The sequence below is a fragment of the Pseudonaja textilis genome, chromosome 2, assembly GCF_049901715.1.
Source record: "Pseudonaja textilis isolate UNSWEBS1 chromosome 2, rPseTex1.2, whole genome shotgun sequence".
Classification (NCBI taxonomy): Eukaryota; Metazoa; Chordata; class Lepidosauria; order Squamata; family Elapidae; genus Pseudonaja; species Pseudonaja textilis.
In genome coordinates this window covers 198,860,708-199,004,886 of record NC_141991.1, presented here as the reverse complement: position 1 = coordinate 199,004,886, position 144,179 = coordinate 198,860,708, and the positions used below count along the sequence as shown (strand labels likewise).

At 38.0% G+C, this 144,179-nt stretch overlaps 1 protein-coding gene and 1 long non-coding RNA gene across 3 annotated transcripts; one reads left to right on the top strand and one right to left on the bottom strand.

Annotated features, from left to right (window-relative positions):
* Positions 1 to 55,509: 55,509 nt before the first annotated feature.
* Positions 55,510 to 115,000, bottom strand: ERCC6L2 (ERCC excision repair 6 like 2). The gene is made up of 20 exons (XM_087923217.1): positions 114,755 to 115,000; positions 112,152 to 112,303; positions 111,104 to 111,527; positions 109,451 to 109,570; positions 106,976 to 107,169; positions 105,784 to 105,945; positions 102,708 to 102,915; positions 98,561 to 98,692; positions 95,207 to 95,320; positions 92,188 to 92,307; positions 86,220 to 86,291; positions 84,903 to 85,048; positions 82,542 to 82,637; positions 82,352 to 82,451; positions 79,390 to 79,542; positions 78,663 to 78,734; positions 76,224 to 77,376; positions 75,697 to 75,851; positions 60,068 to 60,255; positions 55,510 to 57,710 (listed from the first exon to the last, which is right to left on the bottom strand). The coding sequence occupies exons 3-20, from the start codon at positions 111,455 to 111,457 to the stop codon at positions 56,780 to 56,782; spliced, it is 4,470 nt and encodes a 1,489-aa protein (XP_087779343.1). The 5' UTR covers positions 111,458 to 111,527; positions 112,152 to 112,303; positions 114,755 to 115,000; the 3' UTR covers positions 55,510 to 56,779.
* Positions 115,001 to 115,287: 287 nt separating this feature from the next.
* Positions 115,288 to 124,142, top strand: LOC148127313 (uncharacterized). Of its 2 annotated transcripts, XR_015741492.1 has the most exons (4): positions 115,288 to 115,534; positions 118,280 to 118,368; positions 121,389 to 121,660; positions 123,850 to 124,142. It is a non-coding gene; the product is annotated as an uncharacterized LOC148127313 (long non-coding RNA). The 2 variants fall into 2 exon arrangements; XR_015741493.1 differs by lacking the exon at positions 118,280 to 118,368.
* Positions 124,143 to 144,179: the final 20,037 nt, after the last annotated feature.

Here is a 144,179-nt window from a genome sequence, read left to right as displayed (position 1 = left end):
TGCTGAAGGGAAACGGCCAGGATGAATACAAGTCATTTTTTTTTCTTCACAAACATGGAAAAACTGTCCTGAACTGCTTTGAAAACATACGGTATATCAAAAGTCAGATGAGTACAAATCCAGGGCCATGCTTGCCAACAGCAGAGAGTAGAAATGGAAACAAATACATTTGGCAGTGCTATTTTTTTTGCTTATTTAAATATTTATCTTTTGGAAATGTAGGTTTGTCAAATTATAGTTTTCCACATTTATCATACCACAAACTTTCACTTTCTGATTGGGATGAGTGGAAACACTGCAAACTGCTAACATGATATGAAATTTTCATCTTCCAGAGCTGCCTGACTGGATAAGATGTAGATATTCAGATTTTGATTGAGATTTGTAACAGATCAGATACATCATGTATATAGATTTCAAATACTCAGATTTTGATCTTTTTTTCTTTTTTCTCTTTAAAGGATGGATTGGTTATTCTGCCACCTTCAATCCTTTTTGGTTCAGAATGTATTCATTTCTCCCCTCTTCTATTATATGTGAGATAATGAGACTAGGTGGAAATTGAGAAAATTAAAAACCACATACCATGAAATGAATTAAAATCAGAAAGTGCATTAATTTTGTTATATTAATTTGGGTCCTAAACTGGTTCCTTTAATATTGCAAATTTCTATAAGCTATCAATCGTTGCCTTCATTGCACTAAATGTATGTATTTATAAACCTGTCCCTCAGACAAATGGCAGTTTTCTTAGGCCTTGGACTTTAAGCTTCTAAGATCCAAACATAGTTTTTCTTCTCAGAGTTGTGTTTCTTCTTCAGACTGAATCCATGAAAGTATACCTTTTATGAAGAGATTTTTGATTGACTGTTTTGAATCACTATTTATTCGGTCAACGACCAACATAATACAACACAAAAATAAAATAGATGAAATAAGATACTACCAGTAGCATAACAAAAATAAACATGTTTTATTTTATTTTTTTACTAAGATGATTATTGGAGCTCCTGAAAGTAAAATGTTAAAGAAAATAAAGAGTCCTGATAAGACCATGTGATTTGTTCTAATGCAGGACTGTCAAACTTATGGCCCATTGGCTGGATATGTCAAATGCTGGCCACACCCATGTCCGTTTAGAGAAGGGGTTGAAAATATGTCACGTGGTGACACAGTGATGCCGTGACACTCCTCTTCTAATGAAATTTGGTCAGAACAAATGATATTAAACTATTTTATATCTCAAAAAAGATAATTGATGTAGTCAACAGAATTTTACAATGCTGGGGTAAAAATGCAAGTGACATAGCTTATTGCAGTTCATTTCTTTCTTCTTTTCTCTCCATTATGCATAACCTACATGTTTCCAGCTTCCATTTGGAAGATACCACCAAATCTATGATCTGTAGCCAAGTCCAGCTTTATACTATGCCAACATTTGTTCTGACCCTCTTGGGGGTCAGAGATGATCCATTGATGGAATTAAACTAGAGATTCAAGAGGCCTAGCTGCCACCCAATGAGATCAATGGACAAATCAACAGAGCCAGATCAATTACCAAGATGATCGATCTATTAAAAGAGAGGCTACAGAAAAAGAACAATAGAACACTATTGGTTGTCACCTACAGTCTGTAGTTTTTCACAATAAACAACTGGACAGTGATGCCAACATGGGAACCAGATTGTAAAACAAACTTAGATGTCTACTTTGCCCCTAAATTTGCATCAATATTATCCTGTTCTGCAGCAACTTCACACATACCATCAGAGGCACCTTCATGTCATCTAATGACATATATGTCATCATCTGCCAACAATGGCCCGATTGTGACCCACTAGTGGCTAGCGGAGCTGGCAGCAGAGTCAGACAGTGAGGAGCTTGGGGAGGAACATGGGCCAGTCCTGGAGGCTGAGGAAGACTCAGACAAGGGCTCTGCATCAGAGGCAAAGATGGGGCCAGGACAGGCTGGAGTTGTCAGCTGCCTTCGGAGTCGGACAGCAGTAAGATGGGGGAGCAGCTGGAGCCAGTTCCCAGCATGCGCATGCGCAGAGCTGCCAAAAGAAAAGAACAATTGTGAACTAAGGGTCGACGTAGGAGTAAGGCCACAGGTGAACAGTGAATGGTTCCTCCCATAGGGATTAAAAGAGGAGCACAAGGGAAGGGGGCTTTTGCAGGAAACTATTAGTTCGTTCATTGCAGCAGTGTGAAGATTTGCCTGTGCATCTCAGAGACTCTGTGCCAAGCCCTTCCTTGTCAGCACTGCTGTTTGAAAATATTTACTTGGCAGCTCTCCAAGCTAGATAAGGTCTGTGCCCCTAATTAGATCCTTGAAAGACTGTTTGCCAAGCATTTGGCTGAATGTGAATGCAAGAAATTCACCTTCGTTTAATAAAAGGGGTTTTGCCAGGACAAAAAGTCTGTTTAGTGCTTTTTGGGGAAGCCTACATCAGAACAGGCCCTCTAGATTTTACACAGGACAACAGGACAACATTTGCACAAAATTATTAATGGGTGCAAGTTTGAAATCAGAACTCAAAACAATAACAAATTAGTATTAGAACATTGTGGCAACAAGGGCTTTACCAGCACAACCGAGGGAGAGTTTGCTAAATTGATAGACCTTAAAAGCTTTCTATTTATTTCAGAAGGACCCAATATTCAGAATGGTTTTTAATATATTACAATTATTAAGTATAAGGTACTTGTAATGTCTTCCATACGTAATCTGCATTGATATAACCAACTTGTCTTACCTCTTACTTCCCTGGCACCTCATTTCAATTTAAGCCCAATTTAAATCAGTTTAGCCATTCTGTGCATCTGATGAACTAAGCCAAGCTGAAGGAAATGTATACATTTTAATATTTGTTAGTCCAAAAAGGTCATACCAAACTCCTTCTGATTTTTGTCCACATTTTAATAAACCATATTTAAATAAGCTTTAAAAAACCAGCATGTTTCCATTTCCTTTGATGTTACTTAAACTAAGAATCCCAGATGTCTAACGGAATTCTATGGTACCTATTTGATCAGACATCAAGATATTTTGAGCCTGAAAAATGATAAATCCACTGTATTGCTATACTATCGTGATGTCAAGCCTCATACATCTAGTTCTTGGTTTGTTCATTGTATCATGCATAAAATTGAACCTACAGAAATGAGGAGTAGATTCTTCTTCATTTTTCTTCCATCTGTAACTCATTTTGAAAACAGAGTGTGATTCTTTAGACTATTCCTCTGTCGGTTTCATAAATGATAGTAATTTCAGTCTGACTGATAGAACATCATTCTTTTAAAGACGGAAAGAAGGGTTTACTTTTTTAAAAAACAAAAAGCAGGCTTGAAACAAATATTTATCTGGGGGGATATTAATATTTCTCATTCTTGATTCATGTTTATCCAACTCATGCTTCTCCCTCTTTAAATAAATTTTCTTAATATATGCTTTTGGCATAATAAAGCCACTAATATACATTCGAGATTACCTCTCACCCGTTACAAAAATGAATTCATATATAAACCATATTTTATATAAAATGGCTTAATTAAACTGTAGAAACTAATCATTTATGGCCTGGATCTGATATCTTCTAAAAGACTGACATTGGCTTAAATATACAATGAACATGACTTCTAATTCTCAATAATTTCTAATGAGGAAACAGAACGGGTCTTTTAATGTATTAAGTCTGGTATGCAAATATCTCCCTGGCACACCCAGTGAATGTTTGTTTTATTTTCTCGGAAACAAGACCTCCTTGTTTCTTTATGACAGACTTAATTTTGGAAATCTTGCATACAAAAAACAGTTTACACAGGGATGGCAGGAAAGAGCAGAACCAAAGACATGTCGACAAATATTAGCCCAGATTCGGTTTGAAAGCAAAAAATTTGCCATGGAAAGGTATCTTATGAGCCTGCGCTATAATTTAGCTAAGATAACACTTACTACAGATTTAACTTCCAGGGTTCATATGAAATGTTACAATATAAACTCCTGTATCTATCTCCAGGAAGTTGAATCTATTATTTCTATTTGCCTACTACTTATGTTTAGGAGATGAAAAAAAAATGGCAATGTGTGGGTTACCTGAACAGTCTCATATACTTGTGGATAAAATTGGCTGAGAATATGTTACAAAGGAATGGTCTTTTACAAATTGTTCATGAGTAGCCAACATTTTGGCAAAACTCCTTAAAAAAAATACCATTGTATAAGTGGCAATGCTTGGGTGTCTCTGATATAATTTAGGTATTAATATCATTGTAGTGCAACATTCTGTGGTCATCAAAAAAAATTTGCAGGTAGGAATATACATATAACTCCGAATATACATATTTCTTAAAACCATCTATGATATAGTGCTAATATTCCTAGTATGTACTTTGAATTGCCTGTCAGTATTAACTTCCTATATCCATCTGTATCTCTCTAAGACCCGCAAAGCTATAGTTACTGTTTAATTGTAGTAGTTATGTGGCAGGATGCAGGAAAGCATAGCTGAAAGTGCCCCTTAATCACTGAAATGAAGGAAGTAGCCACATAAGAACATATCAAGCAGTATTTGAGCTTCATTTACTCAATTATAGGTGTCCACAAGAAACCTAGATTCAGTCAAAACCATTAACAAATACATAATGATATCAGAAGGCAAACTCTGCCATTATAATCTTGAGTATAAGATAAGTAAGCTTATCATGGATTTGGCATCAAGAAATCATCATGCACTTTTTATCAATTTCCTTGCCCATGTCCTCTATAGAGACCTATGCATCTTAGCACTATTATAGATGTTTCTATTTTATCAACTTTTCTCCATCTTACTCTTTATCAAATGTGTTAATCTCCACATCTGGAAAGTGTAAGGATGAAAAGCACTGTTCATTTCCTTCCTTATCTGGCCACATTGATCAGTGATTTTTAAATATTTATGAGAAAGTTGAAGATGCTGAAGAATAAGAAAAAATAAAAATAAAAAAAATAATTTATACAAACAATTGCCAAGGTAACATGCTGTCTTTAATTTTAATTCCCAAAAGGGAATATCTCCTATGCTCAGACAATATTCTCAAAATGGGATTTTTTTTATTAGTGGTCAGCAAATAAGATCTTCTGAACATAAGTCATTTTATGGTTATTCGTCCATTTACTAAAGAAAAAAATAATTGCATTTCCTAAAGATGCAGCTATTAATATTATTTGTATCAATATGTACAAGTGACAACCTATAAAGTTATGTAATACAATTAATAATTTCACAATGTATTGGAATATTACTGGCGTACCAATAGATGAACAAGGTGAAAACCTATCCAGTCTTAGGCTGTCATAGAGTCATGAAACTCCATAATAATGGCTTTGATGCCTGCCTGCCTGCCTGCTTTCTTTCTTTCTTTCTTTCTTTCTTTCTTTCTTTCTTTCTTTCTTTCTTTCTTTCTTTCTTTCTTTCTTTCTTTCTTTCTTTCTTTCCTTCCTTCCTTCCTTCCTTCCTTCCTTCCTTCCTTCCTTCCTTCCTTCCTTCCTTCCTTCCTTCTCAGAGACGAAAATAATTCTACTCCTAGCAGCATTATAGATGCTTTTTCCACCCAGCTGCCTTTTGATAAGGGCAGCACATCAATGTTGGCCTAATTAGCCAAGACTAATGCCTGGTTTCCTGGAGAGAGCTTTTGTAGAGTAATTACTTATTGGAGGTCAAATGGCTGCAATTATAGGTCTTTAACTAGTGGGGGGATAAACAGCCTTTGAATTCTCACAGCAAGTTTGCCACTCTCACAGAAGGGCCTCTCATGTTGACCTGTAATCATGTAGGATATTATGACAGGTGATTGCAATGTCTTTTATTTATCTATATTAACAGCAGTGATCTGAATGTCAATTTATTTGTTGGGACCTTTGAACAATGGCTAGCTAACATGCACCAGTACTGAGGCAGTTAAAATTTAAAGTATACAAGCATTTCCTTTATTTGTACCTTTGGTAAAATTACTACCCATTTCCAATTCAATATAATTAATTTAATGGCAACTGTATCATATAATAAACTCAGTGCATGCATCTGTATATGTAAGTATAGGAGAGAGGTAAAGTCATTCATCCCCAATCTGATACTCTTCATATTTACTGAACTGCATTTCCCATAACTTAATTTTTCATTTTTATTTGGGCAGTGGTAATGGTAGTGCCTCAATTAAGGCTCTTGTGGTATGTGCTCTCTCATTTATTTTAGAAATTGAGAACTCCCTCAGTATCTAATTACTGGTTTTCCATTTTCTACAGATCCTGGTAGCCATTTCTCTGAAGGGACAACACCCAACCACCATTTTAGTGGTTCTTTTCAGAAGCATCCATTGGTTGTTCCTAAAATTTCAATATTCTTATCAGGCCAAAAGACACCAGATAACAGTAATCTCTGAGCAAGAATAATTGATTGTCTGAAATCTACTCCTATTGTACCATGCAATTTTCTGATGTACAGAAAACTTGATACTGGCATTTAATAATATACGTAGATAAGATTATCTTAGATAGTCCATCAGTTCATGGATTTTAATAAACAGAAATTATATCCCAAAATACTGGAAATATTCTCTTTCCTCAAAGCAGTCATTTTTCATCTATGATGCATGTATTATCAAAAAAAATTTTTAAAGACAATGTGTTCTGGACTAGCAGGCTCGAAAGCCTGCAACTCTGATTGGCCCGCGAATAGCAGATCGTGATTGGTCACTGCAGACTGATCCGATTGGCTAGTAAACAGGCTGCCGCGATTGTCCCTGCCAAGAGCGGCAAACTCAAATCGCTTTCATTGGCTGCCTAGCCACAGCCAGCCCTATATAAGGAGCTGCTGCGGCTGGGATTCTTTGCTCAGATCTGAAGTCACTAATAAAGAGCTGTTGTTGCTATCTGAGTCTTGCCTCCGTTTCTGAACCATCCTCCCAGATCTAACACTGGCAACGAGTATGGGATGCGGAGGCAACGAAGTCTACTAGAACTGAGCTAGCTGAAGGAGCACATGGCTGACAGAGCGCAACGACGGCAACATGGCCAGCAGCGCTATACCACCCGCCCCATTCGATCCAGCTAGCGAGGACTGGGACTCATATATGGACAGATTTCAAATGTTCCTAGAGTCCAACAACCTCAAAGATGCCATGCCCAGCAAGAAACGAACCGTTTTTCTAACCCATTGTGGACCAGCCGTTTTTAAGATGGCTAAAGCCTTAGCGAAAACAGCTGAAGTTTGCTCCCATCCTGCGCAACCATTAAGCCCCAGCAGTACCAACTCTCATTCGCAGACACGAGTTCTATCAGAGGGACCAGCGTGAAGGTGAGAGTGTTGGGGATTTTGTGGCAGACCTGCGGAACCTGGGCAGTTTATGTGGCTTCACCAATCTTGAAGAAGCCATGAGAGACCGAATCGTCCTTGGCCTTAGAGATCCAACTGTCCAGAGCAAGATCATGGACAAGGGAGACATCTCGCTTGCAGATTCCATAGCAGATGCCTCCGCAGCTGAAGCCACTCGTAAATCAGCAGCACAAATGCGCCGAACCAGCGGAACCAACCTCCAACCCACCAATGATGCTGGGAAACCTTCAGATAAGTACTTGTCGACCACCCATCATGAAGATGTCGAGTCGTCCTCAGACAGCGAGGAGGAAGAAGTCCACAGACTCCGGTCAGAGCGTGAGCAACAAGACCAGTGGGGTCGTAAAACCAGATTCTTAGATGCCATGTGTTGTTTCTGTGAAAAACGAGGGCATATTGTGAAAGTATGCAGAAACAAAAGAGGTTCCAGCCCCAGACGGAGAGGGTGCAGCCCGAGGAGGAGTGATGGCAACCCCACCACACAGAGGTACCACCCTAACAACCAGTGGAACCAGTACAGCAGACCCCGAAGGTTTAATGGTACACCCAGACGAGAAGAGGCTCACCAAACCATCACCATTGGCCACGCTTCATCGCTAGATGCTAAAAAATTCCGTGTAAAGGTCATCATCGAAAATAAACCTTGCATCATGGACTCTGGGTCCTCACTATCCATGGTATCCTGGAAAACGCTCAAGCAACTGATTCCCAACATCCGACGCCAAGACCTCAGCAGTCAGAGACTTATACTGAAAGATTATCAAGGCAACTGGATTCCAATCGCAGGTACCCGCCATTTCCAGGTCTCTTTCAAAGGACATAATGCAATTCTACCACTCACCATTGTAGACAGAGACTGGCCAAGTCTATTGGGCCTTCAGTGGTTCGTGCCATTAGGAATCGGAATGGCTGGCATCCATCATACTGAAGACGATGACTGGGAAGCAGCCCTCGTCCACGATTTCTGAGAAGTGTTCAGCGAAAACTTAGGCAAGTACAAGGGGTCCCCCATTTCATTTAATTTTCGCCCCGACATTGTGCCCATTCGCCTAAAGCCACGCCGAGTTCCCTTTGCTCTCAAACCCAAAATTGATGAGCAACTGGACAAATTAATTGCACAAGGCGTGTTAGAACCCATTGACCACGCCCGATGGGAGACACCAATTGTCACCCCCATAAAGCCTGACGGGTCCTTGAGAATCTGTGGTGACTACAAGGCCACCCTCAATCACGCGCTGCAGCAGAGCACCTATCCAGTACCAGTCGTTCAGCATCTCCTGCATTCACTTGGGGGTGGCAAAATATTCGCAAAATTAGATCTGGCCCAAGCGTATCAACAGCTGCCAGTTGATTCCGAGACTGCAGAAGCCCAAACTATAGTCACACATCGTGGTGCGTTCAAATGCAACAGGATCCAGTTTGGAGTAAGCGTGGTCCCAGGCATCTTTCAAAGCCTGATGGAGAGACTATTACAAGGCATAAAAGGGGTCGTGCCCTATTTTGATGACTTATTAATAGCAGCCCCAACAAAAAGTCAATTAGAGAAACGCCTCAGAACAGTCCTACAAAGGTTCAAAGATGCTGGTCTCAAAGTTAAGAAGGAAAAGTGCCAGCTATGCACAGAAAGGGTGGAGTTTCTTGGCTACCTTCTTGACAAACAAGGAATCCACCCTACAGAAAAGAAATTGGCAGCTATCAAAAATGCCCCAAGACCTAAAAACAAAACTGACCTCCAAGCCTTCCTGGGACTTATTAACTTTTATAACATTTTCCTACCCCAGAAGGTGACTGTTGCTGAGCCCTTTCATAGACTACTCAATAAAAGGGCCTCCTGGATTTGGGGACGTCGGGAGGAACATGCCTTCCAACAAGTAAAAGACCTCCTTACCTCTGATGCAGTGTTAATTCAATATAATGAGACACTCCCTTTGACTGTTACTTGTGATGCCTCACCATTCGGGGTAGGGGCCATCCTGAGCCACATCCTCCCAAATGGCTCAGAGGCACCAATTGCATTTTTTTCAAGGACTCTGTCAAAAGCAGAAAGAAACTATAGCCACCTAGATAAGGAAACCCTTGCTATTGTCTCTGCGATTAAAAGGTTTCATGAATATGTATATGGGAGACCATTTTCTATTATCACGGATCATAAGCCATTACTTGGCATTCTGGCGGGAGACAAACCTACCCCACACATTCTCTCCCCCAGAATGACCCGATGGTCAGAGTTCCTGGCTGCCTACGACTATCAACTAAAATATCACCTGGGGAAATCTATTCCTCACGCTGATGCCTTGAGCCGCTTGCCACTACCTGAACCACAGGAAGACCCAGCTCCCACACTCCCAATACTACAAATCGAGACAATTCCCTCACCTCCACTAACGGCCCAGGACATTGCCTTTGAAACCAAAAGAGACTCATGTTTGGCACGAGTTCTTGGCTGGGTGGAGAGGGGATGGCCAGAATACGAGCCCAAGGAAACCTTTAAACCATTCAAAAACAGACAGACAAAACTTTTCTCACAAAGAGGGTGCGTTTTATGGGGAGACCGAGTCGTCATACCAACCAAACTATAAAAAAAAGTCCTCCAAATGCTACACGATGGACACCCAGGCATCGTGCGTATGAAAGCGCTGGCAAGAAGTTACGCCTGGTGGCCAGGTATGGACAAACAAATTGAAACCTGGGTCGCCTCTTGTAACAGATGCCAGGAAAACCACTCAGCCCCACCAAAAGCTCCACCAGCAGAATGGGAAACACCCAGGGGTCCCTGGTCACGCATTCATATTGACTTTGCGGGACCTACTAGAGGCCACACTTTCCTAATAACTGTAGATGCGTATTCTAACTGGCTTGAGGTCAATAAAATGAAAACAACCACTACTGAGGCAGTCATCAAGAAATTGAACAGACTCTTTGCCACACACGGCCTACCTGATGTCCTGGTTTCTGACAATGGGCCCCAATTTACTGCCTTAGCCTTTGAACAATACCTATCTGAACGGGGCATCCGACACGCACTCACATCGCCGGCTCATCCAGCGGCGAATGGTAGGGCTGAACGAATGGTTCAGTTCACAAAGAAAACCCTACAGAAAATGGAACAAGGTAATATCCACGATAAAGTCACTAGAATGCTGCTTCTTCAACACATCACACCTAACAGCATGACTAACAAGAGCCCAGCTGAACTCCTGATGGCCAGGAAACTCAGATCGCCTCTAGACCGCTTGCACCCTGCCTACACCCCGGAAAAGCCCCTGGGTTCCAGCAGCAAGCATTGCGCCTTTAAGGTAAGAGACCTTGTATTTGCAAAAAAAATTTCTGGGGATCCCCTCTGGATTCCTACCCAAATAACTCAAGTCATGGGTCCCCGCTCCTACCGTCTACTGACCACTGATGGCAGAGTGTGGAAATGCCATATTGACCAGCTACGCTCCAGACTGACCACAACTTCCATCCCTGACCCCAACCTCGACACCAGGGGGGGGAGGGGAAGCTGTGAGCCCGGAAATAGAACCAACACCTGTTTATTCAGAACTAACACCGAGATCATCACACCATAGCTTGCAATACTCACCAGCTGTAGTTGAACCTGGGCAGACGAACACTTCACCAAGAAGCAGCAGCCAAGCAGGTTCAGCGAGCACAGGGAGCCATAGCAGTAGCAACAAAGCTGAGGACTCTATCACCCCGGGGGCATCAGAGGAGAGCCCCAACCATGGCACCGGTTCACCGTTCCTGCTAGATCCAGCAAACAGTCCATCCGAACCCGAATTTGAACATGGACAATTGGAATTGCGTAAGTCGGGTAGACAGGTACGAAGACCTGCCTACCTGCGAGACTATATAACTCCACCCCTTAAACGGAACTGAGAGGGGAGGGGTGTTCCGGACTAGCAGGCTCGAAAGCCTGCAACTCTGATTGGCCCGCGAATAGCAGATCGTGATTGGTCACCGCAGACTGATCCAATTGGTTAGTAAACGGGCTGCCGCGATTGGCCCTGCCAAGAGCGGCAAACTCAAATCGCTTTCATTTTCAAATCGCCTATATAAGGGGCTGCTGTGGCTGGGATTCTTTGCTCAGATCTGAAGTCACTAATAAAGAGCTGTTGTTGTTATCTGAGTCTTGCCTCCATTTCTGAACCATCCTTCCAGATCTAACACAATGTATTATAAGAAGCATATTAACAGGATACACACACATATAAACAGAGGAGGAAAGGAAGAAAAAGAAAATCCTGGAAAATATCTAATATACAAGTCCAAATAATTGGTCCAATAACTCATTGTTCCTTTGCTGGTAAAAAGCCTAACTGGAATAGTGCACACACACCAACAGTTCAGTCTTCAATGATTATTATTTGGGCCTTGTCCACATGCAGGAAAGGTCCACAATGCTTGATGTCTTATTAAAGTCTTAATAATCTACATTTGCTTTAAAATTATATTATTAATCTCAGATATTTCAAGCCAAAATAAGACAAATCCAGCAGCCATTGTGAGTTAATGCTTTAATTTTAATGTACATCTCCAGCAACATGGAAATTCCAATTGACCCTCGTTAAATATTCTCTGAGGTGCCCTGAAATAAAATGATCTGTGCAATAACCTCATTTTAAGGTCAAAAGCAACTATTTGACATACAAAGCAACTTCCCATTGGTTTACAAGAATGAAACATTTAAGCGTGTTGTTCCAAAGATTCCATAAATTGTTAATACGAGTTTCATCAACTTCCTTCTATCTCTTATAAAAATAACTCAGTGGCTTAGAACATTTTACTGATTCTTCCCTATTTTTTAACACCTATGGAACTTCAAAAGTAGTAAGAAGTTAGTAGAAAAATAACTATACTGGAAAAGGGGAGATTTATTTAACACTACAAGCCCATTTATGTTTAACTTTCTATTATATTTATTTTTCCTCTTGCTAACACAGAGAAAAGATAGTATTCATGATAAACAGTTGCTGTCCCACATCATAAGATCAACCACTTCAGGCACATACAATAGAAAAGAGATATTGTCAATCACAATTGAAATATTGAATTTCCAAAGATATTTTATTGAATTTATTGGAAATTTATTGAATTTCCAAAAGGATTTTATATCTTCTAATAAAGATACATGATATCAAAGAAGATTGGAACAGAGAAAAGGGAACAGTCACCAGACTTTTTAATATTCTTCCATAGTAGTGGATTCCTATACTGGGCAGGAGGTTACACTAGATGATTTCCAAGATCCCTTACATTCTATGACCAAGAATTATGTTTTCAAGAATTCATGGGGTGGGAAGTGAAAGCATCCCTGAAAACTGGATGAAACTTCAGAGGTTGGATAATGAGATCTAAGAATGATCAAGTGAGGGACAGTATTTCACGCTAGCTTCAATGACCTTTCCATTGGACACTTGAGTACAAATTACCTATGTAATACTGGAAAACAATGAAGAATTTTCCTCTCCTTGTCTTGGAAAATACAAGAATTTACATCCCATAAGATGCTTCATTAACATTTTAACTGTCTATGATTATGTTCCATTTCCCATAGCACAATGCAGAATCCCGGTGGCCACAGGTGATTCTTCCCCTGTACCCTAAACCATGGGGTGCAGCCAGCAGTGGAATTCAATTTTTTTTACTACCAGTTCTGTGGGCATGGCTTGGTGGGTGTGGCAGAGGAAGGATACTGCAAAATCTCCAGTCAGAGGTGGTATTTGCCAGTTCTTCAAACTACTCAAATTTCTGCTACTGGTTCTCCAGAACTTGTCAGAACCTTCTGAATACCACTTCTGGGCGCAGCTTAGTTCTTTGACATTCAAATTAATTTCCCAAATTTCACAAATATTTATTCTGTTTTCCCTGAGGATAGAATTGATTTTGTGAAACCTGATAACCTTTAAAAACACCTAACTGTATGTCCTTACACTGTAATATTTCTGTGTGTCTTTTTTCTTACTTTTTTTAAAAATCACCTTTCTTTTATAAATGTTGTAATCTTATGCCTATCTACCTTGAATAAATTCAGCAACTCTAATTTCTAGATAGAATATAGCGACTCTGAGTCTCCTATGTTGGAATAATCTCATTCATCCCACACAGCATTCCAGTGCATCTAGCTTTGAAATAAAAGGAAAGAAAGCTATTTTAAAAACAAAATTCAAGTCATGAAAATAATTTTCATTATCATTGCTTGTTGAAATAGATGCAGCTCAAATGACTATATTTCTTTCCACGATACCCAATTCCATTGCCTATTGCTTGGTTTTATTAGTTAGATAATTTTTCTATTCCATTTATGCATAATTGTTGGCAAATTATATTGCATAATCTATATGGAATTTCATGCTAGTTCATTCCTCCCTGACAATAAGAAATTAATATTACCTCACATAGTTTACTTTAGATGTTTGGAAAAGGTCTTGATTTTGCTCTTCTTTTCCAAACCCTTGTCATTTTTATGCATGGGGATTACTAAATTCAATCAAGGAATGAGAATATTGAATAAGAAATGTAATTATAGTGGACTAAATGTGTTTTTGCAGAAGGAAGGATAACAAATACCTGTCTGGTTTCAAATAAATAAAATTTGGTAATCTTTGCAAAAACATACTCATCAGCTTGCAATTCAAAAAAGAATGGTGCATATCTATCTCTTTTTGTAGCAAGAAAATTCTCATCAATGGTAGGGTTTTATGCTATATACCATAGAATCTCTTGGAACTCTTCAAAAATTCTTGAAAATTTAATTTATTTAAGGCTTTCAACTTGATGACTCTCATTGCAACTCTGAGGGTTAGAATGTACATTAACATAGACCAGTGATGGCTAATCTTTTCAGCTTGGTGTGTCGAAAATCGGGAAAAAGTGTAGCCTTCCTCGGGTCGTGTGTCACTTCAAGAAATATCAATAATTTGGTTTATGACGGACTGGGCTGGGGTGATCACACAGGGCTGTGAAACTCGTCTCCCTGGTCTCAGGGCTGCAGGTGCAGGATGTGGGGATCAGAAGGCCACCTTACAGGGCTGTGAACCTCATGGATCTCCTTTCCTCCTGTAGCGTTCCTGAGGTAATGAAACTGACAAGCCGCAGTTTATGGTGGTTAAAACTGGTTCTCTGCTGCAAAGATCTTGCGGCAGCGGTGACACCATGCCTCCACGCAACAAGCAGGGAGCAGGGATTGGAGCAGAGCACAGGCAGCCTCTAAATGTGCAGGTTTTCCCCACACCAACAGGCGTGTCAGTCAAAGTGCCTCGGCGTGTCACGAGTGACACGCGTGTCATAGGTTAGCCATCACTGACATAGACCATGATGGTAATACATCAGGGAATCTTACAGTCTACAAAATTGCATTATATAAACTGTAATCTTTCCTGATTTTTTAGCTAGTGGAGAAAATAACTCATGGCTTAACATGCAGTATGAGGGGAAAAGCCAGACAAACCAACCTACACTAGGTTCCGAGCAGAAATCACAAAAACTGCCTCCAAAAATTAAAAAAAGGAGTGCCAGATTTTTCTCCTGATTTCAAATAGCAATATATTAGCATCACAAAACGTAGATGTCAGCTGTAGAAAGCAGGAGTGGATTGAAGCAGGAATAGCTTTCTTGTATGCTATAGCAGCAGATCCTAAGATATGGATAAGAACTTTCTCAAAATGTTCACATTTACACATGTGCGCACAAAACAGAAAACCACCATTCATAGGCTTTCTGGGTGGGCTGCACTTATTGTGGTGAGCTGTAAAGTTAAAAGGAAACTGGGGCAGGAAAGCTGGGATGCTCGGTACTGCATGCAATATAGTATCAAGCACCACATGGCCAAAGCACACAGGATCAGTGATCGAGTAGACCTCCCTGGAAAGTCAAATGACACTCAGGTTAGTTTTCTATAAATATCCCGAGACCCAACACTGTTTCCCATTTAATTGTACGAGCGGCTCTTCCCCTCTTGATAGCTTACAAATGTTCCTTTGGCTTTAGTAATTACTATCATCATGGTGCATTAAATATCAAAGGAGAAGAGGAGGAAAGGGAAGCAAATCCAGTGGCCAGATCTTTGTTTGTGAAATGAAATGTTCAGAACGGATGCCAACATGGGGGGGAAGGCAAAAATAGCATAAATGTAACTTCCTCATTCCTCCGGATTCCAGCAGTCACGACTTGTGCCGGATCCAGTTTTTCCTAGCTGATCAGAAGTTTATAAACTGCTCTGATTTATATGAGCATCAAGGAACAGCTCACAGTAGGATGATGCCGCAAGGAATGGAAAGGAAGGAAGGCGGGCAGAGAGGGGCTAATGGCACTCAAATGCAATTAAATAGCTTTTTAAAAAAAGTTTTAAGTAATGTGAATTTGTTTTGAGCTATTTACAATTTTTCTTTTTTTAAAAAAAAGAATCAAAAAAATATTATGAGTATGGTTTGGACAGGAAGCATCATCCCCCCACGGTTTTTTTTCCAAAGAAGAAAATCCAAGATGTAGAAGCAAACCCTATATGCTAAGGCCAAATTACATAAAATCTTCAACCACACATATTTGCTTTAACTGCGAATAGTATTTTGGGGGGTCGTGGCAAACAAATAGAGGGTAGGCGGGTGCAGATAAAGTCTTTGCACTGATTTGTAAGCAGTTCTGACTCCGTGATCCTAGAAAATGGTTGAGAACGTCATTTGAGAACTGAACCAAATTATTTCTGGTTCAGCTGCAGAGTATTAGAAATTATTAAAACCAATCTTTTTTTTAAAAAAAAAAAAAACTTAATGGAGCACTGTGGACAGTCCATTTTTCTGTGTGTAAGAACCCCTGCTTGCAGAGCCTCTAATTTTTCAAAGGGAAAGTAGTCTTCATGCCTTTTCAACTAAGAATTATGGAGGATGCACAACAGATACAAAGTCAATGTAAGCCACTTCAGACTTGATTGCAGAAAGTACGACTTCAGCTACAGAGTGGTCAATGCCTGGATTGCACTACCTGACTCTGTTGTTACATCCTCTAACCCCCCACTCCTTTAACCTCAAACTGACCACTATTGACCTCACCCCATTCCTAAGAGGTCTGTAAGGGGTGTGCATAAGTGCACCATTGTGCCTACCATCCCTGTCTTATTGTCCCCATTTATTCATACCTATTTCCTGTATTCTTACTCATATTTATACTTATATCTATTATCTTGTAAGCGATTGACAAATCAAATAAATAAACAAACAAATAAAACCAGAGAAATAAATAGGACATGGTTTCTAACAGTGATTCTGTCAGCCCTTCAAGGTAGATCAGATTAGGAGTCCAGTGTCATGTATGCAGTACTATTTTTATTGTAAAGCTATTCATTATTGTACTTATTATGTAGTTATTTTTATAAAGCTAAAGTAACAGAATCTTCCCCCTCCCTCCCTTTATCTTTGTGAGAACTAGGAAGGGGCTTGTCTCAGATTACATTCCTGCCACACACTCAATCCTCTTTTATCTGATTATTGCCTTTATATCAGCGGTTCCTCCTGTCTCCCAGGGCCATTCGTTCTACCCTATACATTCAAAAATGCCAGGTTCTCTCACTTTGGAGCCAGTTCCACATTACACTTTTTTTCCCCCACTTCCCACCCTCCATAATTATGCTGGCCTAGAAAAATTGAGAACAGCAAGAAGCTTTACAATGCAAAGGAACCTCCGTTGAGTTCTTCCAGTTGGACAACTGATGAGTTCCAAAAACAAGACTTAGTATCTCAACCACTAACTGCTACAGCTTCTGGAGTAATACCCGCCCCCCCCCCAAAAAAACCCCAAAATGTTGTGCTAGCCTGCCTTCACTATCTTTTTGTGCACAACTTGTACTAATCCATAATATTAAAAAATATAAATGCCATTACATGGGTGTCCCAAAGGTGCTTTTTCAAGAGGCAACTGGACTTTCTGGTTTTTCTTTGCATCCAAGAAGCTTCTTCAGGCTCTTCATTACATGGGTGCTAGCTACTTTCTCCCCATTTTTTAAGTGTTGTTGTTGGCAAAATGCATTGTTGGGAAAAGGAATTCTGGTTTGCACAAGAGTAATTTCTCTTTCTAGCCTCTCCATGCTCCCCAAATCTCTTCCACAGTGACTGCTGGAGCAATTCTGGGGATATGCAGTTGACTGAAGTGATAGAAAATTAAATCCACCACTGGTATTCATTCTTCTGGGAAAAATATACTTTTGGATCCAGTCCTCACATGCCAAAGAGCTAACTGATTAGGAAATTGAAGGAGGACACACCCCAAATTCCACTAGACAAGCACAAGTCCTTTGCAGAAGCTTAAGAGCTCTTGGGATTGCCAATCAGTTGTAAACTGTTGCAGATTGACATGATGTCATAACAATACACATGTGGGAAATGTAGCTGTGTATATTTTCCTGGCAAAAGCATTTCAGATGCCTTTTCCCAAGTCAGGCAGAAGTAGCTGTGGGAAGCTGTGAGCTGAATCACCATGTCTATAAGACTTTGTCTGTTGGAAAAAAGCCCTCCAGGGCACAGAGCCAGATTACATTATGGAAGCAATGCAACCCAACAATATGAGAAATCTACCCCAATCTCTCACTCAGAATTATTAATTCCAGCATCTCTCCCTCTCACGCACACACACAAACACACATACCTGAGCTGTAGGCTGTATTCTGAAATTAATTATGAATAATGCAAAACATTAAATAAAACATGAACTGTGTAACAAGTTTATTCATATTTAAAAGAAACCATTTGTCAGGCATAACTGAGAAATAGTATAACTGGGATCCTCAGCCTCGTGCTCCTCGGCATATACATCCATTTGAATGCCTCCCTAAGTGCATAACTCATTTTAAAGATATCCTGGATGTTGAATCACTGGCGTCCTGGACTCGGTAATCCATAACTCTGTGGCTCTATGGAAAGCTGTCCAAGCAGTTAACCTTTCCTGCCATTCAACAAAGGGGACTATATTTCATGCTGCAAGTTCAGCTAAAACTATAAAAAATAAGCAAAAGCATATAAATAGATACACATAAGTATGAATATATATATGTACATAATAACCAGCAGCCATGCTCCATAAAAGAAGCCATGTGTATATATAACATAACTTACATAACAGCTATAACATGGCCTCTCCACTGTCCAGACTAAACTGTCTAAAGGTATGAACTGATACATTGCTCACCTGCAATACCTCCTGATGGCTCAAAATTGCAATTGAGGAACTGTGAGCGGCTTCTCTACATGGAAGATGGAGAGTCTGGAATGGCCTCACTTCCCCTCTCTTTCCCAGCCATGCTTTGTAACAAGAAGCGACGAGGAACATGTGAAGGGACATCAAAGCCTGGATGAGACATCTTAACGTCCTGACAAATGTCTGAGAAAGATGATATTAAGAGATAAGGGCTGAGTAAATGTTACCTTTGAGACAAGATTAGAATAACAAGTCTTTTAGTTTGATGCTCATCACCTTGCTACTCCAATTTTTATATTATTTTCATTTATTATCCCCCCACTCCATTAACACCATCCAGCAGGGTAGTTCATCAGACCTAGTCTTTTCAATCATTTCCAGCGTTCTTTTTCTCTCTGGACAAAGGGGTCTACTTCCAAACAAAGTAATCCGTCCTTTTTATTTCCAATAATATCTATGGGTCTTACATAGTACCCATAGTGTTGAAATTCAAAATGATGCTGAAGACTGGTGCTTTTATTACAATGTACAAATTTCCCAATAATTATTGTTTAAAAAACCTCAAAACAATCTTTAAAAAAACCATTGGGGAAGAATATGGTGGGAGCCAAAATTCCAAATCTTCATCACTATAAATAATGTTTAATAATGTTTATACATAAACATTATATATATATATATATATTCTTAAGTTTTCGCGAGTTTTCGCGGGTATTTATATGTATGGTATTCAGCTCTGTTCGGGTATTTTCCCACGTCTTTATAGTTGTGCTTTTAAAGTTGTAGCAACATTTCGGCAGAATCTCACCTGCCATCATCAGGCTTCTGTATTGTGTTCATCTGTGAATCAGACTTTCACAGCCGTTTCAGTTTTAAATTTGGGGCTAGCCTACTGCTGTGCCAGAATGTTTTTTTCTTCATCCTGATTGGTTGGGAGTCTTGGTCTGTGTTTATTGGTCTTGGAGTTTGCTGTGTTCTGCTTGATTGGTGTTTCTAATACCTTCTGTCTGTTTTGTGGCTTTTTTTGTCTTGATTGGCTGGCAACATTGTGTTCCTGTATTGGAGGCTTTTAGTGCGACTTGGCTCCGAGTAAATGGACGGCTATCATTTATTAGGAAGCTAGGTTTCATCTGGGTGCCTGGTTGGGGTGTGTTTGAGCTGGAGGTATCAGGGGGGATCTGTTTGTGCCCAGGTGTTTGCCTGGCTTGTGGTGTGGAGATATTTTTGTTTGTGAGTACAGGCTTCCAAATAATTGACAGTCTGGTGGAATCATCTCTTCTATTCATACTTTCAGGTCTTTTTTCAATCTCTATGGCTTCTCTGATAATTCTGTGGCTGGGGTTTTCTATAGTGGCTAGGGTTTTGGTGCCATTGAAGTCAATGCTATGACCTGTTGCTTTCATATGTTGGACTAATGAGGAAGTGTGTTCCAGCTTTTTTACTGCATTTTTGTGTTCATCCAGGTGGGTACTTATTCTTCTATTGGTCTGTCCAATGTATGTGGCAGGGCATGATGCACAGGGGACTTCATATATGCCTTGGTTTTCCAGGTCAATGTTATCTTTGGAGTTTCTTAGGATGGCTGCTATTTTTCTGTCTGTTTTGAAGGCAGTCTTGATGTGATGCCTGTGTAGTATCTTACTGATTTCGTCTGACTCACAGATGAACACAATACAGAAGCCATATTCATACATACATACATATACATACATACATACATACATACATACACATACATATATACATACATACATACATACATACATACATACATACATATATATATATAAAATTGATTTCACTTAAGTTGAAGAAAGTTCTAACATAATAATGTGTAACATGTCAAAACATTACAATTATTATTATTAAATGTGAAGGTGTAAATAAGGTAAATGATCCCAGGTCATCTGGTTTTTATACAAAGGGATGAAGTATAATACACATCATTATACTTTTTCCATCACTTCTTTTTCACAGGAAATGTAGCAAAATCATAAGAGACTTTTATCTTTGTGTGTGGGTGGAGAGAGAGAGAGAGGTGGGTAAGCAGGCAAGCAGGCAGGCAGACAGACAGAAAACCAATATATGGTAGCCATATGCATTTCTGAGGCAATAGTTTTCTGGAGGGTAAATGCTGTGATAGGGAATTAAACAAAAAAGACAATCCATTACAACAGAGGAGGTTGCTTATAACCCAAGTATTCTTTGAGTACAAATGTCATATAGGGTTAACAGTATTCCTGGCTACTGAGGTATGGATTTGTATATTGGACAGGGCTGGATCTTACCATTTCTACAGGGGCAGTCAGGAAGACAGCCAAGCATAAAGGAAATAAGAAGAGCAGAAATTACCCCCCACAAATTCCACTTCATGCTATTATTTAGTTCATGAAAGCCAATTGAAACAGAAAGCCCTTGAAGTAGGTCCTCAAGGTGCATGGAATGAATGTAAAATGGCTGAAAAACCATTTCACTTCTTCATGTTGAATTCTAAGCAAAAGCCATTGGAACAGAGAAAGGAAACATTCCTACTTGGCAATACAACCAACATTTGTTCGTCTCACAACTGAAGAGTGGGAGAGGGGATGTCAATCACTTCTTAAACATAATATAAAGTGGCCAAGGAACAGAATATAAAAGTCCTCTGCTCTCTCACCCCTCAACTGAGAAGGATTCTACTGCACCTGTCTGCTTTGTTCAGCCACCAACTAATGCAAGACAGAAATTGCCAAGGATCATAATCCATCTGGAGTGGGAATGGAAACAAGCAGTCATTCTCCTGCTTGTTCGCCAGTGGAATGTCAATAGTTTACAGAAAAAAAATACACCAGGAAAACCTTGTGATGCTAACTCCCAGACCAATATTTTGCATCAGCATTTTCCTAAGGTGATTCCATTGGACAACTATTGTTAAACTTTAAAACTTTCAGTGTAAGCATTTGGCTTAAAACAGCAAGAAGGTAACAGATCATATTAGTGGGAAGGAGGAGGACAATAAATTAAACCAGCAGGATTTTTTAAAGGATTCCTAGTTACTTCACATGGGGTAAATTATTAGGTTACAATTGCAAACCCATTTATATGGTGTCTTGAAGAATGTAAATATTACATCAGATGAAATCAAGGTGTTGGACAATAAGTGGGTGACTTAACACTTTTTAGGAGGGAACTGTACCATCCTGCTGTTTTATATAGCAGTGATATAAACCGCAAATGGAGGGACTTTAAAAACAAAGAGTTCATGTGTTATTCCAGCAAAGCAGTCAGGTTATGATCTTGTAAAACAGCAGGACACAGCTGGGATGGAGCTTGGGTTTATTATTTTCTTCACACACAGAAAAAAATGAGTCTTAATAGGAACACATAAGCAATGGAAAATAAAATTTTATATGAAACACCATTCCAAAATTTCAGCTATCAGAACAAGATAATCGAGATTTGGTTCCTGCTGGTTTCGGCAGCAGGAAGGTCTAAAAATGTAGAGCTGAAGTTGCTGTTGCCCCATGGTTCAGCCAGGATTGTCTGTCAGTAATTGGTTCTTTGAAGTCTTGTAAGTTCACACTTCTGTCATCAATGATACTATTTAACCAGCTTGCCCTCTTTTCCAATTACTTTCAGTTTCTCCAAGCATTAGAGTCTTTTAAATGACTCTTGCCTTTCCATTATATATCCAAAATATCTTAAGTTTTAGCTTCAACATTAGTGTCACTAGTGAACACTCTGGCTTTATCTTTAAATTAATTGTTTTAAGCCAAAGTTTGTTACTACTTCAACTTCTTCTCCATAGTTCCAGTGATATGTGGCCATATTAAGTACTGTAATGTCAGAATACTCATGAACTGGCAGAGACATGGTAGCTGAACTGAAAGTAAGATCTTACTTACAATCTGTCCTCTCTACTACGTTGGAAGAATCTGCTGTTGGTATTGTAAATTTACTTTATGGGTTATTATGTATATAAAGTAGTTAATGAATCCTACTGAATCAGTTATTTGTGTGTGCTTTCTGGATTTGATTTTCTGCAACATACTTGGACAAGTAATTCTGGCTGATATTTTGGCTGGTGTATTGTTCACTAATTGTAGTTTCTAGATGGGTCTTTGAGGATAGTCCCATATAGGCACATTACAGTAGTCCAAACATAAGTGACCATTGCACTCATGTTCCAAAGTGTCCATCTCCTCTAGCCAAATCTTAGCAAAGGTACTTCTGCAACAGATTCAATCTGTTGTGCTATCAGTGACAGATAGCTCAGGAGCACCTCAGATTCAACATCTACTATTTCTAGGGTACACATTCCTTCAGGAGAAAGTTGATATTATCCCAGACTTAATCAACTTTTGACTTAACCATCACTCAATTTTATTTAGCTAATTTTGAGCCTGTTTCTCCCAGGCAAAGGGTCCAGACTTCTCATTTTCTCATCACATCTCATGATTTGTCTGGAGATATGCAAAATCTCCAGACAAATCATCATTGTTACTAATGAGAGCAACCAAAGCTGCTTCTGTTTCATGCCCAGACCTGAATCTTGACTGAAAAAGATCTAGGTACCATGATACCTCAATACTTGTCATTAATTAGTATTGGGAGGCGCAACAAATAGTAAAATCAACAAGTGACAAACAAACTACGTGACTTACCATATGACCCTTTGCTTTCACTGGGAAGGATTTCCTGCCTGTCCCTTATCCTATATCAATGACCTTCCCAGCATGCCCAACTTCCAGCCTGTTCTCCACAGCCGTCCCCCTTTTCCTATCATAGAGTGTTGAGTACCAAACAAGCGACGAGTACTGGGATATTTCCACATCAAAATACATCAAGTACAAATTTGGTGAGTTTTGAAACTGCTGAGTACCGAGGAACCACTGTATTCTGCTTCTCTCAGAGTCCTTTGTGACTGCTGCTTTGCCACTTTTTCAAAACCTGCCCAGAGAAGCTTATAGACAGATCCATAGTTGTCCACTATAGCTAGGTTCCTGGACAGCCCCTTAAGGAAGGAGTGCATCAACATTGGTATACTCCTATTAATGGTGTATATCTATCTATCTATCTTCCAAACCCTATCCAGGCTGCACTCAAAAGCCAGACGGGGCAGGGATAGAAAAGCTGGTCTCCTCAAGTAGAGAACAACTCTGTAGACCTAGCATTATTTTAGATTCTGTCTAGCCAACTTCTAACTCTGAGTGAATATAAGTGATGTTATCTGCAAAGGGCTCAGCTAATACATCACAATAACCTTTTAGTAGTTTTATTGGTTCATCCTTCCTTAAAAATGCTGAATCTCTTTCATGTGCATATAATATTTGACTGACAAACCTGGATATGTAATATTTCAAAGCTGAATCTGCCTCAATGGATACTTAGTGTGTTAAAATCTCAACTTATCATGAATTGTATTTTGAAAAATAGCCCACTGAATCTTCTAATTAGAAAGTCATGCTGTGATTTGACATGTCTAAAAGGAAATATCCGATGCAAATGTAATTTATAAATTGAAATGGAAACTTTTTCAAACATTAATCTCTCGAGCAATAAGGAGTCAAAGAGGTAAATAACAGAAATGCCACATCAATACATTAACAGAAAACCAAAATACCAGGGGGAAAGTAGACCTTGAAACAGCAGGAGATCTGACTTCCAACCCTGAGACCATAACTCAATATCTTTCCATTTCTCATATGTTTCTTGAATAGAAAGCATTTCTTCCACAAGTACGCTATATACATTTCATCATGAATATAATGATCTGTGCATAGAAAGAATGTGCTATCTTTTGGGCCAAGGCTACAAGTACTAGATCAGGTCTTTGGGAATTACAATATCAACACGCAAATGCAATGTCTGGGGGTTCATATTGAGAGACATAAAGATACAACCTAGGCAGGTTATGCAGTTGTCCTCCTTGTTTACAATTGATATTAAAATACAATTGTTGTTAAGAACTTAAATAAGCTACTTATATTTAATACTGGAAATTCCATTTACAAAACAATTGGTAAAAAAATACCCATAGCCTCTTTCATCTACCTGGTACCATTCACATCTGTTGGCCTAAAAATCTCATCATTCACAATGCAGAGTCATGCTGGTAGAGTTGATAGAAGTGATTACCACACAAATCCAAAAAGAAGCCTGTTGAGGAAGACTGTTTCATGAAGTGTAGTTCAAATAAGAATAAAATTGGCAATGTTGAGTCTTCACTGATGAGCTCCTTGAAAAGAGTTGGATCTTGTTCAGCCATCCTGGCCTCTTGTTCCAGCCCTGATTACAGCTGCTAAAAAAGCAAGACATGTTTCAAGGTTTTAGTTCTCATGATATCAACTTTGAGTTCAGTAAAAACACCTATGGGTCACCATGTTGAAAGGACTATGTGTCCCACAGTTTAACACTGAATTACAAGCAATGTTAAATATATGGTTAAACAATACTACACTTCTTTCATTTTTAATTAGGAATTGTTAGGATTCTAATAAAAAAGTAGGATGATCACTTCATTTGTAATTCTGATGATAATCTACCACTATTTTTGAAGTCTGCTATTTGGAAAATGAATTTTGTTCTTAGCCATAATTTCCTTCTCCTTTGAAGTAACAGGAGCATTAGCTACAAGAAAAGAGTTACATTCCTTCCCTGATACCTTAACCTTGATATGTCATGGGAATTGCCATTTAGGAGCCCTGTGGCACAGTGATTAATGGCAAACTCTGCCGACAGCCTGGAGTTTGATCCTGACAGAGTTCAAGATTGACTCAGCCTTTCTTCTGAACTCGGTAAAATGAAGACCCAGATTTTGGGGGGCAATATGCAAATAATGCTGACATCATAAATCTCCCAGAGTGTGCTGTAAAGCATTATGGGTCAGTATATAACTCTAAATACTATTGCTATTGCTATTCACTGTAGGAGAAACACCGTAGGGAAAGCTGCAGTGCATGGTTTTTGGAGGTCCTTCAACCTCTTCATAATAAATCCAAGAACTGAGGAGAACTTAAGAATGGAGCAGTCAGCAACATTCCATGCCATTGTCTGGCCTCATAAAGATGTGCTGGAATTTTTTTTCCTTTCTGCAATATTTGTTAGTTTTTCACACCATGTCAAATTTGATCCCTATCTGTTCAGAAGTTCAGAAGATGGACAGCAGTATCTTAGCCATTTATATAATTTCTGGCCATTTTCTGTTGAATTGGAAAGAATAAAAAGATATGCATGACATTAAACATCTAAGGACTGGATTCAGGTAGATGCAGGCTACTACCCAGTTCACATATTACACATGAGCAATGTGCTTTATGTGGGTGTTGATCACTGTGCAATCAAAGCCAGGGGCATCTGCAGGAAGTTCTAAAAGGTCAAGATGATGACAGTAATTATTTTTAATTTGATTGTCTCAAGTATTTCTCTAGCATTCTGTCATATCAAATCTTGTTGCATGAAACTACTGTCCATTATAAAAATTGCTCTGTATTTTATTCTTTATTGCAAATAATCAGAGACTACTTCCCACACTCTCTTTTCATTTTCCTAGGGGGTACAATCTAGCACAATTCATTCTTTATCCCTTTAAATCATAAAAGCTTAGATTTTGTGGAAAACAACTGTAATTGATGACAGATACATCAGTGCCTTGTGGATTCCACATTTATCTCACTGCAATAATTTTCCACTGCGTTGAATAATGAGAAACAAATTGGCAACAGACTGGCACCAAAGCGGATGGAAGGCAAATTTAACAGACTATCTAATTGAAGTAAATATTTAGGGAAGGAAATCTCCTTGTATTTCACTCTGCCTTCAGCTTGTTTGCTGCATCCAAGGAAATGGAATTGAATTTCTAAATGCAATATGCATGTATGAAATTTAGTAAAGGCAGCATTCACAACAAAATAAACAAGGAGACAAGCTTAATGCTTGCAAAAGTCAGATTATATTCCTTGAAGAGGGGTGTGGGGAAGTGGTAGGACTCAAACAAAGTGACCAGGCTGTTGATAACCTGATATTGAAAGAGAAACTTGTAGGTTTTTAAAAAAACATTTCTACACAGAAAAACATTTTTTGTGCAGAAGCTGTGTGAAAAGTATTTAGATTGTCATATGACAGCAACAAACCTGCTCATAAAAACTTTATAAAGTCCCCTGTTCTTTATATCTATTGTCCTTATTGAATTAGTTATGATGTTTTTTAACCCTGGTGAATGTTAGGCATTTTGCACAGAAGAACTAGATTTGGCAAATGGATGAGGTCAAGATGATAATGATGATAGTGCTACACAAGCCACAATGTATTTTATTAGATATAACTTAATGTTTTAAATAAATGTAGCCACTTTTTTTTGTATCCAACAACCAATGCTAAAAAACCTTTGGTTTAAGACATTAGACAAACCCGAGAGTTTTAAAATCATGGTTAAGATAAGTGTAAAAGTAATGCTATACAAACTGTGAAAAGAGGGGAGGAATGAAAATTTGCGCCTAATCAGCAAGGAAGCATACACACCTGATATACAATCATGTTTGAGAATTAGAGAACAACACATCTTCACGAAGTCACTGCATATTTGTGTACTCAACTCAGTCTTAGACAAATACTGAATTAAATATGAAATAAATGAAATAAAAATAATATATAGTAGGTACAGTGATAATGAGAATTTGCCCTCAAAGCATCAGGATATTATATAGTAAGGTGACCAATCGTCCTCCTTTAGGGAGGATAGTCCTTCTTTTGTAAGTTCTGTCCTCTCTCGAAAAGTGTCCTCTTACATGTCCTCCTTTTTGATATTTGAAGACAAAATCTCTGTATTTGATCGATGCTGATCCGATCCGTTGTGTGTGATATGACATATTTGTATTTGACATGATGATTCGTCAAGGCTCGGTAGAGTGCGGTGAGACGCAATTATGGGACGCATGCACTCCACACAGGAGAATTGTTTTGAGAGATTGTGCCACGTACAAGAGTGCATCGCGCGCAAGTGACTTTGGTTTTTTTTCTTCAATTTATTTGTGTCCTCATTCTCATTGTAAAAAAGTTGGCCACCTTATATATAGGACAGTGTATATAAGTACAGAGAAAATGAAGCACCTTGTAAATCAGTATTTCTCAACCTTGGCAACTTGGTGTGTGGACTTCAACTCTCAAAATTCCCCAGTGTGAACTAAACTTCCAGAATTCCCCAGACAGCCTTGTTGCCTGAGGAAATCTGTCCACATATCTTTAAGTGCCAAAACTGAGAAATATTGATATATGAGGTACTTCATCTTTGGAGTAGCTTTCCTATAATTGTCCAAGCAAAATTAAAATGAAAGAAAAACTGGATGAATGAGTTCAAAACAAGATTTTGTTTAAGGCCTCAGAATAATTATAACTTGTACTTACCTTTCAACACAATGCTTTACAAAGCCCGGGAATGCTCTTGTAGACTTGTAACAATATTTCCACATTGCACATTTATTACAGTTATTCATGAAGTCAGATTGCTAGCTAATGAAGTCATTGGGAAAAGAAGGAAGGATTTAAGACATAACAATTGTTAGATGCCTATATGAGGCTTTGGGAACAGAATGTGCTATAGTTCAGAGTCCAGTGACCTTAGAGAACATGTAAAGGTTGCTATAAATATGAAATGACTTTGGTCTTACGTTTTAAAGCTGCTTCTAGGTTCTTGTCAGGTCATTGTTGGATATAGTGAAGTTATCTAAATGGATATTTAAATAATATTTCATCAGATGTTTGATGGAAAAGACATAAAGTAGAACTGTAAACTATTTGTTAGTTGAACTAAACAAAATTGATTGGTCACCAGAGCCAATTTAAATCAGGGAGGCAATTCTTAATTAGTAGTATTATTAAATAAGAGATGTTTTAGTTTATTTTGGTTTCCTGTATAAATATGTTGTTTTATTTTACACTAATGAATGGTAGAATATTTTACAAAACCAACAATAAATGTTAATACTGGGGTACACAATCTTTCTTTTTAGATAGAGATGTATGTATGTGTTGTAGATGCCTTTCTAAAAGGTCTTTTTAAAATGTATTTTGACTAGGTGATCTCAGAAAGATGCCTGCAGTTATAGTAAAATAAATAACGCTGACTTCTGAATGAGCATCCCAACCTATATCCATGATACCATCCACCTGATTTATTCTTTTTAAGCAAGTATACCCAGCTTCCAAGAGGTGGGAATATTTTACACTCATAAATGCTGATGAAAGCTGTAAGGAATCCATGCTCCAGGGAATTCTTCTTCCCCATCAAATTGTCTAAGGAATCCAAAATGCTATAGGATTTCCTGCAGAAAGCAACATTAGCTCTCTGCCTTCTTTTTAATGACAATTCCAGCAAAGACCAGCTCCCATGACTTAGTTTAGTAAGTCAAAAGGTGGATCATCTTTCATTCATCACCTTTATTTTTTTCTTACCATGAAGCACAGTCATAATCATCCATTGTTCATCAATATAGCTTATGAAATACTGTCTCAGGATATTCATGATGATAAGTGAAGGAAATATTAAAACTCAAATGTGGTAAGATTGCCTGTGGAATAATTTAGATTAGTCCCAAAATGTCAACACAGTTCTAGAGAAAAGTAATATGATTTTGCAGTAATATTAAATCAATCTTTCTTTCTTTCTTTCTTTCTTTCTTTCTTTCTTTCTTTCTTTCTTTCTTTCTTTCTTTCTTTCTTTCTTTCTCTCTCTCTCTCTCTCTCTCTCTCTCTTTCTTTCTTTCTTTCTTTCTTTCTTTCTTTCTTTCTTTCTTTCTTTCTTTCTTTCTTTCTTTCTTTCTTTCTTTCTTTCTTTCATGTCATATTATTATATCCATCCCAATCAAAGCAAGACCTAGATTTGGATCTCAACCATGGTATGCATGAAAGAGTTATGTCTTTCTCTCAACCCCATATCTCTCATAAAAATATCCTGTTTTAAAAGTGCTGTTAGTCCAATGATATAAATCAAGATTGATAATCTTAAAAATCTCCAGATGTTGGACTACCACAGGACTACAACTATTTGCAGTTCAAGATGATGTGATGGGTCATAGCAGGTGTGCCCATAATTGGCAACTTTAAAACTCATGGATTTCAACTTTCAGAATTCCATGGCTGTCTGGGGAATTTCGAGAGTTGAAGTCTATAAGTCTTAAGATTGCCAAGGTTTGACACCTCGTGTCATAACCTCCCCACATCTTTTGTAAACATTACACATAATATCAAAAGTGTCATGGTTTGCAGCTAACTTGGTAATCTTCCATTCTTAGACAGATTTCAAGTCCTTTTTTTGGTAATTTTTTAATTTTATTTTATACTGGTTTCAAATCTTTCTTTATTGTCATTTTGAATCAGTCTGAAGAAGAAAAGGGAACCTGTGACACTCCAGATATGCAGAATCATGATTGTTAATGGATCATTGAGGCCAGCACTACTGAGAATTATTGTTTAGCAACATTGTGAGGACAAGCCTCCCACACAGGACCTAGAACTTTCTTCTCTAAATATACTTTGGACCAGGCCACAGTTTATACTGGAATTAAGACCCCTTTATTCCTATTATTCTAAGTTCAGCCTCTGCTTTTGTGGTTGTTCACATCTTGGTCAAAGATACTGTTATAACTCCTTACGTATTTTCCAGTGTGGCTGCCGCTGCCTCTGTAGCTATATCCTTCTTACATAGCTGCTTGTAGATGCTTGTCCATGAAGTTCAGGTTTCTGGCTTCCATACAGACCACAGAAGTAACACCTTGGGAGGTCCACAGTAACATTCCAGGGAGTGACTGACAAACATCTCCATTACATCTGTGGGTGAGTGAGGGAATAATTGCACAGACAACCAGGTTCTCTTTTCAAGGCCAAGTATACAAAAGGCCTATGGAAGGCAATTCCATATTTTTATGGGAAAGACTGACCATAAAAATAGATGCTTCCGTGTAATTTAAAATAATACGAGAGCATGTCCAGTGGATATAAATCTTAGAAACTAAGTGCTAACTGGTTGTGATAAGCCTTGTACTTAACTTCTGTGGGAACACTATGTATCTCATAGACCCTTCAGCTACTTAAGGAAGGAGGGAAGAAGGGCTTGTTTTAGAGCAGAAGTGTCAAACCGGTGGCCTGTGGGCAAGATGTGTGAAGAACAAAGAAGAACAAATATACGATGTGTCACATGCAGGCCACGCCCACTCCAGTTCCACAAAGGAAAAAAAATGTCACAATGATGGCAAAGTGATATGACGAGTTTGACAACTGTCTTTTAATGGACAGAGGACCACCTAATTTAGCCTGCAGAGCTGGGATTCTTTGAAAGATGACACAGTTTAATAAAATTATTAACAACCTTCTAAAGGATTAAATTAGGGAATGGTGGAATGCTCATTCCACTGAATCGGTGACAAGAGCAGGACACCACAATGGAATAAAGAAGAACAAATATACTAAAAAATGAATAGGTTGATAACTATTTGCTGTAGCTTCCAGCCTGAAATCCTGAAAGTAGATTTCACTGCTTTATAGGTCATAGAGAGTTGTTACATTTATGTTTTAATCTGTCCAGAAGCGCCTTTCCTAGACAGAATCTAGAGCACTGAATATCCCTGTTTTCTATAGGTGACAATACAGTATGAGATCAGTGAAACAGATTCAGGAAACAGATTATTTGCCAGCATATAAAATCTGTTGATGTTCAGACCAATTCAAGTTGGGCATCTAGTCAATATATACCCTTTAATCAGTAAGCTCTCCTTATTAAAGGGTATATACTGACTAGATGCCCAACTTGAATTGGTCTGAACATCAACAGATTTTATATGCTGGCAAATAATCTCTTTCACTTCACAAAATCACACTAGTTTCCTGTGTAGGTTTCCCAGATATACTGAAAATTGTTCCAAGGTACTGAAGGATTTAAACCCCAGTAGGGAAAATGATAATTTGAAGGCAAAACTGAAAATGTTAGATCATCACCTCATCTCAGTTTATGAAATCTTGGTTACCATTTGGCACATTTTGAGGTCTACAACTGGCACACATCATGGCAGGAATACTATACTTCAAAAAAAAATTGGATTGCATCCTTTCTAGTTATCTACAGCCTTTAAAATACCTAACCGAAAGACATAAAGCTTCTGGTTCAAATGTCTTGCCTGAAATAGGTTTGGAGCCAAAGGCATATTGGCCTCTAGTTTAATAAAATAATTTAAGGATGGCTGATATACACTGCTAGACAGTCTTGGCTTTGTATCTACAATGTGCTTCCAGAACTTTGTAGCACAAAAAAGTGATCCAATGCATTTGATGAGATAAATTAATTGATCTATTAAATTCTCACAAACAAGCCACTTTTCAATTTACAGCTTCATATAGATGCTTTCCAGATGTGTTGGATTGCAACTCCAACTCACAGTTGTGTTTGCTGGGGTTAGTGTATGTGTGGTCAGCCAATATATTTAAAGGGCACCAGGAGGAGGATGGCTGGCATGAAATTATGGAAATGGTTTCTGTGTCCCTGTGTGAACCCAGAAAAATGAACAAAGTGTGCACACAGCATGTTAGGACAAATAGTATGGTTCTGAAGACAGTTTTTGCTTTGTTCCAGAAAAGAGAGAAATCCTGTTTTTGCTGTCCCACCATTGATATCAATGAGAACATGTCAGAAATTATTTATCCTCACTTGCACGCAATGTTCTGTCTGACTCTCACAATGTCTCTGATCTTATCTGGCCTTTTGCTGTTTCTCCTTTTGTAAAATTTTTTCCCAAGTTTGCAAGTTGCTATGTCAGGCCTTTATCTCATTTAATTATGCTTCCTTAATCCTGTATCTTTGCTGCCCTCTCCCAAAAGTGCCTTCAAGAGGCAACTGGACCTTCTGGTTTTTCTTTGAAGGTGCTTCGCTTCTCATCCAAGGACGCTTCTTCAGCTCTTGGGGAAAAAAGCACTTTTCAGACAGCCATGACCTGGAGAATCTCCATAGACACTGGCTGACTTCATTTTGATTAAATGGGATAATTCTGTATTATTTGCCATAAGTACAATAGCCTATCACGACAAGGGGTTTCAACATGGTTACATTTAAACCTTAAGATAGTTTTCTCTCACATAGACAAAATGTCTGTCCTGACAAATGGCTTGCCTATCCACAAAATGGCTGTCATGGCAGGCATACCCAGTTAGAAATCATTCATTTATCGGAAGACAAACTACCAACCTCTATGTTAATTATATGTGAGCAACTATATAACCAAACAGCACCATCCATGTCCAGGAAGGAAATATCAGAAGTTCACGGTAAAACCAACACTTTTGTAAATGTAGTCAGATTTCAGGGATGGGAAAAATCTCAAGGGGTCTAAAATCAAACACAGTTCAGTGAAAAAGGAAAATACAAGGAAGCATTTTGGTTAAGGGTCTGGCTGAAGGCTGTTTAGCACCTTGCACACCATCTCATCCTATTACACTTAAGGGCAGTTCTTATTAAATGTAGCAGCTGTAGTTGAGGAAGGTGTAATGTAAACCTTCCTTGAAAATAATCTCAACCTCCTTAAGAACATACACTCCCAAATCAGACTTGCTCCTGATTGGCTAGAGTGCAGATTGAATATAGGAGTAGTTTTTTCGGCAAAAAAAATAATAATTGTGTACTGGTTGCTCAGAAAGCCTGGCAGAGCTTCTCAGTCCAGCTCAGTCCTGTTTTAGGAAAACCACAGCCTGTCATGGACCTCAGCTTTCTGGCAGGAAGGCGGGTGAAGGAAAGGGAGAGGATCAGAGGTAGCTGAATACCCCTCCACGCATAGCATATGTTTCATTCCTTGGCAGCTGTGTAAATGATAACACTCACTAATCATTCAGCCATTTATTAAATCCTGCAATGAGAACCAAACAGCCACGGAGCAGACCAAGAATCTCTTTCAATGAGTGCATTAAACATACAGAAATCAGGCTGAGTATGTAATGTCGAGAGACACCACATCTGGCACATGACATTTTATACACATTGTCATAATAACACAAGTCTAAGTTCTCTGAAATAAAAACAAGGTAGCCTAACCTTTCCACACTCTTAAGGCCATTAAGAACCAAGGCAGGAAAAAGAATGCCAGTGCAGAAAAGCATGAGGCCAAGGGCATGGTGCTTTAAGAGATTAATTAATTAGGGGAGAAAACATCAGAAGCAAAGGCACACATATGAAGATTATTATTATTATTGGAAAGATGGGTTTGCTGAAGAATTTTTCTAAATGGAAACTGCTTCAAGTTCAAGCCATATTTAAAAATACAACCATATGGGACAGTTAAGAGCAGCAGCTGCACTGAAATACTTTCCAAAGGAAAAAACATTCATGCTCTCCCCATTCTATATCACACAACATTTGTTGCTTACAAAGTTGTTTGCAATCAGTTTTTTTTTCTTTTGCCACTTTAGCTATGAAATTCTGTTTGGCTAAAGCAAATGCTACAGACAGTCCATTGGCTATAATACGACAAATATTTTTTGATCTTTTGCTTTCCAAACTGCAGGAAAAAAAAACATTTCAAATTCTTCTTTGCTTTTCTTTTTTAAATCAAGGGTTTTAAAAAGCTGTTAAAAAGAAAATGCCTGAGAACAGACATGAGAATGATATTAACTACTACAAAAACATAACACTGAGAGCCATATTGAAATATATCCTTTAAAAGTGTGTATAAATTATGAGAGCCATAAATTAATGTAGTACTTTACAAAGAATTACAGTATAAATAAAAGAATGACAGGAACAAAAAAAGAAAAAAGAAAAGAATTGGTTCTGCAGAGGCACACTTGAATAACTGTATTAATAGTGACAAAGGGAATGGTACTATTGAAAATGAGATGTAAAATAATCTGGAAAAAGAAATAATAAAATAAACACATGGATTGCTTTGGTTAATATACATTGCAATCCAGTTCAAATTAATCTGCTTCAACATAGAAAAACAAGTTTGTGCATCACAGTGTCCCAAATGATGTAGAGTTTATCTGTTTACTGATATCACTGGTCTTATGACATTAAATCTGTCCCTTTATAAAGTTTGTTGTCATTCTTAGACAGGGGTGGGATTCAAAATTTTTAACAACCAGTTCTGTGGGTGTGGCTTAGGTGGTGGGCGTGGCTTGGTGGTCATGTGACTGGGTGGACATGGCTTGGTGGTCATATTATTGGCTGGATGTAGCCAACTCAATATCATGCACATCGGCACATGCATCTCCTCGCCTGGCCTCTCAAGCCTGTGGGGATGCTGCAACAGTTGTAAGTGTGAAAAATGGTCATAAGTCACTTTTTTTAGTGCCATTGTAACTTTGAATGGTCACTCCACACAAGCAAAGTACCAGCAAAGGAGGGGGAAAAAACTCCAGAGAAGTTCCTGAGACAGGAAGTCTAGTCCTGCCAAGAATGTAATAAGGGTTAACGGAGAGGCAGTTTCTGTAAGCAACATCAGAATGTTTCCTTCCTGCCTTCCTTACAGGATTAGGCCAGTAATTTCCTTTAACAACTGGTTCTCCGAACTGCTTAGAATGTTAACAACCGTTTCTAGTGAATAGGTGCGAACTGGTAGAATCCCACCCCTGTTCTTAGACCCAATCTATATGAGCATTGCATGTCACTATTAAGATATTTTGACTCCGGCAATATACTTCCTGTAACAGAGTTCCCAACCCATTCCTTTAGCATTATTTCTTCCTCTAAAATCTGTTTTCTACAAGCTATTTTCCCCATGCTTTTTCAGGGAATGTGACTTTCCAGCAATGCGGTGTGTGTCAATACACTGATCCATTGGTTCCTGTTAACATTGTAGCTCTTACCAACAATTATATTTGAAAGTCGTCTGTGATCAAGACAACAAAATCTCATCAATTTTAGTAATCTCATGAACTTGCATAGAATGACTGAGCTTTCATAAGAGTTCGTATGAGATTAGGGTTTTACAATATTTTATTGAAATTTCTAAAATTTTAATCAGCTTGTGAGCGATTTCATGGACATACATACAGGTTCACTGAGATTTTACAAGAAATGCAATCTTCTGGGTTTTCTCTAATGTTTAAATTATGAATGTTATTAATGTCAGCTTTGATGACTATCAATATGTTTCACTAGCTGTGTTCTGGAGCAAGATTTGTGACATCAGAAAGCTGCTCAAAGAATAGAATGGAAAATCCTGCCTACTCCTTTCTCTGAATCCTGAATAGGATCATCTCTGGGTTTTTCATATAGCAGCCTTCGGTTGTTTGTCCGTCATGGGTGAACAAGTGGAAATGAATCCAGTTCTCCACTATGGCCACAGTGATGACTAGTTGTTCTATCCAGACCAAGGTTTATATGAGCCTCAATTAGTGAACTCCCTTGTTTCTTCCCCTCCCCTTCCATGCCAGTAAAGCAAGTGCCAATTCCTTTCCCTTTTGTGAGGATGTTTTCTGAGGGTTGCTGGGGTGAGAAAGGAGATGATGGGAGTGTTACAGTTGTTCCTGTCACTTCACTAGAAAGGGAAGATTGGCAGAATTATTGTCAATTTCATCCAGTTTTTTTTATAAAAAAAAACAACCCTTCAATTTTATACTGGTGGTCTGTGTTTAATGATACTAATTGGGCCTGGAAACTCCATTGCTAAGCAACATGGTCATGTGACTCAGTCACTTCTTCTGTTGGGCAACAAGAAAGCTCTGGTGGAGACCACTTCCCAGAAGGCTGATTGGCTTTCAGGAATGTCCTCCATTCTTGCCAGCCCCAAATGATGCATAGCCTATCCTCAAACTGAGGCAAGCTGAAAGTGTGAATTGGTTTTCTACTTCAGTGTTGACATACAGCTTTTCAAACTACATCACAGCACAATTCCTGGGTGAGTATTATATTTTAGAAAACCTTAACTTCAGAACCTTTATAGCTCATTTCACAAAAGTTTACTCAAATGCATAGAGCTGCTTGGTTCACATTTTGGTACCTGTTTGCAAAGAATGAAAACAGATTTTAGAAATGCATAAAGGCAGAACAAGACAGACAGGTGTCACAAGAGACTGGAAGCAGCATTGACTCAGAGGAACGTTAGCAGTTGGCGAAGCAAGATGACATAAAGTGGTAGAGAAGATAACACATGTTATTACTAATTTGTTCTGATATATCCATTGCCCCATCCCCAAAGGCTTATGATGGATAATGACAATTTCCTTCTTCAACGCTGTGAAGTGAAACACACAAACTTGCTCCACGTTCTGTCAAGGAGAGTTCACAGTGTGTGCGAAAAGCTGGCCTCCTAGCCGGCACTGATTTTCTTTCCAGATGCATTCGGAGGCTGTGTTTATGTTGGACGTTGCTATTAACTATCTAGTGACGAATCCTGAGGAGTTTCCAAGCTATTAATTGCTCTTGGCTTTTTAGAGAAGCTGTGCTTGTTGTCATTCAAAGCTTTCTCTCCCAGCTCCTCCTACAATAAGACAGCCAAATACTGTTTTTAAGGCACACATGTTCTTAGGAATAATATGTCCGGAAACTTACTTCTGCAATCCATTTTTTCTTTCCTTTTCTGATGTTGCCATTTTCCTCTCTTTCCCTGTCTGTCAAAAACACTTGTCTTCAGGAGGGAAAATCCAGTAGAACTCACAGGAGCTGAAAAATAGAATGAGATGGATTTTAACCATCACTGTGAAATTAAAATCTGTACCGCCAGAAAAAAAAATGCTGCAAAACCTATCTTCAGAGCATTTTCTTTGTGGCAACAATCAAGTTGGAAGTTGACATTCAAGGACCTCTGGAAGCTTCAGAGCACACTGAAGATCCTCTGGTGTGGTGTCAGTCTTAGTTTGGTGCAGCCAGAAATGAAACAGAATCTTCTAGAGAAGCTAAATTTCCCTTTCTAAAGAGATGTAGGGATCGTGAAATTTCTTTTTCTTGATGCTTCATGTCTTCTTTCTTAATGTTATGTTTATTTTAGTTAGCATATTGCTTTTTCCTAAAAAATTAAGATTGTGTAATAAAACGAAGGAAGCTAATAATTATTTTTCATTTACTAAGTTTACATCACTTGGTTGAAATCCATTCGTGATCTGTGCCCATTTCTTTACTGTTCACGGAGACTGAAATTGTATCCTGAAAATTAAACCTCTATCCAAGTTTAATTTCTATATGACTGAACTATTTATATTTAGAGAAACAGCGTCTCTCAAAATTCTTGAATTTGTGTTTGATGGATAAGGTAAGTGAGACATCTATTAATGTAGCATAATATTGACTCCTGTAAACTAGATGACCAGATCTTGGCTCAAAAATATGATAGGGGAGGAGACACTAAGAAAAAGTTGTTAGTAAAAGAAACCATCTTGTGACAATCACCAAGGGCTTTTAGTAACTCAGATTGGTGGTATTGTGAAATATCTGGGCATTTAAAATCAAGTTTAATAGTGGGGGAGGAAGAATTGAAGCTAAAAGGTACCACTTTTCTTCCTATTTCTGAAACAGAAGACAGAATGCAGGAGGGTAGTGGTGACAGATCATCTCCAAAAGCTTTGCTGTTAAGCACTTAGAGAAAGGGTTGGGAAATACTTATATCGAACGCACTTGACGCAGAGGTGGTATTCAGCACGTTCTGACCAGTTCTGGAGAACTGGTAGTGGAAATTTTGAGTAGTTCGGAGAACCAGCAATACCACCTCTGACTGGAGATTTTTCAGTATCCCTCCACTGCCATGCCCACCAAGCCACGCCCATAGAACTGGTAGTAAAAAATTTTGAATCCCACCACTGACTTGATGTATATTGGAGAAAGTTATGAAAGACCAAGAGAAGCTGAATTAGCCCTTTTGTGACCAAAGCAAACATATGTTAACATACAGAGGGTTCAACCTTCTATTTGGGATATGATTTTTTTTTTTTAAATTAAAGCTCCTCTAAAGCCACCACTTCAAAAATTTTAGCTTGAGTGATTTAAATTGTGAAAACTGTACATGAGGTTGGGGGAGAATAATTCAAAAGTCTGTGGTGTAGTTTTAAAGTAAATCCAGGCTGAAGAGATTTTGCAGTTACAAAGTATAAATGGTTTTTAATTTTCTTGTCAAGTTTTTAATTTTCTTTTCATCTCAACTCACATTACGTCTTCCCCATTGTTCAGTTTAGCATCTCTTCCTAAACCTGTCTCATTTTTCATGCATTTTCATGTCCATTACAAAAACTGGAAACACAAATAAATCAGGCAAGCACTGTCACTCTATCTCTCTTGTCATTTTCTGAATGGAAGAGAAGAAAATCTGGATAACAATGGTAGAACACTGCTAAAACTGCAACCTCACCCTGTTTTTATCACAGGTCCAATTGGAGAGGTGCTAAGTTATCTATAACAGATGGCATTGAGTTTTCACTTCTATGTCATGCTTGCCCCAACATGAGAACACCTGTTTCTTGAAGACTGGAAAACATCTCACCTTCCCCTAGCTTGCTGTGAACATGACTTCTGCTGGTCTGTTTTCACTCCATGCCAAAAGCAGCATTTTCCCAAATTTTGCTGGTTAAGCAAAGCATTGCAGTCTGCTTCATTTCATTATATGTACTTTTGCCCACATTTGCTATTGTGTCCAGCAGCAGGCATGTCTCTTCCCTTCTGCTTATTGGTCATTGTTCTCCACACCATTTCATTTGGGCTGATAGCTCCCTTCTGAAAGAACCTTCCCACAAAAAGCCTGGTTGGGTTACAGATAAGTAATAGCTGGTCATAGAGCTCTAGCAAGTTGCTATTGCACTTACTTTGCTGGAATTATTTCAATCCTTGGATTGAAATCCAGACAAAGGGTCCTTAAACTGGGTTCATTTCTAGCCAGGTATAGTTTGGGAGATAAATAGCTTAAAGTTGCTATATGCATGAGCTCTAAGTCATAGCTTATTCCTGGCAACCCTGGCAGATGAGTTTTTGCACTTTCCACTTAAAATGCTGATATTACCATCTCGTTTCAGGCAAAGAGAAGTATTTTATATGAGAAAAATCTTCTAAGGTTCATGGCAGAAGATCCTAGTATTTGTCATTTGATAGGAGATCCTGTAAATGCTGCAACAATTATTAAGCAATATAATAGGTAGCATATTGCCTGTCACATTTTTGTGCCTTCAGATGTGTTCATAAACTAGATACACACTTCAAATGGAATGGATATACGTTTCTCCATACTCATTGTTAATTGATTCTGGAGGGTGCGATGAGTACCAAACAATTTTTCCCATAAGGAGCATTGTAGTAAGTTACAAGGTAGCTGACATCAACAAGTTCTACCTTGTGCATTGAGTATCATCAAACAATGAGTACCAGGACAAAATGTTCACGTCAAACTGTGCTGAGTACCATATTCAATGAGTTTCAAAGCAGTTGAGTACCAAATATTACTCTAGTTGAATTTACTAATATTGTTGACTGGTTCAGGACTTCATTAATTGGGCTGCAAAAACTGGACAATCACTTGGTGATGGTGAAGGGTTTCATTCTCAAACCCTGGCCCTCAGTCAATTTTAATGTTTCATGGTGGTTCCGGAAGAGAAATGCCTGAAATGGATTAAATTAATTTAAAATCTGATGAAATAAATCATTGTTCAGCATTAGAGATATGTCATTCAGAAAGTAAACATGTAATACAAGTTATAGTATTGTTTTCAATACCACATGTTCTTGCCAGAAAAGAACATAGATAGTAAAGCAAGGAACTTGAATCAGAGATCTCAAAAATTTGGAATGAAGTCCTACTTCCTACACCTTCATGCCATACAGCAAAGATGTATTACTTTAGCTTTGCAAATTGCTTCAGGCATATGGTTGTTGTCTTTACAGCTTGTATATCTGGTTATTACAAAGAATTGACTACAGTGTTCTCTATTCCAATCTCCATGGGACATATCTTGCCCCCTATTATTCAATTTCCATATTAGCTATGTCATACAGGCCCTTTACTAAATCTGTAGATAATTTGCTATTTTTAGCTCATAACCCAATTTCTGTCTATACCTAGCTGCCTGTCTTTCGTTTCATTGCCCAGCTGAAAATGCTGGAAATGAACTTTGCAAAAACTAAGATGATTTTATTTCCATCCTTCCAAGGTCAGTTAAATTAAGACCCAGATTGTAGGGGGGTAATATGCTGACTCCGTAAACTCTATATACATTGTGAAGATGTATATAAATTTAAGTGCCATTTCTGTTCCTCATATTAGGACAGCCAACAAGTCCAAACTGAACAAGTAAAGGCCTTCAAATACTTAAGCAACTCTTTTCAATTTCCTGTTTTCTGGAAATTTCAATGCTTTAAGCTCCATACACAAACTTTCTTGAACTTTATATGTAGGCATTGTTTAGACTTCTTCCTTTCCTCTCTCTCTCCAGTCATTTTAACAACATGCAATCATGGTCGCAGTGATGGGGAAATTGTCTGTATGATTTGATTGCTGATTGTACCCTATGACTATCGTTAAGTGTTGTACGTTATGATTCTTGATTCTTAATGAATGTATCTTTTCTTTTATGTATACTGAGAGTATTTATCCCAAGACAAATTCCTTGTGTGTCCAATCACACTTGGCCAATAAAGAATTCTATTCTATTCTGTTTGCATAACTGCTGACAATGTTTTCATTTTACTTTTATAATTCTTAGGGGCTTTAAAATAAAATAGATGAATGGCAGCAGCAGCTTAATCATTTTCTCTGTACAAATCAAGTTAATGTATATATGTGGTTCAAGATTGCTAACGATTTCATTTCCCTTTTGTGTGGTGGTGGGAAGGAGACTGGCAATAACTCAGAGGATAGGTCATGATTAATAGATGATTATTGTCCTCATCCATTGGTTGACTGAGCAAAAGCACTGATTGTCTAATTGGCTCCTCTGCATTTTGTGGCCAGTGGAGATACAGAGAGTCATAAGTTAGCTGAAAACACCTTGCGAGACATGGGATGGTTGGTGTGTATATGTGTCAGGTAGGTAGGTTCAAGCTTGAGAAATGAATATACTAAACCCACTTCCCTTTTCCCCTCCTCCCAACAGGTTAACATGCTATCTAGAAAATGTTTATATACCTATGCTTTAAGCCTCACAGACCTTCTTCTCCTTCTAGATCAGGGATGTCAAACTGGTGGTCCACAGGCTGGATGCGTTATGCACAGGCCATGCCCACCCCAGCTCCAAGAAGGCGGTGGTGGAAATCACAAAATGTCATGTGATGGCAACATGAGGCCACAAGTTTGACACCCATGTTCTAGATGATGATGGTGGTGGTGGTGATGGAGGAGGAGGAGGAGGAGGAGGAGGAGGAGATGAAGATGATGGTGATGCCTGGCTTTTGGGAAGACTTCCAAACTTTGAATTACTAAAATAATAACCCAGTAGTTATATTAAAACTGATTAAAAGAAACTTCCTGATGATTTGGTATTCTTCAAACCTTGCACTGAATTATTTAATTTGATTGGTTGGCTTTTAGCACATTGTGTTAACTCAGCCAATTGTATTGCCTACAAATAGTTCATTTAATTGATCCCCTTAGCTGAATTCTGTGATTTTGGCCATTAAGCAGAAAGCATTGCAGAGATGAAGAACTAAGAGCTTTGTTCAATTGATGATTTCAGCCTTGCCCCCTACCTTGGCACCTTCAGCGTCCCCCAAATAAATGCTGGTTAGAAATTTGGGGAGCTGTGATCCCAGTACAACCCAGCACATTAAGAAAGCTGGATTTGTCCTCGTGGAAAAGAACTATCAAGCCCTTTTACAAAATGGATTGAAAATACCGGTATGTTTTGGATTGTGCAAAAGAATGAATTATAAGATTTAAACTGCTTTATTTGCATAGCAGTATATACAAATAATATACTATATTGTGGTCTTTAGTAGAGGACTACATTTATTTCTTACATAAGGACAAAACAAGCTGTTTTTCATTTTATTCTATTAGCAAGAGTTCTGCCTCAGTCTGTATGCTGCATATGCCTCTAGAGGCCAGCAAAGTATTAGAAAACAGCTGCACTGAAAGATGAGGTAGCTGCTGTGCAAACCCTGAGCTGCTGCACTCAGTTTATTACATTACAAGCTTTTGCCAGCGATCCAAGATTGGCTTGCCTGTTTTTATTATTTTCTTTTAAAAAGTTTTTATTTTAGCATGGGTTGTACAGCAGTTACTGCTGCAATTTGAAACCATCCCATGCCTTGTTACGACCCACAGATGTTAGAAATGAAATGCTCAGTTTGGGCCTCCTTCATCGATTCTTGCAGATGGTTCTGTTGGGATCTGTCCAGAATGAACAGAAAGCCGAGTCTTTGGAGAAGCAAAGTCATATAATCTGAAAATTTAAGAATCAGAAATATGGGCATGGCTATCTCAATGTGCCTCAAGTGCTTGCGTGTCAGATAAAAGCCTTTTGCTCCTCTGTCTCCCACACATAGTCTGTCTCTCAATTCTGCTCTTCTCATGGGCCCAGCCAAACAAAGTAATGAGTTCATAAAGAGTTATTTTCATCCCAGTTGCAGTTTGGACCAGTGGTGGGATTCATTTTTTTTTACTATCGGTTCTGTGGGCATGGCTTGGTGGGCGTGGCAGAGGAAGGATACTGTAAAATCTCCAGTCAGAGGTGGTATTTGCCAGTTCTCCAAACTACTCAAAATGTCCGCTACCGGTTCTCCAGAACTGGTCAGAACCTGCTGAATACCACCTCTGGTTTGGACACAGCCAAAGTTTAAGTGGATAGAATCCAACCAGAAGGGAACAAGGGCATCAACTACTTTCTTTGTCTTCCAGGCCTACTCAGGAGAAGCAAGGGCATCATTTGAAAGAGATGTCCATGCCCATTGAGAAACAAGACCCACTACATAGCTTTTTCCATCCTCCCAAAGGATGTAGCAGTGAAATCTATCAAACATGGGCATTTAGTATCAATGCAACACAACAAATAGGCAGACATTCTAGGTGCTCTTCGATGCTTGGAAACCAGAATTTCTCCATTTGCCCTTCCATACTGGATTTGCATGCATTTTTCTGAAAGCCAATGAGAATAACCTGGAGAAAAAGTAGTGGTTATAAAGTACCTTGCCAGAGGCTCACAGATCATTTGGAAAAGGATGTGGCTAAGAAAACTTGCCAGGCAAATTAACAGAGTGGCAGCTTCTGCCAATTTCTTTATTTTCTGCCCAATATAAAACCATCTACAGAAATATTTTTCCTGCTGGAATATTTGGATAAATAGTTATTCGCAGTGTGCAATATTGTACACATCAAATGCAAATGCGACATAGTTTTACCAAATATATTTTCAGCCAAGATGTAACAGAATTGCACCTTCTTAAACCCAATTTATTGACCATTTAAAATGAGATATCATTGCTTGCATTTCTCCACTTTGATCTCCTCCCCTGCTTCTGACCACTGGATAATACCTAAACAAAATATCATCCAGAAAAACAGATTTATAACTTGTGGTTTAGATTGCACGCCAAAAATGGATTGTAAATCTTTCTGCTCTCCTCTTAATTACTGTTCAAACAAGCAATCCTGGTAACAGGGAATAACTAGCATGAAACTGTAATGGGAAGTAGCTAGCTCAGTCTTTTATTGACCATGATCAGGTTGCCCTTAGCAGGCTACAAGAGAATTATGATTTCACCAACAGAAATAAAATAAATAAAACGAACCTTCAATTGATAAAATGGGCAACAAAGCATAAGTGCTTATAAAAATAAGAGCTGGGCTTTGATCACATAGTTTTGGCTGCCATCTTAATTTTCTTCTCCTGGCAATCAACCCTGGAAGATCATATTAGTAGTAATCATAGTAGTCCCAGGATTACTCATAGAATCATTCATAGTAATCCCAGGAAGCTAGATAAGTAAGATGTTTTTGATTAAAAAAAAATAGGGCCTTGAGATTTTAAGGAAAGAAATGGCAACTTGATGACAGCTCTGTTGAAAGTGAAGCTGACAACCACAGTGAAATGAAGAGCCAGCAAGTAGTCTGGTTCTTTGTAATTCTTCTCCAGACAAGGACTTGTGAAGATTGTTCACAAGTGCTCCAGGCAGTTGCACTTTGCAAGGAGATCGCAAGACAGTGGTCTTCAGCAGGTTTAGAGTTCTCGGAGGCAAGGGAAAACCATCTTTGCTCAAAGGAAAGTTGGCATCTTTATAGACACAGGATGTTCACAAGCTTCCTTTTCTAAACAACGTTCAGAAATTGCTTGCTGACTGTTTTTCAGCTACAGTGGAGCCTCGGGTCGCAACTGTAATCCATTCCAGGATTTCGGCCGCAACTTGATTTACTTGTGAACAGAAGCATGACTGCCTACATATGCCCGGACAAAAAAAAATGGCGCCAAAGGGGAAATCAGCACGGAAAGGGAATCTTTCCGCGCCAATTTTGTTTACCCCCCGATTTTTAAATCGTGACCCAATTAAAAAACCGGGTGGATTTTTTGTTCGCCACCCGATTTTTTCATGAACAGAAGCATTTGCAACCCAAAGTTCCACTGTATAAGGAACCTTGGGATGGACAAGTTTTATAGCATTAAATGAGTTGATCCTTAAGAGAAGAGCTTTAATTAGAAATGTAAAAAGTTCTTTTTCAAAAAATAAATAGCAAAAGGATTGATTTATGGTACAAATGGACCAAGCATCCAGATGGATTTGAAATCAGATGTTGAAATTAATTATAAGTAACATTCCAGTGTCACAAGACTAAGGACTTCAAGATTCTTTTCCTTGTATTTTTATCAATGAAAGCGGGGCAGTGACCCTTATTTCAATTAACAATTCTCTCTGATTACCTTTAAATAACATGAAATGTTCCACTTCCACTTTTATGTTTTTGGCTTGATTGTAGTCTTGAGGAGTCAGTGTGGTTTGGGCTTCTAGAAGGTTGTTTCTACTCTATCATCAGAAGACATTTTTCAATGAGGCCACAGTCCTGTGGGTGAGCAGAAAGATGGATGGATAGACAGACAGAAAAGCGTTTCCAATAATTGTTATGCGGTTTACATTCCATTCATCTGAAGGACTGGGATATTAATCAGAAGCAGGCACTGGCTATTTTAATACCTCTAGCATCCACAAACATGTGCCAGTGTATTTTCTCACATGCCTCAGTACCCACTGCCCCTGGAGAGAAGCTGTGGGCATTTACTGCTCTAAGTTCAGCTCTGCAGGTACTATAATGGGATCCTTTTTCAAGGGGTAGGTGGGAAAGTGGGGTGGGACAGAAGCCTCCTACAGCACTCTGCCAGCCAAAAACTGGCTACATGACCCGGGTTTTGGCTGTTTTTCAGGCCAAAGAGTGCTGCAGACCGCCATGGAGGGTGAAAATGAGGCAGAGGGGGGGAACGCAAGCGGCCCATTTTAGCCACCAGAGGCACCATGGCAATGGTGGTATTCAGCCAGTTCGCAACAGTTTGGGAAAACCAGTAGTAATAATTTGGCATGGGTCGCTGAACTAGTAGCGACTTCTGGCTGGCCATTCCCCCAAACTGGTTGCTGCTCGCTCACTTGCCCCACACACCCAATTCTTGCTTGCCCCACTCGATGCTTGCCCCACCCAGTCACTCCTCACGGGGTCCTCATGGCTTAACCTACCTTCCCACATGGTGCCTGGCCCTGTGCCCCAACTGAGCAGCTCCGATCTTGCAAGTCATGCTAGCCCCCCTACCATCTCTGGAGCTTGCCTCCTTCTCCCCCACCATACCCCAAGGGACCCCCACCGATCCCAGGCTCACTTGGCTCGCTTCGTTGCTGGTGCAGCCCCATCCCAGGCGGGAGCGCTGGCTGCGACCTAGCTAGCTATTCCCCCCATCTCTGGGCTCACCTGGTGAGACCAGGAGGGTGGATGTTCCGGGCTGCACATGTTATGTGCAATTTGCAGCAGCATCTGGACATGGGTCCTGGATTAGCAGCACCATTTGTTTTCTTCCTTCTCCCAGGGGACATGCCACTTCCAGCCTGGCCTGGCCAGCAGGTGGGCGGGAGGGCGGGTGGCCCTTAGGGGGCATCTCTACTGCACTGGGGCTGAGAGGGGTGCGGAGGTGCCCATGTGCAGCAGCCCTGGTACTTCTGCCCACCCCACCCTCTCGGAATAGCACCGCTGCGAACATTTGCTTTCTTCCTTTTGTCCCCTGGGACCACTGCTGCTCGTGTCCTCCTTCTCCCAGGGGTGAAAGAAAGAAAGGCACATCTGCAGCATGCTCCGGCCTCCATTGCCCACATCCTCCTTCTCCTGGCAAAAAAAGAACGCGCAGCTGCAGCATGCTCCAGCCTCCGTTGCTCGTGTCCTCCTTCTCCTGGGGGTGAAAGGAAGAAAGACATGGCCGCAGCATGCTCCAGCCTCTGCCGCCTGCCACCGTCCCCACCACCTGATTTCTGCCTTCTTGTTCCACCCGCTGCTCTGGAGTTTGCTGGATCATTTTGTCCCAGTCAGACCAGTGTGTGTGTGTGTGTGTGTGTGTGCGTGAGAGAGAGAGAACCTTGGAGAGGGCAGGGGGAAACTGGCCACGGAACTAAGTGCCAAGGCATGACTTGTGTCTCCGTTGTAGCCTGTATTGCGCCGTAGTGGTGCAAAGTGACTGTCCTTGAGCAAACGGTGGTGGATCCCCCCACTTGCTTTCCTGGGCTTTCTCACACTTCTTTTCCTCCTTTTCCCATCCCGCATCTTCATTGCTTGTCCTGGAGGTGGAAAGAGCCAGGGCACCAAGTAAGTCACCTAGAGACTATCCTTCCTGTCCCCTTAGCCACATTTCTATCTTGCCACCAAGGACCAGACCTGATGCAAAGCACATGTACCCTCAGCACCCCGAGTCCAGATTACTGGACACTGTCTGGGGACACCAAGGCTACATGTGCTTTGGGTGGCCCTTGTGGTATCTACTGCGATGGGCATGCATGAGGTTTTAGCTCCTTGGAGGTTACCAGCTTTCCCGGCTTCCTGTGCCAGATCAGAATGTCCCATTTTCAGGGAGTCAGCAGGGCTGCAGACAACAGAAGGCTCTCCTCTCAACTGGGTTGTGAGGTCCCGCTGTAGCTGAAGCAGAAAGTGGCATTGGGCTTTTTGTGAATGGAAGAAACATAAAACGAAGACGCTACCAGCGGCGGAGTGCTCTAACCGGGAGGGCGGGATCCTGACTACCTCCCATAGCAGGGTCGCTGCAGCAGTCCCTCTGCCACCATCCCGAACAGGTGCATGTGTGTGTGTGTATGAGAGAGAGGGGGGGGTGGGGGAGGGAGAGAAAGAAAGAAAGAAAGGGAGAAAGGAAGGAAGGAAGGAAGGAAGGAAGGGAGAGAAAGAAGGAAAGAAAGATCAAGAAAGAAAGAGAAAAAGAGAGAAAGAAAAAGAAAGAAAGAAAAAGAAATAGGAAGGAAGGGGGTGAGAGAGAAAAAAAACTCTGTGCTATTATTTTTAATTGACAAGGAATGGCTGGGAGGGGAGCAGCCAGGCAACGTTCCCCTTGATATGAGTGACATTGAGTTGGCCACACCCACCCAGTCACATGACCACCAAGCATGCCCACCCAGTCACATGACCAAGCCACGCCCACCAAATAAGCTGACAGAACCAGTAGTAAAATTTTTGGAATCCCACCACTGCACCATGGACCAGTCCTTTAATAGTTCCAGGGCAACCCTGCGGGCCAGATTTTAGCATCCTGCAGACCGGGATCTGGCCCATAGGCCTTGAGTTTGACACCCCTGTCCTAGAAAGGCTAAGGAATATGGCTTCCGCATTCCAGGACTAACTGTACTGAGAATAAGCTTATTGTCATGCCCTGATGAAGACTGACTCTGAGGAAGAGGAGGAACAGCCAACAGGGAGTGGGAGTGTGGCTCCAGAGGTGGTGGAGGAGGCTGAGGAAGAGAGGCCGGCTGAGCAGTCAGAGGAGGCTCCATCCCCTATCCATCCTGGGTCACGCAGGGAGGAGAGGATCAGGGAAAAGTGAGGTCTACTCAAGAGGAGATTACCATGATCCTCCTTGTGGCTTGCAGGTGTGAGCTATGTATATAAGTTTGCAACTACGCAGTTAGAATTTGCAGGAGTCAATTTAGTGTTCACATTGAAAGAGGTTTATCTTTGCTGGCATTCTTCCCATGGACGTTTCTCGGTTATTTTCCTGGAGTTTATGATTAGTTATCTTGGCTTGCTTCGGAACTCTCATCAATGTAGTTTGTTTTGGTTTTCTGTTTGCCTCATTATTTACTTTTGTGACTTTAAACTGTGCCTAATAAAACAGTGAATTTAAGTTGAAGGCCTTACTGGATTTTAATATATGTTTTGGGTTCTGGGTTATTTTGACAGACTACAGGTCATCACACTTACAAAGAAAGTTTAGATCCTAAACTATGAATATTGACATATGATAACATGCTGGAGAACAGAATTAAAATCCCAAAATGAGCATGAAATTACAAGACATCCTTTAGTTGAACACTGAGCATTCCATTTTCCATTTGTAAGGAAAGGGAGCAACCAATGTAATAATATTTTCAGCCATGACATTCTTTATTACAGTAAAGAGATCACAATTACAGTTGTCCTGAATGGACATCCCCATAAATTTTGACTAACTGTTCCTTATCATGTACATGACATAGTACATGAGAAGGAGCTCAGGGAGACCACATTCAGGTCTTTGCAGACATTCTGCACTAAAATAGTCTACTGCCTGGATGCGCCATTAAGCTTGTTGATCCCAGAATCAAAATGATTTCCTTAAGCAGTAGCATTTAGACTTATATACAGCACCACAGTGCTTTACAGCCCTCTCTAAGCAGTTTTCAAAGTCAGCATATTGTCCCCAACAATCTGGGTCCTCATTTTACTCACCTCAGAAGCAGAGATGGTATTCAGTAGGTTCTGACCAGCTCTGGAGAACCGGTAGTGGAAATCTATTCTCTGCTTCCCAAGTCCCAGCTGATTGGCTGGGTCTTCTTTTGTTGCCCTGCACAGGAGAACAGAGCTGGAAAGCAGGTTAGTGGGGTGGGGAGGGAATGGAGATTTTGCAGTATCCTTCCCCTGCCACGCCCACCAAGCCACATCACAGAACCAGTAGTAAAAAATTTTGAATTCCACCACTGCTCGGAAGGATGGAAGGCTGAGTCAACCTTGAGCCTGGTGAGATTCGAACAGCCAAATTGCAGGCAGCTGGCAGGCAGCACAAGTAGCCTGTAGTGCTGCATTCTAACCAATGCACCACCGCGGAACCCGTGTGAAGACATAGCACTGACAGTGTCTTAATTTTAAATATTATAAAATATTTTAAAATATATTTTTAATTTGTTTTCTTTATTATTATTTTTTAAATAAAGGTTGCTAACATGGCGCTACAGGAAACATTTTATTCCAAAAAGATTTGGGTACAAGGTCTGCTTAAACACACTATTTGGTGGATGTTAAAATTGGTTTGTATTCAATTTCTTCAATAAAAATATAATGCTGACATGGTTAGCATCCTAGTCGAGTCCTTGATACAGACAGCTCATTCCCAACCAAGAAAACTTTCTTTCTCTGGTTTCCTTACCGACCACGATTCATAATCTCCTATAGATATCAACTCTGTGTCCTTGTAATCTAACATTGAAAGCTCAACTGGCCTCTCTGAATTTTTAGTCTTTCACGACCATTTTTTGCTTTCAGATTATTATACCTAAGCATTCCGGGAAGAGGGAGGATCCATCCTGAGTGAAATTACTTCACTTATTCGCTTTTGTGAATAGTAGCAGTCCAACACAGAACCGTTGTCTGTATTTTGGAAGGCATTCAGAGAACCAAGTTTTGCTTGAACTGAAAATGAAACCCACCCTGTAAAACATGAGAAATTGGCCTCAGACCACACACACACACACACACCACAGCAATTGCTGAACTCTGGCTCACTCTGTTCGCTATTCTCTCCACCTCCCCTCCTGCCACCATCCCTCCCTCCTCCTCCAAAACAAGATGATGACTGACATGAAATCCTTTAAGCATCGGACTACAATGAATGGCAAAAGTAGGTTTTCAGAGCTTAGGCGGCTGATTGTTAGCAATGAGCTGATGAAAAAATGGATTACTACAGTATGTGCTTACCACGGTGAAGAGGAAAGTCACTAAAATCCTTTCCCCACCGCATGCTCTTTTTTCTTTTCCCAAAAGAAAAGGCAGCTGATCTGTATATTGTTGTCTTTTCAAATATGTCTCCAACGTTAGAGGAGGAGTTGAAGGGGAGTCCTGGGCACTTTTCTTTTGGCTATTTGTAAAGGCAACCTAGAAGAAATAAAAGTTTGAAAATGGCTTCACCTGATACTCCATGTCTTTGTTTGGTAGCTTAAAAAAGGCACTCTATTTTTGTGCCATGCAATGTGCTCTCTAGTTTTATTCTTTCAAAGTGGTGCTACTCATTTGTCATTTCCAGACAATGCTATTTTTTCCTCCTTGAAAAAATGTTATAATTTTGACAATACAAAGAGCCAATACAGAAGACTTGGAGAGAAGCATGCTTCACACTGGTGCAATCTCGTGCTATCTCTTTATAAGCTGCCTTCTCCAATTAAGGGGCTAAAATGTCTATCATCTATCTGTTTGTCTGTCTGTCTATTGTCTGTCGGTGTCTGTCTATCCATCCATCATCTATCGATCTATCATCTATCTCTATCATCTGTCCATCCATCCATCCATCCATCCATCCATCCATCCATCCATCCATCTATTTACCCCCACACAACCCTTCAGATCTCTCATAATTTTGCTACATTTCTTGTCAAAAAGGAATGTTAGAAAATATAAGCATGAAGTGAATTATACTTAATCCCTTCATATAAAAACCTAAGTGATATGGGATCATTTATCCTATTTATACCTCATTTCTATTATGCATTAAATATCCATTTGATATGTATTATACATTTTGACATACCAGCTATCAGTCTTTTCAACTTAATTGAAATCACCTATAGCTTTCATTTGGAAACCTTCCTGAGTATATAACTCATTTTGAAAATATTCTGGATGTTGTATCGCTAGCATTCTGTTATCTTCGAGCTCAGATATTGCCATTCACAACATCCTGGTGAAACTTCTGATGGAGATTATTTGTTTAAAAGTGTATATTATAGTGGTGGCTAACCTTTTTGGACTCCTGTGCCAAAAATTGCGCATGTGTCAGTTCACATGCATTTGAGTGCCAGCACCCACAATGCAATGCATGCCCCCTGTGCATGCACATGCAATCCCCCCCGCTACCCCCTTGCCTGCACTGCGCCTCACAGCTGATTTTTCAGCTGGTTTGCAGCCTTTTTCGACCTCCCAGAGGCTTGGAAAAAGCCTCTGCAAGGCTTTTCAGGCAGAATTATGGGCCTATTTTGACACTTCCGGTATTACAGGAAGTGACGAAATGGACTAAAAAGCCTTGCAGAGGTTTTTTCCAAGCCTCCGGGAGGCCAAAAAAGGCCTCAAACCAGCCCCCCCCCAAATCAGCTGTGAGGTGTGTGCATACGCAGTAAGTTTGCCTGCAGCTCATGTGCCAGAACAAATGGCTCCGCGTGCCACAGATTTGCCATCACGGTTATATACCCTTAATGTCCTTTGCTACCTCCTACAATGTTGAAGATGTTGAAATATCAAGTCATATATGACTTCAGTGTCAGATGATGATGTCCCACAACCCCTGCAGTCTTCCAAGGAGTTGTGTGATATATCATGTGAAAACTTTAGGTTTATGGAACAGAAGTGAGTTGTGTGGGGGTGGAGGTCATTGTTTTTAAGTACACTTAATTTGGCTGAATGTATTTATCATATAAAATAATCCCTTCACAAATTTATTTTAGGGTAGTGGTAGATATTTGGTGTCAAGGAATGACTAAACTAAAAAGAAACAATTCCTTACGTTGGTTTTTAGTAGTACTGAGGGAACACTGAGTTCTACAGGCAGATGGTAAAGAAGGCAGTTATGGGAAGCCCACAGAAATGGGGCCTTTTCCTAACATGACAGCTCTGCCCAAGAGCATTTTTAAAAGGTGGGCTCAATACCACGTGTACAGAACACATGGTACTATAACATGAGAGTTTTATCTGCCCTTATATTTGAAAGACCTTTGCCACTTTTTTCTTATTTTATGATAAGAAAACAAAACCACTTATTTTGCTCTACAGTACAGCTCTTTATGATCAGGGCAAGATGTAATCTACAGAAGGAGGCAACCTTCTCTTTTGGTAGTCTGCTGTCTGATGGAAAAACAAGTGTTGGAAAGTTGGGATTTTCTAATAATATAACCATATGTGCAAATATTGCCCTGCAAAAGACTTTTTTTTAAAAAAAGGCAATTACATTGGCAAGATCATCTAGTGAGGGAAACATGTATTGTTGAGATTGGAAACAGGTACAAAAAGATTCTCAAACGCTAAACTAAAATGGGTGAGAAAGGTAACCTTCAGTATGGAATGGAACAATCTGCCGCAGCCAACTTGCTGTATTATCAATCTATGATCCATCTCAATTGCTACCAGTTAAGTAATAATTGTGGACTGTTAGGGGTAGTCTCAATTCTTGGGATATGCAGGGCTGAAATAATGGTGGTGGGTCAGAGCAAAGTTAGACAGATCTACCATTTCTTCTTTTCCTGGAACTCCATTTATTTATTTGCTGTATTTTAATTTCACTTTTCAAACACCTAAACCCGATTCATTCAAGATGCTTAACTTGTTAAGACACTAACCACCTAGTATGTTTTTAACTTTACGATAAAATAACATCAGAGATGGTATTCAGCAGGTTCTGACCAATTCTGGAGAACCGGTAGCGGAAATTTTGAGTAGTCCGGAGAACCGGTGGTAGGTAACCTTCCCCCAAGAGCAGGGAGGGAATGGAGATTTTGCAGTATCCCTCCCCTGCCATGCCCACCAAACCACACCCACCAAGCCATGTCCACAGAACCAGTAGTAAAAGAATTTGAATCCCACCACTGGATAACACACAATCGATCTAATTGGGGAAAGACTTGTCTGGTATCTCACAAGTTCTTCAACCAAAAAAAGAATTGGCAAGGCTTTGTTATTATGATGCCGCTTCCCCCATTGAGCAGGTAGGCAGTATTTAATGTGGCTTAGGCATGACATCTGATAAGTATTTGGAAGCAGACTGTGATTCTCAAACATTGGAGGTGACTTTTTGAGCAGAGTTCCTTGTGCTCTTAATCTACCGTTCATCTTCATTTCATTGCTTCAGAGGATTGACCAAGGTCTAAACATTACAGAACTCCATAGTTGGTTTGGTTAAGTTCATATATTTACTAGTCCCAGCATAATTTTGGATTAAACATTCTTGTTTTGCTCCAGTATTGATTACATTAACAGGTTCACGAAGTCCAGTGAAGCCTTCACTAATCTGGTAAAGTATACTTTGTGCCTTTATTAAAGTAGCATTTCTTTAAAATGTGACTCAACCCCAGGGTGTCACCAGATGGTGCCTTTCTGAGCACCCTTAGAAATTTGATACCAGAATATGTTGAATAGTTCCAGTCTAACACCTGAGTGTTTGTTTTCTGTGTGTAACTTACCACATTTATCACGCCTAGACAGCATCAATGATCTCTGACCCGCACTGCAAATAGAATTGCTACTGAATGGAGGAAATTGTAAATGTGTGTAGATATACATGAAAACACACCAAGTTGAAAGGGAAAGAACATAAGGGCTATGACTGTTATTTCACTGTGGGTGTGCTTGAAAAAAAGGGCCTAAAGTTGCTGACATACTGCCTTTGTTTTGTAAGGTATAGCATTTTATGAGCAGTTGAAGAGAAGTTGATTTTCAGTAAGGTAAGGAAGCAGCTATTTCTTTCCTTATATTCTTAACTTTGGTGAATGAGAATTGCTGTTTCATTCTTCCTATTAACAATATATTATTTTACTTGTTTATTTCCATTATTGCCATCATGCAAAGTCTGGTTTCAACTTCTTTTCCAGAGATTTCAGCAACCTACAAGATCTCATGCAGAGTTGCCTCTATGCTGCCAGTTCCTGATATAGTTATTTGATTATTCACTTTATTTTAAAGTGCCTTCTCTTGATGTATATGTAATTTAATGCAATTTGTTTTCCCAAAGGAAAATATAGATATCTATATTTTAATTTGATAAACCAGTGCTTTGTAGGGCAACAATTCTTGAACCAAGGTACCTCAAATGGGCTAACTTACAGAAGGTATCCAAAATGTGAGACCCATAATTCCTGTGATGTTGAAATTTGGCAAATTTTATAAAATGTTTTATGACCTTAAAAATTATTATAAAATGGTTTAAGACATAATACAAAATATCATAAAACATTTCCTGTGCTGATGTCTGAACATGCTATACAGTTCAACAAGGGCTATTTTCAAGACAGATACATTTCTGAATGTAATTTTGCTAGTGAAGGCAACACATTTAAAGATCTGTCATTGTTTTTCTAGTTTATACTTAAATTGCAAGGGATACTTTTTTAAATTGTTTTATCATGTAGATTAAAAGAATACCCATTTAAGAAGAATAAAACATTTAAGAGACTTCAATGGGGGACACAATTACACTTTATGCTTTAAAGCAAGATTTTTTTAAATTTCCAAACAGACAGTTTTAAATAATATTATCCAAGTTAAAGTTTCCTAATCTCTTTTAATAATCTGTCACAACCACATAGGTATTGGCTTTGGTGAAATGCAGTTAGTCAATGTTTAAAATAATGTACAGTACATAGACACATAATTGTTTATAGGTAAAATAGCCAATATCATAATGTGATTTTTGCTGATCTGTAAAAAGTATGTATTGAAGTGAAAAGATACAATCCACTCAGCAAATGTCAAATTATTAAAAAAAATGGTGAATAGTAGAACATTATGAAAGATTTGTCTTTTTAAGATGTGCTAAATTCTAACATCCAGAGTTTTTATGGACCCAAGAAGATATCCTGCACATTAATAATAATTACTCATTTCAGATATTAAAATGCTTTTTTTAAAAAAAGAAGTCTTTTAATTTTTTTTTATTAAAATACAATTCACTTTTTAAATAAAAACAGATAAGGGGACATTACCATATACTTCATACACTGATAATTTTAGTTTTAAGTAAGTAGAAATACTAATTCATGCACTGCAATCCTGTACTACTATTTACATCATTGCAGGAGAATTTCTCTCTGTCCAAATATTCTCTGAATTGTAGAGTACAACCATTTTCTGTTATTCACTGAATATTTTCAAAACATTTTGAGTTGTATCAAATTTAATAATGCTCAGGGAAGACCTACTGAAAAATTGGAATTTAAATCTAACAATCCCATTATTTTGATGAATCTATTCTAAGCAAGATTTAATTGGTACATAACCTCACAATTTCCAAGTGTTTACAGATTAGATTGTTTTTTATTTTTAAGTCCAAGCCTATACTGTTTTCAATGTAGTCCCAATTGAGTTTCCAATTGCTTCAGAAATGTAATAGAAACCCCTATGATCCAAACATCACCAGAGCATGAACAATTTAAAAGAGTATAGTTTTTCACTACACGACACTATAAAATCTGTTGTGGCCTGACCACACTAAATGCATGATAAAAATACATGTAACTTAACTAAGTAGAAAGGGAGGAATGTAGTCGACCTCAGAGCTTGCATGCAAGGAAAATGAGACTCTGCTTAACCTCCTCAAGATGCTGCTTTTTCATACAGGGAAGGATAATACTTTGCAGGCGAGGGGAAATTTCAATGTGGAGATTTGACTACAAAGCAAATTGGTAAAATCTCCACATCGAATAAACTTTTGAAATTGGATTGCTAATTTGAAATTGAAATACAATTGATTCCCTTCAAACTGATCAAGTGACTCACTTACTTGCCTTTTGCAAATGTGCAGAAAGGCTGTTCAGCTTTTCAAAACTATTTGTTCCAGTTCCCACTGAAATAAACAGAAAATAGGGAAGAACCCTCACTCGATGTCTCTGAATTTTCTTCACTTCTTTTTAAAGGCTTGTCTTTTTCTTTCTTGCAACTTCCTTAAAACAGATAGAAAATGGCTGAAAAATAAATACATGCATTTTCTTTGTAAGACTTCTGAAAGGAAGGTATTCTTGAAAAAGCCTTTTAAAAAGCTTGAAATGCATTAAGTTGTTTAATTAACTTAAATTAATTAAATGTATCAAGCCAGTTCTGGGAATAAAACGTAACTCAAGGATACCTGTGAACATTTTTATCTTTTTTCTCCCTCAATATTTAAATTCCACATTAAGTACCAGAAAAAGATTCATCATCATCGTCAGATTTCTTATCTATTTTCCATAAGAAATTGTCATTTTCCTTCCAAAGTGATTTCTCACTTTCTTCTTTCTCTTTGAACAAAGAAGTGAAAGACGGTCTTTCACACAGTTTCTCTATGGCTGTCACATCTGTGAGTCTTTGGAGACACTCCTCATTCTCTTCATTCAGCATGTCCCAGAAATCTTTTGGTCGAGTTGCTGCTTTTTCGGCAGGCCCATTAAGAGGCCTCCTGGGTATCTCGGCTGGACTATTTTCATTACTTGTGAAGAGGTCATTTAAAATAGAGGTGTCTCCTAGCAAGTCTGCAACAGCATTTTTCTGGCAGATTTCAGCCTGACTGCTTTCTGAGTCAGACATAAGAAGTTTTTGGGGCGACAGTGTTTCCTTCAAATTCAGCTGTCCTTTAGAACTACTTGCAGACAGTCTCTCAATTAGTCTTGATTTACCGGTTAGTGACTCAGATGCCATGAAGTCTTTGGATGCCTGACTGTTTCTCCCATTAATGTTGTCTTCCAGAGTATCAGCTGGCAATTGTTTGTCTTCCCCATTTTGACTCCCAGGAGCCTGTACAGAAAGCTTATACACAAATTGTTTTTCTTCAGCATCAGATCTACCTGGAACACCGAGATCTATAGGAAGATCAGACTTCAATTGCACGTGGTTAGAAATGGAGGTTTTTTTCCTGAACTTGGTTTTACACCTGCCATCTTCCTTGTTTCCTTCTGAAACAGAAGCTGGGACATCAACTTTTAAAAGATCTTTTAACTCTGGATGTTTTGCACTGTAAAATTCTTTCAACATTTTCTGCCTTTCTTCTGATGTAGTTTGAGTGATGTATTTTGCAAATTCTTCCACAGGAGCTTTATTAAAAAAATCTGCCATTTCCTCAAACTGCTTCCTGCAACAATTGGTGAAAAGGATAGTTACTTCTCTCAAAGAACAGAAAACCAGATAACCATTATCAAGGTTAATGAATGACACTTCTTTCAAAACCAGGTTAGGGCTAAGTAGTGGAAATATTGTCACAAAATAAAAAGGCTGATGTTACAACTACATCTAGGTCAGCGAGTTATTTTGGAAGAGAAAAAGGTTGAGCTACAGCTAACAGCATGGTCTGAATTCCTTGATTTATCATTCACTATTTTTAATCATTCTCCTTGTGAGATTAAGCAAGTGAAAAATGTTAATACTAAATAGGGAAGAGAAAGACTTTTCCTAACTGGTCCCTCAGCCCCTGAAAAATAATGATATATGGACATTTGTGAATTGTCAGAGATGTTGTGGGGGGGGGAGTTTTCTTTCCTATTTCAAAATTTCAAAAAGCTTTCAAACAAGGACTGTGAAGAAATTGAGAGATTTTTTTTTTAGAAAATATAAAAATATTTATTGTGTCATTAGAGTTTGCTGTCTGAACAAAAATACCAAGACCTATTTGTTTAAACTTATTTACTCATCTCTCAATATACAATCCTTCTTACTAAAATACATGAAAAAGCTCCCTAATTTTCTATAAACACAACCTCTGGAATTTTTCCCAAGGAAGCACAAGCCAAGTTTTTCAAATACAAAGCACAAGAATTTTGTTTCACAGAGCATGTCACAGCTTCTGATCTGGTAAAATGTCTTCCTTCCTTCCACCTGCGTTCTATCTTTATTATATTACTATTTATACTGATTGTAACTTTAATAATTCTACTTTCACTAAGTTAATTATAGTAAATTTAGCAATATTCATGGTCCATATTTATTTTATAGTAAATAAAGTATGATTTCTACTCTAATTTGCACAAATCGTTTTTTAAAAATATAATTGTCCCAATCCAAGAAAGCAATGTATTTCATTACAGAAGTGTCATTAAGACCTAATGATCTCAAATACCTATATGTTTCTTTAACTAGGTTACTGACTTCAGTGACTGCTAAGACTATCCCCCTCAATTTTGTAGTCTAGATTCCTGGGTATGGTAAGCTAAAGAGAGGTACAAAGCCTCTAAAGGCCACTTCCTTACTTGTTTATTTCTGAAATGACAAAGGCCCCATGTAGGAGAACATTAGCCTTAAACTGCCCCATATGAAAATCTCCAGAGACCACATCAAAGAAAGTATTCCTAAACTATCATTTTGCTTCGTTTTCTATCCTAACCATTTTGGAGATTTTTAGGAATAATTCACCTCATGAATAGGGGATGTGAGCGATCAAGGCTAATAAAATTATGATGCATTGATTCTGAAATGAAACGTGACACTCTTGGCCAATGCAAACTTCATAAGACACATCTTATGTAAGACACACAAGATTTCTACAAATCTTGATGAGGTCAGCAGAAATGAAATAGTGTTTCATCTCCTAGTCTTCTCTCAAAAGTCACTTTCCAATAGTAAGATCAAATACTTACAATTAAATATCTATACTGTGATTGCTCAGTTAGAACATAGGCTTTTCACTAAGCTCAATCTCTGGATTTTTTTCCTGTTTATTACTGGTAGAAGTCTCTAGAGCGTAGTCTTTGACTTTACAGCCCAAAATAACTGAGCCCAAAATTTCACTTGCTAAGTGAAACATTTGTTAAATGAATTTTGCATCATTTTACAATGTTTCTTGTTACAGTTGTTAAGTGAATCATGGCAGTTGTTAAATTCATAACATATTGTTAAGTGAATCTGATTTCCCATTGACTTTGCTTGTCAAGAGATTGAAAAAAGGAATCAGTGTCTCTGGGACACTGCAACCATCCTAAATATGAGTCAGTTGCCAATTGTCTGAGTTTTGATCATGTGACAATGGGGTTGCTGCAATAGTCATAAGTCACTTTTTTCTGTAATGTTGTAACTCTGAACAGTCATTAAATGAACTTTTTAAAGTCGAAGACTACCTGTATTACCAATGAAAAAAAGATATCAAACAATGCCATAGCTGTAAATGTATATCATTATAATAATTTGTGAGGGAATGAAGGAATTCAGTAAACACAACATTTTGTTACACTAAACTATTACAGAATAATTTCAGCTGCAGCTGCATGTTGCACACAATCATCAAAAATTAATTGATATAGACTACTGGCAATGCTTGCACTGATTTGCAAAAAAACTATAATTGTAAAGACAAATATTTATAAATAGTTTGCAAAATATAAGGAGTAGTAATTCCAAATAAAACTTGAAGAGAAATAAAATCTTGTTCAATACAACTTAAACAGGACTCAGAAAACCTGTGGTCACTTAAAACTTTACAATCCAACATTGTAATCTTACCTGCGGATTTTTCTAGGTGTCTTTCCAACCAGGAACGTAATTGAGCCTATCCGGTGAACCTTCTTCTGTTTCTGGTGTACAGGATGTATAATATAAAGGAGAGGAGGCCTGCTGGTTTCACTTGTTAAATGATCCTGTTTCACATTTTTTCTCTTTGCTGGAACATCTTCAGGACTCTGTCTGCTTCTCTAAATCAAATTTAAAGTTAAAAACAATTAATAGTTGTTACTTTATTTGTCATTATTTCTCATACCATGCTTGATTTTTCCTTACAGATTTTGTGTCAAAATGATTTTGACCTTATTTTGATGGGATTCACCAACAACTGCTTAATGTTTTTATTGGGAAACTGATTTTTAATCAACATGTCACCAAAACTTTAGCCACTTGATGATCACTTTCAATAATGAGCTCTTAATGGTTTCTTTGCAGTGATATTCAACAGACCTATTTATTTCCTGCACTCATATAAAGGAAAAAGAGAAAGAAAGGCTTTTGAGGAATCAGTTTACACTAGTGTTTAAATTTCAATTATATCCCTTTTCTGCAAGCTATAAAGCATACAAAGAGTAAATAATAACCAAAATAGAATAAAACTTAAAACATAACATCAATAGTAACATCAAGAATTAAACAAAAAAGTAAAATTAAGCTAAAATCAGCATAAATAAAAACATGTGAAAATGAAACAGGAACGATTGTCAGTTTCAAAATCTACATCAAGAAAAAGATGTCCAATTGATCTATGAACATTTCATATTTTTTTCACTTCTGTTCCTTTTCCCCTTCCATTATACTTTCAATGATAGTAGTAGCATAGAATTTTAGGAATTGGGCAGGTCCATATAAAGAAAGTTATTTTTTTCCATATACCATAACTAAGATTTGAAATAGACCAACATGTCTATTTTAGTTCCCAGCTTTATAACTGATCTCTGAAACAAGCAAGAAACAGAAGAAACAAAACTGGCAAATATAAAGTAATACAATTGTTAAGAAATATTATTCCTGCTATATTTTGGACCAACTGTAGTTTCTAAACAACCTTTAAAGTAGATTAGTTTCACCCTCCATCCCTACCTCACCTTCCAACATCAGTTGACTCCTAGCCATTCTCTGGATAAATCCCCAGAGATAGATAAGTAGCCTAAAGTCATCTAGTTGGCTTTGTGCTTAGACTGGGAGTAAAACTCACACTCTCCCAGTTTGTAGCTGCTCACAACTATTTTCAGTTAAAATTAACCCAATTTAGACTTTAGTACTTATCTAGAACTCGAGGCCTGGGGGCCGCTCTGGCCCGTGGGGTGCTTAGATTTGGCCCGCAGGTTGCCCTGGAAATAGCAAAGGGCCAGCCCATGGTGCCTCTGCCAGTGTAAATGGAACTCGGGAGGGCTGCCCGTGTCCCTCCCGAGCTCTGTTTTTGCTAGCAGAGGGTTGCAGGAAGCCGTCTCAGGCTAAAATGGAGCTTGGGTGCCTCTTTTTGCTGGCCAAGCACTCAGGCCACCACAGGCACCCCGACATGAGTGACATTGAGCTGGCCATGCCCACTCTGGCTCCCGAGGTAAAACAAAACTCTGATGCGGCCCTCAATGAAATCGAGTTTGACACCCCTGATCTAGAACAAACAGAAATTACATGATTGTAAATGTTAAATAGGATTGGGTCTGGTTGGTATTTGATGGGGGACCATCTGAAAAATTGGGGGTCAAATTTGACCAGATTTGTAAAGTTGAAAAAATATCCTAAAAGAAGGCAACAGTAAATCACTTTTAATAATAATATAAATTTGTATAGAAATAAAACTATACGGAAGTAGTCCATATAAAGGTTGGGATTGACTCAAGGGCATCTTTATCCCATTTCCTAGAAACTGGGGTCTTGATGTAAAGAAGGTAGTCTTAGTTTAGTAATCTTACTTTGCGGTAAGATTTCTGACTTTCCTCTAAATTTTCCTCTTTTGTTACTTTTGCTTCTTATGATATTGTAATAGCTGTCTCCCAACTCTGATTTTATGGGAGTCTTACTTTTTTTCTCTTTTTTATTGTCGAATTATAAATGCCATAAGCAGTTACAGGAAAAACAATAGCACCTACTATTGTTAGTTGGTTTTATTTATTTACTTTTATCCCAACTTTATTATTTTTACGTATAACAAGACAGCAAACATGCCTAAGACTCCTTCTTCCTCCTATTTTCCTCACAACATTTCTGTGAATTGGCCTGAGAGTGATTGGTCCAAAGTCATGCAGGTGGCTTTCATGCCTAAGGCAGGACTAGAATTCACAATCTCCTGGTTCCAAGCCTAATGCCTTAGTGTTCTTGCTTTGCCAGATGTTTTTCATGCTAATTTTTGCATCCAAGTAATAGTCCTCATTTAATTTCTTTCCCTTCTGTTTGGTCAATTTTAGAACCGGAGGAAAAAAAGTCCTATTTTGACTCAATTTACTTGTTGTGAATTTTTATCTTGGTGCCACTATTTGAAACCACTGTAATTACTTTAATGTTATTGATGTTGCAATCTAACTTCTTCTGCCTTTTGCTCTTATTTTATATCCTCTTCATTATCTTCCCGGAGAATAATGAAAGTTGCATATTTTAGATTAAAATAAGAATTGTCAAAACTGCATCTGAATATGAATAGGCATAGAATTAAGCCTAGGCACAAAAAAACATGTTTGGGTGTACAAAAAACTAACAAGAAGTAAAAAAAAAATCTCACATAATTTAATATGAGCTAGGCAACATAACATTCCTATTGCTTATTTAGTATCCATGACTATCACGAAGTATTATATCTAATGTTTTATGATAGATTTATTTTTACAATGACTATGATGATCTATCACTATTGTTGCATGTACTGTTGTTATGCACTGGAGACAAATTTCTTGTATGCCTAATCACACTTGGCCAATAAAGAATTCTAAATTCTAATTCTATGCCAAACATATATGTGTGGGCTCAACTCTGATCCAGGGAAACAGACCTCAATGGCCTTATGGATGGCCAGGGTGGTAGGGCTCCTTCAGATTTATACAGGGGATGGGCTATTCCATAGTGCAGGCAGACGGGGGGGGGAGGGGGCGCACTGATAAAATGCTATTTACTACAATGTCTAGTCCTATTCCCTGTTTCAGGATGTTCTTTTATCTGTACATTTTTACTATATATATTTATACTTATTCTGGGTAGATGGGAAGATCAAAATAGTGGATGGTATAAGTTTTATTTTTACATTAAGCAAGTTTGGTCCATTTGGGACTTAAAGGCATTAATGAAAATAAAGATAATGCAGGAGGTTGGAACTCTGCCAAGTAATCCATTAAAAAAATATGCATTTAAATTTTTTTATAAAAAGCCAGTGGAAGAACAACCATGGTAATGCCTAAGGAAGTTTCTGTGAGTATATTAGTTTCCCGATCTTAGTTATTATTGACTAGATGTTGAAAGTGGCTTATATCATTACAAACATTCATGTGAAAGTGTTTTACAACAAATTATTGGTCCATCAGTCCTATCAGTATTGCCTATCCTGAGGTGGAGAAGAAAGATGATAAAAACAGCAAGATGATAGAACTGGGAAACCTAACTAATACGGTTACTTTTAGATGATAACCTTGTACCAGCCCGCACATCTGTTAAGAAGAAAAGTAGCATATTAATTAATTTATTTTTTTGGAAAATAACCAAGTTTTCTAAGTAGACTAGAAGCCCATAAACTTTCTTGTCTTTAAGGGAATAGAAATGTTGTTAAAACTAATGCAGTTCTTCTTAGTACAAATAAATTATTACAGATGGGATCTGTAATTTGAAGTGGTGGTGGTGGGGAGAAACATTGCTAAATGTGCTTACAAAGCTGGTATTTGAAACACTCTACTGAAAATTAACTGTTAAGTTTCTGCCCTAAAGCTGAATAAAATAATGGCAGAATAAGCTTAAGCATTCATAAATTATCCTTGAAGTAATATTTATGGGGAAAGAGAAAAAAACAACAACCCTGCTAGCTAAACAAACCAACTAGCTGTCTGTTATGCAGGAATACTGAATTCATTTGAATTTGTCAAACATTCAAAGAAAGGCAGTAAATCAAGCTAAAGATCTGCAGTGTTCTCACAAATGACTATCAAGAAATAAAGCTCAACACATTTCCAAACACTTTCAAATGGTATCGTAGAAGAATGAAAATGTTTGCTGATATTGTTTTTAACCAGCAAATTTTAAAGCAACACTGATAGTTCAAAATAGGAATAAACAAAAAACAAATTGTGCAAACTGTCTGAATCTTTGCTAAAGTATAATTATTTGAGATCTTGACAACTTGAATGTCAATGCCATTCCAAAATTAAATTAATTTCTAGATGTTTATCTTATAGCTGAGCTCATGTATACAAGGCTGGAAATCTCAAACCAACTCTCCACAAAGCCCCTGGCCTTGTCTCCAAAAAGCCCCTGGCCTGGGGATTATGGCTTGACTAGTTTTGCTGCCACCATCAACCATCCAGAAGCACATCATTGGGCATTTTCCTTCAAATTCCAATGTGAGATCAGGATCTTATAATTTGCTTTGTTTTTCCAGTTTCTAAAAAGTAAAAATGAAGGTTAAAAGTTGAAGAATTGTTATAATGCAAGTTCCTGGCTGCAGTTTGGCATTTGTAACTTGAGGTTTCAACCAGCCCTGGCGAAATAAATCAATCTCACAAGACATAAACAAAACCAACTTTTACTTTTAAAATATATATATGAAGTCTACTTTTTAAAAAGAAATATACGAAGTATATGCAGTGAGCCAGGCGGGCCACAAGATGCTTCTGCTGTGATGTTGATGTTTTGTCTTGAAGTGATAGTATATCAAGAAATTTATACATAAATAAAGGGTTTTTTTTTAGTTCAGTCTAAAGGCTGGAAAGCAAAACTGAGTTACACGTTTAATATCATAATTTATAAATAAGAACAAGCGTCAACAGAGCTTAATTAGCATCACACAGAAATATCAATCAAAATCTGATACAAAATTATGGATTGATTTTTTTACCATTTCTACAAAGTTAATTTTTTTCTGAAGAAAAATTGCTCCAATTGTCTGAACTTTCTCTGGGAGATCCAACTTAAACAGAGGCTGCTGAGGAGATGGTAAGCCTCCTTGTCATGTCCACCTTTTTTCTCCTGCCTGCTCTTTGGTTCAACTATACTTTTATCTGTAAAAAAAATTCTATACATAACAGAGGGAGTTGTTAGATATCTCTCTGTATCTGTGGCAAAGAATATCTCTCCCCCACTGTTATCCACTGTTTCTGTAAACTGAGGAAGTTTGAGCATCTGAGATTCCTTGAGCCTGTCCACCTGACTAGGAAATACATTCACAACTGTTACAATGGTGTGGGGTTTTTTTGTACTAGATTATTCCCAAAATTAACACTCCACTTCTTTCTTTTCTTTATATATCAACTGATTATATGTATATATATTTAACATGTATCCTACCTTTTCTCTAGAAATGCAAACACCTTACATCAAGATCTTCTTTCATATGAATCCCTAGAGGCTAAACTGAAACAGCCTCAAGTCACTTCTGTGACTGAGGTAACATACAATGTAAGAAATAAATCAAAATCCAGTTCATTTCTCACTTCACTCTCTTGGCTTTTTCCTCACAGTTTTCCTATAAGGAGATGTCTTTAGTCATCTTCCTGGCCCTTTTTGGAAAAATATTACAAACTGAAATTTGTAATTCTTATAAACAGACACAGTAAACTGATTCAAAATTCTTCTAGCATCACTCTAATAGTGTTGAAGCAAATAAATAAATAAATAAAAGAAAAAGAAATATATCAAAAATTTCTGGGAGTTTTGAAAATAAAATCTGAATTAAAATCACGAATGTTTTTATTAGTAATTATTCCACAGTATACATTAAAAATGTCACAGCTTATGGAAATATATGCTGACAGTGACAAATGTTCATTTGACATAATATTGAAAAAATAAACCTGGCAATGATACAAAACTGGGAGACCAAAAATAGAGAATATATGGTAATTGAGAAATTGACTGTATATATTTACAAAGGGAAGTCTACCAAAGTCAAAAAGAAATGGCTCCCTATATGCAATGTATTATTACTTTTTTATTAAACAACTTTATATGACTGCCCAAGTCATGTACAGAGATTTACATTAAAAATTCACAATGTAAAAATCTGTATGCACCTTCCATCCCCAATGGTGACAATCACACAATCACACAAGCTTTCAGGCATGAAAAATCAGGTCCACACACAAAGGTTCTAAATTATTGATTTACTGCTTAAAGCCTATGCACCAGAATTTTCTCAAATTAATGGTTTGCACCTGAACAAAATTAGGTAAGTGTCAATGATATCCAGGGGGAAGTTGAATTTCATTTTCTTGTGGCTATGTAAGAATTCTAAGCTAATGCCTCATTTAATTCCTACCCCTGGCTCTGCCAGTCTCTCTTTTACTCCAACCACTTGATTATTTCCGTATCACCTCCTAGAGATCCCCAGGCCTGCTGACAGAACCATGTCTTCAGGGCCTTCCAAAAAACTATCAGGTGAGGATCAATCTTATCTTCTGGGAAATGGCATTCCAAAGTGGGGGGAGCAACCACAGAGAAGGCCTTATTCCTTTGTTTCACCAAATGTACATCCCTTGGATCATAGTTTGCCTTCTCATTCTGGAGGTGAGAGTGTGCAATTTTATACAGCAAGATCTAAACTAAAAGATTTAAATAAAATTTTTGAATAATAAAAGAAAGAAATTAGTTTAACAATAATTCAAAAAATATTATGCCTATTGCTTATACCTAATAGATATAAATAATAATTATTTTATTATATACTCTAGAAAAGCTCACATTTATATGACAAAAACTTATGAGAGCCTTGTGTGGTTACTTCTTTTTTCTCTGTCTCTCTTTGAAACCATGCATTTTCATTGTTGTGAATCAAAAAGTTCAATGGAAAGTGGTGAGTTTTTCTCCCATATTCAGCATTCTCGCTGAACCCAACTTCAGGAGAGATGATCAGTACTCAAACCTAATGCAGCTAACAAAACCTTTTGTTTATATGACCAATAAAAAGTATCTTTGTAATACAAAACTCAAGAGCCACAATAAGTTCTTAATAACCCTAATTTTTAATGTACAGTATTCTGTAGAAAACTTAAGACCTGCACTGGGCAGAAAAAGGGGGCTTCTTCTCTCATTTACACCACATCGCAATAACATAAAGAGGGGTTTACCATTAATCCAGGTTTTACTACAAAGCAGCCTGTTATTTCTCTATCAAACTTTGTCAAGAGTGCCAAGTGTCTGTCATCCAATTCAAAGGATTAAGTCTTCTTTTATAGTGTGATACTTGTACCAATTTATAAAAATACAGATATAGTTTCTTAGCACTGATCACTGTCTATATTTTGGACTGGGTTCATGCCGCAAAAGTTGAATATGACAGCTGGCAGGAAGCTGAGGGGAAAATACATCCCCTTTTCAGTCACCACATTTCAGTTGCCATAGTGATTAATCCTCAATTCAATGGGTATCTTTGTATGTTTCTTTTCAGTGAAACATTAAGTAAACTTGTTGAAAACAAGCAATTGACAGAAAAAGGGGTCTATATAACCAAGGGGCAGAGTATATATTTTGTGACCATGCATTAAAACAACAAATTAACTATAATGCACAATGCAATTATATGATTTCTCTACTCATATAGATATTATATTTGGCTTAGTATTTTTTATTTTAACCAAGACATCTGTTTTGTATAATCTCATGTTTAGGAGCATAAATATAGGGTTTACCAGATTTCAATTCCAAAAATCTGGTCAAGTTACAGCTTTTCTCTTTGTTGCCATCTACTGCTTATCCAGATTTCTGCAGTCCAAATCTGGTAGCTACCAATCAAGGCAAATCTATATCTCCTTGTAGTTTTGCACTATGTTACAGGCTTTTGAGTGTGAATTATGTTATAGGCTTTTAAGACTCTGCATTTTATCCTTGATTAGGATTTTTTATTTTAGTTCCCTTTGCAAAGCATTTCAGAGTATCAGCTCTCATCTGCAGGCATCTCCTAAATGGAAAATAAAAATAATAGATCCTTTTTTTGAGAAAGGCTAATAGCAGGCACTCCTAAACTTGCAGAAATGAAGCACTCTGAATGTAAAACTAAGCATCCAGAAACATGAATCCTGTTTCTCTCTTGACTGACAAGTTCTTCTCCAGTCAGGAAATGTCAATATGGCAATGGTCAATGTAGGTGTCCATTTCTAACCATGTTAATATCAAATCACCATCATTTTCTCACTTGCCCCTTCTCTGTAGTGCAGCCCTCTATTAGGCCCTCAACAGCCATTCCTAATTTCCTACCACTTTTACCAAGTCCTCCTGGAGGCTTTATCAATCTACCAGAAGGACATGATAAGAATATGGAATATTCTCATATTCCCAATACTTCGGAAGATGTCTTCCATTCCTAATTGTATTACCAGAAACTGTTTCTTTAGCCCTCAGACGCATTTCCTGAAAATATCACTTTTGACACTGAAAATCTGCCTTTCTACCTGTACAGGGAAAATACAGGTGAAACTTGAAAAATTAGAATATTGTGCAAAAGTTTATTTCAGTAATTCAACTTAAAAGGTGAACCTAATATATGAGATAGACTCATTACATGCAAAGCAAGATAGTTCAAGCCGTGATTTGTCATAATTGAGATGATTATGGCTTACAGCTCATGAAAACCCCAAATCCACAATATCAGAAAATTAGAATATTGTGAAAAGGTTCAATATTCTAGGCTCAAAGTGTCCCACTCTAATCAGCTAATTGAGCCATAACACCTGTAAAGGGTTCCTAAGCCTTTAAATGGTCTCTGTCAGGTTCAGTAGGAATCACAATCATGGGAAAGACTGCTGACCTGACAGTTGTGCAGAAAACCATCACTGACACCCTCCATAAGAAGGGAAAGCCTCAAAAGATAATTGCAAAAGAAGTTGAATGTTCCCAAAGTGCTGTATCAAAATACATGAATAGAAAGTTATGTGGAAGGGAAAAGTGTGGATGAAAAAGGTGCACAAGCAGCAGGGATGACCGCAGCCTGGAGAGGATTGTCAGGAAAAGGCCTTTCAAAAATGTTGGGGACTTTCACAAGGAGTGGACTGAGGCTGGAGTCAGTACATCAAGAAGCCACCACACACAGACGGATCCTGGACATGGCCTTCAAATGTCGTATTCCTCTTGTCAAGCCGCTCCTAAACAACAAACAATGTCAGAAGCGTCTTACCTTGGCTAAAGAAAAAACAGAACTGGTCTGTTGCTCAGTGGTCCAAAGTCCTCTTTTCTGATGAGAGCAACTTTTGCATCTCATTTGGAAACCAAGGACCCAGAGTCTGGAGGAAGAATGGAGAGACACACACTGCAAGATGCTTGAAGTCCAGTGTGAATTTTCCACAGTCTGTGTTGATCTGGGGAGCCATGTCATCTGCTGGTGTTGGTCCACTGTGCTTCATTAAGTCCAGGGTCAATGTAGCCATCTACTAGGAGATTTTGGAGCACTTCACGCTTCCTTCCACAGACGAGCTTTATGGGGATGCTGACTTCATCTTCCAGCAGCACTTGGCACCTGCCTACACTGCCAAAAGCACCAAAACCTGATTCAATGACTGTGGGATTACTGTGCTTGATTGGCCAGCAAACTCGCCTGACCTGCACCCCATACAGAATCTATGGGGCATTGCCAAGAGAAAGATGAGAGACATGAGACCGAACAATGCAGAAGAGCTGCAGGCCGCTATTGAAGCATCCCGGTCTTCCATAACATCTCAGCAGTGCTACAGACTGATAGCTTCCGGCCATGCCACATTGAGGCAGTAATTGCTGCAAAAAGGGCCCAAACCAAGTACATATGCATGCTTATACTTTTCAGACGTCTGATATTGTTCTATTTACAATCCTTGTTTTATTGATTACATGTAATATTCTAATTTTCTGAGATTGTGGATTTGGGGTTTTCATGAGCTGTAAGCCATCATCATTACAATTATGACAAATCACAGCTTGAACTATCTTGCTTTGCATGTAATGAGTCTATCACATATAATAGTTGCACTTTTTAAGTTGCATTACAGAAATAAATGAACTTTTGCACGATATTCTAATTTTTTGAGTTTCACCTGTAGATACCAGAAATTAATTCAGTTTTCTGTATGAGCTCATTTTCTACTAATATTCATTTTAAATTCCCTAGTGTACACTACTCTAGATAGATATTTTAACATTAAGATTTAGCAATATAGGTTTGAGTCCTTTGTTATTTTGCATTTTTAGTGAAAATCTGTGAATCACATTTAATCATTTCCTTAGGTAGCCTTATTTTCTCATTAGTTCCCCTCGATATTACTGGTTAACTATGCTTGTCAACCTCTTAGCCTTGATAACTCTTTCCTGAAATTTCATTTATCAAAGTTTCTTTTAAAACAAGAATTGCGATCTTCCAGAAAGTAACAACTTTCCCATTTCAAATTCCCTCATACAAGTTCCCACCATTTTTAAAAAGCATTATTTTAACTCAAATATGAATATACTAATCTCCTGTGGCAGTTAAACATAATTGCAATCTTATAGCGCTGTGCTTATCTTTTGTACCTTTTAACTAATATAGTACATTCTAGGCATTGCTTGGTATTCAGTCTACTCTTGCTTCCCTTCTGGTTGGTTCCATGACTAGGATATAATCACTTAAAAAATCTCTTTAAAAATTAAAGCTCTTTGGAATGGTGGTTTCTGTGGTATTGATTAAAATCACATATCACTACAATTACTTCCCCTCTGAAAGCCTCCCTCATTGCCATAGCCATTTCAAAATCACTCATTTTCAAAATCACTCATTTTCACTGAGGAAGTAAACAATGCATCAAGAAGTAAACAGAGGACATGAAAATTAGCCTTACACATAAAAATATAGAATTAAAGATTGCAAAGAGATTATTGGGTTTGCTAAAGTAAGAGGCAAAGATGATAAATAAAATCACCAAGCAATTTTTTTCCACCAAGACTGAGGTTTCATTTCCAGTAAAGAACTCCTACTCGATAAATATAGAAAAACATAAAACATGAGACATGGATCTCATTCCATAAATGGAAAGGAGTGGGAGACAGATATTCCTTCAACAAAACATGATTCCTACCAATCACTGTGATTCTGCAAACTGCTTCTCATCTATCAAATTCTGAGCGTCCTATCAAATTCTGTACCTGTACCTGTCAACATTGGTGTCCCCCAAGGCAGTGTTCTAGGACCAACTCTTTTCATACTCTACATAGATGATCTCTGTGATCATATTAAAAGCAACTGCTTTCTCTTTGCTGATGATGTAAAGCCATTCAGCACCACAGACAATACTGCTACCCTTCAAAAAGACCTCGACTATGTATCAGAATGGTCAAACAAATGGCAACTTCAAATCTCAACAAATAAATGCTCTGTCTTACATATTGGCAAAAAAAAAAATCAGAAAATAAAATACAGGCTGAATAGTCAAGACCTTGTTGATGATACAAAGTCTGTCAAGGATCTTGGAGTACTCATCTCTAATGATCTAAGTGCTAGAGCCCATTGTAACTACATAGCCAAAAAGGTATTAAGAGTTGTTAACCAAATCTTATGTAGCTTTTTCTCTGGTAATATTACACTACTAACTAGAGCATACAAAACATTTGTTAGACCAATACTTGAATACAGCTCATCAGTCTGGAACCCACATTACATATCTGATATTAACCCAGTTGAGAAAGTCCAGAAATATTTCACAAGAAGAGTTCTCCACTCCTCTATTCGTTGCAGAATACCTTATGCCACCAGACTTGAAATTCTAGACCTAGAAAACCTAGAACTACGCCGCCTTCGGTCCGATCTAAGTATAGTATATAAAATCATACATTGCAATGTCCTATCTGTCAGTGAATACTTCAGCTTCAACCATAATAATACAAGAGCAAACAATAGATACAAACTCAAAGTTAACTGCACCAAACTTGATTGCAGGAAATATGACTTCAGCAACAGAGTGGTCAATGTCTGGAAGACTCTACCTGACTCTGTGGTTTCTTCCCCAAACCCCAAAAACTTTAACCTTAGACTGTCTACCATTGACCTCACCCCTTTCCTAAGAGGTCTCTAGGGGGCGTGCATAAGCGCACCAATGTGCCTACCGTCCCTGTCCTACTGTTTCTTTTATTTTTTTATTTTTCTTATATGTATCCATGTATTCATAACTATGTTTTTACTTATACCTGTTATCTTGTAAGCAATTGACAAACCAAATAAAGAAATAAAATAAAAAATAAATCTAAGTTCAACATGATTATAGCCTCACAAACAAGAACCACCAGAATGAAACAACAATTACAAAATGCTACAACACAAATATTTCCCATACCAGTGAAGTGAGTGAACTAGAACACAAGGGAAGATGGAAAAGTAGGAATCAACACAAAGGGAAAATCTCAAGGCCACAGTAAGAATTGTGGAGGCAAAGAAGCATGTGAGCCAGACTCTGAACTGAAAAAAGGCTTCTTGCTTTATCTGCTTTGATAGCTTTTGCAAACCTCCATATATTGTAGGGTTTTATTCTCTATTAGATACTATATTTTATTTATTTTTTACTACAAATCTACCCCCCAACTGTAGACTCAGATAATGATGAATTTGAACTTTTTTACAGTGAACTTTGAGGTGCTGTCAAGCAAATACCAAAAAAGGATCTTTTAAATATTATGGGAGATTTCAGTGCAAAGCTAGGACAAGGAGAAGTTGCAAGAATAGTAGGCATGTTTGGAGCTAGGTGAACATTATAAAGCCAGCAATCTCCTAGTGCAATTTTGCCAGGAAAATCATCTCAACATATTGAACATGTGGTTTATATATACAACACAAGTGACATATAGGCAGCACCAAATAGACAACATTAAAATCAGATAGGCTTCATTGTATGCTAACAACAGTGGAAAGGTTCAATTGCATCTGTTAAAACACTTCCTAATAATGATTGTAGCTCTGACCATTAGCTATCAATGGCTAGCTGAAGCTCAAATTGTGCAAAGTGAAGATAACCTCCAAAAATTCAATGTGAACAACATATCTCCATTTTGAGCCTCTGAATTTAGAATGGAACGACCCTAATAAACAGTGACAATAGATCCAAGGTGACATCATGGAAATTGCTGGAAAATATGTGTCACACCAAAAACCAAAGAGAATGAACAAGTGACTATCTGATGACACCATCAAAATAGCTGATCAGTGAAGAGCGGCCAAAGCCAAAGGCAATAAGGACAAAGTTAAAAAGCTGAATGACCATGAAGCTATTAAAGACAAAAATAGGCAGTGGGAGAAGCAATGTCAACATCTGGAAGAAGCTAATAGGAAAATACATACTAAGATCATGCTTGCTGTAGTCAAAATGATGCAATTCAGCTTTTCAGCATGACAAGCAGAGGTGGTATTCAGCAGGTTCTGACCAGTTCTGGAGAACCGGTAGCAGAAATTTTGAGTACTGTTGAGAAACAGCAAATACCACCTCTGACTGGCCCCGCCCCCATGTATTGTCTGCCTCCCGAGCCCCAGCTGATTGGCTGGGTCTTCTTTTGTTGCCCTGCACAGGAGAACAGAGCTGGAAAGCAGGTTAGTGGGGGTGGGGAGGGAATGGGATTTTGCAGTAACCTTCCCCTGCCATGCCCACCAAGCCACACCATGGCCACCAAGCCACACCCACAGAAAAAAAAAATTTTAATCCCACCACTGGTGACAAGGAACTGTTAAAGACACAACAAAAATGTACCAAGTGACCAGCAGAAAATCAAGGACAATTGAAAAGAATATACAGCAGTTTGACTTACCGTCGTGATGACAATGACGACAGCCCCATTAATAAAGAATCAAAAATCTTGAAAATAGGCCCCTATAAGCCATAGGGAAATTGCCAAACTATAAAGCCCCAAGTGTTAATGTAATACCTGCAGAATTACTAAGACTAGTGCCATTTAATATTATCATTCCCCTGTGTCAAGAGATATGGACTACATGTCAATGGCCTCGGGACTGGAAAAGATCTGGTTTTATTCCATTAATAAAGAAAAGTGATTGCTCCAACCATTGCACATTTGCATTGATTTCTCATGCAAGCAAGATTCTGTTAAAAATCATTAAACAGAAGCTACAAAAGTCATTGATCAAGAGTTACCTGATGTACAAGCTGGTTTTAAAATGGGCTCGGCACTCAAGATTACATTGCCAATGTTAGATGGATTATGGAACAGGCATGTGAATATCAAGAGGATCTTATATGTGCTTTACTGATTACAGAAAAGCTTTTGACTGTGTAGAACACAATAAGATATGGACAGTTTTGCATGATCTTGATATCCCAACTTGCATGATCAGACTCATCAGACTACTGTACACTAATCAGGAGGCAACAGAGAGAACACTTTATAGGGACTCCAATCCTGAGTTTTGCCTATAGAAGAGGCCTTGAAATCAAATAAAATTCTAATTTAAAGTCAGTAAAGACCACATCAAGAAGTCTCTGGATCTTTCACTATCTTGAGCTTCATTTAATGCTAATCAATGCAGAGCCTTTCAAACTACATTTTCCAAATCTGGGTTTTTAAAATGCCTGTAACTTTGCTACTTCAAGACAGAATGTGATGAAATTCACAGCATTAACATGCCCATATAGTGGCATATATCTATGCTGGGTTTTTTTTGCAAAGGGAAGGGGGGAAACTATCTCCCTGTCACTGAAGGACTGATAATCTTTTCTAGATTATTTCATTCTATCTCAAGACACAGGATTTCACTGGATCTCCCTATTGATTCTCCTTCCTTTCTCCAATAGTTTCAACTTTTCAGGGAGAAGCTTCAAGAAATTAATTGACATTACAGTGTTTGTAATGCAGCAATTGCCAATATAGCCAGTAGACAGACTCTATATAATGTCTCAGTGAGTCACGAAAGTGGAGAAATGAAGAAGACAAAAGGGGTTTTGAAGGAAAGGACTGTAAGCTGTAGACTAAAGGACCAAATGTAATATAACAGGCTTGTCAAGATTATACAACAGGACAGCTGATACAAATTTAAGAATCACATATGACATTCATCAAAAAAACTAAAAAAGATTTCTGCTATAGCTGTAACCTTTTAACTCACAAGACCTAAAGTTGTATTTTGATTAAAAGATGGAGAGAAGGGGAAATTACAGAAAAAACATATCGATTTAAGCTTCTGATTTAACATGTGAAATAGCTATGTGGAGGTTCCTTTCTGATTTTTTTAACTGCAGCAAAAGGATATATGCCATATCCTTGGCATACCTGACATATACTGTTAACTATTTCTCAGTGAAACTTCCATAATAATTTTCTTACTCCCTCGGTATAGAAATAGCAACACTCACTTTGTTAAGAGTCTGCTGTAGGCACCATTTTCCAGGAACTGTGCCTTTGATCACTCACGGTGGTCAACAATGAAAAGCCATGTTTAAAAAGGAAAATACTGAGGTTAAAGAACAACAATAGCAAAAGAAACACACTTCTAAGTTCCTGCTCTTTACCTTGGCTCTGCATACTGCTATGTTTGCTGGGAGCTGGGAAAATTGTTGTAGTTCAAAAACATCACGGACTGCCCAATGACTCATTTTATTTTCAGCTTTGCTTGGGCCAACCACATGTTGGTTTGAATGAACATATGGAACTTCAGCAACATTATCTGATAATTGCAACAGAATACAGAAATTATTGGTTTAAGATTGCAATATGATTGACTTGTAGATGGATGTTCCATTAAAATTAAATTCCTCACAAAATCTCAAGGTTAATTTTCATTACTACAATTCAAAAATTCTAAAGATTCTAGTTAGCTAATGGTACATTTTAATCTCTCAAGTTTAAATATTTAGCAATTTGAAAAAAAATGTAAACTTTATATTTCATTAGTAAAGAGAAATGTTTTGTTTCCCTTGTAGTTAGCTTAACTTATAATAATTTATGGGACAAATACAGAAGGATAGAAAGTTGAGACAACCTGAGTCAAAATGGTAATTTTCTAGAAACAAATCCTTTGTGAAATAAATATAATTACCAAAAAGTCCATCCAATGATCCTATTTTTTGTCCTTGGCCTGAGGGTGACTCTTTGCTTAGAGAAGACTGCCATCTGCTAGAATTACTGTGTGTTCTCAATGTCATAGAAGGAAAATTGAGATATGGTGAGAACCTGGACATCATTTCAATTCCATTCCTATTGCCCTTTAGCATTAGTTTTTTTGTACTAGCATTAGCCTTCTTAACTGGAAAATATTCTTCTTCTGATGAATATTCCTCTATAATCTGAGAATCAGCATTGCTTTCTTTCCTACTTGGATTGCATCTATGAACAACAGTTGTAGAAGACTTATTTCTTTCCTTGTTCTGGAATTGTTTTTGTTTCATAGTGCTGGTTGATTTCTGCTTTCCTGAAATGGACATCTCAATATCTTCAGATTCGTCACTAACATCACTTACTTCATTCCTAGCTGTTATCTTTTGGATGTTTTCAAATGGTTTTATTTTACTGAAAGGCAGAACATTCACATCACTCTCCTCGGAAGTCAAATGTTTTTGCAATGGTGAAAGTAAATGCATCTTTTCTGCAGCTAAAACATCACAGGTTCTGTCCGTCTCTTGAAATACTTTAATAGATTCCTGACCGTTAGGAAATTGGGAAGGAAAGATAATATCATTTTCACTTGAGCTGTCTTCAATGTCCATAACTATTCCATCTTTATTTGAATTATGCATGTTTTTCAATTGATCCTTTTCTTCCTCAAAGCATGGTAAAACAGGAGAAGCCCTATTTGCTATTTCACCACATTTTTCTTGTCTCTCCATACTCATTGTTGCCAGCAAGGTTTTCTTACATCCTGAAATGGTCCTGCCTTCAATTTTCACAGAACCATCATTCTGGGCCTTTCCTCTGGATTTCCCTCTCATAAATCTGTGATGAGCATTTTCATCAATAGACATCCCGATGCAACCGCCATCCTTAGCTATCCTAGTTTTCTTTTCTAGAAGTTTAGGAAATCCACACTGCCGTAAACTGAGCTGTCCCTCTGCAACTTTGTCATGTTTTGCTTTGTAATTTCTCTTTCTTATTGCTTGGACTTCATGCTCCTCATCACTGAAGTCACTGGGACACTCAAGTCCTTCCTTTTCTAATGGGTTTGTATCTTGATCTTCATAATCACACTCTGTCTCCTATATAAAAGAAGCCACTAGTTTAAAATGTTTCATTAAATATCACTGATAATAATCAGCCCTTTAAAAATACATAGCTGCCATAAAAGTATTTGTCAGTGCTTAAAAGCCGTATCATGATTTTTAATATGTGAGGTATATCCTGGCTATCAGCTCTTGGGTTGGTTTTGTAGATCAGCGATGAAGAGGGGTTATTTTTTTAATTTCTCTTTTCACATGTAGCTCCCTGAAAAAAATAACTTCAAGAGTTGGGAGATACAGTGAAATATGTTGGCAGTTTCATAGGGAGATGGAGAGAAAAGTGACAGTATCAAAAACAGAATTGTCTCGCTTTTTTTGGCAGGTTGTCTTGTGTTCATTGGCTATGCCTGCATTCAGCCTGCACTTATATTAAACAGGTATGGACTGTTGTGGAAAAGAAAATCCTTAGAAACTATTCAAATTCTTGGGATAACCATGTAACAACAAAAAAGCTACCTGTTATTTATTTACTTTATCATAGCTTCCACAGTCTAATCTTTCAAGATTTTTTTCTTTTTGTGCAAAATAACAATGTATAAATAATCCCCTTGACTCCAAATATAAACAATATAAACTCTGAAGTCAAGGGGGTTACTTCAGATAAACTTTGCAAATGTTCTCATGATACAGCTCTTGAAAGTTATTATTTTCTAGTAGAAATCATATATCAGACCCTCTATATTTCATGGAACTACTTGTGGAAGTTGCTGTCAATATATCATTATAAATTCTCACTTCTATTACTAGACTGAATATTCTGAATTCTAAATTTTAGTAGAGGAGGAAAACGTTCTCCTGCTCTTGAACTGAAGCACAATCATGATATTAAGACAGAAAAAGACAAAATAACGAATGTAGTTTATTACACCATAGTTATATCAAACGCTTCATCCTTTGTTATTTAACTTTTAAGAACCATCTTAACTGGCTGTACATTAATAAATGTTTTGTTATGAGATATCTCTGTATTAGCTAGTACCGCTTAAGCTGTGCTCTACAGTGCCATGTAATACTGATCATATCTATTCATACCTTTTCATGAACCAGATTCAAAACCTGTCAAAGGAACTGGAAAATAAACTTTGTATATTATAATGCAAGCAAAAAGCATTGAATTCAGAATATCAGTGGCCTCACATTCCTAATATTTCTTTCTAATTCTTCCTGTTTTCTTCAGATTTTATTAGTAGAATGAAATGTTATAAATCACATTTACAAAAACATTATACAACATGTTTCATGATATTATTATTTATTATTTCTACCTCATGAGGCTGGGATCCCTCTTTCAACCATGTAGCAGCTGTCATGACACCAGCTTCTACTTGGCCTTCTCTCTATAAAACAGCAAAACAATTTTAAATAAGTCAATCCCTGAGTTGGTGTACAAATTCAGACTATGTCACTAAATTGTATACTAATAGTATAAACATTCTGACTTTATTTCCTATGTAAGAAATCTGATTTCAATTTGTGCTCAAGGAATGGGAACAGGGAACATCAATTGACACATTTACTAAAGTCTGAAAAGATTGTCAAAGTACCAGCTCAATATAAGGGAACTTCCTAAGTTTTCTAATTTCAATGTTTGATGTAAGAATAAATTCCCATAGCCCTAAGGATTATAACCCACCCAAAATAGAAATCTGGCAGAAATAAAACAAGGGGATATGTAATAAAATGTCCCAGAAGAGAGTGGGTGATTGAGTGGCTGACATCCTGAGCAAGGAAATAAACAAATCATAAAGATGAAGATAAAGAAAAGAATTATGTATTCACATTTCCCAGTAGGGTAAATCTGTACAGTTAAAATTAAGTGAATGGAAAAATGCTATTGTAATAAACTGAACTATTTTCATGCAATGAGAATTTGTGATTTTATCAGAGTGAATATTCTTTTGAATTTTCTAATAAGTTATTATTCAGTAACATAAAAAATGAATAGGGTGGGTAAATCAAAATATTCAGAAAGCCCAAATAAATGCACAGCACCTCTAGAATCTCTTTTGTAAGACAGGATCCATGGTCTTGAAATCTGAAAAGATTACGAATCCCAAAAAGTTCTCCTTGATGTTCTCTAGATCCTTGAACCGCCTTGAAATATCGCTTGGCATTTTTACTTCCAATCGCTACACAATGCAGTTGCTAAAACAGAGTAACACGCACATTTCAAATGCACATGCCAGTAATGTTGCAGAATTTCCAAACACGCACGGTACCAAAACAGGTTTATGGAAAGCAAGCAGAATGTCCAACAGGGAAATAATATATTTTTATTTTCCCTGGTGGATTTGGTATTGTTCTACCACATTAATGTATAGCACAGTTTCCTATTATTTTGTATAATATATGAAATTAATAAATCTATTAAAAATCTGTTACAGAGGCATACTGTTCAGGGCATAATTATCATCATTATCACTACCTTCATCACTGCAATATTTTATTAGCTAGAATAGCAAATGATATTAACATACTAGATAAAGCTCTCCTGCTTACTGTCAAGTAAGTGTTATTTAAGCTAGGTCAAAGAAAGGCCATGAAAATGGTCCCAGTGTACTATAATCCAGGTTTTCCTTTGCTAGAGCAAGAGCCCACTTCCTCCTAATCCCTCTGGTTCTGATCTAAGATGCTCTGTGGAAGGAATGGCTTTGTAAAGGGAGCATGTGAAGCAGACGAATCATACATTGCCTGCCTCTGATATAAGATGGCAAAGACAGCATACCTAACCTATAGATTCAATAACTTCAACAATTACATCTAAAATAGACTGCATAAATATGGAAAAATTTAGATTGGCCATCAGCCAAAATCTATGTCACATAGCATAATTTAATCCAGTAAATTGTATAACCATGACACAACTTTAAAACTCCCAAATTATTCTCCCTCTACCGTGTAAAGTGGGAGCACTGAGGATCACTTAAAAGCTTTATATTTTGACAAATTCAGATATTGTGTAGATTCTAGATACTATATATGATCTTCTATGACAGTGATCTTCTTTCCCAGTCCTGAACCCTAATGAGCACAGCAGTACTCATTTCTATGGGTAGTATTCTCCAGTTTTCTTTTTTGTGGTCTGTGCTGGAAACTACCCCAGCAGCCTGTTGTCCTCCAGCTGTGATGGATTATACTACTTGGAGATGATGAGAGTTGAAATCCAACATAGCTGGAGGATATCAGAAGTCTGATTTAGAAGGATCAAAATTCAGACTGCGTGAATATATCACGTTTATGGTTGAGGCATGGAATTTTAGGATGTCAGCTGAGGAGCAGAACAGGAACTGGAAGGTAGAATATGAGAAAGAAGAAATAGACACTCTTAAATCCTTAATAGTTAACAGTAAATATCCTAGATGAGAGATGTCAGCAGTGAGATCAAGTAATCCCTACCTGCACTTTACAAGAATATTTCAGCAGAAGCATAATAGCTTCTTCCTCTCCCCTTTATTCTACAGATAAATAAAACACTCAAGATGTGCATTGACCGAGCACTATAAAGCGCAGCAGGAAAAAAGTCTCTTGGAGACACAGCAAAAAAAGCATCCTTTCTCTTTTCTGCAGGTATAAATTTAATAGCCAGCAGGGATATACTTCAGGATCTGTCAACAGAGAGGCAATCTGTCAAGCTGTATATTGTAACCCTATATAAGTCAAATGCAAAGATCACATTCGACAACCAGATTCAGAGCTTGGGATGGTGTTTCTTCCTCCTCTGTTGCACTCTAAATCCTTGATGGGTTCATGATTTGTTTTTGCATCAGAAAAGCAGTTTGATTATTACTGGACAATATTTAAATTGAAAATGGGAGAGTTTTCTTTGCCTGTTGGCTGCCCTTGGAGAAATTGCCCCTTTTCCTGGCTTTGCAAGATAGCCATTGGAGGAGCGCGGGGGTGTCAAGATAAAATACATCTGAGCTAAGAAGACATTAAAAATGCAGGTATATAAGTAGTTCTCGACTTATGACCACAACTGAACACAGCATTTATGTTGCTGAGAAATTTATTAAATGAGTTTTGCCCTACTTTATGACTTTTCTTGCCACATTTGTTAAATGGATCATTGCATTGTTGTTAAATTAGTAACACAGCCGTTAACTGAATCTGGCTTTCCTATTGGCTTTGCTTGTCAGGTCGCAAAAGATGATCACATGACCCTGGGACACTGCCATTGTCATAAATATGAGTCAAGCATCTGAATTTTGATCACGTAACTACAGGGATGCTGCAATGGTTGCAAAGATTGAAAAATGGCCATTAAGTCACTTTTTTTGTGACTTAAGCAGTCACTAAATGAATTGTTGTAAGTCAAGGACTACCTATAGTATGCTGATATTGGGAAGACTATTACATTTCTTAAATTCATAACAAAATCATGCCATTCTTTACCTATGGCTGGAAAGAGATTCGGGATTAACAGACTTTGTGTTTTCAGAACTGGGGTAGAAGAAAGTCCAGAATGGGATGGGAGAGCCATCATTCTTTGTCCTAAATGCCGCTATCTTTCACTGACTAACACATTCGCAATCTACAACTTTCCACCTACGAGTGCCTTTAAAACTACAACTCTAAGAGCCTGAAAATTCCCTGAGTTTTGGGACTCTTGTCTACTGAAGAAATGTTGAAATTTAAAAGTTTCCATAATCTCTTGTGCCACTTTGGCTAGCCCAACAAATATGTTGTGATTGTGGGTATAGTAATGAAATAAAATTAGATTTTTTTCATTAAATGCATTTGGGTGAATGGCAGAATTTATTTTCCTTAACAATATACAGTAGAGTACAGAAATGCTGAATTTTATGAATCAGAATTAAATTAATCCAAAAGCTATCAAACCAAGCTAAAGATTACAGAGTTGTATTTGGTTGACTTCCCCTCTCCAACAAACAGGCCAAGTTATAGCAATATATTAAGAAACCAATATGACTGCAAATATAATGAAAACTTTTACCTGTTTGTAAATCTGTCGTAAGTACATCATCTCTTCCACAGTCCCCAGAGAAATTAGCCGTAATACTTTCACATTCCTACGCTGGCCAATTCTGTATGCTCTGCAAAATCATTATTTTCAAGATTAAAATAAAGATGAACTTCCCAGACATAGAAAGAAAATATTTAACAATTTAACAATTAGAATGTACCTGTCAATGGCTTGAAGATCATTAGCTGGATTCCATGTTGGATCAAACAGTATAACAATATTAGCACCAACAAAATTAAGACCCAATCCACCAGCCCTTTATAATAAGGAAAAGAAATGTAAATAGTAAAGAACAAATACAAGAGTAGAAAACAATGTGTACCATATAGTACTCCTGCTCTATTTTTTTTCCTCGTTACAAATTAATGACAATTTCACAATTATCAGCAATTAAAATATGGCTACAAAACAAAACTAAACAAACGTACAAGGTAGTTCTTTATTATAGATAAATATTGCAGTTCCATAGTCAATCAAGATTTTCCTAGAACCATTTGAGTATACCTAATCACTTCCATAATTCAAATCCTGATGGAAAAACCGTAGCCGTTTTTACAGTAACATATAAAGATATATAACTTGACTAACAACATAAAGTTTACATTCTTCACCAATTTATGTGAGGAAAACTTAACATTTATATTAAATTTATTACTCTATTTAAAGAAAAAGTATTCTGCCAAGAATGTACCATTCTTCCATTTTATACCAGGGGATGTTATTCATGTTCATTTCAGTTACCAATTTAAAACTCAAGAAATAAAGTTATCTCAATCTTCTATTTTTCATATGTTTCCTTTCCACCATTTTTAAATTGGGAAAAAAATAGGCCACATAAGCAATTGTGATGCATTATAATTTTACATTAAACTACTTAGCAAGAATAGAGGGATGGTATCAGAATGGATGGCAATGATGCACTTAAGCGAGAACTGGGATTTTCATCACCTGTTTCATAGCATAATTTTCATTTTTTTGTAGGTACCTCTACAACTAAGTTAATTGTTATTGACAAGTCTTACTGACACATTAAGATAACTTACAATCTTTAGTGCAGAAATGTCAATGTAACATTACCATGTGGTAGGTTGTCCTTTTTTAAAAATCAGAGCACTATACTGAGTGTTTTTTCTTTACAATTATTTTGAAGCAGTATCATATCTGAGTAATTTAGAAGAATATATCTAAAATAGTTTATAAAAACTTTAACATATGACAGTGTTTTTCTTCTTCGGTACTTAGCTCCAATAACTTTTAGCTGAATAATCTTGTTGTGCCTTAATGGGAAAAGGGGATTACTCTTCCTACTAAAGCTTTCCTCTCATCAATTCATGCCCTCAAAATAGTATTATCAGAATTATAATAGATACCAGCAGAAATCTCTTACAGACTACTGAATCACTGATGGACTTTGTATGAGCTTTGTATAAGCCAAACAGTGGCTACTTTTCCTGATATAATACATTATGTAGCTGTGTTCTAAAGTCTGTAAGCTACTAAGTATTTGGCTTAGGAAATCAAAACTCATCTAAACTGAACTAAAAAGCAATTTGATTATTTACAGTATATGTGTTGCTTTGTCTTGAAGCTAAAAAGTCTGTCCTTATTAGAAGATTGAAACAGAGAGTACACTGGAGCCACAGATGTAGTTGGTTTTGCACACATAAACCTTGCTGGAAATTAATCAGCATTATAAAACAGGGAATAGAGGGAGAACAAGACCTGTAGTAGAAAAGAAAATGGCTTATGGAGACTGATTATCTATCATACTACAGAAGCATATGCTACACTATAACTTTCAACATCTCTCATCACTGAACATCAAGCTAGAACTGTTAGTATAAGTAGTTCAGGAGCTTCTAGTAGATGCAGGTTCTTTATGTTTAGCTTTTATTTGATGTAGTTTAAGAAAACTGGTACTCCGTATGGTCTAGGTATGGTGTCACAGAAATGTAAATTAGGCATTATATTGCAAGAGAAGCTGTATTATGCACTAAAAATAGTTAATTGCCCTACATTAATATACTAGTAGCTGTAGTTTGTGTTAATTTTTTTGACTTCGTTTACTTGTCTATAGGCTTCATTCAAATAGACTATTTGAATATATATTTCAAAAATTGTGCATAAATTATCTCGACTCTGATTTGTGTATCTGTCTATTGGCTTCATTCAAGTACAGTTTAATATAACATCTTTCAAAACTTGTGCATAGTTATTTTGATTCTAAAGCCAATATAAAACTCTTATTTAACAATATTCATCACTAGTTTCAGATATCAGATTTAAACCCAGGAAAGGAGAAGAATTTAAAAAAACCATGGTAATACATAAGCACTTGATTCATTTCTAACTTCTACCCTCAGAGTTTTGAGTGATGAAGTCTACTTCCCAGTTTTATAGTAGCTGACAGTAATATTATTGCTTCTTCCCAAGGAGGTGACAAAGGCAAGATCAATCAAGAGTGTAATAAATTTGCAGTACATTTCTATTCTAGACAGAAGCAGACATGGTGTTCTCTTACATTGTAGAAACCAGGCAAATATTAACTTCTTCCATGCTGTTGAACTCTTTTACTATTTTGACTCTGTCCTCTGCCTTTGTATTGCCATCGAGTCTTCTGTAATCTAGCCCAGATGCCATGCAATATTGTTCCAGAACATCAAGTAACTAATGGAAAAGGCAGTAATTAAACAATTAAAAAACAACTACTAGCTCCTAATAACCTGTTTTTTTTTTCATCATCATTCTAAAATCGCACACACTGGCTTAAAAGAAATATTTCTCATTTCCATTGTTTGTATTTATTATATTAGTATTAATTTTTAAATTTTCCCACTCTCTAGTATGTAATATAGCAATGTTGTAATTTAACAATGTTGTCACATACATTTACATCAGAATTTGTAAAAACCAGACAATTATGTGTAGAATTTCTACTTTGCAGCATTTGGGACTTAGGACATGGCTGTTACTGCTTTATCTTGATTGCTACGTCATATCCCAAAAATGGAAAAGCAGGAATTCCACACAGCAAAACCAAAGTCGTTGGCCTTAGTTAGAAGCACAATCTTATATATGTCCTGGGGTTCAATAGGGATTATTTCCAAGGAAACAGCTATTAACTTTTATATTTAACAAGTGATTCATGTATTAGTCACTTTTCTTGAAGAAATACGCTCAGTTTTGGAAATGTATTATATCTACATGATGATCCTCATATTATGATATACACATTTTGATTTTATTGCATGAACCAAGGAAAGTAAGAAGGATCTTGCTGAATTAAAGCCAAGGTCTCATAAATCCAGGATCTGCAATGTACAGGGGCCAACAATATAATATACTGGGGATCTTAAAACCGCAAACAGGAGTATAATCTTCTTTAATACCCTCTGGCAGTTGAAGATATTCTGCATGGTTATTCAGGGGATGTATGCAACCATAGTAAATTTTGCTGATTTCACATATCTAAATTGATGTTCCTTTATATTTGACGTTAGTCAAGTGCATTCTACATTTTTAATATCTACTTTGTATTTCCTTTTCTTGGTTTTGAATCTGAATTATTTTCCATGAATGCTCCTAAATTTTAGTGTTTTGAGAAAATGAGGAATGAAATCTCATATGCTCATTTGGGAAGCATTTCCCAAAGAATAGATTTGTTGTTATCAGAATAGAAATGTATGATGTAAAAGGTTTTCTCCTGTGAAGAATTATAATATTTGAAGATGCTTCATTCTCTATTGTTCCATGCATAGTCATTTCAAGATAGAAAGCAGTAATCAATGAAATATAACTAATAATTCCCCTGGCCTTACATTAAGATCACATAGCTCACCTTTGTTGAAAAAGAAAAAAGAAGCACTTTATCTTTGTTTCTTCTGAAATGATTTAAAAGTTTCTGAAGGATCTGGAAGTGAACAATGGAAAATAACATTGACTAAATATAATCCCAAGTGTTTTACCGTATCTATTTTACATAATATGATATCTTTACTTTGGTCTTTAGATAAAAATACAGATATAGCAGAATCAATAAGTATCACAGAAAAACTCTTATATCTAGAACATACAAGAACAGGGACTTCAGAGCTGAAAGATGGTTAAGTAAAGCCATAGAACTGAAAACTGCATATAATGCATGAATAAAATACAGTAAGTGTGCTGTATGCAACCTATACAAAGAAATGAATTAAAAATTAAGTTGTGGCAATAGAAGCTACACCACCAAATTCTCTGGAAATAAGCAGCAGTATAATAGCAATAGCACTTGGACTTATATACTGCTTCACAGTGCTTTACAGCCCTCTCTGAGCGGTTTACAGAGTCAGCATATTGCCCCCAACAATCTGGGTCGTCATTTTACTGACACTGGAAGGATGGAAGGCTGAGTCAATCTTGAGCCTGGTGAGATTCGGTGAAATTCAAACTGCCACACTGCTGGTAGCCAGCAGTCAGCAGAAGTAACCTGCAGTACTGCACTCTAACCACTACGTCACCATGGCTCCACACCACCATATGCATAATAGCATATGTCAAATCTGTTTAGCTCTGGCTGGCCATCAATTCCTGATAATTTTTGCTCAGTTCTGCCAAGAATTTGGCAATATTATGCGTTGAGTCAGAGATTTGTTAGGAGATCTAGATTTGCTCTGTAAACTTATAAATCCGATGAATAGTTTGAGAAGAAGGGTACTCTGGACATCTATCTAAAATGAGCAGTGTAGGAAGATGTGCCTGATAATTCCAATTCCCCAGCATTCCAGGGACAAACTTATTGAAAGAAGATTTTCCTGTGTCTCCCATCTATCATAGCAGTAATGGCACTGCAACAAACGAGATCCTTGTGTTATCAGGGCCCTCTAGCTGTTTAAGGCAGGGGTCCCCAACCTGTGGGCAGCAGCCCACTACCAGGCCGTGATGTGTTGGCTACCAGGCCATGTGAGTGGCTGGCCTGTGCATGTGCCAGTGCATCACGCAGGCACTAGCATCGTTGCAGGCACCACATAGGTACGCTTGCGGCCGTTTGTGAAGCATGCTTGCAGCCCTATTTGCGTTACACATGCGCTCGTGGCCCCACTGGCCTGTGCTCATGCACTCATAAAGGTGCCTACCTCTCCCCCCTCTGGGCCACCAATCCAGAAAGGTTGGGGAACTCTGGTTTAAGTATGCAACTAATATTACTCTATACCTTAGGTTTTCCTCGCTGGGAAAATTTAGGGTTTAGCTTGAATCAGTTTGGTAGTGTGTCCCCATTATACACTTGCTCACAGAGCAAATGATATGGAAGGGTAGAGTCCAAGTGATGATTTGTCCTGCGAGATTCACTTTCAGGAGGACTGAGACCTACCTTCAGCATTAGTGAAGCTAGGCCTATAGGGGAAAACACTGTCTTGGCCAAAAAAATTAATTCAACATCCATATTCATACTTCACTTTCATTTAATTATAAACCAGCAGTTAAGAGATACAGTGAGATATCTGTTTTATGGAATTTGGACAAATGCCAGTGAAGGAGTGGGATTAAGTTGCAAAATGGTTAGATAAAGAAGTTTCATCATGACTTTTCTTCAGATAGTGTAAGGGTTGCAGGTCTCAAGAAGCTATATTTTGATTAAAATAAATTTTAAGCAGTAATATTTCTCAGTGTTTGGGATCATTGCTGCTGGGGGCTTCCTAGAGCCAGAAGCATAAAAGATCACACTTAAAAGCATGAGATTTACTAAACTTTGCTCCCTTTGTATGTCACAAGTATATGTCAGAGGTGTGCCTTTGATCTCCTGGCAAAGGCCATAAACTTGGTTTTATGAAAGCTTATTTCCAGATGATCCTCTCTTCAATATTAAGCAAAACTACCACCCCCTTCCCTATGTTCTTTAGAGTCTACAGGGGACCTAGAAAGAATCATCATTCCATCCATCCATGTTCTTTGATTGGGCGGAAGATGATACAGAGGGAGGGGAATAGGAGACCCAGCACAGCATTTATGAGAAATTTAACAGAAGCTCTGCTCAACCTTTAGGTTGTAATAGTGCTTGATTAATGACTTTGGAGTTTGCATCTGACTTTTAGGGACATACCATTATGGAGATATGAATAAAAGACAGTAAGCACTAATCAGTCACAGAAGCTTCCAGTTTCTCCCACAAATAGGCTCAAGAAAGAGAGTGAAATGTAGACTTGAGAGCTATAAAGGCTGCCTACAGAGAAAGGACTCCGAAAGGGGTGTTTTTCAATTAAATGCTGGAGCACTAGGCAGTAGTCAAAGATACATACATCAACACTTTTGGAACCAGCCTTTTCGTCCACTAGGTTTTTCTTGTTCCCGTTCCTGTCTTTCCAATACAGATGACTGGTGCAGAGTTTACTGGCTGTATTAAGCAAATTTACAGGTCTAGTTTACTAGACATTCTCTTCCTTTTTAAAAGTAGCTGCTCGCCTCTTTTTTTAGGTGACAATCATACTTATTGAGAAGATCAAAATGGAAACCAACTACACTGAGTTATCTTTAGTTAGATCAGGAGGGATTGAATCATCACCAGAAACCTTCCCATATACTATATCTTACAAATTTTCAGACCTGGAACTAACAATAGCTAACTAACAAATGGATCAACAGTCTATTCAGCCTCTCATGAACTTCAGAAATAAGATTCAATTGTTGGGAAAGCCCCCAATTAAAATCCTAAGGAGGGGTTTTATTTGTAAGAGTCAAATGAGGGTATTTGATCTGGACAGATCAGAGACAATGACTGGGGTGATTTATGATAGATAAGAAACCTAATAAGAAAACTGCAATAACAGATTGTTAACAGAGGGCCTTGAACATTAACTTTGCAGTTGTTTAACCTGTTAACCATTTATTTTTATGGATAGATGGTAGCTAAATAGATATAGATATACAGATGATCTAGATATATAGATATATATGACAGATCAATTGGATTGCAAATATGGTTAGAAATTTATAAATTTTAGGTCTGTTTTACAAGGGAAAAGCTATTATATTGTTGCAATATTGTTGCAAACAGTGTTCAACTAGGGGGAATAATATATGCTTTTGGTTCTTTGCCCTTTTAATTAATTTTTTCTTAATATTCTTGTCTAGTTTTGTTTTGTCTTTTCCCTTTGTATTTTAATGTTTTGAATTTTAATTTTTGAATAAAATAAAAAATTAAATAGAAAAACCCCAATTCATCCTTTTTTAACCAAGGAGGAAAAAGAGAACCAACTAAATTTAAGATATGTTATGATTTCTGAGCATCCAATGAAGTGAATGTCTGCTCAAAAATGGGATGTTCCTTCTTTACCTTGCTCCTTACATTCCTACGGTCTTTATGGATTCTCTGACCTACATTTTGAGAGCAGGGAGAAAAACCTTATCCTGTTCAATGTGTAGAAGAGCCTGTTGTTCCTGACACTATATCATAGGATTCCAAACTATAAGCTAATACTAATTGATATGACAGCACTATGTCTATGTTTTATTATAAAATAATCCTCTCCATGCTAATAAAGGGCTTTGTTTAATACTAAATAAAAGAAAATGCATGGAACAAAAATAGCACCACCCAATAATAATGTAAAAGACACAAACCACAGGTATATAACATTGTGATTTGTTCATTGTTTTATTTGTTTGTCTACAGGTAATAATTACATTTAACTAATTTACTAAGACTGCAATCCTAAGGATCCTGGATTGTATTGGTTACCATTCTGAGAATGAGAAAAATGTTCAAATATCAGAAGATGAAATCTCCCCCTCTCCTCCACCTCCACAAAATCATTATTTTCTATCTGAAGACCTCAAATAGAGTTGGAAGAAAAGTACATCGCTGGAATATCTGCAGATCTGCTAAATCCAACACTCCCTCAACCCGGACACCTGTCTTCTCTAATGATCAAATATTTTGTTCCAGAAAACAGGTTATAAGCAGCACAGTGAAAGAACAGCACTGGTGTTCAGAAAACATTTTGAATGTTGAGATGAACTGCATCCCAGGGTACTGAAGAAACTTCTTGAAAGTCTGCCTTTCTGAATTATTTTTAATAGATACCAGAGATAGTCAGTCTATTATTTCACATAGAAAATATTTTCCACCACAAAGAAAGAGCATGACAGATTACTGAAATAATTTAGAAATTGTATTATAGTAATTCCTAAAAACAAACTTGGCGCTATCCTAGATACCTATTTCAGTTCAATTTTTCAAGTTACTGATTTGTTCAAGTATGTTAGCTCTACATTGATGGCGGAAAGATTACTTTATGCACAAAAACAGAAGGACACTTTAATCCCCACAATGGATGAATGGTTGCAAAAACTGATGGGAGTTAATAGTGGTGGTTAAATTGACTGCTTTGATAAAAGAAAAAACACAATTACTTTTTTTCCTACTTGGAAACCACTTCTGAACTTGTGCTTGAGGTGGAAAAAAATGAAACTTTTATTTTGGGTTTTACTGATTAGATAGATTGTTGTTATAGAAATTGCTAGATTATACTATTATGTAAAAGTAAAACATTGAGGTTTGATGTTGCTATCTTATTCTACTGCACCAAAGGGAGTTGGGAGTCAAAGCCTTTTCTTTCCTTTTCCCTTCTTTTCTGCACTTTTCTCTTCCCTTTCCCCTTCCCTATTTTTCCTGTTATTTGCTTTCATATTTTTGTATTTTATATTATAAACTAATAAAAAGGATTAACTTCAGGTAAATTAACTCTACAGAAGTCAGCAATAAATTCTTGAGCTTCTTGGATTCAAATTTAATTTTAAAAGCTGTCATAACCTTCTTTCAGATAAAGCTTTGTAGACTTATTCAAAAATAAAGTAAATCTCCTAAGGGCAACTGTGTCTGATTAAAACTTTCATTTTATTAGTGTATTGCTAGCTTCATATTTTAAAATATCCTTGTAATAGTGCATTTATTTAAAAAAAAACACAGAATACTTACTTATACCAAACTTAGGTGGAAATAGGAACATCTTTTCTGAACAATCATTATGTGCAAGGTGAAAGCAAACCAATAAATAATTTGCATTTTTGTTGTTCAAATGCCTGGCTGTTAATAGCTAGAAAATTTCTTCACTCATTTCACTACTACTCATTTGCTGGTGCTGCTTTTACATCACTGTGCAAATATACTACAAGATCACTAACAACCATTCAAAGTTATAGTGGACTACCTCATAACTCCTTACAAATCATTTTTGAAGTTACAATGGCTGTACATAGACACAGTCACATGATCATATTTTTGGGTAATTTCTACAATCATGTACAGCATCCTGTGGTCACTGCATGCATTGTGATTCATAACTCTTTTTGCAGGTTTCCAGTCTTTACTTCCAGGTTCTGGCAAAATATGCCAATTGGGAAAAATGAATTTGTTTAATGACCATGAGTTTGCTTAATGACCACCAAACAAATTATCAAAACACTGGGACCAGTCTTGACTTATGGTTGCAATGACTTACAACCACAATTCTGGGTTCAATTATGTTCATAAGTCAAGGACTACCTGTATTGCAAATTCTAGGAAGACAGAAACCATGGGGAATTTTTACATATTCTGGTTCTTTTCCTTCCAGGCACACAGAAAGAAAGAGATTTTATATTTGCATTGCCTGATTCCAAACTGCAGAAATCTCAACTAAATTCCCCAGAAAAGTAAATTGTCAATGATGATAGTTTTATAACAATTATAATTATATAATCATTATGTTTTTTCACAAGGTGTTCTGAATGCTAAAAAACCAAATGTACTAGAAAACAGGTCTACTCCATCTTTCCCCTCATTTACTTACTTTCATTTTCCCACTATATTTTGGATCAGAAAGAGTTTCAAAAGCAGCATTTTTGCTAAGGTCCACAAAATCAGGAAACTTGGAAAAAACATGGTTGCAGATCCTTGTGATGTAGGCCTCCTAAAATAAAATACAAATCAAGCAAAAATAATGCTACAATTATTAATAGCTCAATTAAAAATGGAAGAATACACTTAGTGCAAGGAGAAATTGAAAACATTTGAAAACTCTACATAGTGTACATTTGATGTGTGTATTCTCTCTCTATGAGTTCATAAAACGATATATGGAGCAATTCCTTTTTATTCACATAGCTATTGTGTAATGGCAGTTTGGACTGGGAGTTTGTGACTTGGCAAAACTATTCTTATATTTTTATGACTGTATAGGCATTTACAATCAGGGTTCTTCTCAATCCATATCCCAGTGCTTTTTTTTACTATATTAGGATTCCTAAACACCCACATTTTGCAGGTTCTATCATAGCCTAGAGCCATGGTTCTATCATAGCCTAGAGCCACAGGTGGCACACAGAGCCTTCTCTGTGGGCAGGTGCACCATTGCCCCAGCTCAGCTCCACTGCGCATGTGCGCGTGCTTCCTGCCAGCCAGCTGGCCTTCTGGTCTCTGCTACACATGTGCAGAAGGGTGCGTGCATGCGAGGGGGGAGCACATGCATGTGAGAGGGGTATGCCTTGCATTTTGAGTATGTGCGTGGCCCAAAAGGTTCGCCATCACTAGCCTAGAGCATTCCATTAATGAGTGGAACTGAGAAGTCCATCAATCAACATGTCTCTTATGAGAATTCTTCACCACTCTATAGAAGACAAATGTTAGGACCATAAGCTGTTTTTGTATTAAAGACACATCAACCATTCCCATTTTTTCCATTAAAACAGAACCACAGGTATTAAGTAGTGTGGTATATATGAAAGTACACTGCTTTCATTCAAGGAGTGCACTTTGCTTTTATTTCTATGTCAGATGAGTGCAAAATGAATTATATTACTTATGAAATACAAGACTTGTTTGTATCATAAACATTTCGTGTGAGTGAGTGAGTGAGTGAGTGAGGGAGGAAGGAAGGAAGGAAGGAAGGAAGGAAGGAAGGGTGAGGAATTGATAGATAAGACTACAAATAGCAGGAATTTCATGAAGATATTCTGGCAAAAAAAAGGGTGCTGGAATGAGAAGCAACAATCTAAGATATGATATACTGGTAGAATGTAACCAAGATAGATATATGAGATTTTTCAGCTATGGGGAGAAATAGGCTAAAGAAATGGACCAGATCTGAGGTCACTTTCAGCCATGGAATTCATCCTTATTTATCCTCTTGTCACCCCAGCTCCCCCATTTTTTTTCTTTTTAGCTTATTTAAAGTAGAAGGAATACCTTTTTGCTACTGTTACACAAATGAAAATGGTCAAACTTCTGCAAGTACAATCTATCTTCCATAGCAAGTGTCAAACTCAAGCCCCATGGGCCGGATACTGTTTCCAGGGTGGCCAGATGCTTAGAGCTGGCCACCCTGGAAACAGCAAAGGACCAGCCCACAGTGCCTCTGCACGTGGCCCTCCTAAGATCCATTTTTGCTGGGAAAGAGTTGCAGGAGATCATTGCAGCTGAAAATGGAGCTCGGGAGCCTGTTTTCATTAGCTGAGCACTCAGGCTGCCACAGGCACTCCCGAATGATGCCCACCCTACCACAACCACATGCACCACCACCACCCCCGAGATCAAACACAATTCTGATGCAGCCTCAATGAAATCAAGTTTGACACCCCTGTTCTGTAGAGTCTGCCCATGACTAGGTAAAGGTTTCCCTGTTCAGGTGTGTTTAACTCTAGGATGTGGTGTTAACCTCCATTTCTTGGCAATGGGAGCCATCATTGTTCAAAAACATTTTCCCTGGTCATGTGGCCAGCATGGCTATATGCCAAAGGCATTCGGGACACTGTTACCTTCCCACCGAAGTGGTATCTATTAATTTACTCTCATTTGCATGTTTTTGAACTGTTAGATGGGCAAGAGCTGGGGCAAGGAACAGGAGCCATGATTTTTCCTCCTTATTCCAGACTGAAAGCTACAACAATCAGGTTCTGGCTATAATTTCATTTTTCCCACCTCTTAGAAAGGAAGAGGAAAAAAGGGGAATAGCAACTGAATGTTCTGCTGATTTTTCTGAGCAAGGACATCTGACTGCTTCTGCACCATACTTATATTTTGAGACAGAAAAAAGGGAAATTAGAAAGCAGCAGCCCTCCATAACCCCTTTGGACATTCAGTAGCCATCCTTTTTTCTCTTTCTACTGGAAGGCAAAAGAAAGAAAGAAATAGAGCAGGCTTTTAGCTGCACTACTGATACTAGTTAAGAGAAAACTGCTCTTAGAAAGATTGTTTTGAAATAAATGAATGTAAAACACACAGTAGGTATCAAGGAGATTGCTAGGTTACAGGGAGTGGAATAAGGCCACCACATTGCCTCTTTACTAATGGGGCAATTCTTACTATTTTCCTTACAATGCTGCGTTCTGTCCCTGTTGCCACAAAAAAGTAAAGGTGGAAAACAACAGATCTGGAAACAGCAATATAGGCAACTCAGTCGTTAAGCAAAGCAGTGATTAACTGAAATCCGTATGATCTTAATTCAGCTATCCTCTGTTTTACAGATCCATGAAGGTCATAAATGTGTGGATTGATTGTAAAGTTACTTTTTCACCACAGTCAAAAGTGCAAACATCACTTGCCCATCTAGCAGTTCAGAAACATGCAAATGCAAGTAAATTAATAGGTGCAAACGAGGAATACCTGCACTCAATCTGAATAAGGATGGGACACACTATAATCATGTTTTTATTACTAGACTTAAGCAGTAAATCTATTACAAACTTGGAAGTATATTTCTTGAAAACCAATATAGTTTCAACATAATTTTAACAGAATGAATGAGACATAAAATGAAGAATGGAATTTACCGGTAAATTGCTGCTTCAAATCAAATACTTGAGAAAACTAACCTGCTGTTTGCTAGTGTTCTCCGTTTGTAACAGGGCAGCATGATTTGCTATCTTACGAAGGACTGTCAAATAACTGAAATATAACGCATTCATTGTTTCACCATGAGCATTTGTCTGTAGAAATATAAACAGTTTAAAAGCTCAGAGAACTATAGTACTTAAATAAGGCAGGAAATATTTATTCCACAAAATCCAGTGTTTAGATTTCTTTTGTCAGGGTTGGGGAGAAAACCTGAATTCTGCAATATTAGAAATGTATTTTGTACTTTACTGAATGGAAAAATGCACAATATTTCACCTCTAAAGTTCATATCAAGAGTGTCAAAGTAAAATATATTGTTATGATTTATAACTGATCTAAAAAAGGCAAAAAATGTCAATTCCTTTTTCATTTTATGAACAGCAAACATCCCAAAAGTCTTTTAAACATAAAAATACAATATGTTTTGAAACTATCATCTGAAAAACACTCAATTCTAACCTTCTATATTCATTCAAGGTCTCTCCTATGTGTAAAAAGAACTAACTTGACTATGTATCTGTACTGTCAGCCTTTTGTGGTAGCCCAAACACACCTCAAACAATGAATAATATCACCCTTATTTGAAGGTTACAATAACAGAATCTTGCATGTCTGAAAGCATGTTTCCCCTCCCCTGCCTTTACTTTCCAGAAAACTAGAGAGGGCCCCTTCTCCTTTCTTCACCTTCATCCCTCCTTTAGACTCAGATTTCTCTCATTGGAGCATTGTCTGAGCTGCAATTCTTCCGATTTGCCAAGGTTATTTTCACAGCCCATTACATATATTTCCCTCCCCCAACAAACATTTGCCTATATATTTAACTGAAATAATTGCCATCCTAACCAGGCTGGAGTGGAGAATAATGAATTAAACCTGTTAAAGCCACCTCTCTACACAAATATTAGAATAGAATGGAAAAAGCATAACAAAGAGCTAAGCTGGTATAATCGATTAAAATACTTCAGAATGTAGATTGTACATTGTTCAAGATACTTTATGTTGACTAATACAATAAATAAAATATATACACTCCTACATAAAAAGAAGCATAACACATCCTTAAAGTGACTACGGTTTTAATTTATCTCTATCATGCTAGATTTTTTTTTTACTTGTAGGAAGTTTTGTATATGGTTGATGAATCAAAATAGCAATCCCAACATGCTTCTGGACCAAGTAAGAACCCTTTGCTGTCAATTCAACTAAGGGAGATCAGACCATAGTTCAGAGCACAGGTAAAGCTACACAGAAGACTCGGAAATATTCTAATAAATCAGAAACAATTTCTGCTAACATAGCTTGAAAGCATTGGACCAGGATGAGTGATGCATTTTTGATTGAGTGATGCATTTCATTAGTCCACTTGTTAAACATCTTTTGGCTGCTTAATGTTTATTCAGATGTGCCACTATTATTCAAAGAGACATAATCTGTAGACACTACTTTCTTATCTCTGGCATCTTGTGTCAGTTCTTCTATATACTTTGCAGAGTTCCATATGTTATTAGGCGTGTAAATCCTATCAGCAGCAACAGCTGTCACAGTCCCTGGGGCCCCAATTATTACAATGTCTGTCCATTCTCCCTGATGTCAGTTATCTACTAAACTATGATGGTTCCCCCTTCCTGAATAAGTGAAGTGAAAAAGGAGCATGCAGTTTTATTAATGCACAGAAAAGGATGGTCTACAGAATAGTTTATATTACTTTTTTTTAACTGCTGAAATGTGAATAAGATTTTCATGGCTAGAACAAATAACTTAAAGTATAACTGATAGTGTGTGTGTGTGTGAGTGAGTGTGTATATACAGGGATACATTTAAATCAGTGTTAACATTTGGCAACTGCCCTAGATTAAGTCCCTGAAGTTTTCTTGCAACATTTTCAGCAGTTTGCCATGACCTCCTTCTTATAGTGTGTGACTGGGCCAAGGACACTCAGCTAGCTTTGTGCCTTAGGCAGGCCTAAGAACTCGTGGCTTCCTGGTTTTTAGCCCAATACCTTTAACTCTACCAAACTGGTTTTCATAACAGCCAATACAGATGCTTAAATCCAACAAATTGACAAAAATTATCTAAAATAACCTTTTAGCTCCTTTTTCATTCCATGTTAATGATGGTTGGGCCAAGTCCCCTGAACTTCTAGACCCTGGAAAAATATTGCTTCCCCCTCTTCTCCATAGGCTATGTTTGAAGTGTATTTTGCCTCATCTTTCACAATTGTTAGCTTTGTTTACTTTGTATAAAGTTAGGATATAAACTTAAAAACACTTGGGAATTTATTCCACACCAATGCTTAAAGTTCAAAGTATTCTTCTTCAAGTATCTGAAACATATTTAAACTGAAACAATCCCTCCACCCCCTAAAAAACCCTCATCCAATAGTTTTCCAGTAGACCAGCAATGATATCAACAACTGTCTCAAATAAGAATTTATTCTAGCTATGCCTGGCTGATTTTTAGGTGATGATTCACTGACCATTTATGTTGTGGTAGTTCCAGTGAGGTAAACATGACAAAAATTAAGTTTATTCATTTTATGGATCACACGACATAAGCAATAATAAAACAGCTTCTATTATGTCTTAGTAATATAGCTTGTAAAGGTATGCCACAAAGCCTTTCTTTGATTTCTTTTGAGACAACATTTTCAAATACATCTGCTTAACCTGAAGTAAATCAATAGCAATCAAGACCATTTTAAAATAGAGGAATGATTAGATACACATTTAGCATCCCATTAAAAAAACATCTATTTATATCAAAAGATGAATTAGTGCCCACCCAATAGTTATTTTTATTTTTTCTGTTCAATTGTGTCCAATTCTCAGATACTACCTGGACAAATTCCTGCACTTTTCTTGGCAAGGTTTTTCAGAAGTGGTTTGGCATTGTCTTCTTCCTAAGGCTTCAAGAAAGTGACTGGCCCAAGGTCACCCAGCTGGCTTTGGGCCTAAAGCAGGACCAGAACTCGTGGTCTCCCAGTTTCTAGCCTGACACCTTAATCAGTACACCAGACTGGCTCTCATAGAAACGTTTTAGTATTGTTGTAATACCATAGTAATAGTGATTGAACTTCTTTTTTGGTAATTCAAATCAGTGCTATTTAAAAAATTTTTTATTAAAATTAGAAGCATTATACAGACCTGGGAATTGCTCCCCCCACTCCCATTAGCTTGTTTGTATTTATTCCATCTACAGTACAGAATGTCATTATCCATCTACTCGATGCCCCCATTAAGATTTATGAGAAGAAAAAACAGGCGCTGGATATGGAGTAGGTCAAAGGAGTATTGTAGATGGTCACTGTATTTCAAACAAACTTAAGTTTAAAAATAATGCTTACTTTTATGGCCACTATTACAGCTACATGCTTCACGTGCCCGCAGAACTAACTGCACATCTTCTGTCTCCAATACGGTCTTATAAACCATTCTCTGGAACTCTGTCAAATAACAATATACCATCTGGAGAGATAAAATGCAAAATAGGGAGAATAAAACAACACAAATAATACATCACGAACTAAAATAGGTACCCTAAAATATGTATCAAGCTTGCAAACTGAAGAGGTGGGCTTTTTCAAAGATTATGATCACCTAGCACTTTATATTCAAATGATACAATCTGCTAAGAATGTGAAAAATAAACTGCTGTGATCCCTCTCAATCCCGAAGACAATAGATCTTAAATTGCTTAAAAGATCCATTTGCCATTTCCTGGCACTATTGTAGAGACTAATGCAGGCATCAGGAATAAAAGAAAACAGCCAATTTTTAAGACTGACATTCTGAATGGCTGATATAAGAAGGAGAGATTCTTGGACAGTGGTATGACATACTTAATCCTTCCTCTTTAAGACCATGGGTGGCATCTCCATGACATCGTTTGGTCTCAACCAGCAGGATACAGATATTCTAAGACCCCTCCTGCATTTAGGCCACCCACAAAACAGCAGCACCATGCTGTGCTATAATAATCAAATGCTATCTTGAACATATACTCACATTATCAAGAGAATGGGATAAAATAAAAGCTTCTAGATTAAAGGCAACAGAGTGACATTGCTGTTAATCTTCTCTTTAGAAAACATAGTTTAGACTACATTATTACAAGCTTTAGCTGAAAGGCAGGTATAAACAAGGAAGAAAGAGCAGTAGACAAATGTGTATCTTTATTAAATGTGTAATTGGGTGTTCTCTAAAATGTATTTCTACATTTATCAAAACATTCCAGGCAGGATAACTGAAAACTCGTACATCTTTCAAAAAGGAAACAAAGCCACACAGTTTTGGATCTATCAATTCTTAGTAAACTTTTATACTATAAAAAAGAGGCACAAAAAGTATGAAACTTCAATTAATTCATAGATTTTGAACAAATACTGAACATATTATACATGTGTGCTTCTATGCATCTTCCATTAACCTATGCATATTGGTTAGAAAATGAATGTCTCTGCATGAAAATTATTCATAAGAATATTGTTATGTTTCAGAAATATTTAGTGGAAATGAGAAGAAAATCAAAGGGTTTATTTCAAACTCTTATTTTTAAAGTTATGCTTTTGGTTCTAAAAATCTGCCTGCATAAATCATATTTGGAATCTTCTTGAAAGGTGAAAGCCTTGAGTCTTTTCCCTTAATTCCACCTAATAATACATGAATAACTAATAATACATGAGTAACACAAAGTGCAAAATCAAAACAGATATTTAATTTAAAGTGCTCGTGACTCTGAACCGTCTACCGCTGTACAAATTTAACAACCAAATTCCATCTTGATGTACTCTGAGTAGGTCTCACTCACTGGAAAAGAAGAATTTTAGATGATCTGAGCAATAAAAGACCTGAGCATTATTCTATAGGTTACTTCATATGTTATATCATTAAATAAATTGCATACTTGAACAAATAGGAATATGATTGTTTGTAGAGATACTAAGATAACTGAAGACCAAAGAAAATGTTAGAAGAGCAATACTAAACTAGTTTGACCAACCAGACAAAAAAGTCTCCAGTATGACATAAATAGTCAAATAAATTGGATAAATACATTTCTTATTTTGGCTAGTCAGGTTTATTTTTTTTACCCCCCAAAAAGCAAAAGTTAATTTAATTAATTTAATTTATTAGATTTGTTACAATTGCCCATTTAAAATAATTACAAAATTTTATTGCAAGAAATAACAGAAACAATTAATCACAATTTAAAAAGCATAACTTGACTTAGTGGCCTTGCCCGGGGCGTACAGAGACCCTTAAATATTATAAGTTGAACCTGCTGACCATGGAGAGTGAATTCCTACACAGTGATGTGAGAGCATGAAGATCAATTATAGAAAGTTTTTGAGTATTGTACAGAAAGTTGATGCAATAGGTTACTGAATCTTTTAAAAAAATGAATAATTTTTTCACCTGTTACTAGACCTACATGAAGTGTAAGATTCAGGGGAGTGGGGAATATGCAAACATTCCAAAAATCCATTAAGAGAGCAAATATTTTTTTCCCAAAGAAGTATATAAAGAGGAAACTTCAGGAACACTGAGAGGCTAGAATTTTCTAAAAAGCTCAGACAATCAAGAATGCATTCCATAGGAAAGGATTTTGAGCTCCTCAATCAACTGCTATTTCAAGACATGAACTTCCATGAAAAAGACAAGTTGATTTTAATGAGCAGTGGGAATGGAAGATTTGTGTTTCAAGATGTAAAAGATGTGTGTGGTTTAGGAGTTGTACAGAGGCGAAGAAAAGGGCACTCCAAAGAGTGATAAAAAGGGCACAAAAGATCAGCGGATGTCCTCTTCCCTCATTGGCGGATTTGTATAACATGGGATGTAGAAGGAAGATACAAAAGATCTTGAGAGACCCTTCACATCCAGGCCACTCGCTGTTTGAGATCCTACCATCAGGAAAACGATATAGAGGGCTGAAAGCCAGGACAAGTAGATTTAAACATAGCTTTTACCCAAGTGCTGTGATCAGGTTAAATGCAGAGTTATGAATCTGGTGGTCTTAACATATATATATCCTGGTTGTACAGTTTTTAACTGTTATTTGTTTTAATTTGTTTTACATTGTTATTTGTATATGTCTTTTGGTGTTGTTCAGTTGTATGTTGTAGAAGAGCACCTTATTTCGTTTTTCTCAGGTTTCTGAGTACAATGACAATAAATGTATCTATCTATTTATCTATTTATCTATCTAAAAGAACCAAACTAAGTCCAAATCCCCACTTGTTTCAAAGAAGACATCAAGAGGAGAACAATGCCCTCTGAAATTTCAGGGACGACAACAACTGCAACAATCACTTGGGTAATTTTCAGAATGGGTTCAGCACTTCCATTCATTATTTTCAATACTATAGAAATCTAATATAACAAAAAAATAATGCGCACATTTCTGAAAGCCCATGATAACTACTACAGGGCAAAGGGAGGTGCTAATAATTCATCCAGATTCTGCAAAACAAAGTATTTGGAATTCTGTTTTTATAATATACCATTTAATGATATCACTGTGACATACACCAAATCCTTGCAAGGCACTTATGGAAAAAAATGTTTGATAAGACATTTGTATCAAACAGATAGCAGCAGCTAGCTAACTATGGGTGATTTTATAAAAGCTAAAGCAGAGTTTGATGTGATTTGTACTTCAATGGAAAAACATTGGAAAATCCCTGTACTGCAGACTATATAAGAAGTTGATAAAACATCTTTTCCATAAAAAACAGTTAATGATTAGCAAGTTTTATCCAGATTTTTTTTTTTAATGGCAGGAAAGTTACAGCCCTGTATCTCCAGAATATCATATAGCAATATGCCATGTATGCCATAAACAATTCTGTTCCCTTTCTCTACTCAATTCTATTCTACTCAAAGTTTTATCTTCACAGAGATAGTATCCATCATTCAAGTATTCAAAAATTTCTGTCTTCCAAGTCAACGAATATTACTGGTAACATCACAAAAAAAATAATGAGTTTTATCTTTCATTCACTTGGTGCACATGAAGAGCTTAGGAAAACATAGTAAAGTCTCACACAGTAACTTCCAAGTTCTCCGAAAGGGAAAAGTCCCTTCCTCCAAATGTAAGAAAGAAATTACTTTGAGGGTAAAAGTGCAAAAAAGACACTTAGCAGGAAGATTTTGATTTTTTCCTGTTATTCACAACTTCCAAAACTTTGTAAAAAGCCTCTCTTGTAGTATATTCAGATATGCTCCTAGGTTGCTCATAGCCTTTGAGAGGAAGGATAACCAATTTTTTTTCTTGAAGGCAATTATAAATGTTACAATTATTTATATTAATTAAATCAGCAAGCAAGGAAACAGTCAAGTCCCTTCTGAGGTCCCCACTCACAAATGTGCTGTTACAGTCCAGCACATGTAGAATATGTAGGATATCCTAACATACCTACTATATGAAATTGTACAAAAGCCACACTAACAGGAATAAACCAAGTTAATAAATGGAGCTCACTCTGTCTTCCTTCTTGGGCAACTGGTCACTGATGAGAGTCTTTGTACGCCTTAAGAAATAGCCCGATAATTTTTGAGCTAGCCTTGTCGTTGCCTTTCGACTGGTGGCTAGCTCTCTTTTAGTTGCAGTGTGCCGCTGGCCAAGTTCTACAGGATCAGAAAACTCTGTCTTGAAACGTGCTTCACTACCCAACAGCCCAGGAACAGCCCTAAGAAAAAGAGAAAACTGAGGTTTTCTTGTATATCAAGCACAGGATATTACTTTTAGAAGGCTTCTAGAGTCAAAGATCTACAGTTGTTATTTACTTTCACATACCAGCTATAAGATTAACCAAGTTTTAACTACCCTACTTGTTGGACTGATTTTTGGGTTTATTCTCGTTTTATCGTTTGTATTTTGTGGAAAGCCTCTATAATAAGTGAAGCAAAACACCACCATTGAATTGTGACTGTTGAGGTAAAAAACAAACTATCCAACATATAGGGACAGAGTACCAACATAGAGTCTATAATGGAGACTTTGCTAATTTCCTGGCTGCAACAAATGAAGCCAAAAATTATAGTTGAAATCTAGATATACATTATGTTATATTTCATATTTTATATAATTATCTCTGGTATTTTTAATCAAAGGGTGATATGAACGTACCATACAATAAATATGTGAAAAACCATTTTCAACATGGGACAGACAATATTTTTCTTTATTGGTTTCAAAGTTATGGATGCTGCAGTGCTCCTGTTGTTCACCTTTACGATTGATCGCAGGGATGCAGCAGTGCCTCCCCACATATCTCTTTCTTCCATCCCGCTGGGTCCCCCCTCATCCTGCTCCCAAGGCTCCACAGAGTTACCCTTAAAAAACAGAGCCCCCTGCAGCATCATGAGAAGTACTATTTGCTAGAAGAATAGCACAAGGTTGCTACAAGGAAGGCAGCCTCTATAGGAAAGCTGAGCCTCACATCGCATTGGTTTTGCAGAAGAGCACTGGGATCATCCTCTGCAAAAAAACGAAAAGTTGGGTGCTGCTGGGCTTTGTAGTTAGGTGAGGAGAAGGACGAGTCCTGCAAGTCCCTTGGGTGACTGGGTGGAAAGAAGGCCTCGGCCTACATGTTGTGTGCCAATCGCTTCTGCTGTCTGGTTTTAGGGTCCCTTGCCTATCTGACTGGGCTGCTTGGAAGCAGGACAAGACCTGGAGAACCCCAAGGGAGAGGGAGCAGGGCACTAGGTGCCTTAGGGGTGGGGGAGGCCTTAGCAGACCCAAAGAAGGAGGGCCTGAGTCTATGCTAGGCCACTGAGGGGAGTGGGGGAGGCCTTAGGAGACCCAAGGCCTCCTCTACCTGAGGCATCCAGGTTCAACTTAACAATCCACACATTTGTTTAATGATTGCACTGGGGAGAGTAGGGATGGAAGCGTCTTAAGCAAGGCATTTCACTGAACGGCCATCATGACATGCAACCTTAATGGGCAGACTCCATTACAGTCAAAAATAGAGAACTATTTCTACATATAAGGTTACAATCCTTATTTACCTGGGAATAAATCCAAATGAATTAAAACAATCTACCCATATGCAAATTCATATAAATTGCACTATATTTTTATACAATATTGACAAATACATTCATTTTTAGAATTCTCCTTATTTAACTTTATTATATCTAATTCATGGTATCTTGATAATCAAACCTGTTTTCCAATTTATGGAAATGTAATGTGGGGACATTTGTTAAGGCTGACAATACTACTATCAATGACAGTTGTACTATGGAACCATAAAGTTTCAAAACGGTTATGTGCATTGACCTGCATTATTTTTGCTATACTTGTAAATTAAATTAAAATAGTTTGAATGTATTCTTAAATGGTTATTGCAGGAAAAAAGTTACAGTACTAGAAAAAATGGGAAGATAAGCTAAACTATAAAACTTCTATCCCATTACTATTAGAATTATAACTTCACTAGCTTCCAATGCTGAAAGCACTATAAAAGGGTTGCATTAGAAAAGTGGGAATCAAAGAGGAAGAGGGGCATTCAATATGTGCCTTAAGAAACATATATGCCATGCTAACAAAGCTATGTTGGTTCTCAAACCTGGGATAGCAAATTACTGTACAAGCCCGGGAAAAAATGCAACATTTTTCTGTGTTCTGCCAGATGTTTCCCCTGAAGGGACGAGATCCACAACATTCCTTGCCTTCCCGCCTACCTGACCCACTAGAACAGGGAGGCAAGGAATGTTGCTGGTCCCATCACCTAAGGAAATACATTTGGCAGGAACCATAAGAAGGGCCTTCTCCATGGTGGCTCCCTCCTTCTGGAACATTATCCCTCCAGAAATTAGACTGGCCCTCGCTCTAACACTCTTTCGGAAGGCCCTGAAGATGTGGTTCTGAAAGTGGGCCTGGGGAGCCTAGAGCGGGATGGATCCCATTAAATGGCTGGTATGAATGTGTGTTGTCACTGAAGTAAGGGGCTTATTATTTTATTATTTTTATTTCTTTTATATTGTGTTTGTATGTCCTGTAAGCTGTTTTGAGTCACCATGTGCAAGTAGGCGGCAATATAAATTTTCTAAATAAATAAATAAACCCTTTCACAAAATTCCAACAAGTGCACTCTGTGTGCCTATACACCCCCTGAAGAACCTTTTCTGTATCACATCTGAAGTGTTGTACACCCTAACAGAAAGAAGAAGGCATACCACTGGGTTTCTAATCTAAGCTGCTCTTTCCTTGTATTGTTAAGCAGTATATAAACGCCGACAACCAATGACATCAGGCATTGAAGGAATCATCTCACACATTACACAGTAATAAATGCACATTTATTATGGCTTCTACAGTTCCATGACACACATTCACACAATGAGAAATATGTGTTCTATCAATTCTTGGCCCAGACAACTAAATTTTGGTTTGCCAAAATTCTCTGTAAAAGACATCTGTAAGACATGCGAGTGCCAGCCACGCGTAATACATGAGAACTTTGTTGCACATAAGAGATAAACAAAGGGGAGAAAGGAAGATAAACACTCCATCTGTGGAGTGTAATATTAAATTTTATTTCACTTACCAGTCCATAACACACCAAAGCTCTTTCATGTTGTTCTGTAAAATAGTCCCAGTAAGACCCAACCGAACTTTACATGCTAGTGCTTTCATTGTCTGGGTAATTTGAGATTTTGGATTCTTGATTCTATGTACTTCATCTGCAATGACAGCTGACCACTGTAAGCTATGAAACATAAGGAATTGGTAAAAGTTTTTCTAAAGTCTCTCCCTCAATTCAGTTATCTTAATGAGCTAGTGCTCATTCTCTTCATACTGAACTCATCCTATTCTGTCATATATATTAATAGCCTGAATCAATACATTACAGCCTGTTTATTGAAGGTTAGGGACCATACTCTAATACACTGAACCAGTGCAAGGTGATAGATATGTTTTCACTTTTCTAATCTATGGCTGAATGACTGGTTTAATGTCAGTCATCCAGATTCTCTGTCTAAAGAAAGATTACAAACTGGATCTCTCTGCTGCTAATATAGCACTTTAATAACTATACCATAGCGGCTCTCATATTTACATTTCACGCCTCCATTTTAAAGAGTACAGCACATTTAAAAGTTTAAGGCAACAGTCATATCTTTGTTTATAATTAAGGCTTAAAGGCCCATGTGTATTCTATAAGCAATTTTTAAGAAGGAAAATAGGGCTTTATCTGGAAGGATGCCCAGCTGCTACAATGAAAATACAGACAAACATAGGTTATTGAAAGAGAACTGGAAAGAAAACTCTTGACTCTGCCTTCTGCTAAAGGGTATTCTTCATTGGTAGCATTTGGTGAATACCCAAGCCCCCAGGTGCGAGATTGGATCCACTGCCTTGCAGTATTAATGACCCATGATCTATGTAGGCTTTTGAATATCATGCTTTTTTACAAGAGTTCACCCATGTATTCTGTCTTTTTCTAAATCTGTTGATATTTCTAACTTTCAGGATGACATAGAACAAAGCCCATGTTGCAACAGGACAGAATCCAATGAGGCTAAAAAGTATGGAGGAGAGAATGAGGAACCTGAAAGTCTTTGGGATTCATTTTCATTTGTCTACATGTGTTTAAGTCACATAAATTTCAACACACATTGTGTACCCAGGATTATATTCCTTACATACCTTTTCCTTTAGATAGCTCAAGGATTAATAGCCCCAATTTATTTTAAAAAGCTTCATATTCAGTAGCAATCATTACAAAATGCAGTTACCTGTTGAGTTCATTCAAGTAAAGGCGAAGTGCTTCATAGGTTGTTAACACAATTTCACATTTTCCCTGCTTGATTCGATTTAACTCATGCTCTTTTCGGTTGCCGTGCAGAACTATAACCTTGAAGTAGCCCCAGACATCTAATTCTTCTTTCCAATTATAGAGCACAGAAAGAGGGGCCACAATCAAGAAAATCTGAAGCAGAAGAAACATACAATACTGCTGATGAACAATGCAAAATGTACCCAGAGCGAAAAATTCTCACACTGTTATGATTTGCAAATGAAATAGCTTTCAGCTGTTGCAACAGGGAAAGTAAGAGATAAATTCAGAAAAAATAGCACGTTTTATTAAAATGTAGATATAAGAATATTTTCAAAATGGTGTCCGGGGTATGTTTTATGGCAGCCCAAAATAACACACAACTATCAATTTACATGCCACCTACCAGCATAAGTTAAATCCAGCAAATGCACAATTCCTTTCCCTATATTTTGAGAACCAACATTAAAAACGGATGATTTATTGAGTTACTATTGGCCTTACATTGCAACTCTGGCAAGTAATGATCCCATCAACAGAAAGCAGTTTTCATAATTATAGCATCTGCAGATATTTCTGACCACACATAAGCCAGGATTCTTCTTTTGGCTCCTATTGCTAACAGAAAGAAAATTACAAGTCACAGGGTCACATATGGACCCTAGAAGCTTTGGAAATAGTCTCCAAATCCTTCTCCACATTCCTACTGAAATATTATTTTGAACAGGACAACATAGAAATGACGGTTACATAGCTATCAAACTATTAATCAAACTTAATTCACTTAATTAATCTAAAAGAAATAGAACCAAATAATATGTTCTTATCTTGTGCTAAGTTAAGGAGAGGAACTTGTAGCTTCATCCAGGGAAGATCAACCAATAAAAACAATTTTTGGTAGGCATTTTGGGCAGCAAATCAGGTAAAAATACCAACTGAGATTTTTCCCCACAATTCACAAACATGTAAATTTCAAGCCAACCCTTGTTACCAGCATCTATACTGAAGTTATTATAAACCCTTGCTAGATCAGTGCCTAAGAATATCTACCATAATGTCTCAAACACAATGCCCCTCTTTGGCACCAAACACTCTGTAATAATATTTGTATGGGACACAAGACATTTATTTCATTGCTATTGTTTTTTCTTCTGCCTCTCAAACAAAAGCTTCTTGAAATGTTTAAAAAATAAATAGTACCCTAGCCCACCCACCCCAATAAATTAAAAACAATGAAGAACGAGAAAAGGACGAAAAAAGGGGGGAGGGAAGAGAGGAAACAAAAGCAGAAATGAAAGTCATTAAACTAGCTTTCACACTGAAATGGCATGAGTGAAGTGATCAAACCCCAACAGAAAATAAGAATTAACACTTAAGGAGGTGCACTATGTAGAGCCCAGTCACACACGATCTCTGGAAGACTTGGGAACAGCCTTCGGATCCATCCCCAAATTAGTACTTTCTAGTACAAATTAATACAAATTTATAATAAACATTAAATATATTCAAATTTGGTTGCCATTTATTAGATATATTAGCAAAACTTTTCCTAATACATTAAATTTATTAATGGAATCTGAACATAAATATTGAAGGTAGAGGTCTAGTATTTTTATTTAACTGCCCACTGTCGCTGGGAGTCAATAAATCAGTTTTGCTTTATGTTTGCTTATGCAGACACACAATATTTTTTATTTGTTTATTTGCTTGTTTCTATCAATGATTAAATTTTTGTAGAGGAAGGTGTGGCAGAACCAGGGAGTGGAGTTAAAATAAGTATCAGCCTAGAATCCCTACATAGCTACAAGCAGTTAGTCCAACCTCCCCTGAATTCAGTTGGTCCTTATCTAATTTCGAGCAGAAATCTTAGTTGAGAAGATTCCCATACATAAGTTTTTTAGCAATAAATCAGCTTAATTGAACCTTCTCATGTGTGGACCACATGGTCTTTCGTGCCTGATATTTTTATCTCTTAGCGTGTCTTTTTTATTGGAAAAATAACTTTCAAAGAAAAGAGTATTAAATGCAGCCCCTAGTATCCACTCAGCTTAGAAAGGAGTTAGGATATACATAGACTAGAAAGCAAGAACTTGAACGAAACATAGCTAGTAACAGCTCACCTGAAGTGAAAGCACAGTGCAAGAACATCCATTCAACACAACAGGTAAATTCCATTAGATGCTCTTCAAGTCTTACTAGAAATATACACTATTTTCCAAGCAAATGCAATCATTCCTACAAAGCGATTTCTATTTCAAGTGATTATAAAAGACAAATCAAACTTCTGCATCTACATCTAGTGATTAAAGATTCCTCTCTACAAATTATCTTTTATTTTACTCAGCAAACACTGTAATTCATTTCCAGTTAAAGATTAATTATACTACATTTTCAAGACACTCAGTTATAAATGTATTTTAAACAAAAAGCATACTTTCTTTGGAACAGATGACATTTTTTTTCTCATAGTTCGTAGCAAAAAATCAGGCATATTATTTTCAATATCTGCACGTGTTCCCTTTTTCTTTAGCACTGCAGCCAGAAATGAAATAACCTGGGGAAAGCATACAGATTTTATGTTCAAAGAAAACAGAAGCAGGCAATGAAAGAAGATGTAACTATTTTTAAATCCACAAATATGAAGAATGCAAACTAGTGGGATTTTGATAATAGGCATAATAGTAAAAGGATATTTTGCATCAATCAAACCCAAAATCCAGAACAAATAGCAAAAAAAATGTTAAGATTGGCCTTCAAAAAATGTAAAAATAATTAATATTAATACAGAAGCCCATTGAAAAGAGTTCATTTACAGGACTGTGTTTACTATATTAATTTAACCACACATATGTATGCTGGTTTCAGTCTCTTGTACCATTTAAAAGCACTATTATTCATAATTGAGTTGATAACATATGAACCAGACTTTTAACTTTGAAAACTTGCCCTGCCAACATATATGCATTTTCTTTCAACCTAAAACCAAGTTCAAATTCTTTTGAACAAAAGTTATTTGTCAAAGGAATTCTGTTTTCTCATTATAAATACAGCTTCCTACAAAATCATGCAAGAAACTATTTGTAGAAAGTTCAAAGCAAACTGAGAGTGGTAAATTATACAATGAAATTGTAAATTGAAATTAATAGGCAATTTAATCTCTAAATTTCTTACAGAACAGAACACTGTTTTCTCTTGGACATAATGAGTTACCTTTATGAGAGATAATACAGTTATTTTTCCCTATGTGACAATAAATTACAGCCATTTTCTTCAGATACCAATTTTGTGCAATATATTCTGAAGACTGATATCCAGAAAGAATGCATTTATATTCCAACAGGCAGAATAAAAAGGCATGCAGCAACCAACCTTGATTTTTAATAATTATATGGAATTTATATTTTATAGTATATACATTTCCTAGCTTGTGATTATAAAATTCCAGTCTCATCAATTGTTTGCTTTCCAGGTTTATTTGGTATTTTAAACAGGATGGAAAAGCCAATTAAAAGATACTCCCAACTCTCTCATTATCAAACTTCAACCAATTTCATAAGGATTTTTTTAAGCCAAAATAGTTAAAAGATTCAAAATCTCTAATACTGATGAGTGGGAAAAAGTAAAGTTTTGATTCATTAAAATGTTGATGCTTTAGCTTTTTATAAATCAGTCATCAAAGCTGCCACTTAGAAACTATGCAAGCATCCAGAACCAAACTAATATAAGTACTTTTTATTCTCTGTTAATGTTTCTGTTAAGTCCCTGAGAAATTTTTAAAATAAGATTACAATTACTTGATTTAAACAGTATGGTATGTTTTGAAAAAGAATAAAATTCTTTTAAAAGCTTCTTCTAAACTCTATGCCAACTTGTCACTGCTGTGTTTAATTCATAGTCCATCAAAAATAATGAAAGTAGTAATAAATACAAGATAGCACACTCAACTACTTTATTTCATATATCTTCACCTTCCTTAGGATTGCACTGTGAAAACCTACACAATTTAGCTTTCCAAATAGATTTTGGATGCTTTATTCTATTTGAGAAATATTGTCAAGACTTTTAGAGGAAAAGGAGGCAGAAATACCTGGATTGTTTTCCCAAGCCCCATGTCATCTCCAAGAATGCACCCACTTTTACGAACATAATGTCCATGGAAAAACTGGGCTCCTTCTCTTTGATAATCACGTAGGTATCTATTAATGGTATAAGGGATCTCTTCCCCATTGTTGGACAGCTCAAAGGCAACCATCAGTGATGGCAGATTTCGGTCTCGGAAATAAGGCTTTTCCAAATCTTCATCATCAAATATTAAATTCTTCTTTGCAGTTTCATTTGTTTTGATCTGGGAGAGTTTGGTTGTAAGCATTTTCTCTTCCTGATTTTTCCCAGTGGAAATTGTGGCAGAACACTTCCCATTGCGATTTGTTTCAAAAGACATTATAGCAGCATCCAAAAGTTCCCAAGTTCAAGATAAGGTGCAAGACATCTATCTCCAACATGCCACTGGTCTGTTAAAAGCACATGCAAAGAAAATAACATTTCAGACTGAACATAAAGTAGAGCAATGCAACAAAACTTGGAGAGAAATCCTTGCTAAAAATAACACTGGAATGTAAATTTGTATACAAAGTTTTAAGCTTTTGCCATTACCCATGCTGAGGATCAGGCAAGATATACATTTAAATAAATAAATCACTAAATTAGCCAAATTGTCAATTTGACAAATGCATATTTCTCATTTTTTGTTTACTGCATAATCTTCAACTTATTTTAAAGAATAGTCTAAGGCTAACTCTCAGATAAATGCCACAGAATAAAATCAAAGACAAGATTGCATGTCATATAATAATACTCTTATATGTGGAAATTCCCATGAACATGTTTTTGAGTAAATTTATTAAGAACTGTACCAGATTACCAACCAAAGATTTACCACTATTTTTTCTCTATACAATATGAATTTTACAGCGCTTTGAAATTGCTGTGCAAAGGCTGCTGCTTCTGTTATTAGATATAAGCATTTATAATTTTTGACAGTAGGCCAATTACTACTTTATAATCCTTGAATATATTTAACCTCTCTTTAAAATTGCCCACGCTAATGGTCACCTTTACCATCTTTAATAAAACACCTGTTATTCCACACCATCCACAATAGTATACATCTCCATCATGTTCCTTTTAATCTTTTTCCAGGTTAGAAAGGCCTGATATCAGCAAAGACCATGGTTACAGGATTCTTTTTTTCGGCATTTTATGAAGAGCTTCTCTCTTAATCACGTCACTGGCAAAGAAGATGAATGAGGGATTAGAATGGAGAAGTCACCATCCAATTCACTTTTTAATAGGGATGTATTGGGGATTTCTTCCTCGATTTTTTCTTCCTCACATTCCCCAGTCACAACTGTTCTATTTCTAAATTTGAATTCAAATTCCCATTCTGTTCAGTTTTCAAATAATTATTTTGCTAAAGAACAGAAAATCAATGGGAGAATCCTGACTTTCTCTTGTTTTAGAAGTAAAGTGGTCCTCGATTAACAACTGCCTTGTTTAGTGACTGTTTAGTGACTATGAAAAAGTAGCTTTACCATCAGTCCTTGAACATATGACTATCCCAGTGTCCCCACAATCATATGATCACAATTTGGGCACTTCACAACCAGCACATATTTACAATGGTCACAGTGTCCTATGGTCAGGCTTCTGATAAGGAAATCAATGGAGAAATTGGTAGGGAAACTTGCAAAGGGCCAATCAGAATATTGTAAGCCTAGCAGTCTCACATAATGTTTCATTTAATTAACACATTGCTTACCAAGGGAGTTTCTAGTCTCAATTGCAGGTGTTTAATGAGGAATTAAAAATGCAATAATAATTAGATAGCTATTAAAATGCATTAGTGGCAATTTTACTTTTGATCTCTTATGTCCTTCCATAAGATTGAAACATTGATTCCAGCATTATTCTCTCTTTCAAGGTAAGTAATAAAATATAACTTACCTCTAAAAGTCACATATTCCTAATTACATGTAGGAATATATTTCCAAATGCCCATAAAAAGGGTGGGTGGGGGGAATTAAAGGAACAATAGGTATATCATCAATGATCAAACAAAAACCCATATCAAAAAATTTAAAAATCCAAAACAGATAGGCAAATGCAATGCAAATCCATCAATTAAACTTCAATTTGAGAAAGAAAAAGTAACTGCAGACTTTTTGCCATTTTTGAAAAATTCAGAAAATTCCATATCACTAGAGAGAGAGGGTTGTATACCCACAGAGAGCAATCTTTGATACTTTGAATGTCCTGAAGATTGTTTATAAACTTGATTGCAAAATTTGTCCAAATTACTGTCTTTGTGCTGTTGACAAAATCATTTTACTATTACTGTATCAATACCCTGCTTAGATCTTATTACTACCAAGACTTAAGACATTGATTCACTGATTAATAAATTAAACACATCCACAAATTGAACTCAAATCTTAGCAACACAGCCTTCTGTTTATTTGCTAGCAATGCATAAGTACTTAAGAAGTAATTTCTGCCTTCTAGATTTTTTTTCTTTCCAATCTTGCCCACAGTCCTGTGATTTCCTAGTGGTCTCACATCCAATATTAACCAAGCCAATCTCTATTTAATTTGCCACCTGTTAGACAACAGCTAGTAAACTACATGCCACCTACTCAATAGCTAATAGACTATGTGGGGAAAGAATCTGAGATGAAAACAAAACTAAGCCCCAGCAACTCATGCAACATTATCATAATTTGGTCATAACACATTCATACTGTTTCAACTAGACATATTCCTAAAACGTAATTCCTGTTCTTGCAATGATTTACACATAGAGCTCACCATATTTTCAACTAATGCAATTTTCTGGGTTTCCAAACACCTACCTAAACTATAAACTTCAACATATGAGTAGCTTGCACAACACAGTAAAGTAAAATTGACTTGTTTCAGGTTTAATGTGTTGAGCAAACCCTCCTAAAGGATCACAGAAAGCTTTCCTCTGTTTGGCTTCTTGCTGTCTTAGACATAGTGAAGTGCTTTATATACAGTACTCTGACTTATTAGATCAGTGCTTAACTTTAGTAGCTTTAAGATGGGTTGACTTCAACTCCAGAATTCCTCCAGTAGCATGTTGGCAGAAGAATTCTTGGAGTTGAAGTCTCCAATCTCCAAGCCACTAAGGGCACGGTCTTCAAACTTGGCAAGTTTAAGACTTGTGGACTTCAACTCCCAGAATTCCTGAGCTAACATGACTGGAGGAGGAATTCTGGGAGTGGAAGTCCACGAGTCTTAAAGCTGTCAAGTTTGAAGACCTCTGTCTAAGGTGAAGAAACAAGGCATGAGACAGAGGAGGGCAATTTTAAAAAGCACTGGGATCTCATTTGAGTTAATTTTGAGCTGCCATCTCCCGCCCGCAGTCATCCAAATACCGCAACATTGTGACAGGAATAACACAAAAGCAGTCTAACTACCTGCTGCTACCTACTGCTTATCCAGCCTTTTGCAGCCTGATATGATCACCCTCGCAAGTTCCTGTGTACCCCCTTTAGGGTGTCTCAGGCATAAATTTTGGGAGGTCGGGAGTCAAGTCGCCTATCTTTTCTCTCTGAAAAGAATCCATCTGAATATGTGTAACTTTTGTATTGTTATATATGTATATAAAAACTGCGCACTGAGGCGAGGTAGAAACCGCTCTCCCAACTTTTTAACTTACTTCAGCGAGGCTTTACACGCCAACTTTGCGAATGAAGCCCACTCGGAAGGCAGCAGCCGCCCCTCACCCCAAGTGGATTTATGCATACAGAACGATAAGATATTTGCTTAAAAGGTCAGCAGCAAAACAAGACGTTAGGATACAGGTAAATAAACTCATGCTGCCAAGATCTAAGCATTAAAAGATCAATAGTCTGACATAATCTTTCTCGGGCGAAAGTTTCTGCTCTAATTTTGAGAAAAGCCATTCCCAGCCCCCGCCACCGCCGCTCGCTTTATTGCCACCCTTCCCACTGCTTTCCTACCGGTACCACCATCTCGTCGCAGCCGATGAAATCACGCGAGAATAGCCTTTCCGTACGGCATCAGGTCTCTAAGAAAAGCTATTGGTGGCTGAGCCACTCTACTTTCGAAAGGAAATCACCATAGATGTATAATCGTAAAGAGTCACTTCTCAGGAGACGCATCCTACATAGAAGTCTTATTGGGGGAGGGGAGGGGGGAATTGGCCTATTTCTGGGGATTGGCCGCCCGTGGTTGCGCAAAAGCTTTCAGAGTATCGAGGTGACTGTAAAACTTTTGCTTTTGTCTCCATGCGGAGACAAAGAGAGAGCCGATTTGGTGTAGTGGTTAAAGTTAAGTTAAAGTGGATAGGATAGGATAGAACAGAGTAGAATACTTTGTCACTTTGAATGTACACTAATCGGCATACATTAAAATGAAATTACGTTGCATACAGCTCTAATACAACTTAAAGTATTAGGCCAGGAACCAGGAGACGGTGAGCTCTACTTTTATCTTAAGCATGAAATCAAATGGGGGGTCGACCTTAGGTCATTCTTTCTCAGCCCCTAGAAAGGACGCAGCGGCAAATCGCTTTGGAAATCTTGCCAAGAAAACTGCAGGAATTTGTCCTGGCAATTGCTAGGAGTCAGTACTAACTTAAAGGCACCCTCTGCCCCCGTCCCCCATAAAAGTTGGGGAAAGTCAGCATTTATAATACAATGCAGTCTCTCAGGCAAAGCAAATCTATTTTTTCCTTCATTTATTACTCTGAACAGATGGGCATTTCTCCCAACAGGCTCATGGGATATTAGGCATTTTCGGGGGAGGGGAGCGGGGGAATTAGTTGGGATCGTCTAAACTCAAATCCCCACTTAGCGTGATTGTGTGCTGTGAAACCATTGCTGGGTTCTGTTGCTTGACTAAGTTAGTGACTGATTGGATTAATTGTACAGAGGAAATATGAACCTCTGTTTCCATAACAACTCGGTAACCAGACATTTAGGTTCAAATGATGGTCATTCTGAAGTCAGAACAGTTATATTCCAATAATTTGTTTCAAGATGCATTACAATTTGGCTCTTGCACTCTTCAGTCCGAGTAGTCTTGAAATTTTTTTGATTCCACAGATTCTTTTCTGTATGTTATCTGTTTAATGGATGGTTTTAAAAAACCTTTTCTTTAAATAAATATTGGCTATAAATAGGTGATTACAGAAACACTCAGCTTACCGTATTGAAAAGAATAAAGACTTTACAATGATATTTCTCCTATTCAATTTATACTAGATATTTATATGGAATGCTCTTCTTAATTTTTGTCTGGACAAATTAATCTGATTTATGTGCGTGACTCTAATTCCACTAGATCAATTTAATTATCCATCAGGTTATTTTATTCTGGATTTTTGCAACATAATTCAAGAAACAGAATGGGATGTTATATTAGGCATACTATTTTTTTAAATACCTTTAATCAAATCAGAAATAAAGTTCAGTGACTCAAACCATTAGTAAATAAAATCTTACCACATAAAAACAGATGCCTATGGGTTTGAGCCTCCATTTACAGTGAAAAATTAGAAATAAATTTAAAAGACAGACATATAGGTACAATGTATAACTTTTATATTTTCACTGATAATACATACTTGTTTTAATTTAATTTGATGCAACAAAAGAACTTTTGTACCAGGACAAAATTAGGCATCAATTCTAAGTACAATTTTCTGAGAACAAGCTTTATTTAACACAGTCAAGCATTCTTCTGAGTAAATGTATGTAAGTTGATTGTTTTCTAAAGTTTTTCCAAAAGGCTGTGCTGTATACAATCAATACATTTAAATAGACCATACTTTCATTCTATGTTATGACATACTTAATTAAACTTTGTCATTGCCTGCCCAAACTTTTCTAGAACTGGGTCTGTTATACATGTTGTTGAATATAATTAATTAATCAATTAATTAAAGGCACGTGTCAATTATGGATACAACATGCTGCAATTATTCCACTTCTGAAATTATTTTATAATAACTTCAAGGTGTTTTACATTATTATATAGAAGTTTCCCTTAGGCTGATGGTGCCCTTTTGCTGTATTGTACATGAAAACATTGTATAAATTTGCAATTTGCAAAGGCTTGTGTGGGAATAAATCCCACTGAATTCTGTGAGACTGAGGATTGGGCTGCATGTGTTCCAGCAATTTTCCATTTTCATTCCCTCCTATCTAAAGCCAAAAAATAGCTCAAAGCTATTGTTTTGTGACAGTGTTTTTAGAGCCTCTAGGCAAAAAGACATGCAGCTTGTAGAATCTCTTTGTCATGAACCACAGCCTTTAAAATTTCTGGGTGTTGGCTTTGCAGTTTAAAAATAATGTGTGGGGTTTTCAAAGTATATTATTTTCCTGGGTATTCAGACCACACAATCTTTTTGCAAAGTACTATTCTTTGGAGTGGCATTTAGCCAGTATTCAAATTCTGCTAAGCCAGTGAGCTTCACTATTCTGAGTTGTAAAGAAAACTTGTAATGTATATGAAATTAAATAGGAGTGCTCCATCTTGGCCTGTGGAGCAACATTGTGCCAACAAGGGCCTCCCTAGAATATTTTGGATAATTGCTATTGCAGCTTTGCAGTGGGTGGTAAAAGAAAAAAACAAGCTGGAACAGCTCCCAAATGATCTCTAACTACTCATTTTCCTGTCAGAAAGGGTAAAACTGCATGCCAGCCCTGCAGCTATCATACTTGTCTATCTGATTAAAAGTAATAGGAAGAAAACCATCTGAAGTGCAGACTGAGGAGAAAAGGCCTTCTGATTTGAACCTGTAAGAGGGTTAGGAATTATGAATTCTTTTCTACCAGTTTTCTACCCTTTCTCATAATATAAATGGTGAAATCAGGACCTGTCAGCAATTTGCAAAATTGGCATCAATTTATCTCCGGTTATTACTGGTAGCTTTTGGACACAGGATTCAGCAGGCTGAAATTGTAGCATGGCCAAGATTGTCAACAAGATTTATTTGATTGATTGACTGACTGATAGCATATCTTTTGCTTTAGAATGTCATGCATGGTTTGTTGTTGTTGTTAGTTGCGAAGTCGTGTCTGACCCATCACAGTCCCATGGGCAACGTTCCTCCAGGCCTTCCTGTCTTCTACCATCCCCCGGAGTCCATTTAAGCTCACGCTGACTGCTTCAGTGACTCCATCCAGCCACCTCATTCTCTTGCCCTTGTTCCTAGCATTAGGCTCTTCTCCAGTGAGTCCTTCCTTCTCATTAAGTAACCAAAGTATTTGAGTTTCATCTTCAGGATCTGGCCTTCCATGCATGGTTAGTAACAAAATAAACCAAAATGTTAACATATTTTAAAAATCTAATACTATGATGTATTAATAATTACATATCTGGTGAAAAGTCTTTACCATTTTTTCTAAATGGCACAAAACAGAGGCAATTCTACTGCACGATGAGATGTGGTTAATGGAGTCCAAAATCCATTGTTGTTTTTCTCAAAAATGGATTTTGGAATCTTTCAAAAACAAACCCATTATGACTTAGCATGATATGTGAATCCAGTCAGTGATGGTTTATTAACAACAATATAATATTTAATGGAATTTGGATAATCCTGCCCACTGATTTTTTTCCCCTTTATCTTGGGATGACTGACTATAAGAACTGTCACAGGAAGCAAAGTAATACAAGACAGCTCCTCCCAGATTTTATTCCAGTGGGGAGTATATAATTACTGCCAGGAATGGCAAATAGTTTATGAAGATTGCAATATTAAAGGAACCAAGTTATTTAATAAACATTGATTTAATTTCTAGTTTGAATGTACTATTCTTAACTTTCTCAAGTTCCACCAAGTCACATTACCTCAGATGAAACAGAAAGCAAAACAATTTCAAACTGGAAAAGAATTGGGTGATAACATAGCATAGCCAATACATCTTTTGAAGATATTCCTGGTTGGTTGTAATGATATTATGCTTTAATTTTAATTTTGAATTTTGTTTTAATTTTAAAGGAAAATAGGATACAAATCCCCACAACAATGAGATATGGAACATGATACAGCTTCTCTCTTCCCAGGTCCTCCTTTTACAATTGAGGTTCTTGTAACATATTTGGGAACAATGAGTTCACTCAAAGAAACAAAACAACTGAAGGAAAATGCAAGTGAAAAACATTCAAAATCACAAAACATAGCTTACTGTGCTTCATCCTATGCTATACAGCACACTGGGCAATCACCATTTTTATAATGATTTTGATTGGATACAATTGATTAGAACAATTGTTCATTACTCCAAATATTTTCCAAGTCTTGTTTTTCACCAGATCCTGAAGAATATGCTTTACTTTCTCTTCCTTCCAGGTGGTATTCATATGACAGTCTTTGGATGATGTGATGGGTGGGATCTGGCAGTTACAAACTATAGTCAGCAAAATGTATCCTGAACATCTCACAGTGTCTTATAACTAGTCCTTCGTAGAATCTTATCAGAAAAATGGTCATCAGAAATGATACCAAAGATTGTTCATAGACAATACTGATGAAACACATTAACCTTTTGTGCTGTGTGTTGCTTTTTGAAAGTCTGCTTGCATAGGTTATTGTCAGTGGAATGATGGTATTATAAAGTCAAATCCTTGCTGCAGTATCAACTATAAATGTGGAAAAAGCATTTCTGGAATATTGTTGATGCTTTTCCAATTCTGTGATTGGCATTTATTGTGATGCCTCCAACAATTGCTAGTATGCTGCTGAAACATATGAACTCTACCACAACAATAACAACCAAAGCATTTTTTTCAGTATCAGATGCTAGAGAACAACCATGAAAGTGGCCAGATTTCTTTTCTCCATGTTTCTTAGTTTCGTGAAAATGTTAGATGGTCCATGGGCTCATTCATTAGCTAATGTTAGAAGTGGGCAATAGAAAGAAAAAAAACTTATAATTTTGTACTGTTTATTAGAAGCAAATGAACATTCAAAGATCCAAATGTTTGTTGGAAATACAGCAAACCTGGAAGGAAAGATAACACAAATTTTGAAAATATTCTATTGAATGCTACAAGGTTTTCCCTATCTTTTGCTGGATTCACACAGTATGTTCGTATATAATGTGATCATTGGCTTAAAGTGGATTAGGCAATCTAAATTCAAGATCCTGCTTGACCATTCACTGAATTACTCTGGGTCAGTCACATCCTCGTAGAGTAATTAACCTCATGGAGTTGTGGTAGGAATAAAATGTAAGGAGCTTGACTCTCCTTTCATGTAAGGAGCTTGACTCTCATAGAAAAGATGCAATATAATAATAAATAAGTAAAATTCTCAAAATTTTATTCTTTTGTTATTAAATCTGATGGAATTTTTAAAAAAACACTCTTCTTCCAAAGTGTAATGTAAAAGCAACATGATGCTAATTTTCATTGTTACTTCTTTCCAGGTCTCAAATATAATCCACTTATTTATTTGTAAGTCTTGGGACAGAAAAATAATTGTTAGAATTATTAGATTACCCTTGATCTTTGATGACATAAGAGAGATTTTAAATTAATTTCCAAATACATTTATGTAAACTGTGTATTCTCCTGCAGACAGAGTAATCCACTATGTTCACATATAAACAGAACCTTTAAATCTGCACCAGATGTTCTTTTTTGAAATAGTTCTTGAATTCATTAACAGGCCTTTGGCTACACAGATGAATTAATTTGTTGGGGCAGATTTCATAAACCCTCTAATAATTCTTACTCACGCACATCTTGACTTGATTTTTCGGATCTACAGCATGTGTTTTAAATGTTTTAACCTTTACTACTTTAATCAGGTAGCATTTACTTCAGGTTTGAAGATGATCAGTCATTGAAAGATACAGTTAACTGGGAAATAAAATCCAATTTGTCAGTTAAATCAAGTCCACAGACCTATATAAATTTAAGAAATCAGTCAATTCTATTGACTCTTGAATAATATCACCTGCACAGCTTACACTAAAAATGTTCTCACAAATTCTTATGAATGGTCAGCTTTAAAAATGGTATTGCATATTATTGATTTGCCAAATTAAAAGGAGGTTGTTGTAAAATAATATATCTGAAGTACAAACTTCTCTAACAGAAGCTAAAAAAACCTAAAATAAATTCCTTACCACACATTTTCATTGCCCTTGAAGGACTTTCCTAGATTTATCAGTTTTAAAAACTGAATCAGAATGGCAATTAAGTGATTTATTTTAATAATTTCACAGCGTTTCCTTTACTATATAATTTTTATTTATACTTCTGTAAGTACAATATCATTAATCATCGGGTACTTCCCTACACTTATCCCACAGGAAGTTCCCACTGAGTACTTGTCTCTGGCAGCACTGATAGGAACCATGCGTTAGGAGGGTAAATAGTTCCATAACAAGGACAGCATGTTGTCAAATGCCCCCTAGAAAAACCAGATCCTGACAATCATCATCCATCAGTGCCACCAATGTTCTAATCCACAACTGGGCCTGAATTCTGCTGAAAGAAGTCAAGATAATCAGTTTCTTGTGAGGCATCCTGCAAATGAAGCTCCACCATGTTACAAGGAAATAGTTTTCCGACATCCTTAACAGTGAGTGAATTACTGGACAATAACCAGGTTTTTATTGAACATACAAGGTGCTGGCCCTGAGTTTTAAAATCCAGAACAGGTTAAGGACTGCCAGTCTGAAGGGCTGTCTTCCTTGCTATGAATCTGTCCATAGATCAGGAGGAGAGGCATTTTTAAAGAGGCCTCCGCTGCTATATGCTTGTCTGTCAGCTAGATGCAAGAGAGCTCCCAGTTATGGAACACCAGAGAGATACATTTGCCACTGTTCCATCTCCCAGTATTTAGAAATATGTCAAATCCACATCTAATTTACCAAGGTTTGAATCAGTCATTACAGTAATAGTTTATTAATTTTAGATTAGATTTGTTTTAATTGCTATAAGTGATATTCTACTTATAAATGTAGAAAAAAAGATATAATTTATAGTAAAATTATATAATATTTTTATGAAAAATAAAAATAATAGATACATTACAGAGAAGGTTTTTGATCTATAAGGTAGCTTTCAAGTTTCAACATATATCTCTTCGCTATAATATGTATGTTATAGTATTTAAACAATGAAGCAATCAAAAAAATTTGTTTCAAAATTTAGCATCAATTTTCAATCCAATTTCAAGAGCAGAGATATGTTCCCCGGCTAGCAAATGCCCATGGCTCCCTCATAATTGCTCATGGAGATGTCTATGGAGATTCTCAGTCATCCAGGTTTATGGTTGTCCCAAAAGTGCATTTTCTTTTGGGATATTCAGGATAGGAATTTCTACCTGACTTTACCACAACATTTCAATATACTTGTGTAGGCTTCCATGGCTAGTATCTATTGGGCAGTGTTGAACTTCAGAGTTTAGTAACTGTGATCTAGACAATATATGTCCTGACATTTCACCAGCAACCAGCAACTGGCATCTTCAGTGGTCTTCAGAGATGAGGATGGGAGCTGATTCCTAATTGTTCCTGCTTTTGAGTGGCATCTTGGTGTGGCACAGGATAGACAACCAGGCTTTGTTAATCTTCAGACTTTCTTTTTCCTTACTGAAGCTATTGGGATGTTTGTGCAACTCTATAGCCTTTCTGTGCATGCATAACCTAAATAGTTTGGTATTGTTGACAGCACTTGTATGTTCTTGGATTGAACTGCATGATCATTAAGGTCTAGACAGCTTGGTCCAGTAGTTAAAGCACCAGGCTAGAAACTGGGAGGTTGCAAGTTCAAGTCCTACTTTAGTCCTAAAAGCCAGCTGGTTAACTTGGGGCCAGTCACTCTCAGCCCATCCACCTCGCAGAGTTATAGTGGTGGGGAAAAGAGGAGGAGGAAGAACTATTGTATGTGTTTGGTGCCTCGAGTTATTTGTAAAAATAAGGGTGGGATATAAACAAAATAAACTAATAAACAAATTATGGTACAGGGTGTGTTCTACAGTGGATGATTTTCCAGGCTATCCTAATCTGCAGTGCCTTTTTTGTTCCTTTATTCAGGCACAAAAACTGTGTTTTATGGTACTAATGTATATTTGTTCATAGCTACAGAGCCTGTGAGAGACAGGACCCCAGTCAGTACCTGCTCAGTTGACTGTGGTGTACATAACAGACCAACTTGCCTTTGAAAATGCCAGCCACAGTTGCTGGTGAAACATTAGGAAATCTGTTGTCTAGACCACAATCACTAAACCCTGAAGCTCAACATTGTTCAACAAAGATTTCAATATAACTGACTTTGAATAGCTGTATTCCTTCCTCCCAAGACTTTGGCAAGTTACTTGACATTTTGAATATTTCACACACGCACAATTATTTAATCCTGAGCAAAAGCAGCTGAAAATATTTCGATACCCTGCATGAGAAGATTTATATCATGCCATACCTAGCCATCTGTTTTATACTTAATTTAAAACTCTATATTTTGGGGTCGATGCTGTTTTTTATACTTATTTATAATTTCTTTATCCTGCAACGTTATCCAAATCACTGTAACAAAACATTAGAATAGTTCAAAAGCTATTGCTCAGCACCAGCATCTGTTTTTAATGTAAACCTAAAAGGATCCTGTGATGCTAGATCCTGATGTTTTTGGTATGTGGGGAGTCTATATAATGTAGTCACTGTAGCTGTTGACTTGTGGGTAGGTGGAGAAAAATCAAGAAGGTCTAACTTCCTGATTTATAAGTCTAATTTGTAATTGATTACTTTTTTTGCTTTATTAAAACAGATTATGGATACTTAGGATACTTATGTGGCTAAATCATATGGACTACACAACTTGATCAGGGCAAAGCAATAGACACAATTTACATAGACTTCTGTAAAGCCTTTGATCCAGTGGTACATGACAAACTACTCCTAAAACTAAAATCTTATGGTATCACTGGACACCTGAAAAACTGGGTAGAAGCATTCCTTCAAACAGACAACAAATGGTCAAAATTGGGAGCGTCCTATCAAATTCTGTACCTGTCAACAGTGGTGTCTCCCAAGGCAGTGTTCTAGGACTAACTCTCTTCATACTCTACATAAATGACCTCTGTGATCATATTAAGAGCAACTGCATTCTCTTCGCTGATGATATAAAGCTATTCAACACCACCGACAATACTACAACCCTTCAAAAAGACCTCGACTATGTATCAGAATGGTCAAATAAATGGCAACTTCAAATCTCAACAAATAAATGCTCTGTTCTACATATTGGCAAAAAAAAATTCAGAAAATAAAATACAAGCTGAATAGTCAAGACTTTGTTGATGATCCAAACTCTGTCAGTACTAATCTCTAATGATCTAAGTGCTAGAGCCCACTGTAATTACAAAGCCAAAAAGGCATTAAGATTTGTTAACCTAATCCTGCATAGCTTTTTCTCTGGTAATATCACACTACTAACTACTAACAGAACATTTGTTAGACCAATACTTGAATACAGCCAATCAGTCTGGAACCCGTATTATGTATCTGATATTAATACAGTTGAGAAAGTCCAGAAATATTTCACAAGAGGAGTTCTCCACTCCTCTCGTTGCAAAATACTTTATGCCACCAGACTTGAAATTCTAGACCTAGAAAACATAGAACGATGCCTTTGGTCCGATTTAAGTATAGTACATAATATTATATATTGCAATGTCCTACCTGTCAATGAATACTTCAGCTTCAACCATAACAATACAAGAGCACACAATAGATACAAACTCAAGGTAAACCGCACCAAACTTGATTGCAGGAAATACGACTTCAGCAACAGAGTGGTCAATGTCTGGAATACTCTACCTGACTCTGTGGTTTCTTCCCCAAACCCCCAAAATTTTAACCTTAGACTTTCTACTATTGACCTCACCCCTTTCCTAAAAGGTCAGTAGGGGGCATGCATAAGCGCACCAATGTGCCTACCATCCCTGTCATATTGTTTCTTTTTATTTTTCTTATATGTATCCATTTCATGTATTCATAACTATGTTTATACTTATACCTGTTATCTTATAATCACTTGACAAAATAAAATAAATAAAATAAAATAAAAATAAATCAGGCTTAGAACCACCAAAATAAATCTTATTGTCCTCAAAGGCAGCTATCATGGATAATATGGGCCATGGGTACAAAGATAGTAGTCCAGCAGGGGTGGCCTGGATCTTAGCTCAAGTGCAATGGGGCATAACCTTCCTAACCATGAGGAGGCACCTAGGCCATGTAATTAGGGGAGTCATGTTTACTCCCACCTCAGTAATTGTCTACAGCATGTATTCCGTGCTCCTGAAATTATAAAAGAGCATTGTGCTTTATTAATTAGGTTGTTATCCAACTTTTATTACTGGACGCTTTTAAAAAGAGATTGGACAGCCATTGTCTGATATGGTATAGGCGGTTGAGTAGGGACATATCATTCAGGAAAATATAATATTCTGCCTTTTTAATATTTCTCAAAATATTTCATTCTTGTAGGAGAGGGGTGGGTGCTATCTTTCTACAGTAGCAAACATATCTGATACTTCTTCCTTCTCCTATTTTCCCCACAAGAGGTGGGTTGGGCTGAGACAGAGTGACTGGCCCAAAGTCACCCAGCTGGCTTTCATAGCTAACTCATAACTAATATTCACACTCTCCTCCTGGTTTCTAAGCTACCATCTTAAGCACTACATCAAACCAGCAGCGGGATTCAAACATTTTTACTACCAGTTCTGTGGGCGTGGCAGGGGAAGGATACTGTAAAATCTCCAGACAGAAGTGGCATTTGCCAGTTCTCTGAACTACTCAAAATTTCTACCACTGGTTCTCCAGAACTGGTCAGAACCTGCTGAATACCACCTCTGCACCAGACTGGCTCTCTATTGAAGCTTAGTGATATATTTAGTGGTTTCTAATGCTAATAATTGATTTGTAGTTAGATGATAACATCCAATACTTGCACAGCCAAATCTTAATAATTTTCACAAAAAGTTATTAACTTGATTTGATTAAACAAAGACTTTTATTCAAACTTCTTCAGTTAAATTCACTATTCAGTTTTGGGAAAACTTAAAGGAGAGCATATACAGTTCACTAAAAGTCACTCTGAAATTAAACTTTACCATTTCTCTTTCACCAGAATGAAGAAAATTCATTGGGACCAGAGGTCTTTTAAAAGCACTGAGCAAAAGAAATCACATTTCTTGTAAGCTTTACTTTCTATCATCTATCACATTTGGCATGGAAAGGAAGAAACAAGCTGCTACTTCTCAGATAAGGGCAACAGCAGAGGATTGTGAGAGAAGCCTAGAGCTGCACTTAAGGAAAGTAAAGAAATACAGTACAATCCCTACCTACAGTTTGCAGTCAGTGAGGATTACACAGTGAGATAGAAATACCAATGTGCTTTTTGTAACCAATGGTTTCCCATTTCCTCCGACCATTTGAAACGCAAAGAATGAGTATGCCAGAGAAGTCTGGTTTAAGACTAACTGGCCACATAAGATTGAACTTCACATACTTCTCTAATTGCAATATATAGATGCTCTCTTTTTTTAAAAAGATAAACTTCCATTTGTTCCCTTTGCAGACCACTTCTGAGGCAATTTAGAACAGTTAAATCAGTTTTTCTTCTCCAAACATCTTGGACTTAATCTACAATAGTGCAGCTATGATGTGTGTTAGCTAGTCTTCCGGATGTTCGTATTCCCCAGATACAAACCAACAAACATTGAGGTATGCAGTTGTTTATTTGAACAAGTAACACACATCCCATCCGGCGATAATGGCTTGAATTCCAATCTAGATTAGCGCTGGGAGCGTTTGCTTTCCAGCACTCTTTATAGCATAACTCCACCCATCTAATTGCAGCTGTCTCCTGTAGACCGCCCTATTCTAATTACCCATGTATTCAACATTTCCTTATATGGCTAATTAGTTACTTAGGCTGTACTCCCATACCATAGCCTTGAACGCTCTGCACCCTCCCTGTCACCAATCCCCTCTACTTCCCTAAACATCCCGTAATACCCGATGTATAAATCCCTTCCCCGCACTAAAGCCTTATACAGTGGAGTGGTGCCCCAGTCACATCATGTGGGAATTCCCACTCAGCCTCCCACTCCCAGGTAACAGCCTCCCACTCCCAGGTAACAGTGCGTGTCATAGGGAATCCCCGTTCCACATCCACTTTGTTGCTGGTGGGAGGGATCCATGATTAACATCTTTTATTGCTGGCGGGAGTAGTTGAATATGTAGCCCGACTACGTGGTTGACAATGGAGTTAGAGGTTGGAATTTTCCTAGCTCCTACTCACTGTTTTGGGTTGGTCTGAGGCATCCCCCACTCCCCAAGTTGACTTGGTCTACAGGAGAATGATCTATCTGTATATTATTATACATTATATAGATGGCTTTGAAAGAGCACAAAACCCATTTTTAAATATAGGGTTAAAGAGTGCTAGATTTATTGCATAGGATCAGCATAGGAGAAAGCACTAGTCCTGAAAATATCCTTTTGAAGCAGATTAAGAAATAAATGCCAGATGATATATAGTAAAAGAAATTTGTAAACCTGACAGAAATTCTCTCCAACTGTACACTAAAAAGAATCAATATGGAGCAACCTTGAGGTTTTTTTTTCTCACCCTCCTATCTCTTCAGACTGAACTGATGTTTACATTAGTTGTTGAATTTCTTCTTCAAGGTTGCCTCCATAATCTTCCACACCTGATTACTCTAGGAAAAGAGCCATGTTTTACTGCTGTCTTCCTGCTTTTTTCCCAAAGGCCATTAGAATTTTTCCACTGTTTATACAAAAAATATGTTTTCCATAGTCATTCTTTTTGCTGTTTTTTATTGCTTTGAGGAGGTCAGCACTATTTTGCTTGTTCCAACAATATTGAACTAGATCGCTTGGTTTGTTAGCATTGTCACTTGCTGTAAATCACAGGTTAAGTGGAGAGGATAAATTAATTAATTATATAACTGTTAAGTTTGGGAAAAGAGAGGCTGAACCAGAGCATGAGTGCAACAATACTTTATTATACAATAAAGGGCTGATCGTGCTCGCCACGACTGGGAACTGGCTCGCAGCAATCAGCAACTGGTTGGACCCCGCAGCCTGCTTTTATAGCCGGCTGCTGGGGGGAACCAGCCAATGAGGAAAGGGGGAGAACGCCCACTCAAAGTGAATGGACCTGAGTGAGAACTCCTAGAGTTCTCAGGACATAACACCCCTTCCCCCCAGATGCGAACACGCATAGTCTTTGAGGTAGGCAGGAGGTTTATGTTGGCGCCCGGAACGGCGCAGCTCTGGAACGTTGTCTGTCCGTTCGGGGTCTGCCTGGGAAGGCAGAGTCGGCAAAGTGTCCCCAGTGTGCCCCTCGGTTCGGGCATGCCCGGGGCTCGTAGGGTTGGTCGCTGGGGATGTGCTCCCGTAGACTGGATCGGGCTGGTCAACCGTCTGGGCGCTGTTGTCCGTGTTCGGGCTTTCAGGACCGGTTGTAGGAGTGAACTGGTCGCTGGGCATGATGTGGATGTGGGGCTGAGGATGAGGCCTCCCCTCGTCTTGCGACTCTGGGTCCCTGCTGGCGAGGGTGCTGAGGCGCCTACGCAGTTGGTCTATGTGCCTTCTCCAGACGCGGCCATCCTCCAGTCTGACCCGGTACGACCGCGGCCCGGTGATAGCTACGATCTCGCCCGGGATCCACAGGGGGTCTCCAGCGAAGTTCCTCGCGAAAACTGGCTCCTGTAAGATAAAATGTCTAACCCCGATGTGGAAGCGAGGGGAGAGTCAGGGCAGTATTGTGGGTGAAGTCTGTCCAATACAGTCCTCAGACGCCTGCCCATCAGGAGCTCAGCTGGGGACTTATTGGTGACTGAACAAGGAGTTGAGTGCTGGCTCATCAGGAACCGCGAGAGTTTGTGGTGCCAGTCATCCTTGCTGAACCTAGCCAGGGCTTCTTTAGTGGTCCTGATGGCCCTTTCAGCCAATCCGTTACTGGCAGGATGAAATGGGGCTGTGAAAATGTGGCGGATACCCAGGTTGGCAGCGAAACGGCTGAACTCGGTCGATGCGAACTGTGGGCCATTGTCGGAGACAATGGAGTCGGGTAGCCCGTGCGTTACGAACAGGCGTGTTAACACGTTGGTGATTGCTAGTGTGGTGGTCGTGGATAGCTGTGCCACGTCAATCCATTTGGAATAGGCGTCCACGACCACTAGGAACGTCTTCCCATGCAAGGGGCCGGCCAGGTCGATGTGAATTCTGGACCAAGGGGCGCTGGCGCTTTCCCATCTGGTAGGGGTGGCAATGGGGGGAGCAGGACGGGATTCCTGGCAAATGCTGCAGGAACTTACCCAATTGACAATGTCCTCGTCGAGACAAGGCCACCACAGGTAGCTGCGTGCTAATGCCTTCATTCTCACGATGCCAGGGTGTCCCTCGTGCAACGCTTCCAGAACTCGGGTACGCAGTGAGGCCGGGATGACCACTCGAGTGCCCCATAGTAGACAGCCCTGCAAACTGGACAACTCCTGCATGCGAGTCTTGAAAGGTGTGAATTTGTTTTCAACATTGCCACCCGGCCACCCCCTCCTCACCCAGTCGAGCACCTGGGCGAGCGTTTGATCTGCCTTGGTTTTAGCAGCAATGTCAAGGGCAGTGATGGGTAGGTCCAACTGGGTGATCTCGAAAATGGCGTGGACAGGAGCAGGGTCTTCAGCCGGAGCCGGCAAGGGGCAGCGACTGAGAGCGTCAGCGTGGGACAGTGTTTTACCTGGGCGGTGTATAAGTCGGTAGGAGTAGGCTGCTAGGAAGAGGGTCCACCTTGTCATCCTAGGGGAGAGGACTTGAGGGGTCTGTTTGTCCCCGGCTAGTAGGCCAAGGAGGGGCTTGTGGTCCGTGACCAGCTCGAAAAAATGGCCAAAGAGAAATTCGTGAATTTTTTTCACGGCTGCAACAGCTGCTAGGGCTTCCTTATCGATCTGGCTGTAATTGCGCTCCGTTGCAGAGAGCGTCCTTGAGAAAAAGGCGATGGGGGCCTCGGCGCCATTGGGGAGCCTGTGACTTAGTACCGCCCCAATTCCAAAAGGGGATGCGTCTGCTGCCAGCACTAAAGGGAGGTTAGGGTCGAATTGCATAAGTACCGCCTCTGACGTGAGTAGTGATTTGACGGCGTGAAAAGCATGGTCTTCTTTGTGCCCCCAGTGCCACGGTGACTTTTTATCCAGTAATCTGTGTAGGGGTTCGGCTACTGATGCTTTATGGGGCAAGAAGGATGCGTAAAAGTTCAATAGCCCCAAGAACGCCTGAAGTTCAGTTTTGGAGGTTGGAGTGGGTGCCTCGTGGACTGCCTTAACCTTGGACTCCAGGGGGTGAATGCCAGAGGCGTCAATTTTATAACCCAGAAAGTCCACCTGTCTAGTGGCAATGGCACATTTTTCTTTTTTCAACTTGAGGCCATGCTGTCTGAACCTCTCTAACACTGCTCGAACTCTCTGGAAGAGTTGGGGTCTGTCCCTGGCCGAGACTAAGATGTCGTCGAAGTAGGGTACTACACCAGGGAGGCCCTGCAAAATCCGCTCCATGAGGGATTGAAAAATACCTGGGGCAACACTTACGCCAAATTGGAGATGCTTGCATCGGAAGGCACCCCTGTGAGTGACAATTGTCTGGAGTTCCGCTGTTTGGTTATCAACAGGGAACTGCTGATATGCTTGAGACATGTCTAATTTAGCAAAAATGCTGCCTGGTTCGAATGTGTGTAATAAATGCTGAATGACAGGCACAGGATAAGCGCTAACTTGTAGAAACTTATTGATTGTCGTCTTGTAGTCCGAGCAAATTCTCAGGCTACCGTCTTTTTTGAGGGGTGTGACAATGGGCGTCTCCCATTTGGCGAAATCTGTTGGCTCAATGACCCCTTGTTTTAATAATTTATCCAATTCCGCATCTAGTTTTGGCCGAATAGCGAATGGGACCCTACGCGGTTTTAGCCTGATTGGGACCGCCTGGGGGTCAACTGAGAATGAGATGGGGGTACCGTTATAACACCCCAGCTCTTCGCTGAACACATCTGCGTAATCAGCGAATAAGGAGTCAGTGTCTGAGGTTGAGACAGCATGGACTCCTGTTAGCCCTAGGCCGAGATGGGGAAACCAATCGAGCCCCAATAAGGTGGGGAGATTGCCGTTAACTACCACTAGAGGTAGGTGACCTTTAAAAGCTTTAAAACTGACAAGGAACTTGCCTCTGCCGATTACAGGAATGGCCTTCCCCTGGTAGTCCTTCAGGCTGAACTGGCATCTCTGGAGCCGGCTAGTGGATAGGCTAGGTTGGAGCCTCTTGAGGGTGTTCCACGAGATAATTGAGAGCGCTGACCCTGTGTCAACCTCCATACGGCACGGTTTACCTTCTAAGGAAACGGATAAAGAAATTTTACTAACAGTATGGCAAGTGTGCTTGGCATGGTGGTGCGTGCGACAGTTCAATACTTGCCTCTGTGGTCCCGAGTGCGAGGAGGGGTGCCTTTGTGCTGAGCTTTGAGGGGCTAGGCAGACTCTCGTGATGTGTCCCCTTTTATGACAGTTATTGCAGGTGGCTCCTTTAAACTTGCAGGTGGCCATCTGATGAGATCCCCCGCAGGCTAGGCACAGGGTGATGTGCTTGGGTGGACCGATGTTTTCTTGTTTGGCTCCTACCTGCAGTCGTCTGTCGTTGGAGAGGCGGTGGACGTCGTTTTCATCACTGATGGTTTCCTCTGCTACCACCTCCTTGGAGTGGACTGGAAGTGATATCAGCTTGGCACTTGGGCCATGGATTTCGGTGCCTGAGTGTGCTGCCAGCTCGGCTGCCAAGGCCTCCTCGACTGCTTGTGCGAGGTTGTGGTCTCTTTTTGCGAGAAGGCGCCTTTGCAGGTGGAGGTCCTTGACCCCGCAGACTAATTGATCGAGGAGCATGTCCTCCAGGTAGGTTCCAAACCCACAATGCAGTGCTGCTGTTCTGAGGGCGGCCATATACTGATTGATGGTCTCCTTGTCCGCTTGCTTCCTCATACGGAAGGTGAATCTCCTGGCAATCTGTGAGGGCCTGGGAGAATAGTGGTTAGTGAGGATTTCAAGTAACTCAGACCACGGAACATTTTTCAACTCACGAGGGGCCACGAGGGCCGTGGCAGTATCAAAAACGGTGGCTCCACAGTAGATCAGGAAATACGATTTTTTCCGATGTTCTCCAGCATCCACCAGGCCAATTGCATCGATATAATGATTAAAGCGGTTCTTATATGATTCCCACTTCTCCTCATCTGGTTTGAACGCTGGGAAGACTGGATTGGAATTCATGGTGCTGGGACCGGTAGAACTACCTGTGGAAAAAATCTCTCTGGGGCAGCAGACAAGTGCTTGCCAAGTTGTTACTGCAAAGCTATCAATGGATGTTTTGTTTATAATCACCTGTGTTTCCCTGAAAATAAGACCCTGTCTTATATTTTTTGTCACCAAAAAGGGCACCAGGTCTTATTTTCGGGTTGGTGGTGGTCATCCATTGACTTGCCTCACTTGTGTGTGTTGCCACTGGCCTCCTTTTCACTGTCAGAGACCTTCAGGAACTTCTTCTGCAGCCAGCAAGGCCTGCAAGGCTTTTCTGAAGGCCTATGTAGCCGATAACACCGATCCGGATCAGTCTGGAGCTCTGTTATCAGTTACAGAGGCCTTCAGGAAAGCCTTAACAGCTGCAGAAGAAATGGGCCAGCAAGGCAGATGTCAGGGTGTGTGAGACCTGGCTGCAAACTGTCCAAAGGTAAGTAGTAGGGTACTTCCACCCCCCACCCCCAACCTAGCTTAATTTTTACTCATGCACCCTGGAGGGGGTGGGGTCATAATTACGGCTTATTTGGGGGGTCAGGCTTATATTGGGAACATGGGTAAAAATCAATGTAGGACTTACTTTTGGAGTAGGTCATATTTTGGGGGAAAACACAGTAGCTTCTCACAGAGTATGACACTGATTAGAGCTGACAGAAAGAAGTGGCCCATGTCACTAGATATCCACAGCTAAAGAAGGACCAGAACCTGGGTTTTTCTACTCCTAGTCCAGGACATGATGGTAGCACTCTTCTTTTAGTGTAAATAACTCCTGGATTTCCATCAGAAATCTTCTCTCTTCATGACCTGATGCTCAGATATTCAGTTACTCAAATATTCCATCTCAGATTCTCAGCATCCCTGCCCAATCTCATCTCACCACAAATTAAGAATGGTGGTTGTTCTTCCCATTTGTTGGGAAAGGAAGTTAGGGAAGATTGCCTTAATATTTCCCACATTAATAAAACTTTTGAAACAGCATTACATGCCAACCTCACTACTGAGGCACCATTAGTATACCATTAGGGAAGCAGAATTTATATCAGTATGCTTATTTTTAGCAGATGAAGAAATAGAAAAATGAACATTAAGCCAACAGCCCATTACATATTTTTCAGTCTTTTAATGGTTTAGTTGGATCTGGAAACAAATGAATCATTACTTATTTGTGAAGATAAAGGAGGAATTCAACAGTGTTCAAACTGAAATTTAGAATAAAAAATGCATACAAGTCTATAAAGGCATTTAATCAATCATTCTGTCTTCCCACTACCACAGCATTCAGATTTATCAACTTGAGAAGACACAAATAGCTTCCCACTTCACACAGTGCAGGAAAGCATAATGACTTCTCTCCTAGTGCACTATCAGCTTGTTGACTACAAACACCAAAAAAAGAGTGGCAGTGAATTATAAGAATATTTGTAACCTATTTACTGCAGGCTGTAATTTTCAGAATCTAAATTAGATGAAGTACAAGTTAACTGCGGGCTGATTGCTGCTGTTCAATCTACTGCTTTCACACATTTGGAAAAGATTCAAATATTTTCCCCTACAGTGCTAGTAAATGAAGAAGAGCATAGCAAACCAAAGTTAAAGCAAACTTGACTTCATTCATACTATGGGATGGGGAGTAGTGGGGAGAGGGCATGGAAAGGAACACATTCATTATCAAATGGATAAAAAAAATTGTTTTATGAATTTGGCACACCTGGCCTATAATTAATTGTTTCTTCTCATGATATATCGATTGCTACAGGGTATCCCAGTTATTTCCAGATATTTAAGAGAATGTGTTGCTGAAACATACATGGAAGAATCATTCAAAATATAATACCTTTAAAACTAATGCAAGGAAGTACTAATAAAAAAACTATTATAAAGTTCTTGCCTAATATGTCATAAGGCATATCTTATCTATATATCACATTATTATATGTGTCTCTGTGTGTAAATAAATTCCAGCTTGAAATGCTTTACTGGGGAGATATATATTAGGATTTTGTCTACAATAGGGCTGTCAAACTTGAGGCCCGCAGGCCAGATGAGTCACACGCTGTGATGCCCACACCCAGTTTAGCGAAGTGGGGGGAAGTCATGATACATCATGTGACAACACCATGACAACGCAAGTTTGAAACCCCTGGTCTACAAAATCTGTGATTGTATTGTAATCTTTGCTTTTCCCGAATAATCTCACCTTCCATTGCTGCAACATGTGAGAAGTTCCAAGAATTAGACCTCATTGCCAGCAAAAAAATAAACTTTGAAACCTTTGCTTCAAAAGGAACCACAGATGTTTCAGTAAACATAGGAGTAAGTCTTGTGGAAAATTACTTATAAGAAGAAACCTTTATAGTTTTACTTTTGAAGTTTTCCTTTTTCCATAAACCTTGCAGTAAGGAAACTCTGTCTTATCTTTGGTATTCTGCTCTGATTAAGCATACTGACTTTCATCTTTTACAAGGAAAACTTTACAAAATATGGTGAAAAACAAATGATATAAATGTGAAAAACATTTGCAAAAGTTTTCGCATTTATATCATAAGTACAACTTCCATAATTAAAATTTAGACATCACAATAGTTGGCAATACCCAACTGACTTCATTGACCTTGAAAAAACTAAGTCTATCTTGATTACTACTTAGATAGGAGACCAGCAGAGAATCCTCAGACTATGGACTAGATCCATGATGGCAAACCTATGCCATGTGTGCTGGAAGTGGCACGCATAGCCATCTTTTTGGGCACGCCAACTGTCGCCCGTTGCTCTTCCAGGTTCCAGTGCACACATGCGCACTGGCCAGCTGATCTTTGCACACAGGGGAGTGCTGGAAACCAGAAGAGCAGCTCCCCAGAGTGCATGCGCATGCTGGCCACCTAGTCTTTGCATGTGCAGGAGTACTAGAAATGAGTAGAGCAGCTTCCCGGAGCGTATGCACACGCCGGCCAATGGGTCTTTGTGCACACATATGTGTTAGAAACTGGAAGACATGCGCACCGGGAAGGTAAGCTTCCAGTTTCCATCACTCCCATGCACAGACATCGGGGAGCTGCTCTTCTGGTTTCCAGCACACGCATGCACCGCACGTACCCATTTTGGCACTCTGTGCCAAAAAGATTAGCCACCACTGGAATAGATGATGAAATCTAAAAAAACAAAAACCACCCTGTAAGAAAACAGTGCCAAACTACTTCCTTGTACGTTTTAGTTTAGCTGAACTTAAAGGAGACATTATCAATTGATCATTATTATGGATAAAAGCCCTTTAAAAGGGCCAGGTCATCAAAATTCTTAAAAGGAACTCAGAAAAGAAGATCCAATTAAACAGTGCTTAGCTTGAATCTTTGTAACTTACCATATCTACCTTGCAATCACCTTTTTTCCATTGGCTCTGATTCTGAAGGAAAGGCAACCAAACTAATCTACATATTTCAAATACTGTGTGCAAAAGTAAAAATGAAACTGCAATGAAGCTGCTTGCCTTGCTTTAGGATTAAAGACAGTATAGTTATCACTATTATTATCAAGTTATATCCCAAAACCTTTCTTCAGCAAAATGGGGGTATTTAATGGACAACATAGGGGATACTGACATTTATTTTTCAAATTAAATGAAGATGTTGCAAAATGTTGACCTGAACTGGGACAGAAGAACAATACCAACTTCCACCATAACTACCTAACTTTATATTTTTACTGATGCAAGAAAGTCAACAGCGATACTTCATTGTTAATGAGGTATCTTAATTCATGGGGTCTCTTAATTTAATATGCAGATTAAATTGGGTAATGGCCAGTCCTTAATTGAATTTGAGGTGAGAACATGAAATTTTTTGCTCTTAAATAACTTTTTTAACATTAACCTCTTATGCATAACAGGCTGTGTGGGTCTAGATCTGCACCTATGTTAGCAATTATTAGGATTTATTTAAGTAGCTAGAAGTTATTCTGATTAAAATAGACCTATGGCATGCATTTCACAGGTGGCACACAGAGCCATTTGTGCAGGCATGCAAGCCCCAGGCAAACTTACCTCACTGTGCATGCACATGCCTCCCAGCTGATTTCTTAGCCTGTTTGAGGCCTTTTTTGGCCTCCCAGAGTCTCGAGGGAAGCCTCTGCAGCCTTTGTCGGCTGAAAAACAGGCCCATTTTGTCACTTCCTGTATTTCCGGAAATACCAGAAGTAACAAAATGGGCCCATTTTTTGGCCTGCAGGGGGCGTGTGGGGGCCATGTGCATTGCCTTCTGGGTGCTGGCATGCAAGCATTCGTGCACAATTTTTGGCACAGGAGCCCAAAAAAGTTAGCCACCACTGACTTAGGTCATTAAGGAAAAGATGATATGAGGTGTCAAAATGATTTATCTGATTTGATCTGATTCCTTTTTATTTTCTTGCAAAATCTTCAGTTATTATTGAAGCAATTTGGAGATGGTCTTTCATGGAAATCCACAAGCAGGTATGATCAGAAGATGAACCTTTAGTGCCATCCCTGGAAAATAATTAGCAGATTCTTCCCCATTGGCACGTTTCTTCAGTACAAAAATTGACATTAATAGAAAGCTTTTGAATCATCACTGCATTTCTTTCCTGCTGCACTATAGTTGAAGATTATTATTGGGTGGGTTCCTTTCTGGTGCATTGAGGGCAGATCTAATAAAATAAGCCAGAGTCAATAGTTTTCTGCATTCTGGCAGACACTGGACAGCTATAATTAATGTGGAGGAGAAATGTTATATAAATCTGCCATTGTTCAAAGTGAGTAACATTTGGAAATAATGCTATCAAGCTGAAACTGGCATCATGTCTCCAAAGTTATCATGTATTATTGGGCTTGGCTTTGCACATTATGTTTTTAGATGTGCTTCTTTCTTGCCTCCCCTCTCTATTGCATTGGGGCCCGTGCGTGCAATCCAAAGAAAAATCAGCACAAGGATTTAGTTCATATAAACTTGCATTTAGACTGACAGAAAAGTAAACCAAGGCTGGATTCTTAATTTGTATTTGTTTAACAAAGCTAGATTGTTGATTATAAACTGTCTTCACAATGCCAGTGGTTTGTCTACATATTTCACTGGAAAAACAAAAAGGATTTTTAAAAAGTTTCTAGACCATATGTGTGATAGAAAGAGGCCATAGAAACTTTAACTTTCACTCTTGGTTCAGGGATTTAAAGCTACCAATAAATGCATGATTCCCTCAAGTGAGTGGAAGAACTCTATGGATCTACCAAGCTAAATTCACTTACCAAGTATGGGTGTCTTACAAGTGGTATCACGTGTGACATCACTGTGACAATATTGTGGCTTTTATCAGATGCCTGTGTTACCAACCAGATATGCCAATCCTCAACTTAATGACTTTTTGAAATTACAATGGCACAGAAACAAATGACTTAGGATAGTTTTTCACTTGACCATTGTGGCATCCCTATGGTCATGCGATCAACATTCAGATTCTTGGCAACTGACTCATATTTATGACAGATGCAGTGCCTCAGAGTCATGTGATCACCTTTTGTGACCTTCTGACAATGTGGAAACCAGATTCACTTAACAACCAGGTTACTAACTTAACAACTACAGTGATTCACTTAACAACTGTCATAAAATGGGGCAAAAGTCACGTAACACATATTTCACCTAGGAACAGAAATTTTGGGCTCAATTGTGGTCATAAGTCAAATGCTGCTATAAACTGCTTAGAGAGGGCTATAAAGCACGATGAAGCGGTATATAAGTCTAAGTGCTACTGCTAATGCCATAGGTTCCAAGTATCCTTTGTCTGGAGCCCATTCAAATTTATAATATAATTGGAATTTCTAAGACAAATACCACAATGCCATTTGTAGGGTAAGATTATAAAACAACAGTCATAGAATCTTCTACCTCAGAGGTAGCATATTTCTAATCCTGTTTGCCAGGATTGAGCATCAGGTTATAGTCTTTTAATGTCCTGTTTGTGTTATATCCCAAAAGCATCTGATTCAGAGGTGATATTCAGCAGGTTCCGACCAGTTCCGGAGAACCAGTAGCGGAAATTTTGAGTAGTTCGGAGAACCAGTAGCGGAAATTTTGAGTAGTTCAGAGAACAGGCAAATACCACCTTTAACTGGCCCCATTATTCTCTGCCTCCTGAGTGATTGGATGATTGGTCTTCTGAGTCTTCTTTTGTTGCCCTGTACAGGAGAATGGAGCTGGAAAGCAGGTTATTGGGGTGGGGAGGGAATGGGATTTATAGTAACCTTCCCCTACCATGCCCAATAGGCCACGCCACGCCCATCAAACCACACCCACAGAACCAGTAGTAAAAATTTTTGAATCCCATCACTGATCTGATTGGAGGGTATGGGAACAAAAAAATATCTACAGAGTGTTTAATCTGATCCAGCATGGTTGTTCCTGCTTACTGTGTCCCCCTAAAGATACCGATAAAGACCCCAATTTACAGCAAATGGTATTTTCAAGACTAGTAGTTGCTCAGAAGCTTTGAGCAGGGTATTTTAACATCAGAATGATCAATAAATCTGAAGCAGCTTGGAGCCTGTTCCCCTGAGGACCCTAATACAGACGGTCCTCGACTTACAACCATTCACTTAGTGACCATTCTAAGTTACAACTAGTGACCTATAATCAGTTTTCACACTTGCAGCATCCCCATGATCACATGATCAAAATTTGGGAGCTTGGCAACAGGCATGTATTTATGATGGTTGCGCTGTCCTGTGGTCATGTGATCACTATTTATAACTTTCCTAGTCAACTTCCAACAAGCAAAGTCAATGAGGAAACCAGATTCACTTAACAACCACACGATTCACTTAACAACTGCAGTGATTCACTGAACTGTGGCACAAAAAGGTCGTAGAATGAGATAAAACTCAATTAACAACTGCCTTCCTTAGCAATGGAAGTTTGAGTTCAGTTGTGTTCGTAAGTCAAGGGCTATATTGGGATTTTCAGTTTTTTCTGCCTTGGACCTGGCACCAAGCTTATCTCGTGCAAGTTGAATAGTGTAGCGTAGATTGTAAATTTGGCCAAATAAATTTGGTTACATGAGCTTCTAGAGGAAGATCCCCTAGAATCCCTCGGGCTGCATGCATCTTCCAGATTAATTTTTGTGCCCTCAGATCATATTGCTGAGATTTTATGATAAACTTTCAGTGTGCAATGGCAGGAATCTGCACTTTTAATTTTTTCCCCAATTTACATCTTATCCCCCTTCCATAAAAGAACTGTAAAATCCCTTTCCCCCAAAATATCATTACATCATTTCTAAGCTTCTGGGTATCCTTTGAGAATTCAAAACAAGGGAAGTGACCCTGCAAAAGTACCAGCAACCGACTACCACACCTCATCCTGAAAAAACATTCAAAGAAGGACTTCTAAAGGACAGTAATAAACCCATTATAACTCATAGTATATAAGCAAAACGCCCATAATCTCTTTCCTAAATTTTATTTCACAAGGCATAAGAGCAATGCATGGATATCCAATGAAGCCTCTGAATTTCTGTCATTGAGGGAGCCACATCAGACAAGGGTTTGCATTAAAACTCCAATTGAATCCTACCAATTGTTGTTTTATTGTTTATCACTGATTGGTTACATATCTATCCTAACTTTTTTTCTGACGGTTCAAGCCGGGTTTTGTGGGAGATAGGGCAGTGGTGGAATTTTAAAAAATTACTACCGGTTCTGTGGGTGTGGCTTGGTGGGTGTGGCAGGGGCAGGATACTGTAAAATCTCCAAGACAGAGGTATTGCTGGTTCTCCGAACTACTCCAAATTTCCACTATCGGTTCTCCAGAACTGTCAGAACCTCTGAGATAGGGATGCCTGCAGGAGTCCCAGGAAGTGAATTGAACAAAAGAAGGATGGCAGGCTGATTGCCATCCTACGTGCTCTTTGAGAAAGGGTAACTCAAACCTACATCTGCTAAGTCCAATGCCTTAACTCCCACACCCATAATCCTTTGAGGTTCATGGCAGTCTAGCATAGAAGGTAGCTGCTGATGGTATTTGGTAATACGCCTGGAAAACAATAGCAAGACAAAAGAGCATGGCAAACCTCTCTTTCAACCTCGCGGTGAAAGGCATGCCCCAACAGCCAGCCGGGAGGATGTTTACAGAGTCTCTAAATGCGAATATACAGAAGACACAATTACCAAATAACTATCTTGGCCTGTGTGTTCTTTTACTTACAGAGCAATGTTTCCTGCTAGCATTCAGGGTGGCTTGGAAAGCCTTCAAGGCAAATGGCACTTTTTGTTGACACACTGTTAGGCCACACACAGAGCTCCTACTGACATACATACACAAGCTTGCAAATGCACAAACAGCTTACAAAAACATATCTTTCAGCACACATCTCTGAGAGCCTGCCTTCTCCCCATGTGCCTTTCGAACCTTTGTAATTAACTATTTGGACAGGACATTTTTGGAGGAAAGGAAGATGGCATTTCTCAAACTATCATGACCAATCAAAAGATGTCATCTAATCTCCTTGTGGAAAGGTCTAAATGACACTACTAGGTGGTCTTAAAGTCATTTTGAAAATGGGAGAGCTCAGGTGTCTTAAAATCTCTGTTTACTGCCCCCCTTTGTGCACTACAACACAAGGAAGGAAATTTCAAAGGACATTAAAACATGTGTCCCTTGAATACAGGTTGCAGTCAAAGGGCTGAGCTTGTCCTAGGAATACATGTCTTGTCTACTGTATACACATCTGGTTGGTAACCCATTCCATAAAGAGGAGAATGTCCAAGATCCAGCTGAGCAGATTTTTAATCTCAGTCATTATGAGTTCGATTTATCTCAAAGGAAGGAATAAAGAAAGCTTTGTGGAATTTCCCACTGAATACAATGTGTTGGAAATTAGTTTGGTCACAAAAGGCTGGGATGCAGCACTCAACTAGACCACAAAAGCCAGGGGTATCTCTTCCAGGGAACTTTCTAAAAGTTGCCAGCAAATTTTAACTTTAAATCAGGTAGATAAAGAAATGGTTGATTGCAAGTAGACATTTAAAAAATAAATAAATTTAATGGAACTAAAACAAAAACTATTTTTTAAATGCTCTCATTTGCTTCCTTGATCAGGCCAGCTTTGAGGAAAGTAATCTTGAGATGCCTTTCAAAGCCACATGGAGAGCTTGACCCCCAAAGAGTCTGACTTTTCCCTTGGCATGCCATCTTATCCATCTCCTTCTGTAGCTCCTTTGCTACAGAATCAGTTGGGAGAAATTGCTTCTTGCTGGCAGAAGGAGATTTCTTCCAAAAGAATACTTCTCTAAGCAGAATTCATCTCTGTCATATTTTCAACTCTTCCAGGTAACACCTCTTAGGGTTAAGCTTGGAAGCCTGGTTTAATCTGCAAACAACCCACATTTTTCTTTCCCTTTCTTGTGGGTGAGAAACTGCACACTTTTTGTAACCGTATGTTGGTTACTCTCTTGCTTGGGAAGGAGCTGCTAAAGGATCCTATCCCATTTAAATTCTTTTCAATTATTATGACTCCCGAAGCAAGGACAGACGATCAAGGAAAGAATGAAAACTTCTGAATGGTGCATCCAAATAAGTTTTGTATACAATTTATAAACAATTATAAGTATCATCGAGATTTAATTTCCTGCAGCTTTGTTGTTAGTGAGGCATAAATTTAAATGAAGTATAACCTGAATAACGTATTTTACAATAAAGGCTTTGGCAGACCATTTAATTACCCAAGGTAGGAATAACTATAATGTTTGTTTGGTTTCTTTATTTTGTCCTCAGGGAAGTTTAGAAGCCTTCCTGCTGGATGATATTTTTTTAAAAAATATTACTGTGTTACAGTTTTATTGATTTTTTAAAAAGGTAATGGATGTTGGGAAATTACTATATGTATTAATATATAACTAAAGTGGCTGTAGCATATTTTCCATAATTAGTATGTGCATTATGCAGAAATAGTTTCCTAAGATTCAAGCTGTAATTAATTTGGGTACTGAGATGCAACTTCCACCCCTGTAAAATATTTGTTGAAACTCATTTGGTAGAATATCCTCTCAAGCTGCTTTTGGTGAGGCATCCGTGTAGACAGACAGCCTAGGGAATTCTGGAAACTGAAGTCCAACCCATCTAAAAGTTGCCAAGGTTGAGAAATTGTCATATCTCAGTGTGATGTTCATGATAATTTCTCTTTCAGAGGTAGTAATATTTCAAAAAAGATTTTCAAAGGATTCTGATTTTTCAAAATAAATCAGTCTTCTTATCAGCTGTCCTTTCTCATTTTATGAATTTTATTCTGTCTTTGGTTTTTGATTGTTCATTGCAAACAACGTTTCAGTGAAATACCCATGTTTCTCCTTTGGAAACCTAGCAATTGCTACTGAAAACTTTTTCAGATTTCATTTTTTGAAGAAAGTTTTCCATCAAGTTTTATGTTTCTCCCTGAAGAGGCTTTACGTGAGCAGCTCCTTGTGTTAATAATCAAAAGACTTTGTGTAGAAATTCTTTATTTTCCTATTTTAACCATTTATGGTTTTAATGAAGTATTTTTTTTCCTGGCAACAAGAAAAAACAACAATGATATAAAAATTTAGGAGGGTAGTTGTGGAAGGTCACAATAACTGGATCCCTCATAATTTTCTGAAAATGCAGCAGAATTTGTGTAATAACATTTTGTCTGGAAGAATGCTTTTTCACTGCACCTGCCCTCTGGAACAACTTTGCCTTCAAAATCTGCAAGCTGTAACCTGAAGAAAGTGCTGAAGATCTGGTTTTTCCCACGGGCACTGTGCTAAGATATATATTATAGTGTATGGTGATCTATATCCAGTTCTGGAGAGCATCAAAAGAGTTACTGTACATAGGATCTAATTTTAGGATGGAAACGAAACCAGCAGAGGGAGCATGTGAGTGAAATATGATTTTCCCCCTCACTGTGATATGCTAAGGTACTGAACTGTGTGAGCCCATGATAGAAAGAGTAAAATGTGTCAGTCCAAAACTATATAAATAAAACATTGGGATCAATATCCTGAAAAACAAAATCAGAGAGAAATTTCTGCATCTTTGAATTGCTGTGTTCTGATGGCCAAATGAGGTGATCCAACACAGAGAGGATTAAGGCTTGTTTAAATCTGAGATAAACATATATTAAGTTTAGATGATGGTTGTTGTACCTAAGAATTTATCATAGTCCTAGGACCAAGGTTACAGAAACATATTTTATTATGCATGCACAGAAGAAAAAAATCCCAATGCATAAGTTAACACTTCTAGACATGTCTGATTGAGGCAGCTTGGGGATTTTTTTAACTGAAATTTTAGGCTATTCTGATAATGCAGGAATAATTATGATATGTGAAAGAGTGCAGTGTTCTCTGTATGATTTGTGCTACAATGTCTATCATTCCTTGCTTTGACCTTTCTAGCTGAGGTTGATGAACGTTGAAGTACAAATTTACTTACAGGTGGTCCTCATTTAATGACCACTCATTCATCACCCATTCAAACTTAATAATGATACTGAACCACGGTAGTTATGACCACACATATTTACAGCTCTCAGAGCATCCTGCAGTCACATATTCACAATTTGCAACCTTCCTTCTCATCTTCCCACAAATAATGGGGAAGCTGGAAGGAATTTGGAATTGCAGTCATGTGAATCCTTACTTAATGACCTGTGCGGCCCTTGCTTAACAATGGCACCAGGACTGCTGGAACTGTCATCATTAAGTGCCACAGAC

Excerpts from the sequence above, each read along its gene's own strand:
- ERCC6L2 (XM_087923217.1), bottom strand. The coding sequence starts at position 111,457 with ATGTCTTTTGAAACAAATCGCAATGGGAAGTGTTCTGCCACAATTTCC. Across the intron at positions 92,308-95,206 it reads AGAACACTAGCAAACAGCAG|GAGGCCTACATCACAAGGAT; the intron begins GTTAGTTTTCTC and ends ATTTTATTTTAG. Across the intron at positions 82,452-82,541 it reads GATCTTCAAGCCATTGACAG|AGCATACAGAATTGGCCAGC; the intron begins GTACATTCTAAT and ends ATGATTTTGCAG.